General features: G+C 38.9%; 3 protein-coding genes across 4 annotated transcripts; all 3 read right to left on the bottom strand.

Moving 5' to 3' along the window:
- Positions 1 to 35711: 35711 nt before the first annotated feature.
- Positions 35712 to 44489, bottom strand: FBXO5 (F-box protein 5). The gene is made up of 5 exons (XM_017822049.1): positions 44381 to 44489; positions 39581 to 40317; positions 39193 to 39283; positions 37832 to 37993; positions 35712 to 36500 (listed from the first exon to the last, which is right to left on the bottom strand). The coding sequence occupies exons 2-5, from the start codon at positions 40300 to 40302 to the stop codon at positions 36249 to 36251; spliced, it is 1227 nt and encodes a 408-aa protein (XP_017677538.1). The 5' UTR covers positions 40303 to 40317; positions 44381 to 44489; the 3' UTR covers positions 35712 to 36248.
- Positions 44490 to 44513: 24 nt separating this feature from the next.
- Positions 44514 to 59099, bottom strand: MTRF1L (mitochondrial translational release factor 1 like). Its single transcript, XM_017821965.1, has 7 exons — positions 58796 to 59099; positions 56084 to 56163; positions 54633 to 54816; positions 48504 to 48667; positions 47441 to 47558; positions 45494 to 45630; positions 44514 to 44890 (listed from the first exon to the last, which is right to left on the bottom strand). Exons 1-7 carry the CDS (start codon positions 59097 to 59099, stop codon positions 44675 to 44677), a joined length of 1203 nt encoding a protein of 400 aa, XP_017677454.1. The 3' UTR covers positions 44514 to 44674.
- Positions 59100 to 64047: 4948 nt separating this feature from the next.
- Positions 64048 to 137856, bottom strand: RGS17 (regulator of G-protein signaling 17). Of its 2 annotated transcripts, none has more exons than XM_017822050.1 (5): positions 137698 to 137856; positions 94341 to 94484; positions 72225 to 72314; positions 70112 to 70346; positions 64048 to 66593 (listed from the first exon to the last, which is right to left on the bottom strand). In XM_017822050.1, the coding sequence occupies exons 2-5, from the start codon at positions 94457 to 94459 to the stop codon at positions 66405 to 66407; spliced, it is 633 nt and encodes a 210-aa protein (XP_017677539.1). In that variant the 5' UTR covers positions 94460 to 94484; positions 137698 to 137856; the 3' UTR covers positions 64048 to 66404. The 2 variants fall into 2 exon arrangements, with proteins under 2 accessions (XP_017677539.1, XP_017677540.1); XM_017822051.1 differs by having other exon boundaries at positions 72225 to 72302.
- Between the last annotated feature and the right edge of the window lie 6323 nt (positions 137857 to 144179).

The following is a 144179-nucleotide window of genomic DNA, read 5'->3' as shown; positions in this document are numbered from 1 at the left end:
CTATTTTATTCCCTTTTGCAATAGAAATCGTTATAGAGTCCTATAATGCTGAGCAACGGACATTTTATGTAGATTTACAGCCTGGACTTGGAATCATAGAATCACAGAATATTCAGAGTTGGAAGGTACCCATCAGGATCATTGAGTTGAACTCCTGGCCCTGCACAGGACACCCCAAGAATCACTCCATGTGCCTGAAAATGTTGTCCAAACTGTCAGGTTTGATGCTGGGACCGCTTCCCTGGGGAGCCTGTTCCAGTGCTCATCCACCCTTTGGGTGAAAAACATTTTCCTGAGATCTAACCTAAACCTCCCGTGACTCAACTTCATGCTGTTTCCTCAAGTCCTGTCAGCTGTCACCACAGAGAAGAGATCAGTGCCTGCCCTTTCTCTTCCCCTCAAGAGGAAGTTGTAGACTTCTCCAGGCTGGACAAATCAAGTGACCTTAGTTGCTCCTCATATGGTTTCCCTTCCAGACCCCTTACCATCCTTGTGGCCCTCCTTTGGATAATCTGTACTACATTGTGGTGTCCCAAACTACACACAACATTCCAGGTGAGGCCACACCAGTGCAGAGCAGAGCAGGACAATCCCCTCCCTCGACTGGCTGGTGATGCTTTGCCTGATGCACCCCAGGACACAGTTGGCCCTCCTGGCTGCCAGGGCACTGCTGACTCATATTCAATTTGCCACTGACCAGGACCCCCAGGTCCCTGTGGCACTGCTTTACAGCATGTCATTCCCCAGTCTGTACGTACATCCAGGGTTGCCCCATTCCAGGTGCAGAATCTGGCATATGATTACCCATCTCTCCAATTTTTGAGGGTCTCTCTGCAGGGCCTCTGCCCTCAAGGGAGTCAACAGCTCCTCCCAATTTAGTGTTGGCACCAAATTTATTATTCCTTCAAGTCCTGAATCCAAGTCATTAACAACTTGTCCAGGTTCTGTTCTAAATAGGACCTTATATCATACTCAACATTATCTAAATGTCTCACACACCTTTTAATTCACATTTGCAGCATTCAGGTGGTATTAACAATTGCTTTTTTTCATGTGGAATTTCATCAATAATATGATTAATATTTACCTCAATTTTTCTGTCATACATTTGGAAAAGCTTGGTACTGTTAATAAAAGAATTGTGTTATAGAAATCAAATATGAAGAGAGACATTAAACATAAACCTTAAGAAATTTAAGGTTCATGTTCAGTACCAGGCTTTGAAATTGAGATTTATAGAGACACACTAGCAGATTATTGACTATGGAAAACAAAGCAGAAATGACTGTTGAGAGGTTTCCTCCACTGTTTCCTGTTTCAGGACAGGATAAACAGCAACTAAAGCGGGTATTTATTTCCTGTGGTACCCCAAGAGAAAGAAAAAAAGAAACAACTACAACAACAGCCAAAAAAACTTTGCCCTAACTAAACATTGTAATTAGTAAAAATTTAGTTAATAAAGCCCAGATTTAAATATACAATTTCCCACCATTCAAGTATGGTTCTGTTGGTGGCCTGCAGGTTGGATCCAGTCTGTGAAATTTTCTTCAGCAAACTCAGGAAACCTAACCTATGCTTTTGAACAATATAAGACACTCTTGCCACCACTTCCTTTTAGAAAGCAGAAAATGAACTTGAAAATAACACGGTGTCAGCACAGCAATGGCCAACATGGAGTACAATCTGTCAACAAAACGTGATCAAACTCTGGAGGTTACAGAAGTTGAACTATTTGGAGGTATAAGACCACTGTGTGAGGCACTGTTCAGAAAGATGGATCAGATCAGGGCTTTATTTTTTATTTCAACAGTCAGCAGTAAAATTGATGTGAAATCAACAGCTGTGTTTGGTGAAATCATTCTCTAAGTTTTTAGATACAAAATATGAAAGAGGAGTATCCACAAGTACTAATTGTTGCAATTGCTGATTCTTAACCTATCATCTTTGATATCGGTGAAAGAGTTCTACACTTGCCCAGGGCATATAATATCTGTAAAGTCTTCAGCAGCAATGTCTATACTTGCTTGGTACACGAATATGTTTGCATATATACTTGCAGTTTTGTGTCAATGTTCAAGATCTCAGCTTTACTAATGTTGACTTAATCACAGCTACACATGGAATAAATGCCCGAGAATGTGAAGTTCTACACAGGTATTATTGGAAAGTGGGGACTGTGGAATCAGTTGACAAAGACAGTCTGCCATACACTTTCCCCCGTGAAAAAAACGCCAGGGCAAATGCAGTATTTTTTCATCTGACAAGTTTTAAATCCAATTGTACTCTAAACTCTTAAATAGTCAGGAGTCTTCTAATGTGTCCCTACAAACCTCAATTTCAGAGCCTGGTGCTGTACATGAATCTTAAATTCTTCACCATTTTATGTTTAGTGACTGTCTTCATATTTGATTTCTATAACAATGAAAAGGACTTGAAAAATTACAGAGACAATGTTAAAACATAAACCAGAAACAGATCATGGTAACAGGGCATCACAATCAACCTTAACCAGAGAGTTCCAGTGAACTTTCAGTTCACTGTGTTACTCCTAAACACAATTCCATAAGAACTTCTATGGCTTGTGATTTGAATCTTCTTTCAAGGTCAATATTGAACCCGTCAAAAGAAGAAAGGTAAAAGCATTGAATCTAGTCAATTAAGTTTAAAAAATCCCCCAACAAACCATAACAAGGCATACAGAAACATTTTTGAGAAACACCTAACGGAGAAAATAAAAATTAATAGTTAGGCTAGGTAGGAACATGAAAAGCAGTGTGCCAATCAGAGTTAGTAATCAAAATGCAAAAGATGAGCTCAAGAGGGATAACAGAAGGAAAGCCACAAAGATCTTTGCAAAGATGTTCCTTATAGAGAGGAAATGCTTTCTACATCATAGGAGTTCCATACAGAATTGTCCCAATTTATATGTGAATACAAAAGATTTCAAAACAAAGTAATTTTTAAAATGTTCCTATGAACTGGAAAAATATGCTTTTTCAGAATTTGAAACATTCACCTTTAAGTATTTTGAGTGGGGTCAGAAAAAACTGGTTGGTTGTTCGTTTGTTATTTTCCACTGAACTCAATTGGACAATATATGAGAGATTTTTATTACTACATATACACTTAGACAAATAAAAAAAATTTCAGTTATGCAAAGGGAAATAACCATAAGAACAAGCCATGGTTCATGCCCTAATAGGAGGAAGTGTCTTTGCTTTAATGGTTAATGGAATAAATATACACTTGATAGAAAAATTAGAAAATAGAGGAGTGACTCAAACCCTGGTAGAAATTAGAGGCAAGTAATCTTAGAGCCCAGGGCTTCTAATCTCCTAGTCTAATTCCTAGTCACTCTCCCATCAAAAATCACTATTCTCATTTTAAAGAGATTTAGGTAAGTGTCTATCTGTCCCCAGGATTGGAAAAAAAGTAGTTTCAAGAACCTCATATACACAATGGAAGTAAATTTGAAGAGGAAAAAGAAAATTGTATAATTTGAGGGTTAACTCCAGAACAAAAGTAAAAACAAAACAAAAAGCAGTATTAATGTTCTATCTCAGAATAATATCTGCTGTTCTGGAAAGTATTAATGCAGGGAAGTTACAGAGAATTCCAAGGAAGTGATTGATTGAGCATGTCTACAGACTGAAAGAACTAAAGTGTTTTCTTTTAATGCACAATCTGTAACTGCTGTATACTGCAATTCCTGTTTTCCCTTGGGTTGCTATTGGCGTATACAAAAATTTACCAGCCCAGTCCCATATCTATGGGTATAGAAACATTCCCATAATGTTTAGCTTCTAATCAGCAAAGTTTTATTACTCAAAATCACCCCTAACCCTGAAGAATGCATTCTTTGTTGCTTTAAAGGACAACTTGTGAACTGAAGCTTCCCTAGTCTCCATGACTGCCCATTGCTTTGTTACCTACTATACTAGCAAATTCCTTGCAAGCAATCTCTGAAGCCCAGGCTATGACTGGGGTTTTAACTCGCTGGCAGATGTGATCACAGAAGGATATTATTATTATTTAGGACATCATGGTATTTTGAATAGGTATATTGAGAAAAGAGTATGTGATAATACACATATGTATCAGATCTCATAATTACGCAAAAGTAGCCAAAATTCAATTTCTGATTTAATCCACTATTAAGCATATTCATTACATTTCTTTTTACTCAGTAATTCAGCTTCTCCAAAACATGAAGAAAAGTGGCACTATAGCAAGAACAAAATAAATCACAGCATTTGTAACTTCTGATCCTTTCTTCATTAGACAACTTGCCTTTAACCTGCTTACATTTTAGGCCGTATTTCTTCACTGTTTGACCAGCTACAATAGTTGGAAAAACTGTATTTTTTGCAAATAAATGGAATACAAGCATATTTTTTTGTCTAACTGTGTCTCTGATAGACCACAGGCACACTGGCTTATTTGTTTAAACTTCTCCAGGAAAATCTGTCCTAGTGCCAGATATAAGTATTACGATTTCAGTCTTTCTCCATGAAGGTATAAAAAACATCTATTAAATATTCTTGAAGAAAGACTTAGCAGAGGCTGCTGGTGTGGTTTTCTATTTCTCTTTACAAATCTCTGCTCTCCAATGACACCAACATCACTAGAGAGCTGGCATGTGTTCCAGAACCTCTTCATCCCATGCTGGGGGAGTAAATAGAGGGCTGCACTGAGTGCAGACCTGCTCCTCCCTGCTGAGTCACATCCCAGTACAACCACTGTTGTAGTAGAATTCTTCTGAATTCACACACTGCACCTCTGCTCCAGCACTTCCCGAAGAAGAAGGGATAGGCCTCACTTTTAAAAAGAGTGGAGGCAAAATGACACCACTTACATCCTTCTCTGTGATGTCCAGAGAGTATGTGGAGTCTCCATCATTAGAAATATTTGAACCCTGGTTGCACATAACCCTTAATGACCTGGTGAAGGTGACCCTGCTTGAGCTGGGGATTGTACTGGACAATCTGCAGAGGTCCCTTCCCATCTCAGTTATTCTGTGATTCTTTGTGAAAGAAGACGCTTAATAAGTACAGCGTATTAGCAAGAAAATTATTGTCAAAATTTATTTTGATCTCTGGTTATCTAACCATTTACTTTAATGAGACAACAGTAATGTTTTATCAAATTGTCAGAGGAAAGATGAAAGGTTAGTGTGTAGAAGTCACAAGGCTCAATTGATAGCTAAAATCCCTGGTTGCAGTCAGGCTGTAGTACCCTAGCTAGCAAATTTATACATGTGTACAAAAAGCATATAACTGCAAACCATATTGTGTTTAACACTTTGTGCATAATTCAACCTGCCAGGTTGTTCAGGGACAGGGAGAAAGGAAAAATTAGGGTATCTCACATCTCATGTGCTCAAAAATCAAATTCAAACAGTGGGCTGCTTCTTCATGTGAGTGTGTTATTAAGACACTACTTCATGCTTTTGCTACAGGCATGTGATGGTGACTTTTTGATATTTTCTTTCAGCAAAGGCAACACCACCACACAGCAGGACCCAGAGTTCAAAGAAAAAAAAAGAATCCATTATGAGGCAGTCTCTGCTGCAAAACCTTCAACCATTTTCCCTCCTTCCTCACGTCTGGTGATTCTGCAAAGACCATCTTTAGAGACACTTAAAACATTGAGGTGTTGAAGACCAGTGATTATCTGATAGCAATCAAGACTTATATGATAGCAATCAAGACTCAGCAGAAATTCAGTTCCACAGTCACCAAATACACCATGTTCTCCATTTTAGAAACCCAGATCTTCCAGCCTGCTCCTCGTCTGAAGAACTACCATTTGCTGATGGCAGTGACTGATGTGCCTGTGTGGGCTGGGGAAACTTCTTCCTGCCAAGAAGTTAATAGTAGGTGGAAGACAAAACCAGAAACAAGCTACATCTATTCGTGACTCTTAACACAGGAACTTAAAAAATAGGCTTCTATATTTACCGACTTGATCTTTTCCATAGAGTTTTCCTTTTTAGAAAAGAAATATACTTGCTTTAATACTTTAATCTTTGCCTGAGATCTTGAAATATTCTATCCTTCTCTCTCCTACATATTGTCACTGTTAAAATAGTCATTACCACTGGCCAAATGTTAACAGCTCTGCAGTCCAGAAGTAGCATTTACACTGATTGTGTTGTTTCGCAAATATACCTGTTAGTTATTTTCTTCACTTGGGTGGATAAACTCTTAGTTACATTGCAATTCAAATAAAACACAAGCTGGAGCTGACTTCCATGCTTGTTCAATTTGATGTGCTGCCTCTGAAGATTATATAGGTGTGAAGAGCAGTTAAATTTATTCCATTTTCTGAGGATAGAAGGTATGACATAACTATGTTAGCAAGATGATGATTGAAAAAAAAATAGTACCGCAGCATATTAGTTCTTATACAGCTGTTCTTCCCAGCAGATCTCAAGCAGTTTGAAATGACTGATCTGAAATGACTGCTCACTATGGCAGGGGGTTTTTACAAGGTGATCTTTAAGATCCCCTCCAACGCAAATCATTCTGTGATTCCATGATTTCCTTTTTACAGAAACTAAACTGAAGCATGTAGAAAGACAATGGCTTGTTTAAGGATACTGCAAAGTGGGTGGTAGGGGAGACATAAGAATCCAAATATTATTCATCCCAGATTGCTGTTGTTTCAAAAAGTAAACATTTTTTAAGTTCATAGGTAAAAATATAACTTTACAAATCCAACAGAATAGAGTAACAGAGCTGTTTCTTACTAGATTCACCTTCAGTTTGATAAAAAGTATGTTTTAGTCTTTCCACAATTAATATGTACCTTTCCTGATTAGCAAATCCTCTGTATTCTTAGCATAATGTTCTATCTTTCTGTGTCTGTAATAGAACTTATCAACAGAAGGGAAGCCGGTTAAAGACTCTGTGCATACAACATAAGCAATGTACTGTAAATTACCATAATGCTGAGTGCTATTATAATGTTTTGATTTCATGTAGAATGACAATGTAGAAAAATGATGAAATGCAGAGATCAAGATTTGATTTTTATATTACAGAGAGAATTAGGTGTCACTGGTCAAACAGAAAATAGCGCTCTTGTCTGGATAATAAGGTGGGGTTTGAGGAGACGTGGGGAGTAATTTGCAAACCCCTAGTTACACACAGTAGAGGCTAACTGAGAAAAAGAAGAAAATGTAAGAAAGTCAGTATTTCCTGAAATTTCAGCAATGTAGAGAACAGAAAGAAATGCTGACAGGTGAAGTTCTTGGGGGAGGATTCCCGGGACAGAAATGGGCACAAAGACAGTGAACGGACAGTGGGGACAAATGGGTGTCTAGCAACACAATTGAGAACAATTGTGTAAAGCTTGTCTTGGAGAGCGTTCATATAAATCCCATTGCCTTTCTGCCCACTAGAGTAGCATCTGACTCAGACCCAAGGCCAGCCAGCTATCAATGGGCACATTCTACAGAAACCTAGAGGCTGATGAGAAGCCTGGGTTTGATGGATTCTGGTACCACAAAGAAAGAAAAACACGGATGGATACTAGACAAAGCCATAAGGGGACTATACAGTGAGTGGTGACAAAGTTTATGTAGAGGCTTGCAGCTTCTCAGCTCTTTGGAGGTGGAGCCTTAGAGCCAAGAAGAAACAGAGGAAATGGGACAAAGGCTAAGTGTATTTGAATTACTTTAACACAAATGGAAGATTAAAAGAGAAGAAGAATTAAACAAATGAAAAAAACCACCATTATTTTAATGTAACTAACTCTTTATATGAAACAGGAGATAAAATATTAATTATTCATAAGAACCATGTCCATTACCTTACTAATACTAATACTAAATTAAATACTAAAGACTATGACTTTTACACATTTAAAATGTTTATTTAATGAAAATGAAGCCTGTGATGCATTAAGGAATGATTATTTAAAAATAGCAGCACTTTATGATGCAGTAAAAAGGCGGAATCTTAATAGCTGCTTTCATTTATATTTTATGGGCTAATCCCCAGCATAAAAACATTATAAAAGCCTGACTGTAACTTAAAGTTATTCAAAGTAATGATGGTTTCTTATTTTTTTAAAAAATTACTCTCTTATGCTAAGAAAGTAATAGCAGCAGGTGAGATCACTACACTGCAAATTTAAACATGGCTGATCTGTCACTTTGTCACAGATTCACTCCTCAGCATAACGAGAGATTTTATGGCAACTTCACCTTAGCTTCTGTTGACTATTAGCAGAACCATGTGAGTTGATGTCCTGTGAAAAAACAAATTTTTAACCTGGTATTTGTCTAAATACAGAGCTTCTGCTCTCCCTGTCACTCACAGATGGACACAGGCAGAGGACTTTACAGTTTAACCTTTGACAGTGCCTGACAGGAAGCTATGCAGAGAACAGTCAGGTGAGTCAAAGCGTTGCCATGCCTGTGTCTTGCCTTAGCAAGGGCTTTCTAAAAAAAAAAAAAAAAGTATGATGAAGGTTAGTCTGTAACTTCTTCAGCCAGATCTGGCAGCGTTATTGGAACTCTTTTCACTCTCAGTGCTCCACCCAGAGAAAACTGCTCTACTGCATGTAAAGATTCCTATTCTGATACCAAGCTAAATAATAATTATAACAGAAAGTCAGAAAAAATGGGCCCTCTCCCCTAGTTTTGCCCATCTCTAATGCCATGATTTATTCTCTCTATGTGTTTTTATGCAATACATTTGTTGGTAATTAAGTGCCAGTGAAACAGATGAAGAAGGAGAGGTCACTATACTGTGCCTGCTCATGCATTTAGACTGCAATGTCTTGGTGATGCAGGGATTATCTTCTTTGTATGGCACATTGTAAGTTACTATGAACACTTAGAATGTTTAGAACAGAATAATGAACTGCATTACTTTCACTGTTAGGTGATGACATTTTTCTAAAATAACTAATACTCACAGAAATATCTTCTCCCTATTTTGAGTGAAACATGTTTAAATGAAGAGAAATAGCACAGAAGATCAGACATACACCCTGCAAATTAAAAAGTCATAAGTGTCACCCCACACACACACCATATGCAACACAACAACATACACGAGCTTTTCTATTTGTTGGTGCTTATGACAAAGAAGAAGACCTGAACCTATGTCCTGTGTGCTCAACAGGCTCTACATTATCTATGGATCACATTTAAAGTGGAACTAATATTTTTAAAGTAACTGTCATAACGGTGTGCACGTCAAATCCAGTGACGTGCACCCAGGGATGTGATTTGCAAGAAGCATCAAAGACACCAATAGTTCATGGTTCAAAAATAGCTGGTCTTAGACCTCCAACGGCTAAAAAACCTGACGCTACTGAGTGAAATAGAAACAAGAGAAGGAAACAGCTACATATGGAACTAACATTTATGCTTGACTAGAGGCAGTGGGGACATAATATAACTGGTTAGTTGACGAGAGACCCTACAGGAGTTTTTCACAAAAACAGGCAAAACTGACATTTACTCAGCAAGCCACCAACCAGAAGTGCTTGGGGGACCCCCTACACTGAAGCAAAATGCCAGAGCTGTATAATGATTAGACTTTGATAGATCCCACTGACGTCCCAAAGGCTGCTCTGTTTCTATTTTTTATTTCTTTCATCTGATCTTCATCCATAATTTGACAAACTATTTTTAAATGTCTATTTTCCTTGTAATTTATATATTCCAGGCTCCCCAAATTAATTCAATATTTCATCTGATCACTGACTACACTTATCTCTTGTTTAGTTGTTAAAGTGACACTGTATTCTGAAACCCGTCCTGTCAGAATTAATATCAAAATCTGATCACTTTAAAAATAGTGACAAACATATCCCTGTAGCCAAGATCCCCCCCAGTTTGTGTGCTCCTAAAGTCACATTCTACCGCTCTCATCTTCTGTTCTCTACATTAAGCTCCAGTGACTGAAACAGGAAGAAACTGGGCAGGGAGGGGTGAAGTAACTTTGAAAGGTTTGTGTAGAATTCTTCAGAATGGTTTTCTGGGTTCTGGCCATGGAACAACAGGCAGTTGGCTGGTCTAAATGGTATGTGTCCCCTCAGCCAGGGAAGCTAAGAGAGTGACCCAGACTCTGTCCAGATGATGTTTTTGTAAATTACTGAGACTCACACATGCAAAAGCTCTTGTGTCTGCCTCCGGAGAACAAGAAGAAGAATTCTGACAAAATGCCTTAGTATTTGACTTCCAAGCTCCTCTGCTGCCTTTCACTTCTGTGGATGGTACACTGGTAGTCCTTTATTTAATTGGAAGGGTATTTTTATTCAATTTGTAATTTATTTGTTGTCCAAGAGCATTATAGGCAAGTTACCAAGAGTATAGGCAAGTTTAGTTGACTTCTATGTACACTGAAGAGAGTCAAGTTAAACCTGAAATTGTTGGTGACCTACTTAGCATTCAAAAAGGTCTTGTGCTTTAGTCTGCTGTGCCCTCACCGCACTATGACTTCGAGCACCTCCAGAATTAGCAGTTTCGAACAAAATATCATCTAGTCCTAGCTGAATCACAGGCAAGGCATAAATTTGAAAACTCAGACTGCACCATTACTACCTGAGGAAAAAGATGGCCTCCCAAACAACCCAGGCCCAGGTCACTAGAAATTATTGCTGTGAAAAGTTTGAAGGTATCTCAGAATTTAATGTCAGTGAATGTTCCTGAATAGCAAAGGCAGAGAAAGAGCATGCTCCTCAAATGTAGATGATATCTGATTCAATGCTCACCAACACCACCATAAAGATCTTTCTTTAGTGGGATAGGACACCAGAGGAGAAAAGCTTTTGTGCAGTGCATGTGCTGCATTGAAAGATGCGACCAGATGAAGAGAATAAAACATCTGGAAGTTGCCATTTATGAGTAAAGATTTTTGAGTGTTTAGACCATTGGTTCAAAGAAGAAATGAATAAATGTTTTGGGGTTTCTATTTTTTTTAATCTTTTTTTTAATTTCTCTGAATAGCATAAGTAATGATTTAAATTGTAGCAGGAGAGAATTAGCTTTTTAATAGAATAGTCTGTCGGTACTGCATCATCTCCATAATTTAAAGAATTAGAACAAATGTTCATCAGGAACAGTTTAAGTGCAGGTGAGTCTGCTTTGGGGACATGGAAACAAGCCAGCTGAATTTCTGTTACTGTTAGTTTTTAATTCCATACTGCAAAAAGTAATTGTCAAAAATTATCTGAATGCTCAGAAACAAAATTAGTTTGTGGGAATCCTAAGTTAACACTGAGGTATAATCAGTGAGATACACATTTTTTTATTCCATTAAAGAACAGTTTGAATTAATGAGTAGATTTTATCTGTCTGCACATGCAGTTGAGGCAGGATCCCACTATTCAGACATAGTAATTTAGTGCCTTTTCAACTACTCCACAATACTTCACGTGCTGTCTAGCTGCTTCTTCAGAATGGCACATATTTCCCATGGATCTGTCAACTCCATGCACACCTGAAATACTGATGATGTCTTAGAGAGAACCCCCTGCAGAAAGTAAGCCAAGAGCCAGCACAGCTTTATGTAGTTACCCCCAGAGAGGCACTAGTACCCTTTGGCATGGCCTTATACATCCTCACGTCCCTTCAACAGCTGTGTGAGAAGGACATGGGTCTCCTCAAGGCCCTGAGTGAGATATCCTAGAATCTCACAAGTGGAACTAACACTTGTGTCCAAGCAAATGAATTGAGTTCCTGAAGTTTAATGCAAGTCTGGAGCTATAAAATGCTGCCTGATACCTCTTGCTATATGTATAATGTATCTTGAAATCATGCTATTGTGACCACCTCTGAAAACTATGCAATAAGTTCTACTTCAAACAGTGACCAGCTCCGTTTTATAACAATTTGGATATGATTTTCCCAATTTCTGTGCCACTGCCATCATAGATTTTAATGGCTTTAATTTCCTTTCTGATAGACTTCAGTTGGCACAATAGACTATTAGGAAATATTTGGTTGTTAAACAAGATTTAGGATTATAAAATAAGTGGTAAATTTTTAAAGCTTAATAGAGATATGCTAGAGCAAATATACAACATGCAAAGAAAATAAGAAAAAAATATGTTTGTAGGAAATTTCTGGAAGAAAACATATACTTTATGGGTTGCTATACCTATCAGTATTCAGAATCCTATTTTGTCTACTAGCCAGAGGAGAGGTGAGGAAAGATGAGAGGGGTATAGTACAAGACAAATACTAAAAATTTCTCCTTATTCTTTGTTATGATCACATTTGAACTTACAGGTCACTCCCTACTAAGGTTAACAGAGATTTAACCCACTAAAACGAAATATTAATTTTTATCTTTCTCTTGCATTTTAGATCAAAATTTAAAAATCTATTCATTTCCAGACACTAGCCAAAAAGTTTATAAACCATTCTCTTTAACAAAACCATTTTTATTAACAGGGAAATCTTGAACATGATAGCTTTTGTATTCCTGTAACTTTCAGAATAAGAGCAGCAATAGTTCTCACTTAGCTCTCATTGGCTTCTTTTCAAACTGTTTATGATGATAGTACTGATTAACCACAGGACAAGCAAAACTATGTCAGTGTGTTGTTCTTTTTTTCATAAATACCAGATCCTGGCTGAAAAAACTCCCGCACTAAACAAATAAAAATTTAAATATTCCACAAGTGAATATCTGAAAAGGTCTGAAAATCTGAAGGTCTGTATCCCTACATATTTGTACTTTTTTATCAATCAGAATAAAGAGCTTCTAAATCTGAAGTGATAGTTTGAAAATATTAAGTAAAAAAAGAAGTTGCATCTCCTAGATCTAATTTTTCATATGTCCTTTTTCAAATGTTTTCCAGTATTTTCTGAAAGTCTCAGGAATTTAAAATTTAACAATGAGCTGATCCTGAGATTATATAATCAAAACTATTCCCATAGTATAACAGAAATTTATTGTATCTCTTAAAGTTGAAAATACAATGAAATCTCCTACAGCAGGGGTGTGCAGGAGGCTGGCCACAGAGTCATGTACATTAGAAGGGAGCTCAGTTACTCCAATTTCTTACCCAAGGCAGGTCAGTGGAAGCAGATTTAATCCCATATGTCTGTATAAAAGGCGGCTATTTGAAAATGTTCAAGCCTTGCAGTCATTCTACAAAAATATACCTCTTTAAAATAAAGTGTTTATGAATAGCAAAGCAAGAATATATTTTAACTAGAAAATAAAAGGTGATTTATCTTGTTCTAGAGGTTAATTTCATGCAGGAATAATCCTATGTACTATGCAGAAGGAACATGAAGGCAACAAGCACAGGAAGTAATAACTGAAGATTACAGCTTTTGTTACATTGGGCGGGTTAGAATGCACTTGTGCAGGTTCCAGTAATATAGTTATAATTGCACTACACAAAGGTGTGAGAGCTGAAGTACCATTATGTAGTACTCTTTTGAGATGACGGATAATAGGCAACTAGCCTGTTTTAGCATCCTGTTTGAAGATTAAAGCTTGGATAATAGGAAATAACTCTTGTTTTCTCCCTATCTTACACTGGTGAAACACAATAAAGCTTTAATTATCAGAGAAATGTTCAGAAACCATGGTGATGATCATGGTACAAAGTGATTAATAAACTAGACAATCTGGTAAATTTCAGCTTCCAAACGTCAGCAAAACTGTGGACACAAAGTGACAAAGAGGAATTTTCTGAGAGAAGTTCACATTATCAATTTACCTTCTAGTTGGGGAATAACTTCAAGGTTCCATTAAGGAAGCCATGCATCCATCAGTGAACTGAATTTATACCCTACCACTAGACCAGGTTGATCAATGCTCCATCCAGCATGGCCTTGAACACTGCCAGGAATGGGGCATTGAGAACTTCTCTGGGCAATCTGTTCAAGTGCCTCACCACCCTCTCAATAAGGAATTTCTCCCACATATCTTACCTAAATTTCTCCTCTTTCAGTTTGAACTCATGGCTCCTTGTCCTATCACTACAGTTCATGATGAAGAGTCCCTCTCCACCTTCCTTGTAGGCCCACTTCAGATACTGGAAGGCTGCTATGAGGTCTCCACGCAACCTTCTCTTCTCCAAGAGAGTCAATGATGACTTCTACTGCCATGGCTCGGTGGGGAAGGGAATAGGGATGTGACACTGCACAGAAGGGTCCGACAAGGTGGAAGTTCGGGGTGCAATGGCCAATTTATTAAGAGGAACGAGGACTTATATAAGGTTCAGGTGAGGGAGGTCCGATAACCGGGGCAGAGCATGGGACGGACATCTCAGGGTGCAACAGGATTGGGGAGTAGGGAGAAGGAAGGAGGAACTTGTGAGGAATCAGGTGCTTGGGACCTATGGGAGCTCACTTCGCACTGCAGCATTTTTTGACCAATCAGTGTCGGATGAGCGGGAAAGCAGGGGAGAGCAGGGGGGTAAACAACTTTTGGCGGGAAATAACTGGGGACAAGTTCAGGCATGTCTGGGGCAATACAAATCAAGGGGATTAATCCAAAGATATATGTATGGGTACATTAAACTGTGTTCCGAACTGGGGTAAAAACAACAACATAAGTTGTTGTTTTCTTCAAGCACCATACAGGTCTCTCCAAGCTTGGAAACGCTGCCATTCTGATTCTTGATCCTCCACATTCTACAACAGAAGGAAAGATGATCACATGGGTTTGTCCTGCCTGTTTTGCAAGATTCCATTGCTTAGATGTGATTGTAGACATGGGCTTTTCTTTATAGAAAGGGTAATCAGGCATTGGAATGGGCTGCCCAGGGAAGTGGTGGATTCTCTGTCCCTGGAGGTTTTTAAGATGAGACTGGATGTGGCACTTAGTCCCATGGTCTAGTAACCACAGCAGTAGTGGATTAAGGGTTGGACTTGATGATCTCTGAGGTCCCTTCCAACCCAGCTGATTCTATGATTCTATGATATTCCAATGTAGTAGTCCGCTATTACCCAGGAAGTGCTAGCATACAATTTTAAAGAAATCACAGAACAAAAAAAATATCTCCATTGAGAAGTGCACTGCTCAGGGCTAGGAGCTGAACTCAATACTAATGGGTTCCTTTCAACCCAACATATATACGATTTGTTGATTCTAATATTAAACCCTTTATTTTAATATATTGACTGCCCCATAGATTTTGTTCTGAGGAAGATAACAGAAAGAGAAAAATTTGCTTTACTAATTGAAGAATACAAGACCGGCTCACTGAAGCTGTATTTCTGCTTCTCCAAGCACTGTAATAGGCTTTTGCTCCCTATAGAGAATTAAAAACAAAAACAAAAACAAAAACAAAAACATGGTCTTCACTTGAAAAGTCCTTTGAGAAAATCAGCTCTATGCAGACTCTACAATCAGGGAGAGGTTTTCTTCCCGAGTAACATATACGTGGTTTATAAACACCTTGGAATTTAGCACAGACTGAAGACTTATTGAGGCAACAGGACAAGGGCAAGGTCCTTCCCCTGGGAAGGAAGACTGCCCTACAATGGTGCCAGCTGGGCTTGTTGAGGAGAGCAGCTTTGTTGGAAAGATTCTGGGGTATCTTTTGGTAAACAGGAAGTGAACATGATCCAGCAGTGTGCCTTGGCAGCAAAGAGGAACAACAACATCCTGGGCTGTGTGACTAGAAAAGACGGAGCAAAGTAATCAATTCCTTTTGCACAGCATTCCTTAGATTGCTTCTACATTATTGCACTCAATTTTGTGCTTTCCAATACAGGAAAGACATCAATAGAGTGGAGTCAATGAAGTGCCACCACGATAGCCAGGGACTGCAGCACTCACTTCATGAGGGTAAACTGAGAAACCAAGGCTGGTTCAACCTGTAGCAGAGATGGTTTTTTGGGTACCTTTCAGCAGCTCCCCAGCATCTCTGGGAAGATAAGTGAGAAGATGGACTCAGGCTCTACACAGCAGACCACACCAGGAAGATGATATCTAATGGCCGGAGAAAAGCCTGAGCAACCTGGTCTTGAGCAGGAGGTTGTACTAGACACCCACACCTCAATGTCCCTTCCCGCCTGATTCATCTTGTGATCCTATATGTTCCCAGAAAAGAAGCTGAAGAGTAGAAAAGATCACAGCTAACATGAGTTACCAATGTTTTGCTGTTACCATAGCAGCAAAATCATCCTGGGATGAATAAAGTGGAGCAGACTTGCAAGACTCTTACAAAAAAATTAGTCTGCTGTTTGCTTCAGTCATGATTAGGAATAACCTTAAATTGTAGCAAGAGATTCTACTGCCATGTGTTCCTCCTTTCAAATGATACTGCTTAGCCATTCACTCTTCTGGAGTATATATGAAGCCTTATTTATAGCTTTCTGTTTCTGTTTGTGTTATCTTTCTAGTATTTTCTGTCCTGATTACTGCTCCATACATTTGAGCTAATAACAATAAAGGTTTTTACTTTACTCTAAAACACTGGAGATGTGATAAACAGCAGATGAAGAAAAAAAGGGAGTCTGAAATAGAGAATTCAAGCTTTGATTTTCCTTGGTGAGGAAAACTGTGGAGCTATTGTACCTTGGTACTGACAGAATATGCTTTAAATAATTTCAAAGTTGCCTATAAAATTAATTACATCAAGATAGACACTTTGGTTATATTTAATATAATAACAGAAAATGAGGAGGAAGAAAATTATCAGTGGATCATCAGAAGAACTGTTTTTTCTTGCAAAATCAAGCGTAAGTGTTGCAGCTTCTAGGTTCAGGATCACAGTCATTGAATAAAGTCATAGCCATCAACAAGTTTAATCTCAGAGATGCTGATTTTTGTCACTTACACCTGAAGTCAATCTTTACTGGATTCTACCAGACTAGAGACGTTTAATAGGTGCTATGACTATTCTAGTCAACTTTCAAGATCATTCTCAGGCCAAATTTGTATTTCTGGAAAACAGAAGAACTAGCCATAATGCCTGTAGAGTAAAAACCTACTCTTGATAAATGGTCACTCTATGGAAATGAGGAAGATTTTTACTTATGATCTAATCTTACTTATCCTTTACTTCACATGAAATCTTGGAGAACACCACTTTCAGACATACTTGTTCTTGGCAAAGGTCTTAAAGGGTTTATCAACTGCTTTGCAACCTTTAGTTAAAGCTAGAAGGTGCATGAAGCCAAAAATTGAAATTGGCCAATGCCTTTTTTCAGTCATCTCAAAGAAAAAAGAAAAAGCTGCTCTTTGGGGATTTTTCTTTCACCATCCAGATCTGTCAACTCCCACCACACTGCCTGCACCAGGAAGGGGATGTGATTCTGCTCAGGATTGAAGAAAACTTCTCCCAGTCCCTTTCTGACTCTTTTGAGTTTGCCAAACTTTACCAGAAAATAACACAACCCTGAAAGCCAAACCACCTGCTGTCCAAAAGAAAATCTGAGGGCAGAGCTGGTGCACAAAGGAAAGGTGTCTCTGAGGACCCAGCTAGGGTCCTGAGAAGTCAAAGCTGGAAAAAGAAACCTCTGTTCCACCACTGAAATTCTAGAGGAAGGGAACTTTCTCTTGCAGAGAGGCAGATGTCATGCTGCAGAGGAAGCTCTCCTGCTGCAGGGAGAGTCCTTCCATTATTCTTTTCTATTTTCTACTAGATACTTAAGCAACAGTCAACCATCATCTGACAAATGCTCACACAGGTATCTTTAACAGTTAATTTCTGTGCATTTCTGACTTTGGATCTTGCTTTGCAATCACTTCTGCATATAAAATACCATAGTTTGCATGTTTGCTGCTGTCAGCATGAAGAAAGCAAAGATCCTTGCCAGGTTTATGTATCTATATTACTGTAGATAAATCTGAAACTCTAAAAAAGGTTGGGTTTTGCTCCTTAACACTGGGCTTCTATTGAGTTTCTGTCTAATATTGAGCCAGACAAATTAGAGTGTATATAATTTAAAAGTGCTAAAGAAGAATGTCACCATATATACCATGAACTGTTATTTTAAAAATAAATTATGATGAAAACAACTACAAAAAAAGACACAGTGTTGTTTTACAATATAAGTCCTAAATTCCCATTCACTTCTTCATAAGGAATGAGAGAAAAACAAGGTTTCTGATTTTTTTTCTAACTGACCCAAGTTGCGGTGTATAAAAATTGCACAACTGCATGTTTTCTTTAATTCTAATTTGCAATGAATCCCTTTATGCTTCCTACGTTGTCATCTGTCTCAACAACATTAAATTCCAATTTGTTGACATCTGGTCCAGTCCAAATCAAATCAAAGACATTTGACATTACAGAGCTGTGTTCAGCAAGCTTTCAGACAAACAGCAGAGGTCGGACAGAATTTTTCAAACACTACAGCAGATCTATCTCCCCCTCAGTATGCACTGAAAACCACTGTGAGAATCAAGTATCAGAAATGAAAGAATGAAGAACTAGAAAGGGATGTCTTGTTCTTTCCACATTTAGGTAACTGTAAATTAGAATAATTTCACTGAAGTCAGCTGAAAAAAACATAGAGAAATTACATTTTCTCACTTTGGACAAAAGCTGGTTGATTTTAAATAATTGTATGAGTATTCTGTAATATTCGCAAATACAGCATTCTAGTCCCTTGTAATAAACTTCATCTCCCTCCACACAAAACATATCTACCTGAAATTTTGGTTTAAGTAATGAATAAAACTTTTCTCAGGAAATTTGATGCAATGTCAGTAAAACAACTCATAAAGTAGGAAATTATTTCATCTCTTGCAGATTTCCTTGGTTTCTTCTTTCTTACTAAAAATCTAAAATATATTGAATGAGTAATTTTTAAGCCCATAAGTCATTAAAATGACTGAAACTTTTGCTAGAGTTAACGGGCATAGAGATGAACTATTTTCCACAGTCAGAAGTTATTTTGTTAATTACATCTTGATTCGAGCTTTGTACATAAACCTTTGGTGCCTTGATGACAGTGTTTTAGTCTCTAGCAAGGAGCAATTAAAATAAAGGGAATACAGCTGTATAATGAATGACCAAGATGAGGGTAGGAGTCAAGCATTCCTGCATTATAATCCTGTCTCTGAAAACTGTTAAAAGTGAGCTGTTGGCTAACTACAAATTCTTGACTCTCTCTCTTTATTTGTGAAATGCAAATAGATTATAAGTCTGTGAGAGTTAATATGATTATAACATGCTTTAAAACTCCAGAACTTAATGTTAATTCAGTATGTACCCATAAAAGAAATGTAGCAAGAAAGATAATTGTACATGCAAGGCCTAGGAAGTGAAGGATTTAGTTTGCATCAATTATTTCATTCCTTCCAGTGCAGAGCTCATGAGGTAAAACATTTGTTGTTATTTCAGTAATGCAACTGTCTCCTCTTGACTCTGCAGCCCCTCTTAGGTTATCCATGCCCACGTCAACCACAGCACCATCTGGAATGATGCTGGTCCGTTCTGGTCCCTTGCTGTATCCCCTGGGTTAGGTCTTGCAAGGGAATCAAGCACTGTAAGCTTTTCCAAGACAGTTACAGAGGTTTAATAGGCAGCATCCAACAACTGTAGTGAGAGACATTTTCTTGTATTGTCGTTACACAATTTCACATGTAGTTTGAACTCATTTGTCATCATACTCAAACTAGTGACTGCAGCACTTCACTCTGAAAGATCCTTTTTGGTATATGAGTTTACATTAGTCCACAATACCAAAAATGTTTTGTTTGGGGTCCTTTGGGATTTTATTCGTTAAAGATTTCTATGTTAAATAATTAGCTTAGTAAATGTAAAGACTTCCCTGAAATGAAACAATGATAATAAAAATTTCAACCTAGTGCTAAATACTGTCAACAGAAAAACTTGTGTCCTCACAAAAGCCAGCACCATTTATCAATGTGTTGTGACAAAGTATGAGCACACCCTCCTCAGTCAGATATGGCTTAGTAATTGAAACCCAACTACCTCTCCTTTAAGAAATGTATCAGTTTTACCATCAAAAACAACTCCCAGGAGGATGTTAATGTTCTTCCCCAGCATCCCAAAGTGTGCTGAGTACTTCATAAAGAGAAAATGAACAGCACCTGCAGCAGCAGCAGCAGCGAAGCACAGGGTCTACTAGGGAGGGAGGATGAAGATGGAATGAGATGATGAGCACCTACAGCTGCCAGTTAGCAATGTTAGGTATAATGTTAAGTTGGCATATAATTATTTTTACAAAAATTAAATATGAAGGGTAGAAAATGCAACCATATCAAAAAGGTTTGTGAAGAAGAGTGGGAAAGAGCACTGGTCTAGAGACTCTGAGATTCAGAGGTACCACACACTGAAGCTATGGAACAGCCCTGTGTACCCCAGGCCTGTTAAAGTGCAGGTGCTACTCACTGGCCTCAGTTTCTAAACCTGAAATAAATAAAAAAACATAATAATACCTAGCAAGAAGCACTTCACAGGAGTGTACTAATGGAAGGAAACCATGTGAGACAGTTTCATGGTTCTGAACAGCCACGGGCATCTGCTGGCTGAAGGCCTTTGTCAAGAGCAGAGCCTCTCTTCAGTCTGTTTTTCATTACAAAGAAGTGTAGGTATGATTCAGTGTCACACACCTCCCCACTCCCTCTCTCTACCTGTTGAAGAAAGTAGCTCATTCTATACTCCTCCACCTTCCTTGCCACCTCCAGCTGTTTTGAAAGAGCTGCCTGTCATATTTTAAAGCAGACCCCACCTATGGTGAATAAGAGCATTTATTAAAATTCTGGAGCACCAAATGTTATAGCTTGCCCTGAACCCCTGAGGCTACTGACACTCCTTCAGCTTGCCTGTGGTGGAAGGGTGAGTGACTTGGCCAAGCCAGCAGCTGCTGCGTCACAGGTGAGGGATGGGTGGCTACAGCTGAGCTTCAGGTGAGATCCTGATACCAAAGGTCGTCTTCTGTGGAAATATCACAGCTACCTTGGCTCCTTCAGTCACTGGAGGGAGTTACTGCCATGAGGAGAAAAGAGGAATACAATAAGGAGGCAGTTCTGACAGCCTGCTTTTCTTCCCCAGCCTCCACGCTCCTAGTTTGGGCAGAACGGGCAAAGCTGCTGCTTCTCCAGTTGCATGGTTCCCAAAAGCAGTGGGGAAGAGGACAGCTGGAAGCACAGCAGACTGCTGCAGCCTTCTGGAGTCACCTCTGAGTCACCACACCATCACAGTTCATCATTATCACAACTTAGCATGCATGATGACCAATGCCTTCCACAAACGGCTAATAAATGTCTACTACTTCTATTTTAGCCTCTCACTCTTCCTTTTATTGGATGTGATTTCTCATGCCAGCACTTCACAAACATCTTGGAAAACAACATTCGAAGTGTCTTCTCACAGGCTCTCAGTTATACATACTAAAGATGATTACATTTCAGACAGTAGCCCAAAATCCATCAGCACCAGGGCCATACCCCAAACGAGAGATGTGTCTCCGGGCTGGCTTGCTCCATAAACAAGTCTAAATGTGGAGCACATGGAGATGCAATACAGCACCTGCCCCATTTCCCACCTGCTCTCCCATGGTGACACAGTGACACACTTCCCCTCTTGTCTTGCTGTGCTGGGGGTCTTCTGGGTATATTGCTAGGACTACCCATGTTACTCGAATAACCACTCCTTTGAATCATAGAATCATAGAGTCAGCTGGGTTGGAAGGGACCTTCGAGATCATCAAGTCCAACCCTTGATCCACTACCGCTGCAGTTACTAGACCATGGCACTAAGTGCCACATCCAGTCTCTTTCTGAAAATCTCCAGGGATGGAGAATCCACTACTTCCCTGGGAAGCCCATTCTAATGTCTGACCACCCTCTCTGTAAAGAAATTCTTTCCGAATGAAGAGACCATGGAGACTCAGGCAGGAGTATCCTGGATTCTAGATCCATGTTACATGGATTTAGCTGTAAATATTCAGATGAATTGTGCTACTCTAGAAAATTTTTCTCCTTGTACAGACAGAAACACTAGCTGTTAACAGTACAACAGTTACAAAAAGTACTCTGCAGGGGAACACCATTTCCTAGCACTGTTATTAAGGAAACATATCATAAAAATCTTTCACAGATCTGATGACAACTCTTTGCTAAACTTTTCAAAACTGTAACCTCTCAGCACATTTTCAAAAATATTGCACATGTTTACCTGCTTTTCTTTTCTACTTAAAAAAAAAGACTTGTTGCTTTCAATATTCTCAATATTTTAACATCTTCAATTAAATTGAATAATCAGTGTTTTTCTCTGAAAGAGTACTGAAAAGAAAGAATCAACTAAATTTATTGTGATTTAACCACAAATTTATTATATATTTAACACTATGACATGCTCAATTTAACATGATTATCATGGACATAAATATATGCCTTCTGAGTTTTAAACTTGACAATGATTGCAAGAAATGAAACATGACTTGGCATTTATGTCTTTGCAATAGACGTATTGGAGCTAATTCACTTCTCATTCAATGAAAAAATACTTTTATGTTCACTGCAGTTATTCCAAATTTATGCTTACAGAATTTTCAAAAAAACAGGGCCCAGAATCCTTCTGGTATAACAGAAATTATCTATACACAATTTGGACTGGAGCCTCATATGCTGTGAATCATGTAGGTGTTTTGATTTACAACAGCTGAAAAATCTGTCTCACCAAAAATAAATTACAGGCTTCATCTGAGGAGTAAATCCCTGGGAAGCTTCAGCTGACATGAAATCTATGTGCTGTTTTCACATGCAGAGTCTGTGTACTATCGAACAAAATCTTTACTTGCTGAATATTGCAAGTCATACTCAGGCATAGGTAGTACAAGAAGTTCAGTAAGTCGAGCCGTACTTTCAGCTCTCAGCCATCTCTTCTTCCTAAACAGTAGCAGGGATTTCAGAAAAGGGGCTTTCTTTCCACTTTCTTGACATTACTCAGGATTGGAAGCCTTTTCCACCTGCCCTCCCACTATGGTATACTACCTTCCTTATCTCTCTGTTTTTGCCTTCCAGGACAGGATGAAGTTCTTTCTTTCCATGTGCCTGGGGCAAAGTAGAACAGAGTCCCTTTAATTTAGCTCTGTTATCTGAGAATGTGTATCATTACAGTGCTTTTCTTCCATGGCATTGACAGGGATCTACATTTTTCCTGAGGAGGGAGATTGATCTATTCATATATGGTAATTTATTCACTATAGTTGTTTATTAAGTTCCTGCAGTCCATCTATCTATCTGTCTGTCTCTCTCTGTCTCTCTTTCTCTCTCTCAATCAATCAATCAATCAAATAAGTATACTATCCCTTGGAAAACTACAGAAATTGCACACATTGCTTACGACATTAGGAATGTGCATAATGCATTTTTTCTTGTCTCTCAAACAGGATTCAGTCACTGGAAACAGAAATAAAATAAGGCAGTTTGCCACTCACTACCGGGAGATGTCGACATCCCAATCTGGCATTCTTTTTGTTGTCCTGCTTAGGTTCCAGGGATTTCCCTTAACTTTACCCCTTTGGTTAAAGATCTGAATGTGAACCAATCGTTATCCAGCAAATTCTCTCTCTACCATAAATGTAATTAAGAGTGTGGGCCAAAATTCAATCATCTTTAAAATCTCATAGATTCATTAAAAAATCATTCTGTATTCTAAAAACTCAACTGATAGTGTTATAGAAGTTTAGCTGGTCCACTGAGGCTGACTCTCTGCAAGCATATTGTAAGTTACCTGAGAAGTTACCTGGACATTGGAATACTTTGCCTTGTAGTGTTAGAGTTGTGCATTTAGACTGTACCAACTAACTTTTTTCCAAATAATTGCTGGGTATGTTCAAAAGTTAACAGTACAACTGAATGGACATTTTCACAAAGAGGTCACATGCACACAGCCAACCTCTTTTGGAGGAGCAGAGGATTCATTAGCATAGATATAGACTGTTCTGTACTAGTTAGCCTCAGTTACTATAAACATTTCCGGACACTTTTATTTTGCCAGCTTAAACATGGGTTATAGCTGCATGTATGCCCTTAGCCCACTCATATAGCAAAGCAGAAAGAGATACTCTAAACACTACTGGATGACCTTTCAACCAAGGTGCACCGTGAAAACCAGGACTAAGATTGAGTCCTGGGACTGTTACCAAGCTCAGCAGATACCCAGTATTTTCTTAAGCCTCTGTAACATACTCATACATTTGATGCCTAAAATATACCCTATGTTATGAATGTCTTTTAGTGTAATATATATTGCTGTTGTGGTAACTACTATTCCATGACAAATTAAGAACATACTCTAATTAGAAAGCCTAAGCTCTGAGAGTTACAAGCTAAAAACACGGCTCTGTTACATAACGCTTGAAAAGTATCTCCTTTTGAAGTAAAGGGATGAGTATACATATGTAGTTTGTGTCTGCAATTAATAATATAGCAGTGCAGTCACGGACAATGGGATCAACAGATTAAAGCACCCCTAACCTCATTATAATTCAACACTGTAAGAGGAAAAAGTCATGACTATATTCAAGGGTTAAAATTAAGAGGAAAATTCATTAATTTTGAATCCAGCTCATCATGCTTGGAGGTCTGTATACTGGGCAATAGCTTTATATTCTTATCAAGACAGGAAGCACTAGAAGCTGAAAGACTTGAAAATAACTCCAGTGAAATAATACTTAAAAATAAACAGTATTGGGTGTAAACCAAAGTAGTAATCCAAGAAAATATATGTGTTATAAAAAGCACTCATGAATGCATCAACAAACAATAATAATTCAATTATAATAATAATTTCAATTATAATAATTTCAATTATTTTAATAATTATTCAATTATATTATCTTATGTTAAACTGATATTTTTCTGACATTACTTTTGGAAGTTAATGATAATCAACAATGTAGGAACACTGTGCTGGAATTTATGCCAATATAGGAATCAAAAACATTATGCATAACGAATATCTAATGAAAGGTAAAAATCTCTGGTAGTCACTTTATTTTGTAACCTTTTATTTGCCTTCCTCCTCTTTAGTAGCGAACCTTTACTTGAGATGTATGCATGGGTACTGGCATGTTTGCTGGCATCATGGAAAGATTAACATAATAGCAAACTTGAAATCAGGGCCAAGTTTAGTACCAAGGATGTAGGATGGCACCGATGACATGAGCTCTAATGCTTTTTACAGCAAACCTTGTAGCAGGAAAAAAAAGTACCACTGAGTTACTGTAACGATATCTGTAAGTTTGTATCAGTGAGAGTTTCCTTAGGAAGGTCTATACAGGCATCATCTGAAATCACAGAGTACAAACTCTGCCCTGGACAAAGATCAAGAATTGTATGTGCATGTACTTTCACCTGCTTGTTTTAAATCCCTTCAGAAAGCAGGTAAGAAGATGGCTCTGTCTTGTCTGCTCTGATGTTAAAGCACTAACTGGGCCTTAAAAAAAAAAAAAAAAAAAAAAAAAAAGTGGAAAAGCTTATATCTACACTAGTATTTTAATCTAAAAAAGTGTATTTTCCGGCTGCTTCAGAAGATGGGGTGGATACCATGGTTCCACTGGTGCGAATGTGGGTGGTGGCATTTCCTGTGCTGTCAAGCAGAAAGTGGCCTGAGCAGGGAAGCACGGCTGTGAGAATGTTTATACCATGTTGCCCATAACGGCAATGGAAAACAGCACTGTTCCCTGCCAGCCTGCTCTCATCTGCCTTGGGCTGGCCAGAAATGGAGAAGTGCAAAAGTATTTACAATTTTCTTTAAAAACTCAACTCTTGCTTGCTCTGAACATGATTTGGTCTGAGAGGGGAACCAAGTCTTCCATCACTCGATGAGGCTAAAAATAAGGGATTTTCAGTGTTCCTGCTGTGAACTTTGTGTGGTAAAGTGATGTAAGCTGAGAACAAGAGACTTACGTATGCAGTACCTGTATGTGTGAACAATGGGACAGGAGTGAAACACGGGGTGCACATGATACACGGGTCCATGGGCATCACTGTGGTCATACTAGTAAAGAGCTAAACCAAGCGGCAATTCTGAACTCAGCAGCATGAACTCAGGCTGGGGCTAACACAGTTGCATGCTGGGTTTTGGATAGGATCTGCCATGATACCTGCTGGTTCAGAGCACAGGCAGAGAAATTACAAGTTTCTCTGGAAAAATAAAAAGAGAAAAGCTCTACAGGCATATCCTCATTACATACATATGTTGAAGGCAAAAGAGATATCTGAGGACTAGTTTTACATGCAAAAGAATCTCTTGGACAAGCACTTACTAGTTAAGGAGCCATCAGATCCTGACTCAGGCCTCCTTCAAGCTAGACAGTGTTTAATATCACGAGCATTCGTGATGTGGACATTACACTGACTGACACACAGTAGCAAATACCAAACTTCTCAATTGCAGCTTTTGTTCCATTTCAGCATTTCTGCATTCTCTGGGGTGCAGAAAGGTTTACTAAAATTTTTCTCTGCTGTTGGAAATAAGTTTTTTCCTTTTGAGTTTTTCCCCAGTGGTTATTGTGTAAGAGGATCTTGTGAGAGGTTGAGTCTGCTGACTCCAGAGTCTTAGCTTGAAAGATAGTGAAATATTCTTGAAAGTATCTAAATTTGTAATCATCATTGCAGGAGTAAGGTGATGGAAATCAAGAAATATTAAGCAGAAACCTATATTACAATTGCACAATGTTTTAAATCAACACATTTAAAATTACATAGTGCACATAAGGAAAACAAGAAAGCCTCAGTAAGGACATGTTCTCCACTGTCTGGACTAATATCTATGATCTCTGAGATTTACCAAATGATGTATTCTGTGTACCTTTCATGTTGTTTCAATTTTAGCACGAATAAAACAACTGCATGCTACTACTACTCTGAATTCAAAATCAAGTGATGCTAACTGAGGTTTAATCCAAAAATGATTACAATTCTTTTTCATTCTCCTCAGAGTTAATGCTTATCACGGGCAAAACACATCCAGACTAGAATGACAGTGGAAATACGTTCAGTAGGGGTTTTTGTGGCAATTTTTGCAGCAGCTTCTAAGACAATACAGCAGCATGTCCAAACCAAATTAATACAGAGGACATATAGTTCCTATGAGTGTTCTGAGTTCACAAGCAGATGAAATCCATTTTTCAGTAACACAAATACTGGTTTAATTTACAAAGATTTATGGATCAATTTCTTGCCACCAGGCTGTGTATCACAGTCCTGCATTGAGCTCCTTTCTTACCCTTAAGGGCAAGCTTAAGTAGAAGCCTTTTGGATCATGTTTCCTGACATGTTAATTTTAAAAACTATGTGCTTTCTTTCTGTCTTTGAACAAGACTTAGAAATGGTAACCAAAAAAAATGCTTACTTCTTTCAATTCATAATCCTTCAAACTTTTCCTAGCAGGTATATAACTTGCTACTAGCAAACTGTGATACTCGTTGTGGCCTAAAACAGAACACCCTACTTTCACTTACACATCAGTTTCAAAATACCATTTTTTAAAGAAAATACCTTTTATCATACTGGATTAAACACTTTCTCAAATATTTTAAGTTGCATAATAAATAATAACTACATCTTTACTCTGTAGCATTAGGAGCTTGGATTACAAACTGAAAGCCAAATCACATTATTTCTAATTTGTATGGTTTTTTATTAGAAACAAAGACATGGCATATGTATTTTATTTTTCATTCTTTCATTATTTGCTGTTCACAAGTTTATACAACAGACATTTTTTAAGCATAGTGCCCACAGAAATGTCAGTTAAATTCTAATAAAAGTAGAGGACATATTGAACACAGAGCTGGCACATTTCCCTCTCCCTTTGAAAGGGTCTGAGGTAAAAGAAAAGTAAAAAAGGAGGCTAAATGCACATTCAAAAATGAAACTAATCAGATATATATGCCTGCAGTCATCGTTCATGTTTTTAATATATTTTAATAAGGCTATAAATTAAAAATATGCTTTAATAAAATACACTTTAAATTATGAAAAAGGGAGCAAAAATATAAGTTTAAAAGTCTATGGAGATGTAGTTTCTATGTGTTACGTGTTTTGAAATTAACTAAATTTTCTGTGGATAATTACTGTAGTTAAGTGTACAGATAACTCTAAAATAGGAGAATTCTTTAACCTTATTCCCTGAAAAAAAATTTAGTCAATATATAAGAAAGAATTTCTGTTCTTATGGCAGTTAAAACATTCAGAAATATTTTTAACTTTACAATTTTATTTAATGATTTCTTTGAAAAAAACCTACTAATTTAAGATCAAAGGAACAGAAATAAATAGTAATATAGCTGATGGCTTTTTCTTTTTAGTTTATAATCCTTGTAAGCCTATAATAAATTATATATTTATTTTATTCAGGAAAGATAGAAAAGGAAAAGCTATATTTACTCTCTATATCTATTTACTCTCTACCATCCTCTCCACAATTAACACCTTTTAAACTTTGGAAGCCTAATCCACTGGTCAAGTCACAGGTATTTCACTTGGAGGGACAATGATTTCAGCTTAGTTGGCAGTGATAAATGTTTATCCTGGTTCTATACAGGAGCATAAATTTCTGGTTTTATCAGCTGCACAAGCAATGAATATCTGATGTAGACTTAGGACGGATGTACAAGCATACATCACTTATCTGCAGTAAGAAGTTGCTTCAAAAGGTAAATTCCAGCTTAGAAAGAAAAAGAAAGGTATTTGTTACCTCTGATCTTCACTTGGTCTTAAAAGTGTTTGAGGCATGAGCTCAGTCTGGTTTTATCATTTCATACAACCTCTTTTGCATATCTACATCTGTATCTGTATCTCTCTCTATATATTATTTCATGAATATGAGTAACCCATTTTCAAATGTTACCAAATTAAACCACTGATCTTTCTTAGGTAGACAACCCTTCACATTCCTAAAAGTTTCATTGCTTCTTTGAGCACCATGTATCATAAAATACAAATCTTGATCTACCACTTCAATTACTAAGGAAAACAGTATGGAGAGAAGAAGATGTAGTTCCAGCATCTTGGGACAGAAAGCCCAGGCTGTATTTATAACTAAACCACTGCATGATCACGGATCAAGCAATTCATATTCGTATTCATATTCATCTCTCTTTGCAAGTTACAGATAAGAAAATGACATGTGATTTAGGTATTGTTAATCATTCTCAAAACTATTTTTGAAAAATATTGTGTTGGTAATGCATTTGTTTTGCTTAGTATGAATGCTCAGGAGGAAAATATTTCGTGAAGATCCAGGTTTACCATCAAGGAAAGATCATGGAGTCCCTGAATATTGTTTTTTCCATGTCATGCATTGGCAAAAAATTGAAAAAATAAAAAAAAATTAAAACAAATCTTGCAGGTCAAAGAGCTACATCTCCTGGAAATCAAGATTGCCATTAGCTGTCTCTAATGTCAGTGTTTTTCAATAATATTAGTATTACTTAGTATATTGTAATACTTTCTTTGAGATTTCCAGAGAAAGGGCCACATATGCAATAAATTCTTAAAAGATGCACAACCAGTACCTTTGATTTTTGTCACCAGAACTTAAGATATTGATATGGGAAAAACAAATACAGGCATTTAATTTGCTTCAGTGTTGATATGTATGGATAGGGAGTCTGAAAGCACTTTAATCGTATTCAAAAATGTCACATAAATATAAAGCAGCATGATGAACTACCATCTACACCAGAAACTTTGTGAAAACCTTGCTATAGCGAGGATAAAGGTGTTCTTTGTGAACAGTGAAAACCTTGTTCTTGATTGAAACTCCAGGGAAAGAGAACATGTCTCCTGTTCTGATATGCAAAACAAAAGATGAGTTATCTTCATCTTGTTAAGAAAGTCAGCCTTTGGGGTACAACCTATTTACACGAGTGCTGAGAAGAATGAAGAATATTATGAGTACTGACAAGAGAATAACTACTATGAGTATTAACATGCTGAGAGTATAAACAGAAATACTAAAAATTGTCCTTGTTGCCTACTACATGGTTAATTCATAGTAGAACGGTGGGGCTGTGGTAGTGGTGTAGGACATTAAGACATTGTATTTTACATTTGTATATAGTGTACAAATACTGAGAACATAATTGCTATTTAATAAAGGTGAGGAGGCTAGAACAAATATGAACAGCTTACTTCTCCAAAACTATTTCTAAAATGTATACAGTGAGACTGGAAGTTCTGTGGTACTCCCACTGATTTACTTACCTTTAATATATGACAGCTTACATGGTTTTTTACCCTGCTAGAGAGGGTTCTTCCTACAGTTTAGCATCACATTTTATTACACAGCCACAATGTGCCATAAAGAAAGAAAGGGACATGAAGGAAATCAATCTTTTTGGGTTTCATACTGGCACCTAGATTTTTTTATCTATGAGTACATAAGTAAATGCATTGCAGAAAATAACTGTACTGTTATGGTACCTGTTGCAAGCATTTTTAAGGTAACACAGAGCTTTTTAATTTAAAAACATTATGTGTATTTTTACAAGCAGCTGGTGCTTAAAGTATGTTTGTAAGCAAATTGCAATTGATGTCTTCTCTACTAATTTGGTACCCGGGGACAATCTTGAAAATTAGATCTACATATGACTAACTGAAATTTGTTGTACAATGTAATTAACTGAGTCGAGGTAGACCCTCATAAAATGACACTAAACATAAGAAGTGAGTCTCAGCGCTCTTGTGTCATCACTTTTGCATTATGATTCATGCATGAGCCAGCTCCAGTGGAGCCTCTGGAAGCAGGAGCCTCTGCTTAGCAGGAGCACTGCGCTCTCTGGTGGGCGCACAGCTGCCACAGGCAGAAAGCAAAGAGGAATTCTGGGAGGTAGCGGCCAGCACAGCTGTACCCATCCCAAGCCTCCGATGTGAAGCTGTAGCTTGTGTTAGCCCTGGAAGAGCCACACCTCCTTCTGAAACATGGAGGGGTATCTTCTGAGTCCAGTCCTTCTTCCCAGTGGTTGAGGGCTGCCTAAGCTTTATATGCCCACAGCAAATACTTTAGGTTGGAGACACCCACCCATGACCCCTGTCATGCTCTCGGTATGGGTGTGACACTGTGGGCTGAGGAAGCCAGAGAGGCCTTTTAACCCAACACCAGCATTTACCATTACTATATTGGTCTGGCTGCAAGTTAATGTCAAAAGCCCATAGGCCTTTGGTTTTCAGCAAGCACACACACACGAGACATGCTATGTTAGCTGTTGAAAAGCCATAGTCCTGGACAGAGACTGCCCCCTCATCTGAGGACTTAAACAGCCTTCTCAGCTGAAATCCCCAACGTTTCCTCTATCCTGTACCGTGCCCCTGAGCAAACCCTGCTCCATCCAGTACCAGCCCTCCTGCTCCCCTGGCCAGGTACAGCTGTACCAACCAAGGGCAACAGTACTACTGCCACATTCCAAAAGCCAGTCTAGCACTTAGGAGATGGAAAATAGAGCAGTGGAGGGACAGGGGTCTCTCCCTCTCTCCAGCTGTGCACATTCTTGGCCAGAGGGCATCCTCAGGCTTTCTTTGGGCTGTGGGCAGGCCCTGACACTGCAGCTGGCTGAGGACTGCAGTTCCCACAGAATTTAATCAAAACCTACAGACTAGTCAGTAAACTGCGCTGTTTTTGCATCTTTATTTCTTAATATACCTCTCAGGCTCTTGGCTTGTTTGAGTGCAGGACTGAGGTACCATGAGGGCAGTTCTGAATGCATAGGGTAGAGCAATATTAAACCTTAAAGGACAAACCCTCAGATGCTGATGAGACATCTCAGTGGCAACTACAAGAATGTCTGTTTCTTTGTTTGAACCTTGCAAGTATTTCTGCATGTGCCAGCAGATTCAAAAAGACCCTAGCTGCTTTTATTTTGTGCTGAGAATATCAGAACCATGCTTTGCCTTGTATCCTTATGTTCCTCCTATTTCAGAGGAAAAACTGTTCTGACAAGGTTATATAAAAATAGAGTGGACTTGGAAATTTGTACATCCTTAGGCAAAGAGCCACAATTCAGCAGTTGTCCATCTCTGTAACTCCTCATCCTCTAGTTCAAATTTCAAATATATTAGAAGGTGAATCTTTTCTATCATGGCAAGTGGCTTCCAAAATCAAGTATCTATCACAGTAATTGCCTGGTCCATCCTTGCATTCAGGTAATAGCATTTCAGTTCAAGACCCCAGCTCCTCCTAACCGCAATGTAGCCACTCTACAAGAAGTGACATATGAATGCTATGCCTTTAGACATTTTGCAAGTCAGCACCATTAGCTTCTGCCACAAGGCATGTCAAGGTGACACCACAGCTGTTGTGCAGCTGAGGTGTTCACCAAACCTTTGTCAATCAGGAACACAATGTCCAACCCCAGGCAAAGCTTTGTTCACTGCTTGCTCCAGACCTGCGCTAGGGGCTTGATGGACAGCTTGCACCAACTGCTTTGGAGTGGTGACTTTGCTCTCCAGTTAAAAAATACAGGTGCACAAGGTGGAGAAAATATAGGTCATGTTTAGAGCAGCCAATCACTCCTTAAAGAAGTCATATGCACTTAGCATCATGATAAAGCTTTTATGAAAGGCACCTGTACATTTTTAAGTTTAGCAAATACATACATATCCTACACAAATATGCTTGAAACAAATGTTAAAATCAGTATTTGAAGTCAAGGTTTGTGTTTTTGTCTTTCAGTTGCAGATTTAATCTCATTCCCCATGACCACAGTAACGATGTATAGCTACAGTCAGTGGAGGTAGAGGGAGTACACTCTCCATGAACACGGTAAAAGGAACTAAATTAATCTGGCTTCATACACTGAATGGGTCAAGAGCACCATCTCGTGGTTTTCCCTTTCCACAACAGATTTCGTTTTAAAAAGTCTATGATACAGAATAAATTCCTCAAAGGGGTTGTCAGCCTTTGGCTTTGGGAGTTGTGGAGGAAACCCTGTCACAATCTTAATCTAGAATCGTTTTTTTTAAACTCTCCGAGTCAGTGCAGACCTTATCTTTTTAGGGCTAAATATTCAGAGCTTTTTTGAGTGGTCACTGACAGAGTTTTATTTATGTTTTACCCTTTTTTTTTCTTTTTTTAGTCAAACAAAATATTCAACATGCTGAAATGTTGCTTCCTTGCAGTGAAACCCTTGGCTAGTGACAGCATATCTGACACATGCTGCAGTTTTGCCACATGCTAGAAATCAGGCTCTGTGATGACAAGCTGTGCTAAGGTGCCAGCACTTACAGAGTTGAAGTAAGAGAGTTGTTTTTTCTTGTTTTGGTTCTGACATGTTCCACAGTCCTCAGAGCACAAAGGCTTTTGCTGGAGGATAAATTAAAATGCATACAAACTTGTCCTTGTTTGTGCAAGTGACTATATCATCACTCTCTGGCACTTCTCTTCAGCTTCTCTGCTTGCTGTGGTGAGACTGCTGAAATAGCCTTTAATGACTTGCAGGAAAGTGTAAGCATCTTGAACAGCTCCTTGGATTTTTCAAGATAGCATCATAAGTGCAAGAAAGAGAAGCTGCAAAGCTCAATATTGATTTAAAAAAATTCCTAAAAACCTGCTTCTGTCTGTCTCCTGGCTAGGGTCAGGATGAAGTTAAGGAAAAATCTGTTTCCATAGTTGTTCAAGCTGGGAGAAACAGCTGCTAGCCACAGCAATTTACAGAGCAGAGAAATGTCCCACCCTTCCTCATGATGGAGAGCCATTCCTAGAGATAAGAAAGTAACTGGAAGAAATCTGTACTTGCACCAGTCAGGCAGGAGACTCTGGCAGCCTGCAGGTATTTCTCACCTTCTGGAGATCTGAAAAGCATGTGCAATGTGGGTAAGAAGCTTTCACATTCCTGCAAAGTCACTGAGGCTGTCAAAGGTTGAGTTTGAAAGCAGTTTTTGACAACAACTGTAGTACCTGGAGAGGACTCATCTCCATATGGCAAGTGTTATACTCTTGCCCTAGGTATGACTCTCACATTGATTACATATCAAAGGCAGGTCCGAGATAGGCTCAGCACAGACATTAACAACAATCTGTTCCTACCTTTGGTACATAAATCACTCTCCTTAGCACCAGTTGGGGCACCCACTGATACTAATATCCAACACCCTCACTCTGAGGAACTGTTTTCTCTCAGCAGCAGATGCTAGCATGCCTGGGTGGGGACTGATTGCCCACATCTTTGAGGAGACCAACCATTATGTGGCTTTCAATCAGATGCATAGTTTTTATACAGGCCCAGTGCTCAGTGTTGTTGGGCAAGGTTTCAACTGCCAGGCCAGGTTACCATAAAGGAGGAAATAGCTGCGTGGCCACCACAAATCCCCATGCTTTAGAAATTTTGGATAGGAAAATTGCAAGATCAAGGTCCTTAAGGAGCTGTCACCCACCTGATGAAGGCTATAATCTTAAATGTCTATTTTAATTGTTAAAACTAAGCTGGTAGGAAAGGATCTGAGTATCATATAAAACAGTTGGGCAAGAGGAAAGGAACAGCCACAATGGTTTGCAGCAGATTCATCACAGCTTGGCTAAAGCTTCATTAAAAGTCAAATAATTTGACCTTTCCAATAAGGTTTCAGGTAGAAGGTAGGTGTCTCTTAGCACTCACAAATTGGTAAAAAAATGTCAATTTCTTCATATTGTTCATCCCCAATTGTGACCACTGAAGCCATGTAGTCGAACTCTTCCCTCTTATCTAGAGGTAACACAGAATTTTTCTCAAAATTCTGCATGAGCAGATAAATTTCTACAGCTAATGAAAAATGAAAAAAGAAAAAAAGAGTAGCTGTTCTCCACTTTCTCTGTGTACAAATTGTTAGGCCTACTAGAAAGTGCATTCCCCTTAGTAAGCTCAAAATCTGAAAAGGTAAACCTGTTAAGTTTGTAACAGCCACATTCAGCTCCTGAACAGACACACAAGTTTTAATTCAAAATGTATCATACACTGCAACACCAGTTTAAGAGTGAATGCCTGTGCCACATTTCTTTAAATCTTTGTAGGAAATAGCAGTTCTGTTCAGATCACATTACCTGTGTTCTTCAGGACAGAGGAATTTCAGTAGACACAGATGTAAATTTTATAACAAACTTTTGCTTATAATATTTCTTATTTATCAATGCCTAACAGACTCACTGTGGTTACATGCATATCAAGATGGTGCAGTCTAATTACCAGAATGAGGTATAATAGCATCACAGAATCATAGAATGGCGTGGGTTGGAAGGGACCTTAAAGATCTAGTTACAACTCCACTTCTAGGGAAAGGATAGGGAGTCTGCTTCTCTGGGCAATCTGTTCCAGTGCACAGTCACCACCCTCTCAGTAAAGAATTTTTTCCTAATACCCAACCTACTATCTGTAAATTTGAAGCCATTCCTCCTTGTCCTGTCACTACATGCTCTTGTAAAAAGTCCCTCTCCATCTTTCTTGTAGGTTCTCTTTACGTACTGGAAGGCTGCAATTAGGTCACCCTGAAGTCTTTTCTCCTCCAGGCAGAACAAACTCAACTCTCTAAGCTTTTCCTCATAGGAGAGGTGCTCCAGCCCCCTAATCAACTTGGCAGCCTTCTACCCTTCATTCTCCAGTCTTGAGCATATGTTTAAGTGGACTTGAATAGACAAAATATTTACGGAATCAAGCTGCAGAACACAGCATGAGAATGGATTCAGCACATTTTACACAAACCCAGAAGACTTGCACTTTGTCAAATCAACGTCTTTAAGAAGCACACACTAGAAACTTGAGAAAAGAGAAGTAATCTTCTAGGACGATAGATAGAAGTCCAACAAAGCCAACGAAGTCAAGATCAGCAATTTATTTTCACATTTACAAGACAAACATGAATAGTATTTACAAATATATACAAATACTAAAAGTAATATTATAACTTCAAAAAAAAAGAACACGTACTTTTTAGCAGTATAGTCAACATACAGTACTGTTTTTTTTAAAGTTGGAAAAGGTATCACCTCAGTTCAAGGAAAACCTGAGCTTTCTGAATGAAGAAATGAAGGAGGAACAATTTAAGATTCACATAAGAGAAACCATCAGAGAAAATGGTATTATGAATGTTTGCATTTAAAAATCAAAGACAAAGCTTTGAAAAATCATAAAATCTAGACTCCCCCATAATTTGAAGTTAAAAAGGGCTTCACTCACCTCACTGGACAGCACTAGAAATGCTTTTAAAAGCCTTCTGAACAAGACTATTAAAAGAGTACAGAGGAGTAATAGAATAAACTTCTTTATAAATATAGAATAGCAGAAAACATTTTCTTTGTAGATGAATAAAAAAAAATTTATGGCACATCTTACAATTTGTATTGGGAGGGATGGATCACAATCTCTTTAGATTCTGTTTGCTTTTCTTAGTCCCAGGAAGTGGCCCTGGCATAGAGGTGGGTTTCACTGGTTTGCCGCTCATACAGTCACTGGAGCTGTGGTAGCTGCACATGCACTTTGTGCAAAAGTCAAAGCCACAACTTTCACGATTGCACATTGCTCTTTGAAGATAGGAGTCATACTTTGCAGGTGAACCACAGCGATGGCAGGCTTTAAAGCTTTCAGTGTTTTTCAAGGTCTTGGCAGCCTATTGGAAAAAGCATACACAGAAAATCAGGAGCAGAGGGTAAGTAAACTCTCTAAGAATTTCCTAATGTTATCTAAGTGCCACAAAACGTATTATAATTTCTCTTACTCTTGAGAGATAAATTAAAAATTTAGCCTAATTTTTGTATCAAATTCTAGTGGAGACCGAAAAGTAATAATCAGACTATAACTTTCTATATACTTTTTTTGTATACTTTGTACTGGAGTAGAGGTAGCCAATTTCAAATTCTTTAAATTTAAAATTTGACGGACAGGCTAAATCAAAGGCAGTAAGTAAAACAGCCCTCCTGAATCTTCCAAATCCCATCCAAGAATGGTGTTTTAACTTAATTTTTAAAAAGAAAAGAAAATAAAGATGAATTCTATTTAAATCATTGACATTTTTGAAAAGTGAGAAATGTGTTCAGAAATCTCAGCTGTGGAGCACTTAGCCTGAGATACAAAATGGAAGCAATTCCTTTTTCTTTCCAATTAATTAATTTTTGACACAAAAACATCTGCTTTCAAAATGATTTAGCATTAGAAAATCATAGACCTGTATAACACCTTATAGCATTCAATTGTTAAAAGCAAAATATTTATATAACCTGAATGTGTTGTGTATAGACATAAAAGTCTTTTAGGAACAAAATTTTAGACAGCTACTGAACAGAGTACTTTTACATTCTTAATGCTACAATGTCCTATATAGTAGTACTAGAGCATCTGGATCATACTTTCCAGTGCCATTATATCTTCTCTTATTGCACTGATTTGCAGAATAAGACTTTTGAGCTTGAGCATAAAACCTTTTTCTAGTTAGGAAAATCTATTGCTTCTTAATAAAAAACAACTTTCAATAAACATTTTTAAAAGTCTTATGAAGCACTTGCAACATAGACCTGCATCTATACACGGGGAAAAAAAACAGCTTAAGAAAAATACAAGGTGAAGGGAAACAGGCTGTTTGCAGTTGTTGACAACTATAAATTTGTAGCTAAAAAAGTCATTTTAATGCCAGATAATTAGTTGGAAAAAAAATCCAACAGAATAACAGAAAAAGTATGTGTTGCTTATTTTTTTAAGAAATAGGAACTTTTTAGTCTTTGGTCCCCCCTTTTTTTACTTTAAATTGTCCATCAGTTCTGAAGCAAAATTGACAGGTTTTGTGGGATTTAAAATAGTCATACTAAGCAAAAAAATGGCAGCCATACTAATAAGAACTACAAGCATTTGAAATAGAAGATACTACTTTCAGAAATATGCTTTACAAGCTGATCGTGTGCCAGACAACACGTGAGAAACTAAAGATGAATGGAAATCATCAGTTACCTCAGAAAACTCCATGAGCCTGCTGTGATTCTTAGATGCTTTGGATCTGGTGTTTTTTTTGTTCAAGATTTTTGGTGGGGTTGCTTTCTGAATGGAAGCTAAAGACACTCTGTAGACAACATACTCCCTTGTTGCAGCATGCTCTGGTGCCTTTGTGCCATTCTGATGAAAAGAAAAACAAGATTTAAATCAAGATTTAAATTTGAAAAGAGACTCACCTGATACTGGTTTTTTTGTTTAATAGAAGTCAACAACTAATTTTTGATCCTTCCTCCTGGTTTCCAATTAATAATGCATCACACCAAGGAGTATGTTACCGATTTTACCTCAACTTTCTCAGTCACTTCTGTTATAAATGCATAGAACAGCTCTCTAGTTCAGACCATCAAAACAACAATCTATTATGTCATCCTACTTTCATATTAACTCAGTAATTATTTAGGCAGAGCATGTAACCTATTCATCACAATGTTTTATAGCACAAAACAGTATTTCTAATTCTTTATGGTGAATAGGAATGCTTGAAGCTTTCATTGTGAAAAGTAAACTCCTCCCACCAATTTTCCAGGTTTCCAGTTCAGGTTAAACAAAAAAGCATACAATGGCAGGGAGGAAATCAAATTCTATGGGTTGAATGTTCAGTGGTGTCCAAATGTTTCACCCCAACAGGCTAGCACTGTAAAATACTACATAAAAACTCAAACTAGTTGACCACCTTATGCTGTGCCAGATCTTAAACCTTGTTTCTTTGTCTCTCCATCTCATAAGAGAAAGACACTCATAATGTTTTAAGAATCCTGACTTGATAAAGTGCAATGCCATGTGGTTGAATCTAGTATGTTTTATTTCATAGGACAAAGAGGCATTAGGAATAGCTCACAGTATGAAACACTTCTTAGTTTTCTGTAGCCAGCACATTGGAATTTGGAGACTGCTGCAAGAAAGTATGGAGACCCTGAGTCGCACAGTCAGCCGAGTGGTTTATTTCAGTCTCTTTTTCCCTTCTGGATCAGCGGAGATGAGGAAGCAAGCAAGCTTTTACTGAGTCTCTAGGGCTATGCTGGTAGTGACCCTCTCCTTCCTGCCCTTCTCTGTAACACAGGACATGTGGAAGCTCCTAAGAACATTGTGTCTCTCCTTGGGTCACCTTCTCAGTCAACCTTCCTTGGGGTCCCCAAAGACACCGATGTGACTAGCAACACTTGAGACAGGGCATCCTGACAGGACAAGCTCAGACACTCCAGTGACAGTTTTCAACCTAAGAAACTCTTCTGTTATCTCTTAAGACTAAGTCCTGAAATAGGACTTAGAAAGATACTGATGGTTCAGGCTCAAATTATCTAACAGGTGCAGCAACTTACAGAGAGGTTTTTCACAGCTTTACTATACATTTGGAAAATCCATTTATCTTCTTGTAGAATCTTCCGCCATGTTGTGCTGACTTTGGCAAAACTGCAACGACAATACAAATACATCAGTTACCTCCTGGGAAAGGATTTATTTAATAGAAAGAATAACTGTAATCTTTTTCCTTCATGTAAATATAGAACATGTTCACAGTTGTAGTCTTTAATTGCCTTCTTGGGAAAAGATATTCTCCACGGCTTACATTGTCAGTTCATGTTTTAACATACCAACACATAATACTAAACATTCAGTAAATGTCACAAGACCCATACTTCAATCATTAAGCCATCTGACTAGGCTGTTTCCTTTCCCAATGAAATACAATGAGATCAATATACTTACTTGATTAAATCCACCTCGCTGAGATGCCTTAAAATGTTTGCTAATATATGCTTCAGGTTCTTTTGGAAGAGCTCGGCAAAAATGTCTATTTTATCTAGCCCCATTTTCTTTCCAATTAAGTTACAAAGTTCAACTTTTCCCCTAAAAACAATTCTGTCTATAGCAGCCCAAGTCTTGAGATTTCTTTTACCATTTTTTTTCAGAGTTGAGCAAATCATGTCTTCATAATGGCTTACTGGCAGTAAAGTCTTCTTTGAAAACTGTTCTTGGTTTTGGTTCTTCCTGAGACAATGTTTTGGTGTGCCACAGAGATTCCCAGCCAAAGGTATACTATCCTCATGTTCTATTGTATCAGCATATTGAGTATTTAACATAGAGGAATAACCACTGTCCTCACTAAGTTTACTGTTTTCCAGTTCCTCCATTTCATAGATAACTTCATCAAGTCTCTGGGTTACTTGTTTGTTTTCTTTGTTATATATTGGTTTTCCTCCATCTTCAAGTTCTAGATTTCTGGTGGCTGCATGATATGAGTCACTAGGGAATATTTTCTGATGCTCTTCTGCACAGCTTTTACAAAAGCCTTCCTTGTAATTCAAGGGGCAGGATTTTTCCAGTCTTGTTTTCTCCACAGCAGATTTCAGTGGTGTAAACCCAGCATGAAGAGATGCACAGTCAAAATCACGTTTCATTTTGCAAGAGCGGTTAAGGTTTGACTTCATTTTGTTATTTGTATCCTGCAAGAAACAACAAGGACAGTATTACAACACAGTGTAAACTACATCACAAATTATTCTTCTTATAAAGAATTGACCATGCCTTCCTTCTGCATTATGACTTTTATACTGTTATCTAACTCACTCTCTAGTGTCTGAAATACAACTAGTGGAACTATGGATTTGAAGAGCCACTATGTAATTCAATCTATGTAAGATCATCTCAAAACTAGACTTTTATGCTGCATATAACTAGGGCTAGGAAACTGACTGGCTGATTTACTTTGTCACCATTCCACCAGAATAGTTTACTTTTAGACACACCAATGCCTCCACTTGCTACCCTAAATGTAGCGACACAGGCAGGACACTTGCGGTCCCTGCAAGGGACACCAGTGGCAGAGGGTCCACAAGTGACAATCTGGACCAGAGAAGCCTAAAGTTTGCATCCAAGACCAGAGGCAATGCTGCTGCTGCAGCCAGGTATCTGGCATTTTTAAAAAGGAAAGAGGCTGGATGGCACACGAAAAAACTCAAGTGCTCACATGGATGTGTAAATTACAAAGAAAAGCAGCCACCCCTAAACAATGGCCAGAGGGAAATAAAGGTTACTTACAAGCATGATTTTAAGAGAGTAAGAGGTCAATAGATATCATAGGGAAATCGAGCTTTCCTTGGCTGTTTCTTTCCCCTCCCCCCTGAAATACGGTGCTATCTATATTAACAATTGCGGGGGGATGGGCGAGGGCTGAAGGGGAGAAGGAAGCCATCGCTGCCCTGTTAAATCTAAAGGGGAAATAATTTTCAACATGCTTTGTAATCCGTAGGAAATATAAGATCCCACATTTGAGCAAGAATTTTAAAGGATTTAAGCACTTCCAGCAGTTTTGGAAAGAAGCATTAGAAAAATGTTTCATGAACGATTCAGAGAAAAAGTCCCTTCTTTGTACCTACGTTTAGTGGAAGAAAGGAGCAAATACGCTTATGGCTTTGAGTAGTGTGAGTTAGGTGAGAGATGTAAGCCTCGCTAAGCTTCCTCCTTCCCTTCCCCCCTTCCTTGGGAGCGAGTAGAGGAACTTTTGGGCTGAAATCCTAATGAATTGGAAAATATCCCCCCATCAAGGCCAGCCCTGACCCTCCGGAGGAGCGGGCTCAGCCGCGGGCCCCCGCGGCGCTATCAGGCTTCTCCCGCCCAGCGCTCAAGATGGCCCGAATCGGCGGCAGGTAGATCGGGTCCTGGCTCTACCGTGCCCCACGGCCCCGGGACCCTCACCCTGCGCCTTCGGGGGTCTCCCCTTTCCCCAGCACTACAGGATTCCCCCTAAAATGCTGGTGGCGGGGCGAGTAGGAGCGCGCCGGGGGGATGCCCCCTCCGGCGGCGTGGTCCGGCGGGCGGGAGACAGCGCGGCGCGTCCCCGCCCGCGCTGCCCGCCGGCGGGAGCCGACCTGCGCTCCCCACCCCGGCTCGGACCCGGGCCCGGCCCCGCCGGTGCGGCGAGCAGCCCAGAGCACCCCACATGCGGCTCGTTGGCGGGATCGGGGCGCTCCGTGGCCGCCCATGTGCCGCCGTCCCGTCCCGTCCCGTCCCATCCTGTCCCGCCGGCGGGATAGCTGCGGGGCTAGGCTGTGGAGGGCAGCCGGACTGGGCGGCCGCCGAGGACCCCGCTCCCCAGCCCATCATGACGGGCCATGCAGCGCCGCCAGCACTCCCAGTCCCGTCGCTGCGTACGCCGGCAGCCCCCGCCACCCCGGTCACGGAGCCCTGACCGCGGAGCCCCGCTGGCCCGAGCCGGTCCAGCCGCGGAGCCCTGAGCACAGAGCCCCACAGCCGCGGACCGGCTGGTGGACGGATGGCTCACCTTGGCGCGGCGCTCACCTCTGATGCGGCGCCAGCGGGCAGTGCGTGGTCCGCGCTCGCCGGGCGCTTTTTAAAAACTTTGAATTTGGTATCCAAAACCGCGCCGGCCAATCGCGCCGCGCCCGCGGGCGGGACGCGGCCAATGGGAGGCGGGTAGAAGGCGGGGGCCAATGCGGGGCGCGGGGGGCGGTGCCGGCCCGGCCCGGCGTTTTCCCTCCCTGGCGGCTCCGAGGAAGGCGGGCGGCACGGCCGCGGCTCCCGCGCGGTGGCGGCTCCCGCCCGGCCGCGGGTCCCGCCCGTCCCTTCCTCCCGCCCTCCGGCACCCGCACAGCCTCGCGGCGCTCTCCCCAAGGAACTGCCGCCTTCCCCGCCCCGGGAGTGACACGCGCCTAAGCTCAGCCTGGCGCCCAGCTACATCTCCGTTTGATTTTTTAAATGGGTGAGCCTGGGATTCTCCCATCATCCTGACACGCTCCCAAAGTGCAAAGCTCCTCTGTCGGGGAAGGATTCTCTCCCTCACTGGAGATATTCAAGAACTGTCTGGATGCAATCCTGTGCCATGGGCTCTAGGATCACAGAATCATAGAATCACAGAATCAGCCGGGTTGGAAGGGACCTCTGAGATCATCAGGTGCAATCCTTGGTCCATTACCGCCGTGGTTACTAGACCACAGCACTAAGTGCCACATCCAGTCTCAAGGATCTCTCAGGACCCTGCCTGAGGAGGGAGGTTGGATCAGATGACCCACTGTGACTCCTTCCAACCTTAACCATTCTGTGGTTCTGTGATTTAAGTCTGGTGGCGGATCTTGCATCTGGGCTCCTTCCCATAAAAGAATTGTATTTATTTTAAAGCATGAGCAATGCTATTAGCAGCTGAAGTGTGGGGAGAAGCACTACTGGAAGCAAGGCTGAGTGGACACCAATGCAAGGATCCCTGCTGCTGTTGCTGCTGCTGGAAATGCAATCTGCTCACAGCTCAGAGAAGTTGCATTTTCAGAGACAACATCCCTTGTGTTAAAATTAATATAGAGTAAGGCTTGCCATGATGAGCCAAGGAGGACAGCAAAGTCCTGTCAGATGCCAGTTTTAGGATACCTCAGTCAGGCTCCTGCTAGAACCACATCATGTCTGGTTTTTCTCACGCAGGTCAGAGGCTGGTCACTTGCAAGGCAACACCACCTCTAGTGTCTGTTGAAGAGCTAGATGAGAACAGGGAGGCTGTGAGCCAGGCAGGATTTGGCCAGAGGGGCTACAAGTTTATCTAAGTTTTTCATGCAGTAATCCAGTGCTCAGACCCAGTTGATGTCTCTTATTTGTTTGGATGAATATGGAGCTGAAGTTAGAAAGAACTGCAAACTCCATCCATCACTGGAGGTAAGAAAGCCTGGCTTTAAGTCAAGTCGGTGACTTGACAAGTGCTCTGTAGTCTTCCATTTGCAGTACTGATCTGGTAGGAACAGACTTCAGTCCTAGCTTCTGTGCCAATCGATACCTAATGAGTCAATGTTTCTTTTTACTTTTTTATGTCCCAGTTAGGAGTTGTAAAACTATTAGTAACTGCAGACCTAGGTCTCATGCTTACCAACAGGATATATGTATGCCTTACCTTACGCATATAGATATTCCTACATCTCAAGTTAATGTGCGTGTCTTTAATTAAACGATTTGGAACTTAATCGTAGTTACCATGCAGAGTTTACTAAAAAACAAAGCTAATAAAGGTATGGAATGCCTTACAATGCTGCTAAACAGATAGACAAAAACACTAAGATGTCTGTCACACCATGTAACTTTTGGAAAATCAATAAATTGGAGGGTCAATTAAAAGCATAAAGCAGAAACTCAAGTGAAGCCAAGTGGAGACTAAAGTATCAGCTGAACAATACTGTAACAATTCACTTTGGACACAAGAACAGACACATTCTTTCAAAAATCAACTCATATGATTTGTCACTTGGCTTCCACAGCTTTTTTTTTTTCTGGAAAAAGGGATATTCCTACACTTCTGTTCTGATGGGCATGAAAACACGATGAAGATACACTTAGACTCCCTCTCATGACATTTTAATTGATTAACAGATATGCATATAGGTAGCATCACTCAAAGAAATTAAGTTTTTTCTTGTTCTCTCAAGTAAGCTATTTGACACTGTACCGACGTTTAAGCTATTGTTTAAATGAAAACTGGAACTACAAATAGCTAATTTTTTAACGTGCACATACCTTTCAAGAGTGGTGTATCAGTATCTTCTCAGTGGAGAAAACTAAAAACCGCAGTTCCTTCTGGTGCAGTCAAATTTACTTTTCAAATGGACTGCTGCAGCAATAATGTATCTCATATGAAGATAATAAAGTCTTTTACTCAGCAAGTAAGAAAACTGTTTATTAGTCATGAGGAAAGAAATTGTGGTGTTTTTCATGACCTGAAAAGCAGTTCCATTTTCTGGGTGGTATTCCAAGAGGCTTCCTTGCAGACCTTACAACATTCTGTTCTAATGGGCTGATAAAGGGTAATGTTCAGGAGGAATTTTGTTTTTCATTTTCTGAAATAATTTCCATTAAAGATTCAAAATCAGCATATTCTCTCAGAGTTTGTATCATTTCATCTAGCATTTCTTCTCCTAGCATGAAAGATTCAACATGATGCACTGATCTGCTTATTCTGTGGTCCGTAATCCGGTCCTGTGGAAAGTTGTATGTTCTGATCTTCTCTGATCTTCCTTTAGTCCCAATCTATTGAACAAAAAGAATGAGTTTATCATCATCTTTTTATAAAAATTATGAAATATTGATTAAGCATCTAAAGTGAAAGGTTTCTTTTCCTCTCATGATTATCCAAAATTTGTTATAGTTACATATGACTCAGATCACTTCAGTGGCTGCAGTAATTGTTCTCAAACATATAAAAGAACAATTTTACTCCATCTTTTTCTAATACTATTCTGGTTCTTCATGCTGCAATCAAACATGAAGTTTGTTTCACTGGATCTCTAGAATTTATGTACCAGTGAAATTTTAAGTCTGGTAAATATACAACCTCTACTGCTGAAGTAAAATGTAATTTTGTTGTCCAGAGAAGCTGTGGACTCCACAACTTCTTGTTTTTCAGGGAAGTCTACTGGAAGGTGTTCCTGTCCATCGCAGAGGGGCTGGAGCTAGATGACCTTTAAAATCCCTCCCAACCCAAACCATTCTATGATATTTTTTTTTCCTCATGTAAGTCCCTCCTGGGCTCTGGTTCCCCTATGTTTCCATTTACTATTTGCAGTTCAACACAGAAGTTACCCTAAGAACACATGCTTGTACAGAATGATATTGTAACTAAACAAAACTTACCTGAATCTTTCGAACACTGTTTCTCTTTTTAGTTTCTTCTTCTAATTTGGCATTGTATAGTTTAGCACATAGCATTTGCATAGCTTTCTCTTTATTTCTAATTTGAGATCTTTCTTGCTGACATTCAGACACGATCCCTGTCAAAAATATCATGACATTTAGCACTTAAGAGTAACACATACTAAAATAGTTTTGCAGTTTCTAGAAGACTTCTATTATGTTACATTAAACTGTTTCTTTCTTCCATATTTATTTTGGACTGGGAATGTAGAAGTCCAGACTTACTAATGTCTAATAATACATTTTGGGAAAGAAGCGCAGGCTAAGTTGTACAGGTGTTTTAAGCCATATGACAAGAAATTTAATTCCACATGTTGGACAACAGGTGTATAATGAAATAAAAGATATGTAATGTGATCTGACTTACAGAAGACACCTTGAATACTTGTAATTTTTTGCCACAGTTCCAGGAAATGTAAGATTTAAGGAGCAGTAAAATACATGAGATAACGAGTGTATCGAATACAATCAGAATATAAAAAAGTGGGCACTATATTTTATGAACAACAACAACAAAAAGTGTGTTTTCTCATCCCAAAACATATAATTCAAGACAAGAAATGAACAGCCCAAGAAAGGAGTAGAGAGAAGAAATACAGGAAAAAAACAGCACAAGCTAAATCGTTATTTGGATCTATTTTAAGTAACTCTGGTAATATTAAAGTACGTTTTATAAGACTACATAGTATTACTTTATGAAAGACTTATTTATAAACAACCTGCTGGATTGCAGTGAAGATTTAAACAATATTTAGGATGAGAGAAATAGAAGTAACAGGACAATTGTAAGGGAAGTGAGATCAGAGAAATGAAGAAGAGAATGGTGGAACAGGAAAAAGTGAAGAGATAAGGGGATATATAAATCCTCCTATTGGCCATATATAACCATGAAAATATTTGCAATACACCTTAACATTTCTATAACATACCCTAATATCTACATTCAGCAAAAACTAAGATCAACTGCTGGTTTTAGTTTGTTGTGTTTTTATCCAAACACGCAGGCAATCCAAAACTTTTTCAATCTGGAGTATCTTTTGTCACGACATAGTGATATATAGAATTTTATCCTATCTACTGTTTATCTTCTACTTTATTAAGGTGATGCAACAAGTGCAGAATGGATCAATGTCTTAAACAAATACAAAGAGATCAGTGGCAAAAATCTGGATACGTGAAGATAAAGAGCACTTGGGATTACCCTGAGGCTGTAAAGCCTGAGTAATGTTTGTAGTAGAGAAGAGGAAAGTTAAAATGCCATGAAAGTCAAGGCAGCTGTTGAAGATTGCTCAAAGGGAAGTAAAAGGGTTAGGAACGGCAATAAAAAAAAATATGATAGCTAAAATCAGGTAGCATTTGAGGGTGTACCATATCCCTCCTATCTTTCCTAACCTGAGCCAGAGGGATGGGCCTCCTAATTATCTGTGTCATCTATAGGAAAGGAGCCAGCAGACAAATGGAAGCTGGCATCCTGAATAGACTCTGCAATTAAAAGCAACATTTTAATATGGAAATAGAGCAATCTCTCTTTTGGAGACTAGTCAAGAAATGGCAAATCATCAGATTTCAACCTACTCCATTTTTCAGTATCATTTTCATTATTTGAAAGCTTAAATATAACTTTTTGACAGAAATTGATCTGGGTGCTTGTAGAGTGTGATGTTTAGTGGCAAATGCATAGCTTACCTACTGAAGCCAGTAGTCCTTAGTATTAAAAATTGGAGTGGGCACAGGATGATGCATTTAGAGTACTATGAACAGACATGAAAACTATATGAAAACTCTGCTCTGTTGTTGTCCAGGTTTGAAAATACAACTATAGTTTCAAAAGAGATTCTGACAACAGTTTGGCAATGTAGATCTTATAGTAAGGAAAAAATGAAGCACCTGTTGGAATATGAACTATCCTTACAGCACTATCTGTGGTATTGACATGCTGGCCTCCAGCTCCACTAGCTCGCTTTGTTTCTATCCGTAGATCTTTTGGATTAATTTGCAGCCTCATCTGTCATGAGATAAAAAAAAAAAGAAAAACAAACAAAGAACGTATTTATATTGTTTCTTTCCATACAGGTATCAAATATGTACAGTCAGTTTATTTTATAAGGCACATTCATGCAAGATCAAACTTTTTAAAGATTATGAGTGGTAGCTCACGTCTACGTGTAAACATATTAACAAATCTTCGTAGTCGGACTGGACTTCCAACACAATGGAACCCAGGAAATCAGACAAATAGTAGCTTAACACATAACTATCCCTTAGCACTCATTTTCCCCTCTTCTGAAAGCCCTGCACCCTCTTCTTCCAGCAGAGTTAACCAATACTTGAACTTGATACCAGATGGTTTTTAGTTAAAATGGAAGATATTCCCTTTTCTGGTTCTGGAATGGAGCAGTAGGCTCTGTGAGAAAGGAGTGAGATAACTTCAAGAGAGTACAGGAAGGAGTAACATCTTTGACAATCTGCTAGTTCAACATGAAACAAAGATCAAAACAAAGCTTTATTTCTTAGCCAGTTGCTTTTAACCAAGCAAATATAGTGAGACTTGACGTATACACTCTGGAAGGGGCAAGTGAGGACAGTACAAAAATAGAAAAGAGGAAGTGCTAAAATAAGTATCTATGAGCCCTGTAAAATAAGTCAGTCTTAGGTTACTTTGTAGAAAATGTAGTTTTCCACAAAACATGCAAGACAGAGTAACAGTGAATTTTTGAGTTATAGTTAAGTGAACTGTCAGTGACTTTCTTGAGATCAGGATTACAAGGAAAGACGGAAATTCTTTATTTCACCCTTATTATAAAAAATAAAAATAAACAAATAAATATGACTTAGTTTAAAATTAAGAAGAAAAAAAAGTCGTTAAGTGAGAATAAAAAGAGAGACAAAACCACTCGGGTATCAAACATTGCTTGTCGTAAAGTCTGTTATACTGAAACATAAATATTACCTTAGTGGGTTGGGGTAATATGGCAACAGTCATTGTGCTGGTATGAATGCGTCCTTGTTTTTCTGTCTTTGGTACCCGCTGAACACGATGCACTCCTCCTTCAAATTTCATGTATTTGTAAGCCTCGAGACCTGCTATACTGGCTACTGCATGTCTTAGGCCACCTTAAATACAGAAGAAACACAACTGTAGACCCATAAGAACTGCTGGTGTTATGCTGTTATAGTTCAAACAGTGTCTTTAGACATCATTGTCATTTGTTTCTTAAAATTATGAATTTACCATTTAAACACTTAGGCAGTATTACACCTGCAAGAGAAATCTTAAAGCCACACATGCATACTCACACACTATCGCAAGTAAAGGACTGTCAGATTCTTTTTATAGAGTCCAATTTAATTTTTTTATATACATAAAAAGAGTGCTTAAGATCAATGTACATACATGTATACATACAATCATAAAACACAATAGAACTCTAACACCAGTAGCAAGTTTACATAAAGATCAAATTTTGAAAGCTGCTTTCAGAAACATCGATTATTTTATTGTTAGTTCAGAATCTATCATTCAATGGGAAAAAAGAACCAGCTCCTTATAACTGAATGATGAGTATAATTCATACTCTTCTAATTATCCATTCTCCTCTAAGCATCCTACCCGTGTGTCTTCACTTTTTTATTTCATTTTAATCTTTTGCTTCCTTGGAGTGAGCAGAACACCAATTCCTGCACCTCTTACCAATACCTTCAGTAAAACTTGACATCAATGTCCTACAAGCACCAAACACCTTGGAACTTGGAAGTAAAGCCTAATGCAATCATGGTTTCATGACAGAAAGAGTTTATTGCTCTACTAGTTTATGATATTCTTGCTCTTGCTTGTTTGCTTATGTGCAGTATAACTGAAGGATCAGAGAAGTGATGGCACTACAAATGGCACAGAGAAGTGATGGCACTACAATTTTTCACTCATTTTGGTTTCTAATGCAGCTCAATTCCCAAATCCCATTCTCAGCACAGTGGATGGTGTGCCAAGGGAATGACTGAAGAAGAGATAGGTGGCCTTGAAAGAATATTGCTGTTTAAGTCTTGCAACGTGAAACCACAGCTGAGAAGTGGCACATACTTTGCAGAAATACAGTTTTAGGCCATCTCTCAGAGTGAGGAACTCAGACACAGGGACAAGATAGAAGCTTTTTAAAAAAGGAAAATAAAGACAACATAGAATCTGAAAATGCCCTGCAGAACAGCAAAAAGTCAGCAGCCAGAACACAGGCCAGTTCTTTCATCTCCAAGGTTTGCAAATGTTTTTACTCTAGAGAAATTTAACATTCCCTCTCAACTTTACTAAAATAAATTTCCTTCTACAGACATGTTTGTTGAAAATAGCCTAAACTGCCTCTTCCTTTCTATTCCATGTAATTTTTGTCCTTCTGACTTTTAAAATTTTTCTCCTACTTGTATAAAACTGTACCGCTTTGATTCAAATACACTGTTCAACATACCTAGTGCTTCAGTGATGTAATTTATAGCCATTATCTACTATCAATTCTGTAAGATGAGTCTGTCATGTTTAGAATAAATCTGATAATAGAGCATGTAGTTAACTGATGACAGAGCATGTAGTTTAACAAATATGATCTTTCAAAATCTTTAGTTTAGATCAGGAAGTTTAATTTCAACAAGTAGTGTGAAATCTTCCTACTTCTATGCAAACACTATTTGAATAAATGAAAGATCTCTTCTTTAAGAGAATCTTATGTAACCTAAAATAATGAATGTAGTTAAGTAGTAAATCTTACTTACTCCTTTATATATGAAAGCAAGTACTAAAAAGATCACATGACACCTCTAGATTTGAGGAAGAAGCCAGGTTATGTCAGGAGTAAAAATAATGTGACTGTCCACAAGGTTACAGCACTGCTGACAAGTATTAACTATGTGATAAACAGTTCATTGCAAAAGCTAACTTACTGTCTTTTCTCTCTCACTTCTCCTGGCATTAATATTCATACCATGGCTATAGTCAGTCTGTCTGAGCTGCGCCCATGTCTGTGACATGTTCAGGAGAGTTTTAGTTTGTAGTAGTAACAGTGTGCCTGTGGCACTGTAGTGCTTAGCATAAGATGACCAAGATGACCATGGTTCAAATGACAGGTATTTAGGTCATACTGCTTTGAATCAACCATTACCAACATGGGTTTAATACGAAACGCAGCCAAATCTAATAATATTTCAACAAACCCTTTACCCTGGCAGACATGTTGAAGGCCTGTCAAATATAGTTAGGTCTTGCTAACTATGTGCTTGCCCCTTTCATATTAAATGTCCCACTCTATCCTGAAATCTAATCTGCACAGAAAGGGTGTTTGTACTCATTTTTTAATGGGGCATCTTATACCCAGATTGAGACAAAGTACCACATCTGTGTCTCTGCCTGCCACTACAGAGTGAGAGGCAGTGGATAAATAATGATGTGGGTTTGTTCTTTAATGTGTGCACTAAATTTTCAATGTGCTATTTCTGCACAATGGCATCAATAAAGTAACTTAAGAGTAGACTGAAACCAATTTTTAACTGCAGCTTTATTTAGCATTCACCTCATTCACACATGCTCACATTCAGACTTCGGTCAAATTCAGGAGCTCTCAGAAATGAGGGAATTTGACATTTTAAGTGTAGGACCTTGCTCTTCCTAATGCAATTGATAAAAATGGAGCAAGGACAGGGTGCAACAGCCTAGTGCCACCAGCATCCTTAGCTCCACTGAGCACAGTGTAGACAATTTGAAACTGAGGGTTCAAACTTGCCTTTCATTGGCAGTGCCATGCATAGTGCCTCTACTTCCCAATTTATTTCTAGCATCTGTTTTGATAATATATGGTCATGCAAGACCAAAAAATACACAAGAGGCTGACAAAAGCTAGGGTTGTCTTTATTTTTCCCAAAATTTACATCCTACTTTCCTAGACATTAATTTCAGTGCACAGGTAAGCTCTCAGCAAAACAGCAGACTTTGAAATAAATATATAGCCATTAAAAACCTAGCCCTTTAAAAGAGAAAATACAGGTAGATATATACTAGGTTAATATATCACTTCAATTTCCTATTTAAGGCATTAATGAGAATGCTTATGAGGTTATGGGCTCTTTGTCCAAGGACTTCATCAAAAGGGTAGCCAAACCCAACTCCCTTTCTCTTCCAACCATAGAACTCTGCAAGCTGAGTCCTGACTTAAAAACTATCCCATAACAGGGCTTTTAAGTCGAATCAGTGAACTGATCCAATTAGCACTGGGGCCTCAAAATTGCTAGAGCTGAGAGAGAAGAAAACATACAGCTGGCTAGAAGGTGAGACAGCCCTTGCTTAAGCTGACTGTGAAACTGAGCTCTGAAGGTGAAGCCTATATGACTGCTGGGCTTTACCTGATCCAAGTCTTGCCTCAGTGAGAAGGGCAACACTCCTCTCCCTTTATACGTGATAAAAAGAAGACCCAGACCTTTCCCTCTTTCTGTTTACACACATCTCAGCTGTACAATGTTTATTCCATTTACTTTCAAAAAAGAAAGTAGACAGATTCCTGTTGGCTAAGAAGGCTGAACTGGCTCAGCTCCTGGCAAAGCATTTGGCTGGTCATAAACGGGGATGAATATGACTTTGCTCTTTCAGCAACAAGATGTACTGTAATATGAAGCTTCTTGTCCCTACCTCCACTTGCACCGAGCAAACAGTTTACTTGGCAAATGACTTCCTGACAATACAAGAAGTTTATTAATAGTAACAAAGATAGATAATAGACAATACTGAATTCAAGTGTATTATTTGTGTGAAAAAAGTGTATTATTTGAATTGTCAGCAGTCACTCTAAAAGGGGATGCTGATACTGTGAAAACCTGAGTTCATGTTCATCAACTTGAAATAAGATACCTCCTAAGAACTCTAAAGAAAGTTATTTGGACATTTTACAGACATAACATTTTTTAAAATCAATTCAAATAAAGATTTTAAGAAACCAGAAGTGTAAGTGAAATCCACAGTATACAGACATAGGTATAGACAAGGGTTTCCCTTTTTATGAAATGTGAATAAAGACAACAAATCAATCCTAAACCTTGATTTTCAAGTAGTCAGCTTGTGACATCCAACTGCATTTCTTCCATGGAGCCCAATTTTTGATCCTTCTTTAGGGTACAGAAGGACCTTCATTAGAAGGGGAAAGTAGCTCACTGACATCAGAAGCTCAACTGGGAGAGTTGTGAATATTTATTTGTTGTGAATTTCTACACTGTTGAAACAGAAAGGTTCAAGATACTTGAAAATATCACTGAGTCCAAAATATGGTGTAAGTAAACAGAAGTGTTAAAGGATGCTCCACATTTCTCAAAGCTTGCTAAAAACCTCTCTGCAACTATATTAAGTGTTGACTGAAAAAATATTAGAGTTTTTCTGACAGATTGCATATCCTAACATCCTAGCTTTTCTCATTTCTCAAAGTTTCACAAAAAAAAAAATGATGAAAGTATGACTAGAGGTGAAGTTTCACAACCAATTTGAGCCAGGAGCAGTAAGCTGCACAAGTGCCCACCTACTGATCCACACCCACTAGGACACATGCATTACCTCCACAGCAATACCCAAATAAGCAAATTTTTTAGCTTTACTAGTGACACCATGGATAACTAAGGCTGTAGATCTGTTAACACAGACAGACTTAACAAATCTATCCTACTGAGAAATGTGGCTAGCAATCTGTTATTCAAAACCCAAAAGCCCTGCCATGGCTGGCTATGTTTTGGATTGCAGTTTCATGTTGGCTTAAGCTTGCTGAACCTCTTGCTGCTGGAAGAGGGTCCTGTTTTCTCACTGCCACCACCAGGAGCCACACCCTTTGCCTCCAGCACCTCTGTGAACATTTCTCCTCTTCTCTTGTGCCAATTATCTGAAAACCAATTGATTTTTTTGTGTGTGTGCAATTTTTCAGGTGGACTGACTTGGTGATAAGACTCTACAAAGATGCACAATCACAAGAGTCAATGCAAAGCAGTCAGCAACAATGCAGAGACAGCAAGATGATCTTTGTGAAACAACTTTACACACTATTTTGATTAAGCTAAAATTAACTATTGTGCCACTGCCTCAGTTTGTTGTGTAAAACTACCAATCCCCATCTCTTCAAAGGCATTGCTCCTAAACCAAAATCACAGCTCATCAGCACCAGAAGATCCAGTTTTTCCACCTCCTTGCATTCAGTCCCATGTTGCTGCTTATCCTAAGTTAGCTCCCAGGCTCATGAGAACCGGCTTAACACATTGACAAGGCAAAAAAAAATAACCCAATCATAAAAAGAAAAGTCTTTGCCAGTTTAAGTGAAAGGACATCAAAATAGACAGAAAAAAAAATAGGTGGGACTGCTCAGACAGGCAGAGATGCAATAAGGAAAAAGGTAGAAAGGGGGAACATCTTTTACTGGCATCAAGCTGTAAGCTGATTACCTGTGACATTTTAGTTGAAGACTTTAAAAAACAACTAGATCTCTTATCTCTCCTCTCAAAGCCTCAACAATTCTCCCACTTTGCTCATCCATTAGCTGTATTTAACATCAGATCATATTTCAAATAAATTCATGATGTTTTAGATGAAACTTTAAAAATTGTTTTAATAAAACTGATTCCTCTTTGCCAATCCATAATAATAAACACTTTCAAACTGCCACCAAACTGACATATAAGCACTAAAATATTAACTAAGAAGAAGAGCGTATCCAGATGAAAAGTATATACAATCTGTATTTCTAAAAAATAAAAAAAATAAAGCTAAAACAACATCATCACTTTCTGATTTTCCTTCTGCCAAGAACCTGTCTTTCAGTATTCTCAAAATGTAGAAATAAAACTACTGAAAGACAAGTTTTCTTTTTGGCACTTTAGTATTTTAATAGTACTTCTGAAATGGGATTTCATTCTCAAATGCAGAAGGCTGAGGAAAATTGTACTCAGACATTCAAACAATCTTCCACTTCTAAAATTAAGATAGTGCAAATTAGCTTCCTGTAGTTAGGAAATTAAAATGTCATATGAATGACTGTTTCAACTTCTATTAGGAAGTTACAGTATTTTCATTACTGACCTATTTCACTGGGAAAGTATTCTAATACTTCAAATTTCCATTTTTTATAGGCAGCATATCGTTGATACATATCAAATATCTCCGAAGTGAACAGCATGGCTTCCTGCCCTCCAACTCCAGCAGTTACTTCCATGACCAGATCACTTTCGTCTGTTTCTTCTGAAGGAATCAAAAGCAACACTATCTGTAAATACAAAAACACCCAGCTAAGACTCCTCTCTGACACTATCCACAACTGAGACAGTACAAAACACCAAGGTAAGTCTGTAACTGACCTAGGCTGTGTTCTCTGTACCTACCCCTGGGTTGCCCTGAGGATGGGCTTCTCATGCCTCCTGTAGTGAGGAAGCAGCAGCCAGCAAGAGGTGAGTGGGGGTGATGCTGCATTGCAGGAAGGCTCCCCGTGTCTGTTCACAGTTACAGGAGCTACACTGGTCTCTCTCAAGACTCACAAAACTTCACAGAAGTTTCCACCCATTAGGAAAACTTCGAGGACATTTGGACACTGCAGGATTCACGTCACTTCTTGCAAGACAACTGAACATCTCCCCTCCCATCAGATTTCCTTTTAATCCCATCTCAGCTGCAGAGCTAAGAAGGTATGGATGTTCAGAAGGTAGTTCTTCAACAACAACTCAAATGTATTATTCATTTATTTATTTAAAAAGGAAGAGCCTGATCTGCAGCAGAAAGATACAACAGAAGTTAAAAAACTGTATCACAATTTTGCATGCCGGATCAAAACTCTGGCTGATTTGCAAATTCCTTTCAATCATCTTCCTGTACTAGCAATAGGTGATGTTTCTTTCTACAGATAATTATTTCTTTTGGCAAAATCATAAATATTTACAAAAATATTTATAAAGTGATTGTTGTATTGCTGTCAGAGGAATAAAGAACGTGACCACAGCGGCTTCAACTTTACCAGTAACATTAAGTTAAATAGATTTTTATTGTAAAGATCATGATCTTTTTTTTCAAATAACACAGATACTCTGTAAAACCTACATAAGGTAGCAACTAAAGTAGTTACGTAGTATTAAAATATTTTTTTCCAAAACCACCAGTATGCCTGATACTATGTAAGTTTTGTTTCCAAGGGATAAAGAGTTGGACATCCATAATAGTATATGGAGATAAGACAAACTATAGCACCAGCTTAAAAAGATACATTGATTAAAACATTTTCAGGTACAAATAGGCACTCGCTTACAGCCTGTCTCTGTAGCATCTCCTTTTTTCATTTCATTAGATAACAGACACTACTTGAGTATAAATAGCAAGGTGGGGAGGAAAAGAGTTTATCATATACATACTGATGAGAATCATAGAACGGTTTGGGTTGGAAGAGACCTTAAATATCACCTAGTTCCAATGCTCCTAAGAAGACAATTAGGCCTTGTTAATTTAAGAATGACAAGGAAACAAGAGGCTTTATAAGGGGATCTCACCTGTTGTTTCAATTCAGCTATCTCTTCTTCACAGGAGGCAATTTCCATTTCTGCAAGCTTCCGTAAATCTTCATTCTCATCTGGAATATTTGAGTATGGTTAATACTCAGACTTATATCAGTGCCAGTTTGAGAAAACCTTCTGAAAAATAACCACATGAAGAACTTACTCTACAAAAAAAACCCCAAACCCAAAACCAACCTACCACAAAACTTGCCCCTCTCCCCCAACACACTAAACCTGCCAGAAAATGAAATTAATACTATGATCTGTAATGAAGGTACACAGTAGATATTAAGTGTGTTCTAATCCTGTGCAGGTATAAGACAAGGGAAAAATCTGAAACTCTAAAAACCAAAACAAACAAAATCCAACCTAACAAAAAAAAAAAAAAAAAAAAAAAAAAAAAGAAAAATTGCTGTGCCAGTGGTCAAACAGTGGCATAGGTTGCCCAGATTAGTTCTAAGTTTCCATCCTTGAAGACACTCAAATCCCAACTAGGTGAAACCCTGAGCAACCTGCTGTGGGTGATCCTGCTGAGCAGAAGGGTAGGCTGGGTGATCTCCAAAGGTCCCTTCTCACCTCAGCCATTCTGTGACTCTAAGAAATTACTTTCTGTTTTTCAGTATGACAGGAACTTTAAGGATTTAAAGAGCACAGCAGCCCCACAATTGGCACTCTTTGTTAAAAGGACTATTATCCCTATAATTGTATGCAAAAATCTGACAACTGCAGTAGTAATTTCAAGTATTTTATATCTCTCAATTTATTCCAGAACAGCTGCAAAACTTCTAAAACACCACTAAAAACAAAGTTATGGGAGAACTCTTGCATAATAAGAGGAACTTGTAATTTTGAAGCGTCACTTGATTGGTCAACACTAATGCTTTTCAATTAAGGCTTCTTTTTCTGTACTACAGTTTCAATATGTTAAAGTGTTTCTTTTTTTTTTTTCAATATCAAACTTCAAACAAAGGGGTGAAAAAATAATAATAATAAAAAAAAATCAACATTTTAAGCAGCCTCTGATTGCCCAAAAAGGGAGAAAACGGTACATACAATGAAAAATAGGGAGCTGGGGCTAGACTTTTTTCTGTGTACAGCAAACTTTTAAATGTGCTCAGGAGCAGTCTTGCACTAGAGCCACACCTTTTCAGCACTGTGACTGCAAATAGTCACTAGCTTAACTACAAATGAAACTTTTTTTTACTTTATATTTTAGGTTTAATATTAGTGAATTAACTCCTCCATCGCTTCTGTAAGAAGGCAATTAAAAGATAATAATGCATAAACTGGTTTAAACAACAAGCATGCTTTATCTACAGCTGGCTAAGAGAATGCATGGCTGACTATCTGACTAACTGTCACTCTTTGAACATGGAAACTTGATTATCTCCATCTCCATTTCTTTACCATAACTGATCAAGGGCCAGTCATTAAGGCCAAGAGAAGGAAGGATAAGAATTAAGGAATTAAAAATCTGTTAAGAGTCAAACCAGTTGTTGGTAACACAATTAAAAAATAATCTACCAATTAATAGTACTTGCATACTTTAAGATGCAGATGTAATACAGGCTTTAAAATCAGTTTAAAATAATATAAACAAATATTTGCAATTATTAACTGCAGAAGCGCTCAAAATTACTGACTAAGCCTTTGTGATCTCTCCACTTTGCTGAAATTCTAAGCCTGGCTTTGATAACACTAACTTTTTCAGCAGGTTCTGAAAGAAGAAAAAAAATCTTCCATTCCATTTCATTAAGTTAGTTTGGGTCAATTATTAGTTCGTTCAAAGGAAACATTTCTCTTTTTTCAAACTGAGGTGTAAGAGAATGAATAGTAAAAATACCAAAAAAGAGCTATTGTTTTTGGACAGTGTTTACCACCTTCATTAGTCAGAACAGCCACCTACAGTTAGCACTTTTGATTAATCAGTATTTAGTAGCAAGTATTAAATGATCTAGGGAATATTTCACAATCTAATGAATGTTTACTGACCTTAAAAGTACTCCTTTTCTGCATTTTTGTTTTCTAACTGCTATCAAAAGGAAGTTTTATTCTGGGTAAAAAAACATTATTTGGCAGCACTAAAAGTGCAGTTACTGACACAATACAAAGTCAAATCACGTGTGGAGACAGCATAAACAGATGCTGATGTCTACGATTGTAAATGGAGATAGGAAGGCAGGCTGGACTGTCTCGCCAGCAAAAGAAAAATGGATTAAAAAAACCTTTAGAAGTTTTCTATCCCCGATTAATTCTCTTTATTTTAGTTGGCCAGAGCACGGTGCTAGTAACACCAAGGTTGTGGGTTTGATCCCTGTACTGGACATTCACTTAAGAGCTGGATTCGATGATCCTCGTGGGTCCCTTCCAACTCAGAATATTCTGTGATTCTACGAGAGACAGGTGTCACCACGCTGCTCCCCCTTCCAGTATCAGCAGCTCCTACGCCGGTGGATGCGCTTTCCCCAGTCGCCCATACCCTTGATCTCTGCTCAGGTGGTTTCACTACTTCCGGAAGGCCCGAGGAGACCGCCCCGGACCCCCAGTGACAGGTGTGTCACACCCTCTCTCTCCCCCCCCCGCAGGTGACACGTGTGGCGCGTCCCCCGCGCGCGCAGCCCCCGCCGCGCCAGGTGCGCGGCGGCGCCTCCTCGGGGCTGCTCCGCCAATCGCGCCCGCACACGCAAATGTCCCCGCGGCCCGCACCTTGCCGCGCCAGCTCGCGCGTGTCGCGCAGCTCGCGCTCCTTGTCGCGCAGCCGCCGCACCCTCGCCGCCAGCTGCGGCGCCGCCCCGCCCGCGCCCTGCGCCCGCGCCTCCAGCAGCCGGCGCAAGGACGGGGCGGCGAACAGCTCGTCCAGGCCGGGCCGGGCGCTCAGCCTGCGGCACGGCTGGGGTGGACATCTCCCCGCTGCGCTGCTCCCGGCCGGCGCCGCCCGGAGGCTCCGAGGGGGCAGCGCGGCGGCCCGGCAGCCCTGCGCCGCGCGGAGCGCTCGCGAGAGCAGCCGCATGTCTGGCTGAGGCGGGACCACGAGCCCTTCACCGGGGCGTCACTGCCGTGCCGGAGACACCCGAACGCGCTCGGCCGCCTCCCTTCCGCGTTTCCGGAAGCTGCCGAAGGAGCTCGGCTGTGGCTTCGGGCGTGGTCGGGGATTTTCGGGGCTGCGCTGGCGGAAACGGACGAAGGCGTTCGGCTCCCTGCGGCGCGCGGGGCTCCGCCCTGGGCTGAGAGCGCCCTGATTGGCCAACGCTGTCAGGGCGGGGCGAGGGCGGTCCTGAGCGCCCCCTGCGGGCCCCGGAGGGGACGGCGAGGTGGGTTTTTGGTCACTGACGAAAGCGGTGCTCCTGGGCGAGAGGAGCGAGGGTGTTGAGCGTTTTACTCCGGCGCTTTAGTGCAACCTGCAAGGCCGCATAGGTGGAAGGGGGAAGTGGGAGCTGTGGCTTTGGATATCCGGGTTACTCTTACAGACCTTCTCCTATCCCTTCAGGAGAAGTTTTCAGAATTAAAGTACCCTGAGGAGGAACATGCAAATACTTGTGGAAGGATGCCTCCACGGCGAAAGCAGGTGCAAAATTAAGCACTTAGAGGAATTTTTAGAGGAAGAAAAAAAGGCAATTCAAAGTGCCTTCGCATCAGAAATTAGTGATGAGACTAAAAGACAACCTGTTCACAAAATAGAGATCTGGGCACAGTCTCTTATGTCAAAGTTTTAAATGTGAAGGCAGTGAGGATGCAGTCATTTAGTAACTCTGATGTAATGGATGCTGTGGGATGATCTGGACAAATTCCTTCTGATATGCAGATTGAGTGGCATAGTAACCTTGTTTCAGATAACATCATTAATGAGATTCTTGGCTAAACTCGAAACAGTTTGGAGAATATACTTTATTATAAAAATGTGCAACTATCCATAGAACTTTATTAGGCAGTATTTTATATTACAATCATTAGAGGAGTCAGAGTTGTGTCCTTGCCTTTCTTCTGTCCTTGTTCATGTCTTAATAGAACTAGGTAATCATACCTTACAACTAAATTACACTGATGGAATAACTGTAACTTCCATATGATACACAGTAAATTGTTATTCTCATGAATGTAATATCAAAAGCAAGAGTAATGCTTACACACTTAAGTAGTTTTGGTAGTCAGACATGAAAACTTGGAAGTTTTTGTTCCATGATGGAAATCCAAGGGCAGTACAGCCAACATGAGAATTTGTTATTCGGAATATTAAACATTTAAATGAATGGTTGGATAAAAATATTTTCCTATGATTGTAAATGCACCATTTTGGACAAGGTTTATTGGCAAAATACACTGTAACAGTAGTTTATAAGTAAAAATCACAGTCGAAGACCTTTGTGGAGAATGCAGTCTGTGTGACTAGGCTGGTGCTGATAAACAGCATTGCTTATGAAATCTCACCAACTGAAAGATTCCCTTGCACCCACTGCTGCCTGACCATGAAGCTCCTTGAAGCCTTTTTACAGAAGGGTAAAGGAAAAATGACCAAATTTGTGCATTTAATAAATGAAATATTTTAGTGTTCTGCGATAGTGAATCATATAATAGAATCATAGAATCAACTACGTTGGAAAAGACCTCTGAGATCTTCAAGTCCAACCCTCGATCCAACACCACTGTGGTTACTAGACCATGGCACTAAGCGCCAAATCCAGTCTCATCTTAAAAACCTCCAGGGACAGCAAATCCACCACCTCCCTGGGCAGCCCATTCCAAGGTCAAATTAGTCTCTATGTAAAACATTTCTTCCTGATATCCAACCTAAGCCTCCCCTGGCATAGTTTAACACCATGCCCTCTTGTCCTACTGCTGGTTGCCTGGGAGAAGAGACTGACGCCCACCTGGCTACAACCTCCTTTCAGGCAGTTGTAGAGAGTGAGGAGGTCTCCCCTGAGCCTCCTCTTCTCCAGGCTGAACAACCCCAGCTCTCTCAGCCTCTCCTTACAGGACTTGTGCTCGAGTCCCTTCACCAGCCTTAGTCACTCTTCTCTGGACCTGCTCCAGCACCTCAATGTCCTTCCTGAACTGAGGGGCCCAGAACTGGACACAGCACTCCAGGTGTGGCCTCACCGGTGCTGAGTACAGGGGAAGAATCACTTCCCTGGTCCTGCTGGTCACACTGTTCCTGATCCAGGCCAGGATGCCATTGGCCTTCTTGTTCACCTGGACACATTGCTGAGGCATGTTCAGCTTCCTGTCAATCCAAACTTCCAGGTCCCTTTCTTCCTGGCTGCTCTCCAACCACTCTATGCCTGGCCTGTAGCACTGCATGAGGTTGTTGTGGCCAAAGTGCAGGACCTGGCACTTGACCTTTTTGAACCTCATCCCATTGGAATCAGACCATCTCTCCAGCTTGTCCAGGTCTCTCTGAAGAGCTGTTCTGCCTTCCAAGCAGATCAACACTCCCCCCAGATGACACTTTTACTATTGTGTGAACCCTGTTTGTGAAGAAAAGTATGGAAAACTCAGGAAATTTAGAGTAAGGGGGGATTTAATGTAAAGCTTTTGAAAAGAAAAAAAAGTCAATCACTGATGGTCAGCCTTTGAACTGTATCCCTGTTTTAAACTGGAAGGATGGATTTTCACAGTGTGAGTTCACGGACAAAGGAAGGGGCAAAATCTGGGTTTTGGTGTAATGTTAAATAATATGCAGACAATGTTTCTGTTAGGTTTTTGTCAGATGATTTTGGCACCATTATTGTTTTGTTCTTTCATCCCACAAACATCACTTCTACTGATGGTAGAAGTATTCAGGACATACATGAACAGGGCTGATGTTCTGTCATTGCAAATGTACTCAGGGTATTGGTGAGCAGGACTGCACCTTTGTCACTGCATCCAAGTCTCCGAATGTGCTACCATGCTACCCTTCTCAAAAAAACAACAGCATTATGGGCGGAGAACAAAACCTATTTTGAAGTTGGTAGTTAGACAAGGGTCAAGTTAACTTGGAGCAGACGTTGCAGCTGCCGATGTGCAACCTTAATTTTTTGCTTTGTTGGATTTGATAAGGACTGTTAGGGCTCTGTTGGCTGGGTTAATGATGCCAGGAGCAGGCTCACAGACATTGTGGAGGTGAGAGGTTTGCTCCTGGTGGTATAGGAAGTTGCTAAAGTTAGAGATTTTCTTGTATCAGCTTTGATTGCTTTTGAATTGGTAATGTGGAATGCTTATATTAAATGGCTTTCACAAGCACTTACTGCATATAGAAGATGCAGGTTCCTGAGCAGGCTCAGGCTGTGATCAGTCCAGCAAGCTGCACTTATTGAAAAAGCTCCCCACCTATTTTTAGATACTGGTTCCACAGACAAATGCTCCTTGTGATTGAATTTGCTGCCTAGGAAAGCAAATTTGGCATCAGGTGACAGCTTAAACCCTGGCTGTTTAAAGTAGAGTGTAGTTGTCCTTTAGTTGTTTGGTTTAGATCACAGACACTTTAGCATGCCTTTAACTTAAAACAGAGCTATTACTAGCTTAAGTCTGGTTTGTGTCCACTCGCTGTTGTCCTGTGAATGGACCATGTGGACTCCACAGGTACTCAAGGGAGTTGTGGACAGGCTGTGGACCTGGAAGCACTATGGCCACACTTCCATGCTACTGAGCAGTCTGGAACTCAGTTGGTTAACCTGCAGCCCAGCCACCTGTGTCACTGACCTGTCTTTTCTCCATTATACCTTTAGTCTCCTTAATACCATATGTGCCTTCAGTCTAATTTGAATACTCATGATACTATCCGTGGGTTTTGCTTTATCCTGGGTATCCCAAACTACTTTCAGCTCAGTTATGTGAAAGCTCAGTTATGTAAACAGCTAGGTTGAACACATGCGTAACACAATATAGATTCATTTTTTTTTTGAAACCTAAAGGTCAGGTGCTCTGCTTATTTGTGGCTATTTGGCATTAGGCTCTATTTGACAGAAATATTAAACACTGGGCAAAAGTGACAAAAACATAACTCACTTTCTGTAGTGCACTTGCTATATACATTCTCATGAAAAACTGAAATACAAGTTAAATACATACTTATTTTATTCCAGGCTATAGAATAAGTGTATTTAGGCAGTTTTTCAAAGTGTATTGTACACTGCATGCACAATAAATCAGTTTAATAGCTTGACTGTTTTACAATTTGTGTTCAAAGAACTGTATGATAGGCAATGAAATCATGTTACAGCATGACTTATTGTCCATTTGGACTACATCCATTTTGTTATAAAGAAATTTTGGGAAATCCAAACTGATAAATGAAATATATATTAAACATTTTAATATCAGCATTTGCTCCAAGAAAGAAACTTCACATACTATATTCAATTTTTAAATCCCTCCAAATAGAGGATTTTAGACAATAAATTTTGAACGTGATTTCATTGCAGTATTACACTGAAAATTGGTGTAATATTTTTCAAAATGATGTCACAGTTTCCAAATACAGATTTTGGAATTTTATGCTAGAAATCAAGATAATATTTCAGGGCCTGCACATCTAGCTTTAAAACTGTCTTGAAAGGATGACTTGTTCATGTTGACAAGAACTTCTACCTGTGTGAAATATCTTATAAAGATAGCTAATGACTAGCAGGTCACCATCAAATAGAAACATTGAGAATATTCAAGTCTACATTTGTAAAGACTTATGCATGCAGTTTTGTCTCTTACACATTGTTTAGATGTGTGGACTAAATGTATTGTGCCTCAAACACCAACAACTCGAAATTACACTATGTAAATATATACATATTTGATGCTGTATATGTTTAGTACCACAGTAAATATAACTGTAATCAAATGATACTAGACATATGTAGGACCATAGTTAAATTCTAAGTAAGAAAAAAGTCAGAGAAATTCAGTATTTCACAGTAGAAGGAGGCAGTGCTTTCTCACTGAATTTTCCCCCCTCAGGACTTGTAAACATCATAGCTCTTATTCTATCAGTATAATAATTGAATATTTTATTCATAGTGGTAAATAGCTAACCAACATGAATAAAGTTGTCAAAACACAGTAACACTTTCAGACAAAACAGGTATTTATTAAAAGAAACATTTATAAATATTTTGTCTTGCATTTTAAACTACATTTTCATAAATAACAATATTTAAAAGTGCTGAATATGGTAGGATAGTCAGCAACGCCACTGTAAACAGATTTGTTTTCCACTTTGTAGATTTTTTTTTTCTAGATCCCATTTTGTCAAACACTACAACAGTTAAAATATTTGCATAGGGAATAGAGAATAGCCCTTTTAATCATCTCCTGAATTCTTTATAAATTACAAAACCAAATGAGTTTAAGAAACAGTTTGTTAAATTGTTCGTATATATATCCAAAAAAAGCACACAGTTTTCAAGTAAAAAGAATGACTAAAAAATTCCCCAAACTTGCTATTTGAAGCATGTTCAATAAATTAAGAAAATGAGAGGTAGTAAAACAAAGGGAAAAAAAGAAGCCCCAGAAGACAAACTAAGACCTGCATCCTCCCAGTTACTGTATCACTGCCTTGGCAGCAGCGGTTCCCACCAAAGAGGGCATGAGAGGCTGCCCGAGGGGACTAACTGGGTGGTTGGAGCCAACTGTGCTTGGGCTAGATTCCACTCAAGGACACAACTGCCAGATCTGCCAGTCCAATCAAAAGCAACAGGCTTATGCCATGTTTAGTCCTACGTAAGTGAGAAGAACCTTGCCTCTTAAGTCTTAGTATGGTATTAAATATATATATGTGTATATATATATATACACACATATGTACATATATGTATTTAGCAAGTATTCAAAGACATTTCTTGGTATATCTTTAGCAGTTTATGAGAGATGCTAATGCTCATTTTGCTTGTGTATGGTAGGTATGAGGATAGGTTTTTTTGAAGTTCCAAGTCACTGTCTCTTTAAACATCAAAATGTGTCCTGAAATGGGACATTTTTTTGATAAAAAGGCCAAGCAAACACCTATTAAAAACACCATGGCAGCCAAGTGATGGGAGTACTATGCTGCCTTACCTCTGATTAAGGGCTCAGTACAGGATTCTTTACCCAGGAAAGACACCCATTGCATTTCCATAGGCATTTTGCTTGGGTAAGATCTGTAGGTTTAGGAGCCCTTGAAGTTTGGTTTAGTATTACTCTCCAAACCCCTTGTTTTCAAGGAGTTATTCAAAATCAATGAGGCTAGAAGCTAAGTCTTCTTTAACCCGCCACCTCGTAAAACATTACTTTGTTTAAAAACATTTTTTACCAGATTTAGCTTTCAAAAAAAAATCTTACAGGACAGATGCAATTCATCAAAAGGTTCTAAAATGCTCTAAAATGCTACATGTAGGCAATCTTTTATTAAATTTCTTTATTCAAAAAACTAAATTATCAAGCTCTTTGTGTTGTTTTTTTGTTTTGTTTTGTTTTTTGCTGAAGTACATACATTATACAACAGTGTTAGAACTGGATAGCCAGTCTTTAATAAATCAATTACAGTATCTGACATCTGAAATGTACATTGAAAATCTTTGTTCTTTTAACAATTTAACAATATCAGCGCATAGATTTTGTCACCCAGATATGGATCCCTTTAAGTGATTTGTGCTTTTTTTCTTTTCTTTTTTTTTTTTTTGACATTGCAAACTCTGTAATGAAAATGCCATAGTTTTGGCAGTGAACAAACAGAGAAATCCTCCACTTGATTTATTTTAAATAAACAGTGATAAATAGCTCTTTTTCTCTGTACAGAAATATTGGCTTCAAAAAGTCAGCGTATTGTACTCAGTAGAGGATGTTGAGTAATGCTACACCTTAAAAATTGGCTTTTTTCAGTTAGTGATGTTAAAAAATGCAAGCCTCTTTCTGGTTTGCTGCAATTGTATCTATGTACCATAGGACTGTATTGCACAAAAAAAGTCCTTAAATACAGATATAATTTATGTTATTGGATTAAATATTGCAACAACTAAGTGGTAAGTGAAGCAGTTTTACCTTGCACATGCAATGTGAGGATACACAAGGAGAGACTGTTCATAAAACTACAAATACATCATTGCAATCTTGACTGCAGTAGGGTGAAAGGAGTGTGAAACAAATGTATTTTGGCAAATCCATTCTTCCCCTCCCACGCCATCTTGAGCAAGGAGGACCTTGGTAAAAATGTAGACAGAGATCATAATATGTATTTGTTTTCTTCACAGTAGCCTGAGTAGTGCTAAACTGTAGTTCTCCAGGAACCCAGCTCCAGATGTTATTAAACTACTTTTCTTCCATCCCACCCACCCAAAAAAAAGCAAGTTATTTTGTTTGAAAATTAAAACTAAGTTTCAGAAGTAGAGCCTGTAATACTTTCAACAAGAGACTTATAAATCTGAGAGTTCAAAAACCTTGGAAAAGAGTCTCTGTGCATTAGGGTGTATATCTGGAGCTGGGCATCTTCATACATGTGAGGGCTGGGATCCAACAAGTTTCTGTTGATCACTTCTCTCACCCGGGAATCAAGACTAACCTGAAGAAGATAAGAACAGAATAATATTAAACAACAATATTGGAAAAGCTGTAATATGTATCTTTTTTCTTCATGGCTCCGTTGAACATGCTGACTTTATCAGTTTCTTTAGGTGATGCTCTGTGCTTCTTTCAGAGCCATCACACAATTACTGTGTAATGCACTGAGACCATCAACCCTATTTCAGTTTTGACTTGATCTTAGCATCCATCTTAAAATCTGTACAATGAAACACAGTTGTATAACAGATTAAATACAGTGCAACTAAACTGAGCTCTGCAGTAACCTGAATTTTCCAAAATATGCTATTTTACCCTAAAAAAAATAATTTTTATGTACTTAAAATTATTTCTCTGAAATTAATGTTGAATTACCCTGAAATGCTTTTTTTGTGGTTTTGGTTTTTTCTTTTTTTTTCCTGAGCATTTGTGGTTAAGCTTTTAGAAGCTTTCTATTCATCATTCTCACCTGGCTGCCTACAGTTTTTTGCCATTTTTTTCAGGCACTACTCTTGTTCCTCACAAATTATTCAGAGTTTTTATAATTTTTAGTGTTAGTCTTCCCATTAATATTAACTATTTCAGGTTTATTTTCTTTTCAAGACTATTTAATATCTGGTAATTTATATTTTCAGGATATCATATGTCCATATTGAAGTTGTTAGCAAATTTCAGTTTTAGCTTCTCATTTACTTACAATTTGTAATGAACTGCTGTGTCTAGGCAGAAAAGGACATATTATGCTTGGGATGAATGCACAGATGATTTTAGCATATCATTTAGAAATTTGAGTGAATGTACAGCTTATCCACAAAATGCTCTAAAACCCAGCAAATTAATGCCTTCTGGATTAAATAAAATGACAGTAGCAGGAAAGCCCACTGGGACAAGCAAGGTTTACTCAGCTAAGAAGAAAAAGGCTAAAATATTGAGCAGAGAAAGGCCAAGCAGAGATCAGTTAAGCTACTGTGATTTACATCAAATTGCAATCTAGCCCTGCTACTCTGCAGCCATACAAAAAGACATTCATAGTGCCTGAAGGATTGAATTCAACCATGGAAAGCTCCATGTACTAAGATACCTTGACATATGAAGGACGGTAGCTAGGATGAAAACTGAGAACATGTTTGCACGTGTGAGTTTGTCTGCTTTCAGATGTGGTGAAGCAAAGTCTTTGAAACACACTGCTGTGGTATGATATGGTATGGTACAGTATGGCACTGAGAAGTAAATATACATTTTCAGTATATCTTCAGTACCAACTGTAGAATCTGGCATTGTTGGTTTGTTGGCATATTGGAAGATGTTACCGACACGGCAGACAAGCTCTTTCTCTTCCAATATTTGCTGTTACTTGGTTATCAGTCACAAAGTACAACTATGATGCAGATGAACTGCAAGTAAGCTGTTGCCTATTCATGCTAGGAAACTGTACCTATTACTCAAGTACACTATCTCTGCAGAACATTCATTACACCTGCCCTACACACGCTCTCCAAGCACTCATTGCTGCACCTGCAAGCAGCACCCCAGGATACAGCAAGCGTCCCTCCTGTCCAGCTCTCAGATGGATGGGCAGCGAGCGGTGCTCTGTCAGTGGCTATGAACAACCTCTTCGCTTTCCCACCCTGCTGCTTCCACTCCTGGTTCTGGCACAGCAGCCGTACAGCTACATGAATTAAGGAATCTGAAAGTGGCATTTCTTTTTTGGGCTGTTTTCTGATTGAATTCACTGTTTAAGTAAGGTATCTGTGCAAGCAGACTGGGCGGCACAGAAGGAACAAATGGACCAGTGGAATTGCTCAGCCAGTGACTGTGTGCAGGGATGTAGTGCTGAGGTATTTTCAAGTGGCAGTGTTGCATCCATGCATCTTAAGAATTTATTTGAATAGATTTCAATCCCAGATCATTGCATTTCTGCAGCACAGAAATGACACACTAAGATTTAAGCAATTCTCCCCCCAACACAGGCACATGTATTTATATAAAAAAAAAGTTTGTGCAGGTAACTAATTGGCTATTCAATATCATATATAACAGTTTGGATAAAAACAAAAACAAAAACAAAACCTCAAATTTGACAGGTTGGTGGGGTTTTGGGCCACTGAGCATAGTAAAAGTTAATAGCACTTATAGAATGAAAAAAAATTAATTATGGAACATTAATTTGCATTGTATTTCTTCAGTGACTCACTAAAGCCAGATGGCAAAACTAGCTGGAATTACTAAAGGGATTTTCTTGATAAACAGATGAATACAAGGTTGTCTGTTTAGACCACCAAGACCTTCTGCCTCAATAACTTCATCACTGAACGAGTGATGCTAAATATTTTAGCTCGTATGCCGAAAGGTAACATCTGCAATGGGATGCCTGGATGAAAAGAACTTTTCAGCTCCCATGCTGTTCTAAAGCACTGCAAACAGTTCTTGTTTGCCACCTAAGATTTCCAGTACGGGCAGGAAAAACTGGATTGATGAGATCTGCACACACACAGTGCACCAAGTTAGTGCACCCTTAGTTAGTGTTTGAATTTTAACTGCTGGTTGATCTTAGCTTAAAAAGACAGCTGAGCATTCATCACATGTATATGTAGTAAAGAAATTGTATTAGAAGAAAGACTCATTATTAGCTTGCTGTATTGATAGTAGTATCTCGCTCAAGGCAAAAGTAGACACTATGGCACAACAAAAGATAATGGAGCTATAAATTGCTGTTGGCTTCATTCATATGAATGAAGTTGCAAAGTATTCTTGAACGCAGTGCCAAAGTAAAATGTAGGAAGCAAGGTCCACAATGAGCATAAATTAGCCATTGAGTAGGAAGTCAAATGCAATGCACAGAGACAAGGCAAATGTGATAAAGGTACATTATGTGGCCTAAGAAAGACTCTTCCATAGTGCTTTTTTATTTATGTAACTCTGTATTCCAAAACATTGTTTGATAGGGCATGCTTTTTCTTTACTCTGGGTGAAGATAATTTCAAAATGTCTATTTCAATTAAAGGGTTGAAGAAAATCTAATCTAATTTCCTAGATATTATATGTTTCATTGGAGAAAGTATGTGGTCTTCATTTTTGGACTTTCACGTAGGAATAACAAGGGCAAATTTGGATTTTCTCCCAAACAGCTGTTGAAGCACATAACTCTATAAGGATTCTGATTTAAATTCCTTAATTTTGGTGCCTTTTCTCCAGAAATTCATTTGTATTACTTACCTCCTCTCTCTGGCAGATATGTGGCATTACTGAAGATGCATACCTATTTCTCAGCCTTCTCTTACTGGAGTTTCTTGAGTTTCTTCTTATAGAGAACTTAAATGTGTTGTGGTCAGTGATACTAAATGACCCAGGACCTGTGTCTCTACTTTTTCTGTCCCTTCCTTTCCTGATTTAATGTCCATACTAGGACTTTCATCTGACAGATCAGGCAGGCTTTCAGACTCCCATCCTGACAATTCAGGGTATAACATTTCTGCTCTGGAATAACAGAAAATACAAATGTAACATTTACAGATTTACCTCTTTTGGTGATAGTATAGAAATGTAATCTTCATATATAAGTCTTGCTTTTTCTTCAATAACTTTCTTGTTCTGTTCCTTCTTTAGATCTTCACATGCAAGCCAGAAAAGCAGGTTCTCCTCACTATACTCTGTTCTAAGAAACTCTCTGAAAAGGTTCCTCCCAGCTGGTGTTTTCATCATCTTGTCAAAATTCTGAGCCCAAGACAAAATTTCATCTGCAGTAGGGTTTTGGCTGCAAAAGCAAATATCATTACAAATACGCTTCTATTTTTGTAACACTGTTTTCATACATTTGTCCAAAAATTCTCCTTTCAACTGTACTTTAGTCCAAAGTGAAAACTGGAAGCAACAAGGCTTCATCAGTGACGGGGGAATTTTGTTCACCCTTCACTTGTGCATTCATTATCTCAATAGCCCACTAAACATGTTTTATGTTACGAGACATGCACTTGGCTTTCTACAAGTTTTCTGCTAGTGTTGTTAGCCATGCGACCCAAAGACAAAATCCCACAGCAGCACTGAATTCCTATCTCTGCAGATAAAGAAGATGTGATTGCAGGAAAGATGGAAATAGACCCTCTTTCATGAGGGTTTTAGATGACACCTGATGTTCCTGCCTGCTTCTGACGGTGACTGGCCAAAATTTGGCTGCCACACAATTTGGTTTAGGAAGAAAAAGAAAAATAAAAGCCTCTTGGCAGCCAAAAGCATACTAATGAGGCCCAACAAAATAGTAATTCAGAGAGCTTTTAAATTAGCATATTTCTCTGTGCTTGTGCCTAAGGGTTGCTAAGCTTCACTCTGTTTGGTGCTATTGACCTGAATGATGATCTATTGGCATGAGATGTGATGGATGTTGCTGGCACACTGGAAAGAGAAGAAATGGGAAAAAGTCCTTATTCCCATTTCCTGAAGGAAACTATTTGTGGCTTTTAACAGTGGATGCAGTGGATAAGTGAACAGAAGACTAACTTGCGTCACTAATCCATTAATGTACCACTGAATAGTTTGAGAAGGTAATAATCTGAATTACTTAACAATTAAATACAGTTTCAAACTTAATTCTGAGTGCCCACGCTTCCCTTCCTAATCCAACACAAGAGCTTTGCTGGCTGTTGTTAATAGTTTCTGTGTAATCATAATGCACAATAAGTGACATTTGTCTATATAATTTCTCTTCAAGTCCATTTATCAAGTCCTACTCTGCATGCAAGGCAGACTGGATGATGGGAAGTTATTTGTGATAAATGATAAATCAGAAAGAGTTTAACATTTAAACTATCCTGCAAAATAATTTTAACCTGAATGAAAAAGTTTAAACACAGATGTGAAGGTGAAAAATCTTCTCTCTGAGGAGAGTGCAAACAATCTGTTCAGGTGGATGTTGCTGACAAGCAACCTGTACTCCCTTACTGTCTGTTGGGAAGCTCTCTTCACTACAGTATTTTTTGGAAATTTATGACATTCTCCTCTCATAAAATACCATGATTAGCAATGAAGACAACGAGTTGTTTGGGTTGCTTTTACCATCAGACATGTCCTCTAAAGTTTTAATTTGCTTTTCCTGGGATAAGAGAACTCAGAGCCTCTGACAGTGTGTGTTCCACACACATCAAATACTGGCCCAAGCTTTAGACAGAAATAGAAGCTCAGACTTCCAGTGTGTTTAATCCAATTTTCAAGGTATGTGCTTTTTAGTTTATTTGAGTGAAACCATTGTCCAAGCTGTTTTATGAATGGCAGCCATGTTGAAAATCTGATTGTGAAGGGCACTTGCCCATTAGTTTTTCTTCTTGTTTGGATAAACAGAAGAAAATGATCTGACAGGTAGCAGAGGCTTTTTATAGAGATCCACATATGGAACCGTCCATGCACCTCCCATTCTTCCCCACAGTTCCTCCCCACAAATAAGAAACCATAAATAAACCTGACTTATGAATCAATGTCTCTGTTGTCATTTCATTGTCAGGACAGATTTTGCTTCTTTTTGCATAGATTTTTTTTGCAGGAAAAGCAATTAAAAGGACTTTCCCAAAGCACAAAACCCAAAGCAATTCTTAAAATTAGTTAAAGACAAAACATTTACTAGACGGCAGTTCGACCAACTTACCATTCTTCTATGACTTGGATACTCTCCAGTTTGGTCGTATGCGTTGGCCTTCCTGCATTGTCTCCTCTGTCTTCATTCCTAACAGTGAGGCTGCAATGTAGTACAACACTTTATTTTGTCTAGAGAAAGTTAATTTAAAACAATGACTATAGTAATGACAACTTTTAAAAGATATAAACCTATATAAAGTGTCATTTTTCACTCTTGCCTCTAAACTTTTGGAGAAAACTTTTTTATAATGACTTTTCCGCTGTGTTCTGATGAATATTAATTAACAGTTGCTATCAGCATGTGCATTTTTTTAGAAGCTCACAGTTTATCCGCTGAAAGGGAAAAACTTAGAGGTCACTTTTGGAGTGATTTCACTTAGTAAACTGAGAATATTAGTGACAATGAGGGTAGAATATCTGAACTGGACACTGATGGGGTTTTGGTGCCCCACCAGTTCTGGGTACTTTTTCATTCTTCATGAACATTCCCTTTTTTGTCTCCAGGATATGGTAACAGTAGATGGCTCAGATACAGAACTTAGTATGTGGCAGCTCCTTATGATTTCCTCCTCTGACCTAAATTTGTTTTCCATTCCAAAAAGTAAAACTTACAAGCCTTTGAACAGAAAGGGATCCATTATTGTCATATTACCACAAGCAAGGAAAAGAAAGACTTCCTTTACTTGAGGATGTTTTTAATGTTTTTTCTTCTTTTTCAAAGCTGCTAACTAGAATCACTTATTTTTCTGCAGATACCTTTTTAATCAGATTTGCTTTAGTGGTAGCGGTATCCTCTGTGTGTGTTCTCTGTGAATGTTCTGGAATGTAGTATTGCCAGCACAACCACAATTCCTGATAACTATTGAAATAAAGTATGTTTTGAGTGACATAGTTATTCATACAGGAAACCTGGTTCCAATAATTAAGCTTAAGAAGCGGAATGTAGTAAGGAGATGGAAATTTCCCTTTATCAGGTGTTCCCTATGTATCCAATTGAGAGAAAACAAGCAACCAAGCAAAAAATCCCCCTCCCAATCCCAAGAGAGCTCATCTTTTGAATATTGAGTATTCACCATACAATGATGCTCTCTGTCATCCTTGAGTGTTGCTACACAGAAATATGTTGGTAGCATAAAGCTTCTCCCTCTCCCACTAATCTGAAAAACTCAACACTCAGCTCTAAAAAGAAATCCCAGCTCTGAGACATTTTTAGTACAAAGAACCTTTCTTTCTAGACCCTCTGTATTTATAACTCTCTTCAACACTTTTTTCAAGCATTTGGCAGACTTAATAGGTAATCTCAAACACTCTTCTGAAAACTGGAAGTTTAGGCTTCCAGGTAAAGCAGAGTACATATTAAGACTTAAACATTACAAAGACGTACACTTTCAAACGAAGCTCTTTGATACTGGTTGCTCCTTCACTTACCTGCCAAGACCTTAGTTCAGGCCCTTGGTCCTACTTCCCCTGTTACAGCGTAGGAATGCAGCTCCAGTGCTGCTAAGGTGTTAGGGTGTCATCAACTGCTGCAGGAGAAACAACACATCCTGAACTCTGGGGTTGGCAGGTAAAAAGCCTTTCTATCTCCTCTGACCTGTTCGTCAGTCTAAAGAGGGAGCACCCAGGAAAGACAACAGGAGTTCCGTATACAGGAGGAGAAAAAAAAAGGGACCATCCACTTTCTTCTGTCTTGTAATCTTTAAGTCCCCACATGTAACTGCTTAGGGTCACCTTGCATCTGGCCAGAGTACAAAGCTGGGGTGAGGGAGAAGCAGGGAAGGCACAAAGCTGCTCTCTCTCCCTGCCTCCTTCCCTCCTTTGCAGTCCACAGGTAGAGCAGCATTTATCTTCTCTGCTGGGTGCAGAGAACTGAATGTCCTTTAGTTCCATGGAAGAATAACACCACGGAAGGAGGAAACAGCTTGTGTACATTGCACATGTAACAGGGTGTTCACCTAAGTCTGTCTAAAAGAGAATGAAGCTACTTGTTTTCCTTCACCACATGAGCAGCAGCTAAACTGTACTGATATAATTTACTTGTCAGGCAGTAGATGTCCAAGGATGTGGAGTCTTACTGGAAGTAGAAAGTGACTCATCTGAGAGCAGTCAGTCTATACTGGTAATTTAATTTATTGTCTGAGATCAAGTACTGTTTGTTTTGCTCACACAAAACCTTTGCTAGACTTAGGGAAACTATCATGAGTTGATGAAGGGGAAACAGTGAAGTAGTGAGTGGTGAGGAAAATGGACAAGAAAGCCATGTTAACTTCACTGCACTTTTTTTTTTTTTTTTTAATCAACGGGGTAACAGATAGGCATTATGCATTTTGATTTTCTACAGAACTACGCCTCAATAAAAAGTTCAGATGGTGGGTCTGGAACATAGTGTATCACTTTTCTGGTATCTAAACCAGAGTGAGAATATAAGATACACGCTTGGCACTGATTCCTTCATCTCAGCATTCATATGTGGAGTTTAATGGCTGAATTTAGTCAGAGTTGCAAAATAGGGAAGAGTCTACAGACAGAAGTGTTATACTGGGTTGGAACACTTTCTCACGTTTGGGTATTGCATTAAAAACTGTGCTAAATTTATAATGCATCTTGGCCTAAATTCTGCATTAGGTTTCCAGTGACAACCACTAGCACTACATTTCAACTTTTATTTATCTACATCTGTCAAGGCAGATCCATTCCACTAGATACATTACTTTTGATATGTTTTTCCTGTGAATGAAACCATCATTTTTATACAGAAGTACATTCAATTCAGACATGTTCTGTTTTCACTCAAGGAACTGGTTCATATTCTCTGAGAAAAAAAAATTAAATATTTACACATCTGAGACTGCAAAGCTAACTTGAATGCAGGCTTTAAATAACTGATCACAATAACAGACTGCTACCTTTTAACTCAAAATGACTACACTGCACTGCTCTTTCCTGTGTTGCTATCTTTAGCTAGAAATACACTGTCTGTTCACATTTCTCTGTGGAATTTAAGCAGTCCACAGCAGAAAAGGCATCCTGCATACCTGATGTCCCTGATGCCTTAATCCATCATTGAAGCTAGCTGATTATGTCAGAAGAATTATGCTGTATAGTGTAAAACTAAACAGACTAAAAGTAACAGGCTAAAGATTAACAAAATGATCTTACTTAGTTAAGGCTTTAAGAAGAGGAAGTTGCTGATATACCTTATCAAAAATAGATGAAATGGAAGTGTTCTAGAGAGACATCTGATGTAAATTAACATCTATGATGCTACTATTATTTATTAGTTGGAATACACCCAGCAGATATCTTTAAAATTTAGAGATGCAAATCAATAGAACACATGATAAAAGCACAACAAAACTACTAATGCCTTAAAAAGAGAGAGTTTGGGATGTCTAATGACTGAGTTTAAATGGCAAGCATAGCATGTGTTTGTTTTCTGTTCCTGTGGAAGGTTTGTTCTGCTCACTTGTATGCTGATTTTATTGCTCTGGAGAGTACAGTTAAAAGTACTTCAGTGGCCTGAGCTTGATGTACCTTTCAAATATATCTTGGGTTCCTGACTGCTACAAAACTAGTAAGTTTCTTTAACTACTGCAACAGTATTGTTATGAGAAATTTCTGTTTGGAGTCAGTGTATTTCCATTTTGCAACTTCACACACTTTATAAGTAAAAATTTTAATGATCAGAAACTACTTGAATAAGTATACAAATTGAATAAATGAACAAAAATAAGGTTAAACTGGTCCAGGTTCCTAGCTGATGTGTTTTTGGAGGAAATACTGGGATTCAGAAAACCAATCTTTATTTATTTAGCCACTATTATTTGGCTGTTAATATTCACGTTCAGCAATTAAATAATTGTTCTGTTGTGTAATTACTTAGCTAAATCAGTATTGCTGCACCCTGGCGCATGAGAAGGTAAAAAAGCCAAGCTAATTGGAAAAATCATCAGGAGAGTTGAACTAATTTAAGAGCAAACGTCTCACTGACTCTTCCTCCAGGTGTTTCCATCTGGTGGTTTTAGCTTTTTTGTAAGTCGCATCCCTACTGCTACACTTGTCTTCTACTGCCATTAAGAAACTGAAAGTAATTTAGAACTTGGACCTGATCTTTCATTCTCTGTATATCCAGTAAACAAATGGTATTTAATTGCTTCCCAAGGGCCAGGTTCTTATGTACCATTAGCCTAAATCTGGTGAATCAGTGAAACAGATATGTTATCAGTATACTGATATGTTATATGTTATACTGTTATCAGTATGGCAAGAAAACCATGCCATTGTGACAGGTGCCAAGGTTAATCTGCTCATGCATGGCTGACACCAGTTACTACTCACTCAGGTATTTTCTCAGTTATGGGTATCATATGCAGTATATCACCACAGTATTTTGCAATTATGTCTGGCATTGAAGACAATGTGACTATTAACACCTCTTGCCTTAGTAGTGGTTTTTATTGCTGTCATGAAAATAAGGAGTAGAAATCAAACTGGGACACTGCACTAGTTTGGTAGGCTATCGGGTGGCCATTCAGGAGATCTGCGCTCAGTTTCTACTTCTTGGCTGAAGTTTGTAGATGCTAGGCTCTGCTGGGCAGTGACTGCATTTGAGGCTGAACCTGTGTATGTCACTTAGTAGGGCCATGAGCCTTCAAGCCACCACTGTAACACAAAAACCATCCTTATTCCAGCCTAAAGGCCACATTAAGTCAATTGCACATACAATCTAAAGGCAGAATTTAGTTTTCAGGTGAAAATCAATATTCAGTTAAGATTCTCTGGGTAACAGATGTTCTGACATGTTTCCTTCACTGATCTACCCTTTGAAAGAATATATCTCACTGGCACAACACTTCACCCTATCCTACTCCTAAGAATTTTTATAATCATCAGATCAAGAGACACAATATTTTTAGTTTTCTTAAAAAAAAAACAACCCACAACTCTCCCCACCAAAAAATCCCAAGATGTAATTGTGATTTTAAAATTCCACTGGGTAGATGATGTAAAATGACCATTCCCCAAAAGTGTTGACAAACACAAGTCAAATTTACCAAACAGATTCAGATAGGAAATAATTTTTCATGACTGTTTGGAGGAGGAAAATCTTTTAAACAAACATTATTGCACATGAAAACAAGAACATATGATTAGTGCATTTTCCTGAAGTATGGGGAAGGTGTTTTTGAAAACTCCAAGACAAAGATGGGCAACAACCCTTCATCTTTCACCAGCTGGGTAAATAACTTCATTCTTCCATTCAAAGTGGCGGTGCTCTTGCTGATCTCCACGCTCTCTGACTCCTTTACTTTTATTACAAGTGACTGGCTTAAACACAATATATGAACAGAAATTTATTTTTTCTGGGTCAAATTCAGATGCAGAAAAAGTGCATGCTAGTATCTTTTTCATTTTTGATTGTGGGCCAATCTGACCAGATTGTTTTTAATACTGTGGTTCAACAGTCAGTCATTGAAAAATCAATTGTTTGCACAGTTCTATTCAGAAGCTCACTCATACATGCTGAAGCATGCTCTGGTGGATGTCAGAGATAGATGTGGTTCCCATATCCCATATGACAATGCAAAATACAACTATACTGGCACTGTTTAATTTCTTTTATGAAAACATTTATTTTACAACTCCAAGTTATTTTCTGACACCTTTTTTTTTTTCTGACAGATGAAATATTTAAGCCTGGTATCAATGAATACTAGTTAGGGCTGTGCTTGTTTGTTTATTAACAGAGGAGAATGATGATTTTGCTATACTGTGCAAAGCAATAATATTGAAAAATAACTACAATATTATTTTGATCCACTCATAAAGAACAATACAGCTATGGTAATCTCAAATCACTTTGAGTCTAGTCAGTAATGCTGTCTTCTATCTCCCTTTTAATGTCAGAAAAATAGGTATCCATGAGAATGAAATGTTACATGAACAATATTATCCAAGGATAACGTTTTGGTTTTTTTTCTAACCTGAGTAGAGGGTAAAAGACCTGCTTCTATCAAAGTTAGGAAAAGAATTAACTTTTTTTGTTACGGATATAATAATATCCAGAATAAAAATGAATAATATCCAGAATAATTGTTATGAGAAAAACTAGAGCTAGAATCATTATTTTTATGAAGAAGCGATGCCTTGTACTAGACATTTTCATAGGCTCAGGAAAAACTTGCACAATATCTTTCAGGTCCCTGGCTATATCAGAGGGAAAGAGGATGCATCTCTTATCTGACCTCAGAGAATTCATGTCCTTGTAAGAATAACAGGACAGACTAACGCTCTACAACTGTTGTAATAATATCAGTATATGCAAAATATAGAAATGCAGAGCAAATCTGTGGTATTACATGAATTCTAGAGTGGAGACTTGGGTAGACTCCTGGCTGTCTGCAAGACAAACATAAGTGATGTGCAGTTCATCCACAGAAAGACGTGAAACAGTAAGAATTGCAAACTTGGTATTCTCATATGTCTGAACTGGTAGTCTGTGAGAGACTTTGGAGGGAAAAGGTGGTCAAGAGCCTTTGGAATCACTTGCTTGATTGGCAGTGGATTGGAATCTGGTTAACTCAGTTAGTAGAACATAATAATTTTTGTTACAAAGAAGAAACAAAGATCAAAAAAAATGTGAAGGATTTTTTGTTGTTGTTAGTGTCCATTCTAGTTTTTTAAGAAGATATGATTTTCAGATCTTTACTGGATTCAGTACAGAAATGTAGGATGTAAAATTTCATACTGAAAATGAGTTAGAATTTTAATGAAAAATAGCAACATCCTACTCTGAGTAAAAAATTGTCTTGTGCTTAAAACTAAATGATGGAGATTGTGTTTAGCAGACTGACATAAGAAAGCAGTCTGTTGAGGGAAAGCCAACAATTACCATAAGGTTATAATCAGCCTACTTGGCAGTGTCTACTGAAACTATAAACTCCTTTCAAAAAGTCCAGGTACCTGTGGTGCTAAGTCTCCTGCGTGCCAGAGTTACATTTGCCTTAGGTGATAAGATGGTGCAAGAGGCATGTATAATCCAAATTGTTTTTAAGAGAAAAAAACAAACAAACCTGGACTCAGTTGTTTTAGAGTGAAAAAAATTGTTTGCAAGGAGAATTTATAAACTTGACATCTGATTCTGCAAGTCTTACCTCATGTAACTAAAAACCTCAAACAATTTTTTTTTTAATAATGCAAGTATTTGCAAGTTTACCATCCTGGAGGTTTTGTATTACAACTAAAACTTCTCCAATATTTCAAAGCTTCAAGTAAGGGAAGGAATGCAGAGTCACAAACCTCCTAGCTTTTCATTCAGCTTACACTGTGGTCTCATTACTTTAACCTGTAACTATAGAGGCTGCCATGATAACTGGCCTTTTTTTTTTCTCACAGGTCACAAAAAGTAAGATAAAATGAAATAAATGATAAAAACAGATGCTTTGTATCTTCCAGTGGCTGGAAAACATACAATTTCTTCCTTTCCAATTTTTCTTGGTGGTATTTTCCCCCTTGATTCAGTTTGCTGTGTTGTAGTGTGGTGTAGTTCATATTTTTTATCTTTTTTCCATCTCTTTGTTTGAAGAGCATACAGCTGAGAAACAGTCTGTAAGAGATAGTTCAGCACTTGTCTGTGCTGTGAACACAATGGAAAAGCTTAGTGTCTGCTCAGGATCCAGTAACAGTAAATGCAGGCAGACTTCTGGCTCCCATGTGCACATTTTTGCACACCATAACTTCTGTGAGTAAAGAAGGAGCTCAAGATGTAAATTTTCTGGTCTGATTTTTGCTACCCAGGATGGATGTAGAAGCTGTTTCACAGGCACTTCCACTGGGGTTTTATGGAGAATATTGCCGACTGGAACTGAATTTCTGTTTTGCACGGATTTGACAGTTAAAATTAATTTACTTCTAAATTGGATTTCTAACAAAACAGCATTTGTGGAAAAGTTTAATGAAATTAATGAAATTTCATAATTGGTTTTGATGGTTTTAAAAATAATTATCATTACATTTTAAAATTAAATAATCAATTGTCTTGGTTTTATTCATTGTTAGTTACCATTATTCTAACTAGTCTTTTGTGAGTAATTCTAGTTAGGGTAATAAAACAATAGCTTTAAACGAAATATTGTGTTTAACTTTAAGAAGCTCTTTAGAAAAAATACATTTTTTCATAGGAGATTTTTTTTTCCAGTAGGCTTTCTAATTATAAGGAAAGAGATTTTCTGTTAAGAAAACAGCTCACTGGAAAATCCAGCAACTATAATTCTTAACTTCATGATATGTATTTATTAGAGCCTCATCTCTCAGAGTCCTGCAAACAGCACCTCCACCTTTCACTCAGAATTACATTTATACTAAGAACTGTAGAGAGAAGTATGAAAAGCAGTGCCTTACACATAAAAATCCTAAAGCACAGCAAAAACTGCATATTTTTTGTATTTGAAGTATACTTACTTCCCTAAAACAGTCTTGAGATTTCTAGAAGAGTAGCATTGATGGTATGGCTGTGGAGTATGTGGACACTGGAATAAAGAGATGCAGTCAAACTTCTTGTGCCTACACACGAGTATCTTGGCCTGTTCACTGCTGTACTTCTGACACTGATGCTGTAGCAGCAACCCAGGAGTGACTGAAAGAATCACTGCCAATTCTCCTGTCTTTGTGCTATAGTGCTCCTCTTGCAGTGCTATTTAGTCTTTTCTGTTGAAGGAATAGCTTTTAGCCCTGTGAGATATTTAAGTGTTTAGAAGGAAATACACTTAAAAATATTATGGATTAATGGGGACCTTCCTTTCTTCTTTGTGAAAACCTGGACTAAGTTCTGTGAGTACTTTTTTTCAAAGGCTTATGATAAGGCCAGCTCATCCACGTTCATAGTTGTGAACTCCCCCATGAAAAATAAGGAACTACTCAGTTCACGAGAGATTGTATCTTTCTGCCATACTTTGAAGGTGGGGGAGAGTGGCTTCAATTTCCTTCTGCTTTTCTATTGTAGTGCTTTCTTACTACTGTGTTGGATTCAGCGTAATTGGTCAGTCATTACAGATTCAACTATAAGCCATAAAAGAAAAAGGAGATTGGTGGAAATAAGGTTTAAGATATCTGGAGCACCTCAGACTATTAAGGTCTAGTCAGTTAAGATGTTTAGCTCTGTCCTGATAGTCTTATGTTGTGGTAGTCCTCAGCTTGAGAATTAAACCCAAGTGATCTACTGCTTAAAAGTATAATCATCTCTCTGTTAATGGGAAGTCTTGGCCAAGATTTTGGAGTTTATGTAAGATCATTATGTAAGGTTATTAAATTGCATCCCGCATGCCACCGTGAAGGTAGATCATCCTTACTGAAATATGAATGCTAAACTAAAGTAAGTCATAGAGGGATGTGCTTGGTAAAGCATGTACTTAAAAAGGTTTTAGCGAATCTGCAGTGTTTCACTCTCTTCCCTTTCCTGTGTATTTAATGATTTAAGATGGAATAGATCTAAAATCTGGTAACCTTTCTCTTCATAAGGGACAATCAGATTAACAGTCTCTTTCTAAAGCCATGAAGTTATATTCTCCTGCTGTATTTTCCATAGAAGTTGAATTCAGCATACGTTTGGCAGACAAGTTGTCAAATTTGTCCAAACACTACATTTTCCTTTGGGACATCATGAATAATTAGAAAGCAAAGCCTTGTCGAATCAGAAATCAACAAGTCGATACGTCTTCCATCATAGATTGCTACTTGCAATGTGATCTTTGATGTATATTTTATACTGATTCTTTCTTCTTTTAGAACATGTCTAGAAATGTATTCGTAGTGGAAAAGCTAACCTGCTGGAAAGCCCTTGAGAAAAGCAACGTTCTTCTAAGATGCCCACAGATATATCCAGAACTGTTTTGCAAACATTTAAGATCTGAATTCAGTCTTTGCCAAGCTGAACACAGAATCACACAAATACAGAATCACAGAATGGCTGAGGCTGGAAGGGACAGAGGAGGTCATTTTGTCCACACTGTGCCCACATGCCCCTGTCCCACTCAAGGCAGAGCCACCTGGAGAAGGCTGCCTGGGATTGTGTCCAGACGGCTTTTGAATATCTCCAAGGATGGAGAGTCCACAGCCTCTCTGGGCAACCTGTGATGGTATTCACTAACCTTCTGTGCTGGTTTTCGGGCAGGATAGATTTAAATTTTCCATAGTAGCTGTGAGGGGGTACAGCCTGGAGCTGGAGGGGCATATCTAGGTTGTTATTCTATACCGCTCACATCATCTCCAGGGGGCGGAAGTAAGAACTCTCGCATCTGGGAAGAAGGTGGGTGTGGCTGCCAGTCCTGGGCAAGGGTGGTGGGTGTAGAGTCCATCTGCCACTGTTCATTTTCTTGGCTTAGTCAGCATTTTGCATGTAAATCATCCTCTCTTTTGTACACTGTTGTTATTAGTGTTGTTGCTGTTACTGTTTGTTTTCTTTCCTCACTGCTGTTTCCAGTAAATTGTTCTTATATCAACCCATAATCTCTGCCTTTGGTATCTCCCATGGGAGCGGGGAGGGGAGTGGTTTGTGGTTTTCTTTTTAGTGGAAGCACTAAACTGAGGAATACCACGCCTAAGCCAGGACATCTTCACACTTACAAAAGTGTTTCCTGATGTTCAGAGGGAACCTCCTGTGTTACAGCTTGTGCCCCTTGCCCCTGGTCCTGTCACTGGGCACCACTGAAAAGAGCCTGGCTCCATCTTCTTTGCTCACTCCCTTCTGGTGTTTATACATATTGATAAGACCCCCTGAGCCTTCTTTTCTCCAGGTGGAACAGTGTCAGCTCTCTCAGCCTTTCCTCAGAGGACAGGTGCTCCAGTTTCCCAATCATTTTAGGAGCCCTTTGCTGTATTCTTCCAGCATATCCAGGACTCTTGCAATGAAGAGTGCAGAACTGGACATAGTGCTCCAGGGGACACTAGTACCATAAACACCACATTTACTGCAATTATATTTAAAAAGAGACTGCAATTGAGGAATATTTGGGGGAGGCTACTTAAAAAATGCAATTATATTTACATTAAAGGATGACTCAAGGGTGAAGGAGAGAACTGTGGTCTCAAGGTCAACGCAGGCTAAACGTTATGTGAAAGGAGACTTTTAACGGGCAGCTTTGCTGAACTTGTTTTCTTCCTCTGTTCCTGTGCAACTGATTTCAACTACCTAGCTACAGATATTGCAGCTCAGCAGGCGTTCAGAGGCGGATGGAAATTACCAGTGTGTACTGTACTTGAACTTCTGAAATAAAGGACAGTATCTCCCTCAAACTTAGACTACCACTGAGCAAAAGTTGTAACTGTTCAAGAGTGGAAGGAACTAGTGATTTAAAGCAATCTGGCTTTCCTAAGCTCTTTCTTGCCTGTATCTTGTTTTTCTGAAAATCTGTAAGAAAATACACTTTCTGCTGGATTCTACTTTAAAGAGATTATACTGCTTTTACATAATGATAGCCACAACAGAAGCAATTACAACTTTTAGAAACCTTTAATCCTTTCTAGGCTATTTTTTTTGAGATTTTTGTTCTAAGATGTGGAATGTAATTTCTGTATAGGTAAGAAATTCAAGGGTTGCCAAAGTTTGCTTGCCAATGATTTCTAGGTACTCTAGCTTTGTTTCATTACTATAGCGTTGGTTTCTGCTTTAGGCAATATGCAACTCAAGGATGTATTTCTCCTGTCAGGTCACCCAACAGATCACTAGTCTGGCTGCCATCTTCATTCCTTCATTTAGAATAATATTACCATTCATATTCCATCTTGTATGATGAATACATTTAATTACTTGACACTCTGCAGTGTCCTTACTCCTGGCTACAGCTATATTGCAAGCAATTCCTTCACATATTTGAGACAATTAAAAGTGGCAGTTCTGTAGTGTTCAAAGAAATGTAAATTGTATTCCTTGAAAGGGTAGCTAGATGAATAAAAGCCCTCCAAATCACTAGCAAGCAAGCCTAATGGTATCAATTAATTCTCATAAATGAGCCTAGTCTCAGTTTCTGTAGTGGCTTTTTTTTTATTATTTTTACTTTTCAGAAGTCAAAATAGCAGCAACAGTAAAGAAGTGAGCCTGCATAGAGTCATTCACTTGATTCCACAGAATTGGATGTAGTTTCCAAATGGGAAGAGATGCCTGGAAACATTCATACTAAATTCACATTTTTCTTTTTCATAAGGTGTTCTGAAGTTCTCCAGTTAAAGAGCGTTTTAGGAATTTGTAAAGGATAATTCCTACCATGATGTTTATGAACACTATATTTCGTGAAATTAGCCTGGAGCGAACTAGTTTATGTTTACCCACATCACAGTCAAGTAAGATGGGGGATCTTCCACTTAACATTTGTCCAGATGACAAACAGGTTTGAGAACCTCTGTGCCAGTCTGTGTATATTACAGATATCTGTTTTGTTGGTGCTCGTTTGTAGACTTTCTGTCAGACAAGGCCCTCAGCTGGGAAGCACTTTCAACATGGACAGCAACAAGAACTGAAGATATATATTCCTTCATAATGGGTGCTCAGCATCTGCCAGTATCAGACCTTCAATCAGGCACTTCAGAAGAACCAGTTGACATCTAGACAAATATAAGTGCTATGGAATTATTAAGGGTGACTAGACAAGATTTGTGTGTCCTTTGCCTTTCTTCCTCGCATAACGAATATCTGACCCACTTTTCTAGTGAGAGGATCTCCACCTTGTAAGTGTTACCTACTAGGGATCCAGACTCATTTCCATGAAGCATTCTCTCATTTTTTTCTCTTATAAGCAGCAGACGTTTATTCCTCTTTTAACTGACATTTTAAACCGATTTGGAATTATACATGGTTAAAAAATAAACCAAAGTAAAATGGAAATTCTGCTGCTAACAGACTTTAGTAGCCTAATTTTTTTCCCATTTGTTTTGGAACTACAAACTGCATTTATTCTTGCAGATAAAATTGTCTGGGAGAATTTTCTGGTCCTGAGGTTGACTGGCACCATGTAGCCAGTCCATGAAAGCCCATACCCCAAATCCAGGCTTCCTGCACCTGCAAGAGGCCATTGCCTGAGACTGTGCACTTTGGCAATGGCCTAATTTCTGCCAGGGAGTTAACATTTCCTAGAAATTTAACTGTACAGGCTGACTGTAGCCCATATTAGACCCTTGCCATGCTTAATTTACTGGTATAGACCCAGCCAGTGTGCTTAATTTGGATAAGGGTATTTTGTTGTTGTTTTTGCATATGAAATATTTAAGTTTTTATTATTCCACAATGAATAAAGTTCAGAGGCTTTTCAAGGCCACCTTGGCACCTTTAAAATGTCGCCATCTATCAACATGCCTAACTTCAGCTTATATTTTGATCTCAGACCCATTTTGACCTTCCCCATACTTCTCCATTTCTGCAGTCTTCCATGGACTCCTGAGTTAACGCATCTTTGTGTAAATATCTAATTGCAAATTTGTAATAGGAAACACAAAACCAGCCTAAACCCTATCAGGGGAGATTTCAAGGGCTCCAAACTCCTAATATCTGAAAATCACAGCATAAGCTGGACTCAGGCATTCTCAGCACTCCTGATTTTTTTGTTGTTTTTTTTTTTTTTTTTTTTCCACAGCAACAGTCAAGCTGTGTGCTGGTGACAGATAATCTGTCATGACATTATGAATCTTCCTTCAGCCACTGTTCCACAGACACCAAGTTGAATAGCATTTTGGCATAGGCAGGTGGGATATTGGTATGAGGGGTGAGGGAGAGCCAAGATGCTGATGCTCTGAAGCAATCCATCTCTTAAACAGCCTCAGAGGAGGCACCAAGCTGCTTTTCCCCAGTGGAAGTGATTTGCCACTGCTTTCTCTCCCTCTAGTCTCCTCAAGAGCAGCTGTCCCTGAATACACTCTTGTGTGCTGTGCCAGGACAGAATCAAGATCCTTTTCTGAAGTTAACTAGATTTAGCCTGCTATCTCCTTCTAAGGAGCTACTGTCAGTATCTTTTGCACCACTGAGTTAGAATAAGCCTTGTGTAATCCCAAATCCCCTCTGAGCATGTATTTATTCTTCAATTTAGGAGGATTGCAGTTCTGGATTTTTTTTTTCACTGTAATTTCCTTTACAGAATTGTTTGCTTGAAATAAGACTATTTTCTGCAGTTAGACTGATGAGGTTTTTGTATCTTAGTAGTATTACACACAAAAGAATCTATGAATTTCATTTGTAAATCTTCAGAAACATTTATTTAAAATTTGCTAATCTATTATGTTTACAATCTACTCATCCTCTAACCTGCCTGTGTTATCACAGATGGGTAAAAATGTCAGTAAACACATGAGCCTCCATCTGTTCCTCAAAATGAAATGAACTTTCAAAGTTTAAATTATTAAGAATAAAATCCTGATACTAGGAAAGCTTGGCCCAGAAAGCCCAGGCCTGGTTTTGATGTTAATGGGGATTCTACCACTGCTTTGTGATCACTGTTAACAGACCAGCTGCATAAGAAACTGTTGCTCTGCTCTTTGCATTAGCCTTTTATTTTTATTATTTTATTATGGGGAGGAACAAGTTTACCTCATACCTTTGAAAATAGAAACATTTATGAGTTTACATGGAGTTAGACTCAGTTTATGGTGTTAAGGTTTTTCAAACCAGGGTTCTTGGTTGGAAATTAATTTAAAGTTAATTATATATGCTGAACATCTGTGTAGTGTCTTGTGCATCTCTGTGCTTTCACCATGAATTCACAGCAAACCAGCAGCGCCTTAGTGACTAGCCCTTTGCATCACTAGCCAAAATAAATGCAGTGTGTAGCTTACAACTTCCTCCTAGAGATTTTGATTTACTTTGCATGTCCTGCAAAGCAATGGCCTGCACCAAAGCTGGTTCTGCACAGCAAATGGCCTGTGGAAACCCCTTGCTGCTGTGGGAGCTGGTGGCTCACAGTTCTTGCCCCTGCTCCAAGGCTGTGCAAGAGCTTGTGCTTCCATAGGAATTTGGAGGTAGGTAGCAGGAGGCTGAGAAGAAGAAAGGAGGAAGATATAAGGTGGTTCATGAGCTTGGATATAGGGATTTCTTGGCTGCTTTTTGATAAGGGGAGGTGAGATATATTTGATTAATTTAGAACAGTGACCAAGGCAGGCTCTCATGAGATTTAACAGTTTAACTTTAAGCTTCCTTCAGTTGTTTTTACATTAAATTTTGTTTTCTATAAATTTTATTTCAAAAGTCCTTTTGGTTTGCCAGGAACATTGTTTTCCTGCATTCATATCTTACTCCTTGGAAGCAGATGAAGGAAAATTATTAGTTAGCAGCAGTTAGTATACCTGTGAGCTCATCTAGCATACCTTCACACCTTGTGTCATCATTTATGTAGAAGATATGTGCTTCCCCTCTTTTGAAAGGTAGCGTTTCACATCTGCTTCACAGGGAGGTGCAGGAAGTGGTCAAAGGTGCCTTTACTCACCACTTCTGGAGCTCTGGGATAAGCTGCATGTTGAATCATATACAAGGTATATTTGTGTTCTGGCTCAAGGAGAGAAGATTTCCAGGAATTATTAGGCTAACACTGACAATCTGACCCAGTGTCACAGAAGGGCACAAGCCCAGGGGTTGGCAAGTCAGCCTGTAATGCCCTTGAAGATTTGTGTAAACAAGCATGCACAGAGCCATCTGTCCCCAGTCTGCCCTGAGAACCTAAACTTCCATGAATTGCCAACAAAATCACTTGCACTGTCTTAATTGTAAAGAAGAATGAGCCTATTAAATATCATACACATTAGGAAGACATGCTTCTCTGCTATGATTTGTTTTTCACTTTATAGGTCATCCTTTTCTTTTGCTTGAAAGGGAAAAGAAATGCTTTACTTGGGTATTATTTAATAAGTACTATTAACTTACAGAAGAATGAAAAAAATACTGGAGAACCTATTTATTTTTAGAGTGTCTTCTGCTTATTTTTCCAAATGCTGAGAATTTCAATTTTTTATTTTAAGTAGCCCAGGGAACATTGAGATGTCCATTTCTGAGGACTAAGTATTTAGATCCTTAGCCCATACTTCACTCCATGGTGTATTCCTGTGGCAAGAAGAATGTCTGCCAGCTTTCTCTCATGGACTCATCACTGAGGATATGTGGACTTAAAGACAAGTTGATTTAAGACTGATTTTCAGGAATATCACATTCAGTAGCTTGTGTGACAGGTCAGATAACAGATTTTATCCAGCTTTAAATACTACCGATTGGATGAACTGGTGTTCCTTTCCTAAGAAAGCACCAGTGCTGCCTATCACACTGTGATGATGGAGATGATACTGTCCCATAGACACACAAAGCATGAGTTCCTGTGCTAGCTAAGCCTACTATACCTCAGAATAAATTATTCTCCAGGAAGGAGTGGGAGTGTTTTCATCTTTGACCTCTGGAACAGCAAATGATAAAAATATAAAGATGTCTTGTGAATTTTTAAAGTATAAAAAGGCTCAGAATGGAACATCTTTTCCCATTAAATATTTTTAAAAGTATCACCTATTTCGATAAAATAGAGTACAGTAGCCTGTAGTTCAGTATTCTGCACTAGAGTACAATAATTCTTGATGCACTTTTCCACACTTGACTTTTCTCAGGTGTGATATTTTGAAAAAGTAAAACACAGAGAATTGAGTACCTCTGTTTCAGATGTGTTGTCCTATGAGTTCAGGGAGGAAAAGAAGAATTAAAAATAAAATTAAAACCCAAAATATATTTTTCAAAATCAGCACTTTTGTTTCAAAGATAAGGATTTTATTTTCTTGTTAAAAGCTTAAACAAAATCCATATCCTTCTTCCCATGCCTGTCTGCAGCAGAACTTTTAGACTAGAAGCAGACTAGAGGTGGGCTGGTACAAAAAAGTCAGCCAGGCTCCAGCATTTTGTTATTCACATATTTCAGAATATGTGGCTATAATTCATTGCATTAAATTGGGTTTTTTTCCCATAATTTCTTTGCCTCCCTCTTCCCCAAACTTTCTACCATAGTTAAATAAGATAAAGCAGCCATGACTATGGCCCCCAGAGATTATCTTGTGTAGACTCATGCAAAGCTTAGACACAATTTTTCGATAGCAAACTAACATTGAATATGCCAGGAAAAATTTATTCCTCTCAAAGTACTAGAGTGGTGGGAAGTGCAAAAATAAAAAGGGGGGGTTGTGTTGTTTTTTTTTTTTTCATTTAGAATACCATGCACACTCTGTTTGTTATCAGTAAGATAACATTGTAGAGAAAAGAATTAATGTAATTTAAACCTTTCCTTAGAACTGTTTCTGTCATCTCATATTCATGGCACCAGTGACAGAAACATCTTCTAGTAGGCCCAAGTAAATTGCTAAACCCATGCAAGGAAAATGTTCCTGTTAATAAAGAAAAATATTTGTGTAAGGAGGTCATCAGGAAGAAGTTTCAGACATAACTCACAGCAGTCATAGACAAGTTATAAGAACTGGAGGAGAGAGGTTTCTTGCCAAGAGTAACTCTTGTTCATTGCCAAGATGGCACATACCTTATCTTCCCTGGCATCTCCTGTATATGTTAAACTCTTCCACAAGTCTTAAGCAGTTGTTTTAATGGTTCCCTTTCAGGTAAAGGCTCACTCATTTAAATCAAGCTACAAGGAAAGTTAAGCGATCATCTTCACTTATCCCCTGGAAGCCTTTTCATGTCCCCCAGACTGCCATAGTGCTAAGGTCTCTTGCAGGGTAGATGTTAGATCCCTTGTGAGCCTTCTGTGTATAGTAAAAGCAGAGGGATTATTTGGCATCAGTGTCCCACCGTTTTCAGATTCACTGAGCACCTTATGAAAGGAAGAAAAGATAAAAAGATATGTCTCCTGCTTTGGGTGGGAGACAAAGGAGGAAACAATATAAATTTGGCAGAAAAGCCAACCTCCTTGTGCTAGCATCTGGAGAGTTTTTTGAAGAATGTGATTTACAATTGTTTGCAAGAGAACAACTGTCTTCATGTCTGCTCAGGAAGCTGGAGTAATGGATTGCTAAATAAGGTTGGGGAGGTGAAATAGCAGGCTTACTACTCTTACCTTGCTAAGCTGAGCTCAAAACTATAAAGTCACAGTTCTAAATACACTCTGGAGCAACTCTCTGGAGAAAGCATAATTGAGGAAATTATAAACTGTCACGTTAGGAGTCTTACTGCAAATTTTGCAACTCTTAGGCTGCTCAAATCTTTGAAACTATACCTAGTAAGGAAGCACTCTCTTCTGTCCTCTATTGGAATGGAGTTTTGCAGAAAATTAAGACATGGGATTAGATTCAGTCCAGGACCTTGGCTACCTGACTGGTACTTAACTGTTAGCTGCTTTAATGAGGCAGTCTTCCTGAAGTGAGTGCCTAAGGTCTATATTTGGTCACTGAAGAGAGGAAGGTCCTATAGAAGATCTTCACAAGGATATATTATCTGCTTCTGGTGTAAGTGGACAAGTTTTTCCTGCTGGGAACTTCCGAAGCACTTTATTTTCTCCACTGAGGAGGACTGCTTCCTTCACTACTGATGCTCAGAAATAAGTTCAGAACTTAAGCTAGCTGGGCAATGTCCTGAGCAAACCTATTAAAATAAAATGGCCATCTTAATAATCCTGTTTATCTCCATCTTGTCCAGTCTGAGCAAACCTTGGTAATCAGTCTTGCTTTGTCCTTGTAAACTGAGCAATTTGCTGTCCTAACAATTATCAGTGCCAATAGATGTACCGGGTCTGGCTGGGATGGAGTTAATTTCCTTCATAGCAATCCATATGATGCTATGTTTAGGATTTGTGTCCAAAACAGTTGGTAGCACATGAATGTTTTAGCAGCTACTGGGCTGTGCTTGCACAGCGCTAAGGTTTTCTCAGTTTCTCATATTGCCTTGACAGCGAGCGGGCTGGGGGTGCACAAGAAGCTGGGAGGGGACGCAGCTGGGACAGCTGACTGCAACTTATCAAAGGGATATTCCATAGCATGTGACATTGTGCTCAGCAATGAAAGTACATGTAATTACATGCTCTCTCTAGTTCCAGAGGTCTTAGTATTTGAGTAACATGAACTTCTGTCTGGAACTGTTGCTAGATTGAATAGTGATGAAGATAAAGCTTTAACTGTCAAAAATATTTTTAGAACTCTAATGATTTGTGTGGATATACGAACTACTGAACTAACTCTTCAAACAGGAAAAAGTGAAAATTTCTTACTAAAACCTGCACGTTTCTATGAATGGTGAGGAAGTTGAGGCAATAAGGGGTTAGTGATGTAAGAGCCATCCTCAGTCACACACACAGCTGGAAAAGCAGAAGAAAATTCTTCTAATCTTCATACTGACAGTTAAAACATTGTCTTCATCACTAATCATGTAATTACATTAGGTCCAGAGAACTTGTTACAATTGTTGATTAGGATTTCCTATTACAGAGAACTAACCTAGAGAATTAACTACATAGAATCCTCTGTATATGAGAGAATAATAAAGTTTGCTACATTTTTTTTAATTCATTTTGTAGTTTTTAGAGTACACAACTGAGGCAAGAACAGTAATCTGTACTCTACCTGCACAGTTCAAATTTACTAAATGAATTTGGCACTGCAACTAATGACTTCATCTCAAGTGAGATTATAAAACATGTCATACAGCTTTTTTCAAAGTTTTGTCCCTTCTCTCCTCTAATGGAGTTTACACTGCCAAATCATAGAAGATACAGCTGAAAAAGTTGTATTACCTTTTCTAGCTTTTTGATTTTAGTAAATGCAAGTGATGTAACTATCCCCTTTGACCAGTTCTTTGACTTAATTCCAGAAACTAGCTTAAATTGACAGGATTTTTTCCATGCTCAGTTTAATCTACTTTACAAAAAAAAAAAAAAAAACCTTAAACCCTGAAAAACCTGAAAGACAGCAAAAACAATTACTAAAGCAGATGAAGATATATGTCATGTTTTAAATCAGCAATTGCTCTAATTTAGATTTATTATGCATAAGCTGTTCTCCATTCTAAGGAGTGGAGGCACTCCATGTATCACAAAGCTCATAAAACTTCAAAATATAATTGTTAAATAAGATTTCTTGAGCTATGGCATGCTTACAAAATAAAATCAGTTGTCTTTAGGTTTTAGAAATTTGACTGATACTTTCATGGCTATTCATATTCTAGTATGCAAGGCAAAAGCCAACCCTAGCTGTACATGCACAATGATGAGCTTTATTTCCATTCAGGAAGGAGATGTAGTCAAGGTGGAAAGTTCTATGAAAACATCTTTGGGGTTGTTAAAAAGCAAGCAGAGTGCTAGGAATTAGTAATAAAAGTCAAAAGCAAACACAAAACATGGTGCATCCATGCCTTGACTACTGCAAGATCTAGTCACAGACTTCAGACAGGAGACAGGGGAATAGGAAAGATACAGAGAGACATGAGGTAGGTGGGTATATAGGACAGATAATGATAAATCATGGTCTGGGTCAGTTTCTGTATCACAGAGATTAAAATAGAGAAGACTATGAAAGAAAAAAACAGCTGATGGGAGATTTGAGAGAGCTCTATAAAATCTTGACCATCCTGGGAACAATTAGTCACTGTTGTTCACAATCATAAGAACAAGGAGGCATCAAATGAAAGTAGTATCTAGTAGAGTAAAACAAATAAAAGGGAGTAATACTTCATGGAGTGCACAGGCCTGTTGTAGAATTTATTGCTACAGGAAATTCTAGGTGCCAAAAGTTTAGATGAGGTCAAGAAGTTACTTCTGAAAATGGTTTGACAAATTAATGAAAGAAAGTTCAATCAAGGGCTATAAACCACACTGGTTAGAAATGAACTCTGGGCCAGAAATTCCCTAAGCTGCAGAGTGCCAGAAGTTGTGAGGAGTTTTGCTGTGGGTAGGTTGAAGACGTGCATGTCTACTTGTTTTATCCTTTCTTTGTGGCATCCAATAAAGGTCACTTCCTGAAATAGGATACTGAGCTAAATGAACCTCTGGCCTGTAAAAGTATCACTAATCTTACATTGTGCCCTTGTCCCACAGCAGACAGAGTAGTGGCAAAACATTCTCTACTTCCTATTTAATACACTTCCACCTCTTTTGCAATATGGATTGAACATATTGTAAAGTAACTCAGTGAAAGCATGAGCTCTTTCTCATCCTTGCTCCAAATATCCTCTGCCTCTGGACGAAACTGGAAGTAACAGCCCAGGCAGGAACACCCTGCTACTGCTTCCAGGATGTGGCATCCTGGAAAAAAGCTGTCCTATTTTGTACCTTGTGCATAAATGCTGGTATGTATTTTAAAATATTCTGGGGCAAATGGCCTCAGATTTTAGACTGGGGCCAGATGGCTGATTCAAGTGAAAATAACACAGATACACAGAAGAATGAGTAGTCCAGAAAAACTGAACTGTCTAGGCAATAGGATGCACAGGCTCTGAACAGTACTGCATGTCTGTAACTTTGCATTTCAATGCTGTGTTCATAAAAGTAAGAAATAAAGACCTGATGCATCTCAAGACACTGAGAATTTAAAGCTATTTCTGAAACTGACTTTAAATTTTTGACATTTCAAGTGAACTCTTTGTTTAAGAAGGGACAAGCAGCCACAATCTTTGAGCCTTTTTTTTCTTCCACTAAAATTGTGCTACACCATTTTAAAGTGGAATTTAAGGCTTGTATTTTCAGATTTATGGAAAATGTATTATTCAATAACTAATAAGTATTATTCAATAACTAAGTAGTATAACAGGATACCACATATTCACATTTATGACCATCTCCTTTTTATCCTTCTGAATGCAGAGGACTGCAATATCAAAAGTACAAGCAGACAAAAAATATTTTGATGCAAACTATAAAATATTCAGTATCACATATAGGAATTTTACAACTGAAATTTCCTCATTCACTTATGGCTCAAGTAGCGTAAATATAGCTTGAACTTACTATTCTTTCCTTTTCCCCCTCAGAAGATGTCCAACCAAATTAGGGAATTTTTAAATCAAATTTTTAAGTAAAAAGTTAAATTGTGCCTCCTCTCCCACAAGTTTGCATGTTCCCAGTGCTTCACAGTTTCCATTCTCATTGTTTACCTGTGGTGGATACGGAACCAAATATACTACAGGACATACCATGAACAGCTGCAGCAACAGCACCAACAAAAGCAACATGTGTTGTTGGGCCTTTGGTTTCCAGGTGCTTGAGACACAGCTGATGTTCCTTCATTTTGTGACTGCTGCCTCTTTCTCATTTCAGCTACTTCAGTGCCCAAGTGGCTATAAGAACACAGACATAAGAGATGTACAGAATTACTACAGACCGTCATAAACGACATTCACATTTGTACAGCAATCTCTGATTCAGCTGATTTTTACAGCTCATGGCAACAAAAGCACATGACCATCAACTGAGCTGGCCAAGTAATAGTTCTACTGTGCTAAAGGCAGCTTCCAAAAGACCACATTTTAGTGACACACACTACTGTGTTGTTGAATCACGCCTATTCTTAACGCTTTGGCTGGGCTCAAAGGACTGTTTATTATCACTGTTTTGAACAGCAAGGCACACAGCTTGTGTAGCACTTGGGAAAGACCGAGTTGTTCCTTACCATAAGACTATCACAGCTCTTTCCATAGTACTAAAAATACAGTGGGATGACTTTAAACATGAGCTGGAAACTGATCTCTTTTACTTTTTTACTTCTTTAGTCAGTGCTGGACCAAAGAAATTAATGTAAGTGATATTATATAGGCACTAATAGCTGTCTGTTAAGAGCCAAGATTGTTATAAGTGTCATAACTTAGAGACCTGCTACTTCTTTGTAAATAAAATGAATGATAAATATGTATTTCTAAAATGCTTCTCCAACTTTGAGACAATTTTGTTGTCACAGATTTTCTCTTGCCAATTGCCAGTTTTTTCTATGTTTTATTAGGCCAAGATATTTTTCTTTCTGGTGACTTGAAATATGCAGCTGGAAGTAGTATACCATGCATTATCTAATTTTCAAAAGAAGTTAAAGATTTATTGCTAAGTTATGTTATTTAGGGAGGTTTAGATATCAGGATCCTTCTAATGGTTCACATATTTGTACAACAACTATAAGTTTCCCAGAGTAATGGCTAGTACAAACACATAAATTAGAACAAATTTAGTACTTTTGCCTTTGAAAAAGTACTAACAGATTACTGTGGAAAGGAGTCTGGTTTAAAACAGAAGTGGGAAGAAAATGGTCTGGTGTGAGCAGCATGCTCTGTGCTCCACACCTCCAGGGCATCCTGCTACAGCCGGGAGTGCTGGGGAAAGGCAAACTTGGTTGATTTGCCACCTGGGTACACCATGCACAGACAAACAAGGGATGTGCCACTTCACCTACATGCATTCAGGCAGCAGCTGTGAGAGTTTGCATTTACATGGTTGCTAAAACTCCTGAAGATTTTATTCTGTAATAGTGTCCTTCTAGACAGCTTTCACACAGCACGTAGCAAGGATACTGAGCTTCAGAACTCGAACTCATGCTTCAAAACTCAAGGTTGGTGGTTATTTCAGCTTAGTGCTGAAATTACTACTTTTCCCCTTTACACTGTCACTGAGCAGAATCAAGTAATTTCTGGAGTGTTTGGTCAAATCAAACGATGAAGAACCATTTAACTATCCACGGTGGGTGCACCTGCTTATGCTATTGATATTACTTCTTATGGTTTATAGCTGCTCTTACACATTAAAATGACACACAAAAAACCCCACACACCTTTTTTTCTTATCAGATGTAAACCTGTGTTGTTAACAAGGGATACTCTAACATAATTGGAAAACTGCCCATATTTTTACAACAGATTGGAAGTAAGGAAAACGTGTTGCAGCATAATATGTAGCTCAGAGAGTGAGTGACAGTACGGAGTCACTTTCTCCAAATTACAGTACTGAACTTCTGCTGACTGCATGATGCAGTTAAATTATTTCATAGATAGCTGTGTCATGCCTGTGAATGATATTTGCTTCAGCAAGTGCAATGACTGCAAAGAAACAAAAGAACATTTGTTTCTTTTAATCAAGATAGAGATTCTAGAAATATCTGTATAACCAAAAAAACACAACAAAATTTATTAGTTTCAGAAATGAGTCAAATTACCCATATTTAGGTATTTGTTGGGCTGTAAGCCCATTCATTCCACCCACATACCTGAAGTGAAGCATTTTTTACACAGTTTTAGCTATATATTAAAAATATACTATGGTTAGAATCTGTTGCACTATAAATAAAGGGGCCAGGATGAAAGTTATCCATTCAGACATGATGATGACAGTTGCTGACTTTGCTGTAGTTTCACAATAAGTTTAACACACCACAAGATGCTCCTGCCTCTGAAATACATACCTCTCTCCCTTTTCTCCTGCCTAGCTCACAGTCACTCATTCCCTCACCTGAGCTGTCCCCTTCTCTATGTTTGCAGTAGCATTTGAGGAAGTACTTGGTGAACTGGATAAAAGAATAGGCATGATTTAAATTTAATCCAGAGGAGAAAGGAAAAAAAAATTAACTTGCTTCAAGTCCCTGTCTCGTTCACCTTGGGAAGATGTGACCACTTGGACTACAGCAAGGGAAGAAACAGTACATCAGGCAGGTAAGGAGAGTATGGGGACCACTTTCTTCCATTCTTGCTCATGCCATCAGCACATGATAGTGAAACAGATGGGAGTTGTGCAGCTGCAGAAAGGTAAAATCTGCAAATGCAATTCCCAACACACAGCACACGACAAAGAAGGTCAGAGTAAGAAGTGGCTTTTCACAGGAATGGTTCACATCCTCAATCTTGCCCAGCAACTCAACCACTGAAAATTCTCCAGCATTCATCTTGTGATATGGACTGCCACGGCCAGCTGTTTCAGAGGTTTGTAAGTCTGGCAGGACAGAGTTGTGAGGAAACATGACTCTTCATTGTAGAGCATTTCAGGAGAAATGGTTTCCTCCAAGGCTGCTCAGAGCACACAGGTTAGCCAGTCTTTAGAGTGGGACTGCTTGTTTTGCAATGCTGACTGCTCTGGAGTATGGGAAGGGACAGAATCCATCCGCTTTCTGACCATGCATTATTTAGAAAAGGAAGAGAGAAGTCCTTGATTGCATGTACAGTTATACTTATCTCTTTAGGCTGTATTTGAAAAAGAAAGAAAGATATAAAAGAAAAGAATCAGAGAATCAGAGAATGGCCTGGGTTGGAAGGGATCTTAAACATCATCTCGTTCCAATCCCCCTGACATGGACAGGAATACCTTTCACTAGACCAGGTTGCTCAATGCCCATTCAACTTAGTCTTGAACAACATCAGCGATAGGTCATCCAGAACTTCTCTGGGCAACCTATTCCAGTGCCTCATTACTCTCACAGTACAGAATTTTTTTCCTAAGATTTGAGCAACTCCCCCAAATCCTGTATATACATCCAAGGAGAGTTTGCATTCTACCTCTAGTATAGTATGTATGATAAAGCATTAATTATAATGCCAGAAAAGTGCTGCAGTGGAGTATATTTTGAAACTAGTTGTAAACATGGATACTGTATACTAGGACTATCCTTAGCTTCCAAGCATAATGAGGAAAGATCTTACTGGCACAGTGGGAATAAGTTGTATTTACTCCATTTCAGATTCTGTCCTTTCCACAGTTGACATTGGTGTTCCCCCTAAACCTTGCTGTATCTCACAATGCAAATGTTGATTTCACTTGGCATGACTGGTGCACTGATCAATAAAAGCATGAGGCTGAAAATCCAAGCAATGGGACAGTGTTCTCAGTGAATGCACATGTTCACTCCATTGGCATAACCACTCGCTGAAGTCAAAGTTATCAGCACTGTTCTTCTGTTTGCTTTACATTCTCTCAGACAGCTTCTAAGCTGAAGTCTATAAGAAATGTGAAAAATCCACCCTGTGATGCAAAGCTATAATATGTTTACTGAGGATGAAGTAGGATGGCTGGAAACTTCAGTCTCATGCTTATTTTGGTTAGATTTCATGTTTCATGTTTTATTGGTAAATACCAGGTGTCATCTATGCAAAACAGTAATTGATTCCATTAGATTGTTTAGGTTGCAGAAGCAGGAATATCTTAATTCTTGGCTATATTTAGAGCCTGAACTGTAGACAGAGGGTTTATATTTGGTGCCTTGGTCCCAGGCACGAAAAAGAAATTTAGAATCTTTAATTCAGCAAGTAAATGATGAGATGAATTATTTTTCTGTACTTGAGTGTAAAAGTTAGTACATAATTGTGAAGGAGTAGAATGTTGTGAACTGATACTGAGTAGACCTTCTAGGATAGTACAAATAGTACGTACTGTCTCCAAGATTTCAGTTTGCCTTTTAGCTTTTTCATCATTTTCATTCTTCCTGACACCCTCTAGCTTGGCAAAAATGCTGGGTGGTGAAGGTGGGTCTTTGTCAAATGGAACAGTTTTTCTCCTTGGTTCTCTATATATGATCTTTCAGACCGTCACGTCACAGGTATCAGTTCCTTCTCTCAGTTTTGCATCTAGTTCTTTAGCTCCATTTGGCATGGTTTACTAACAGTTTTATGATATCCATTTGTGCTGATGGGAAATAGGTATAGTATTCCAGCTTGCTTGTCTGACTCTTTCTCTTGGGGGTGGGTAGATATTATGGCCCTTTGAGCAATCCCATAATCACGAAGGACTTCATTTCACAGAACATCTGCTGTCCCTTCTCTGCAGCTCAGGAAAGGAACCCAGGAGTACCACAACTGTTTATTTTACCAGTTATGAGACAGGTAGCTCTTATAAGCCGCAGGGCAAAGAAGTCTGTGCAATCCTGTGTTTATCTTCAATCTTGTAGTGCTAGAAGAATATGATAACTAAAAACTCCTCTATTTCAAGTAAGGCTTCCTGTCAGTTTTGGAAATGATGGCACAAGGATCTATTTCTTTGTTCAGACAATCACCATTTATTCCCCTGGGTTCTTGGGGATAATTATTACAGAACCCCCTTGTGTACAGAGCACTGTCTTGGGAAGAGAGCTCAAAAGAAGTAACTCACAGAAGAATCATTTGGTTTATTACCTGGGCAGCCCTATTGAATACAGACTTCAGTCCTTTCAAATTCCATAGAGTATCTCTACAAGATGAAAAGAAGGTAATTTCTGAAGGGTTGCACCTCCCTACCTCTCCACCTCTTGCAGGACTTGTGCTAGGTTTTATCTAGGTTTTAGAGTGTTTTCCCTAGAAATTCCCAAGAAGCTGGACATAGCAAAAAACTGCTGCATCATTTCAATCATTTCATTTGATGTCTATCTTCTGATAAAGCAAGAGTAAGCTTTTTTTTTCCCCCTTCTTTTTTTTTTTCCCCCTAGCCTCAAAAGCCTGTTATTACAGTACTGCAAGTTATCAGAACTTTTGGCACTGTCCCATCCAGCTCTCGCTGCTCATTTTGGAGCTTCCCCTTGCACATGACCCTCCTATAGGCATTTTTGTTCCCCTGTCAGGATTGTGAAGGCGTTCTCTGAAGAAGCTCATGCACTATGAAGTCAGCAAAATATCCTGAAACTACACTGGGGATTGAGAATTTTTTTATCATATCTTCTGGAACCATTACCTAATCGCTGTTTTGAAACAGAGATTATATAAGGGTGCAGATAAACACACACCATTCTATATAGCAAGGAAGTGGCATTTTGTCTTTTGTTGGAGATAGGACAAATAATGGCTTAGATTTCAGGACAGAATTGGTGCAGAATCAGCTAGAGCAATCCATCTTTTTTTGAACTTCTGAAATAGGCAAGAAAGTTCACCTTGCATCAGAAAGGTGCAGTCAATGACTTAAGGATATAGAGGGTGATTTACTCTACAGGCAAGAAACTCAGCACTTAAAATATCTTTTTTTTTTTTTTTTTTTTTTTTGGTGATCTATCACATCAGTTCTTCCACATTACTTCTTTTGACTTTGACAATAAAGGACCAAAACCTTACATAAATTCATACCTTATACCAGCTTATTTCAGCCCCGGATGTGACTCTATAAATCTCTTAACCATACTTGATGTTTTCACTGTCTTAACTGGCATACATTTGGCACATGCATTTCTAACAAGAATGGTTTTTAAGTTTGGGGATTTTGAAAGCCTTCAAGCCGTAAGTACTAAGGTAGACACTATTCATTTAAGATCCCATCCAGGCTTCACTGTAAGAACCAAAATGCACACTGTGGAAAGCTTTGTATATTGTGGATTCCAGACTTTCAACTACCATTTTGGATTTCCCACATATTTGGAAAATGTCAACATTCATAAGAACAGTTACATTAGCACTTCCTTTAATTTTTTTAATGAGTTGTGTGGGCATAACTGGAGTGATCTTTACAAGAATTTGATTGGTTTCTTGGGTTTTAGTTTCCTAAAACAGTCAATGGGAGAGTGACAGAGACAACTCTGAAATACTGTTGGGTTATTTTTTCAAAGTAGTCGGGTGCCTTATTGAATTTTTAATATACAAACCTCTTTTTAACTTGAAACACTAAGCAGAAACCCTCAGAGAATGTGACTATGATATGTTTAATGATCTGTGATATGCTATCTGTTTTAAATCCACAGTGTGATATGCTGTATGTCATAAATCCATAGTTTTTTTATGAACAGACACACTAGATTAACAGAAGCATGCAACACAGTCTAGATGCAGCTGCCAGTTAAAGAATCTCACAGATGCATGTGCTGCACTTGCAATGCAAAGATAGCCCTAACACAACATTGATTTTTTATTTGTGCTGTCTTCATTCATCTGGAGGAGTGTTTAAAAGGTACCACAAGCTAAATGAAGACGGACCACAAGATATCTCTGAGCTAAAAAGATTTCCATACACTCCTTGCAATGCTGAGTGAGTAGTGAAATCAAAACAGCAGAACCATGGGCACCCTTTTAAGTGCTGCTGACTGCTTATACAGCCATCATAGAGCAATGGCACTCATACTAGTCACTCTGCACGAGAAAAAGCATGACATGGGTACATTCCTTTTTGCCACAGAGTCCTGAAAGCCACTCAGTACTTCACAAATAAATTTGTATACAGTAATAGAGAAGAAGAAGTCTACCAAAAGAGGTGTAATTCTGTCACCTTGGGCTCCATTTACTTATTTAAATGTATCTGTAGTCTATCACAGAACAATCAGAAGCTATTGCCAACAATGAAACCTTACCTGTACCTTAATTGATTTAAATATAGTCTACATGGAAAATTGCAATTAATTGAAGCAGTATGAGAAGTTTGAAATGTTTGCATTTTAAGAATTTGTGTTTTGGAAGGCAAGATCAATACACAAGGCACTTTCTAAAAACTATTCTGGTTAACAGTAGTCATGTCAGAATGTGAATTATAACTCAAATTTTAACAGATTTGCTTTTCGGGGTTCTTCAAAAACTTTATTTTGCACCATGTCTAGGTTAAACAAAATTGTGAAGAGTAAGAAGGTCTGAATCAAGACAGAAGTTGACACACGTATTTGTAACTAGAACTTCATATCACATACCCCATGCTGATGTGCCATATAGGCCAGTACACAGATTCTGTGTTTTACATGCTGAATTCAGCCCAGAAAAGGCATGCATATATTATAGTTTTTAATTTTAAAAGCTTAGTTGCTACATCAAGCTGTATGAACTGTTGATTTTAACTCTGATGCTCCCATACTGATTACCAAGGCAGAACCATGGAGCAAATTTCTTTCTCTTCAGTAGCTTGCAGTGCCCAAGACACTGCACAGCCCCCTTGCTGTCATTCTTCTTGTATTAATGGCAGGCCATCTTCAGATAGTAACTCTTGAAATTGTAGGTTTCGTATACTTGTTGGCCCAGAGAACAGGTTATTGCACCTATTGAATTTTGCTTTCAGAGAACTGACGACTTGAGCATCTACAGTAAAACATCTTGCTCTTCTATTAGTTACTGCAACTCAGCAAAAAATCTGAAGACGTGCAGCACTGCTACATTACAGACATCTTTATCTTGTCAGGTCTTTTGATCTGGAGATGCCTGACTCTTTCTAAAGTCTTCCAAAACAAGCTCTGAGAAGGTCATAAAGTGGACATTTTATCCATTACAGAATTGAAATAAAAAGAAATTTTGTGGACTACTAGCAGAAAATATTTGGACATTAAGTGTTTTATTTAGGGTAGAACACTGCTATGCAAATATTCATTTAAATTGAAATTGTGCAATTTGGCTGAACACTATAAAATCCTTGTCTTTTTTACAGTAATATTCTTTTTATGACTTTACCAGACAGCTTCTGTACTCATAAAGGATGTCTGAGATTTCTTTTTATTATTTTATGGTGAACTTGGTATCCTTAGGAAGCCTTGCTTAAATCTTTGCATCATCAAATAGATAGGAATTTGTACTTATGAATCAGACATTACTGCTCAGTAACAAAACGTTAAGCCTGACAGTAATGCATTATTGAAAAGATGGCTGCATGTGGTTTTTAAGAAGCTGCACTAAAATTATGATTAGGAGCACTTTACTGTCTTCAGGAACATTTTATAAAAAAGCACAATGTAAAACTCCTCAGGAAACCTTTTATCTTTTTTTAAGCATATTGTTTTTATTGGTAAGTGTTTGAAAAACATCTGAGAATGCTGTTTTACACTACATCTATATACCTATTCATTGTGGCCAGGATGGCTTCCACTGACTTAAGACACATGAAGCCACTACAGTTTAGAAAGCTGAAAAGATACTTCCCTCACAGTGGGGAAACACAGATCTTGACATATTGCTGGAAAGAAGTGTTTAGTCTCTGAGGAAAGTCTCTGACATTCCTCATAAAGAGGACACTAAGAAGACACTTGAGAACACAGAGAGCTTTACTGCTGGCATTAGTACTGTAATGTCTGAATGAAATTTTTCTGTACTCAAAGCCATTTCTCTGTGTAAAATGCCAGATGTCATTTGGGGATCATGTGATCTGCACAGATTCTGTACAAATTTAAGCAGAAATTTAAGAAAAAATCCTAGGCCTAGCACAAAAACTTGTAGCTAACAGAGGGCAAACAGATTTGCAAGTGCAATCGAAGTATCAAACAAGCTTTAATGTTTTTTAACTACTTTTTCAGTAGATAAGACTATTCTGGAAAATTTTCATCTCTAGAAATGGCAGCAGTTAATGAAATAAGTGTACACAATCTTTGTTTATAGTGCACATGCTACTATGGGCTGAAAGACAAAGGAAGGCATTAAGAAAATTGTTTAAGTGTGAGAAGAGCTTTTCTGAAACCACATTGGACATGGTTCTAGTCTCTGAAATGACGGAATCTACAATTTCACTGTAAAATGAAGACCTGCATCCTCTTCTTCCAAAGCTCTTTATTTTTATTCAAATTCCTTCTTGAAATGGGAGTCTCAAATTTTAACAGAAGTAGCTTCAGAAAGGTTTCCTTAATATAGGCTTTTTGAAATAACTGGATATTTGGTAGTCATGTTGATTTTAGTTACACTGACTGACTTCTGAGGTATCCTCTGACATGGTCTCTGTGTGTTTCAGCCCTCCTTTCCTCAGCCATCTTCACAAATAATAATAATAATAAAAAAGTCTAATAAACAAAATCAAGAGATTAGTATGGTGGGGAGAAGGTATTTGGTTAACATAGTATAACTGAGAGAGAGAGGAGCAGAAGGTGGTGTGAGGTAGAAACAGCCTTAAGGTCTTTCTGGATGGCTTGGAATAGTGAGAGAAGGTGAATCTAAGCAGTACATGCAGACAGGATTTTCCAATATGAATTGGGGATTGCCCAGGTGGCCTTGTTGTGCTCACATTACAGAACATTCACATTCACATTATGAATTTCATGAACATAGAACTAAAGGAATATTTGCCCTTGGCAGAGACTGGACAGAGTGCATACCCACCAGCAATGAATCTCCATTCCCTCCCACAAGCTATGCTACTTCTGTTAAACTTATAGCAAGCTCCTGATACTTCTGTTCCTCTAGTTAGTGCTAATGCTTTCTGGTCTGAGGAAAGGAGAGGAGACCAATTCTATTCTGTGCAAGGGACATGCTCTTTTCCACCACACTGGCACATGCTATTAGAATCAACTGTTGTTCCCATGCTTGGAGAAGGTTTGTTGTCTGAAATCCTATATTTCTACTGGTCTGAATCTTTCACTGTACTTGCTTGTTCTGTGTTTAATGATGTTTGGTTTAGCTGCACATCCCATGCAGCAACACTCACTTTTCCATCTGCTACTACCAAGCTTCACGTCCTTCCTGCTCTATCACATGTGAGGGTTTTCCACTTTTTCTTTAGTAGCAGGATGGTTTGCGGATGTGTGCCTCTTACTGCTGGTTTTGAGACGACTAGAACTTCACCAGTCCAGAGAGAGCTAGGAGCCACTGATCACAGCCACCAGCACAGGACAGTCATTGAGAGGAGCTGTCAAGGGCTCTTTTATCTCTTTCTGCTATTCAGCAAGTTACCAGGAAAAACTGGCATGGAATAAAAAGAACAGCTGACAAGAGTGGGAAAATGGGAAGATAACAAACAAATATGGAGGGAAGACAAAAGAAGTGAATTTACTTTACTAAATCTTGGATTAGAACTATTTTGGAGCAAGAAATTAGAGTGGATGTCAAAGAGATGACAAGATATGTGGCTTGAAAAGCTTCAAACTTTTAATGGAAAACTTTTTGATATATAGAAGAACAGGCACAGAGCTTTCAACTACTGTGTGCCTTGAAGCATATTTATATGTTAACAATGTAAATATTTCAGCAACAATATTTATATTGGTCAAATATATAACAATTCAACCTAGATCTCATGGAAAAGGCGAGGCATCTCTGTGCAGTAGAAGCCACCAGTCTAGACTCTGAAGCTGTTTGCTTCTAAGGTTCTCTGACAGCAGAAAAAAAGGACCACAGGGTTTTAAAAAGATGACACTGTGTTCTTCGAGCTCTGATTTGTACTCACCTGCAACAACCCAGTGCAGTGGTACAGGATGGACTCAGCTGATAGCAGAGTGACAGACTTTCATGACACCATCCACCTCCTCCTGACTTGAGCCAGTGTCCTAGCTCAGTTCCTTTTCCATTGCCTCTTTTCCCTCCCTCCCCTGAGGTCACTGTCTTTGCCTGGCTGTCTGTCAGCTCTGCTGTGAAACTGATAACCTGCAGAGCAATATAGCAGGCAGATATGTGTCTAATGCTGCTGCAGAAAGATTCACTACAACTCATCTCTCAATATCACTAGGCAGCACAGGAAACAAAAAGAGATTTGTGGAGAAAAAGAGAAATCGGACTTCCAGATTAAATTCCCTTGCCATTACAAGAGCTTTCTAGAACTTACTGTCTTTTCAGTGAGAGAAAGCAAGTTTCCTTTCCCCTGTCCTGGTTTAATCCCTTTCCTGGCTGGAATGATTCCCATGTAGAAAACTGTGTACCTCCTTCATGTATCTCATCACTTAAGAATCTACTTCAGCTGCCTGAATTCCCACAGGTGTCTTGTTTGTTAGCTTGCCTGGAAGAATGGGTTTCTCCAGAGCTAATCACAGGTCACTTTCCAACTACCACAAATTTATGTGTCTGTTGGTACTTTATAACATCAGGTAGTGGACACCTGATGTCTCTCTCTCCTAAAGAGAGAGGTATAATGCAAGTATGAAGCAAAAGAAAGCCATAAATGTCTAAATTATACAGAAAATGCCTGACAGTGAAAGTAGTATCTCTCAATCAATAGAGATTCCCTAGGCAGAGGGCTTGAGGTGTTCTGAAACTAGAGTGAGAAGTCTTCAAAACTAGTTAGCATGTTGTGCATTGGAAGGGATGTATGAAGGTTCAAAGAAATAAAACAAAAACTACAATGATTTCTTCTCCTCTCTTTTCTCTTCCCATTGTCATTTTTTAATGTGTTGTCCTAGTTAGAACAGCTGGGACCAGTTCATCACTGTATGGGTGTAACCCAAAACTGTGTATTCTATAGCCTTCCATGCCTTTCCCAGAAACTGTTTTCAATAGACCATTTACACCATCTGCCCAGAGCAGCCTGACTCCTCAGGCTATAAACTAGGTGTTAAGAGGCCTGCAAGATAGGAGTTGCTCCTGTCCTCATACCCATTGTGGAACTCCCCACCCTCAGGGAGGTACTGGGCATTCCTGCCTGAACTGGAGGATATATAATCTTGGAGTCTTGGGATTTTTTTAACCACTCGTGGGATCCAGAGGAAGACTGCAGACCACCACTCTCAGCCAGACTGCAGACCACCGCTCTCAACCGGACTGCAATCACCACTTTTCAACCGGACTGCAATCACCACTCTTGACCGGACTGCAATCACCACTCTTGACCGGACTGCAACAGCACTCTCACCAACAGGGTTTTTCCCTCTCCTTTTACTTTGGACTCATGGAGCCCAATGAACACCACTCTGTTCATGCCCCAGGGTGCTGGGTTATACATTTGGGTTTTGTGGGTTAAAACCAACTGTGTCTGTATAATTGTATTTATTGTATTATTTTATTAAATTGTTATTCTGACTTATTATCTCTCCTTTGAGTTGAGTTCATTTCCCCTGCTGGTTTACCTTTAAACCAGCACATGTGTCAATTTTAAAAATAAAAATTTCCAACCATCCCAGTAAACAAATTTTTATAGCAAGCTGTGCATGTATTTTCATATTCACCAACAGAAAATCATAAATTACGTCTTCCTGCAGAATCTGACAGTTATTGCTGCATGGAAAACTTACATATTAAAAAACAATATACCAGTTTTTTCTTTGTTTTTTATCTTTTTAATTCTATCAAGCATGTGAGTGAACTCTTCTAAAATGTCTACAAATGCTAAATAAAAATTTGCATAGAAAGAATCCAGCAGTTTTCCTTCTTGGAAAGGACATTTTGCTTTGGAGGACAGACAATAATAGTAAGTAATATTCCAGAAGTTAATTTGTTCCTCATTGTCTTTGTATGATGGTATACTTGAACCAATATGTGCCTAGGGAAGGCTGTGGTGCTACCGCATTTTTTCAAAGCTTAAGAAGGAAAAAAGAATTGTGAATTATTCGTTGCCCAGAAAAGAGCAAAATATATCCAAACCTCTTGAAGACCACTTATAAGTGAATTACAAAACAGACTTACATAAAAGGTCTACTTTTAACACTTCCTTTTTTTTTAAAGTTTAAAGGATGGAACTTAAAACTACTTTCCCATAATATGAAGTTCACAATTTTTCTTAATCTATTTATGTACCAACATAAAAAAAAAATCTGCTAAAACACAAGGGACTGAAAACATGTTGTGAAAACTTAAAACCTTTGAAATCTCTGAAAACATGCAAATTTTGGCATGAAAGTGTCATGCCTAGTCATATCCATACATTTACAAGCTCTCTACTCTTACGCTGAGCATTAGCACAGGTTTGCAATCACCAACTATGTTACTGTAAAGTAGCTTTTCCACTTGAGTATGCAATGGGATAGGGTAAACCAACCTTATTTAGATAAATAGATTCCCGAAGATCAGCAGACAAGACCTCCTGAAACACTGCTGTTACATCACCGAGTGAAGCTTGATGTGAATGTCTGGTATAGCACCCCGTTCCAATAAAAGCTCTGCTCACTGGCAGTACAGCCTGCTGTCCTCGTCTACTGCCACACAGATGACTGACTCCACAGAGGAGGTCCATAGGCATCCTTTTGTCCAGAATTTCATAATGTTAAAAGAAGCTACAGAGCTTTGCAGAAAGATACATATATATCATCCGGCAAGTGAAACAGGTAGGGAGGTTTTGCTGAATTTTAGAAACATTATGTCTATAATAATAAGAGGACAAGGTAATGTTTTGATTTAAAAGAACTGTGCAACAACTCTGGACAGCTTGTTGACTGTATGTTTAAGGACAGCAAAAGTGGATTAAAACTCCACCTTCCCCACGATTTGCCCTTTCTGAGACATTCAGTTGTACCATGACTTGGACACTGAATCCTGTTCCAAACTGTCTTTGAAAGCAGGACCTTGCTGTGAGATCTGTAAGAGGATGGGGAACACAGGCAGCTTGGGAAGAAGCTTGAGTACAGCCTGTGTACTGCGACCTCACACACCAATTCCTTCCGAGGACCTTCTCAGTCACAGCAACTCTTGCAGCAGCTTGGGTTTATACCAACTCTGTTGGCCAGTAAAGTTTAAGCTTGCAGATCAAATATGAACAGGATGGGCCTGTTCAGCCTCAAGAAGAGACAAATGAGAGAGGACCTTGTCAATGTTTGTAAGTATCTGAAAGGACGGTGTCAAGAAGATGAAACCAGGCTGTTCTTGGTGGTGCTGAGCAATAGGACAAGAGGCAATGGGAAGAAACAGATGCACAGAAAGTTCCACCTCAATATGGGGAAGAACTTCTTAACTGTGTGGGTGACCGTGCACTTGCACAGATTGCCCAGAGAGGTTGTGGAGTCTTCCTCACTGAAGATATTCAAGAACCATCTGGACGCAATCCTGTGCCACGTGCTCTGGGATGACCCTTTTTGAGCAGGGAGGTTGGACTAGGTAACCCACTCTTGTGCCTTCCACCTTACCCATTCTGTGACGATTCTATGATCCTGTGATTCTCTCCACAAGAGCTTTAGAAGGACCTCTCTCCTTCACTTGGCTGTTGGATTTTTTTCCCAGGCACTTGGGTTAATTTTCTGCCTTTGAAATTTTCTTTGAAAGTTTGACCTGTCATTTGGTTGAAATTGAATGACATACATGAAGTTAGTGGAGAGAGTGTGACAGGAAGACACAGCAAGGTCTCATATGTATCATCAACTTAGGAAACCGAAAGGAAAAGTCAGAAACCAGATGAATGTGAAGTATGGCCTGGCTGGAAAGCCTACCACTGAACAATAAATTCCTGTTTTTCCAGCCACAACTGTGAGCTACCTTCAGTCACTGAGGCAAAGGGGGAAGGGTGTTGCTGGGAAAGGATGTCGAAGGAGAAGAATAGTGCTTGCTTTCTAGCCCCAGTATATTGAGTCTAGCAGAGCTAGACCCCTCTGTGGTTGTATTTTTATTTTTTTTTTATGTCACGAGTGTTTAGGCTAGATTCAGTCCTGCCAACTGTGCAGCTTCATCACGTGCTTTGGGGAGGAGAAACAAGTTATGCAATAAAACTAGAAAATATGGTTGAAGCTACCAAGCTTTGCATCAGGCTAAGGAGGAGGTTTAGTATCAGTGACTACTTCAGTCTGTTTTTAAAAAAGGCAACAATTAGAAACAAGGTTTCTTTAGAGGTGGTTTGTGGTTTTTTTTACTCCCCTAAAACATAAAAATTCAAAATATTCTAGCTGAAGGGCCTTATCTAGCCCTCATTTCAGGTCAAAATTCTTATGTCCCATTTTTATTTGCCTCAGCTGATTCTATTGAGGCATAAGGTAGAGTATGTTATTCTATAATATTTATACATAATATGGAATCAGTTGCTTTAAAATCTCTATCCTACCTATTTCTAGTATCTTTTCTTCCAAACCCCTTTACAATAAAAGAATAATGAAGCCTTTTTTTTGAGTGAGTAAACTGGAAATTAGGGCACAATACTACTAGCAAGCCGTGCTTTTTATGGACTAAGGTCTGTCTTTCCTCTTATGGAAAGTACATGTTCTGTATGATAGGACTTTCAAAAACATCCGGTCATTATAATGTGCTTTGTTCACTGAACCAACTCTTAAAAGTTTCTCCAATTTGAGGCAAAGTGAAGATGAGGCTCTCATTCTGAAGAAGCTGAAAAACTCTGAACATCCTCTTAAACCCCTTAGGTTTAAGAAATTTTGGAGACAGAATCTTTTAAAAAAATGCATGTTACAGAAAACTGCATGGAAATATTTTTATTTACTGCAAAGATATCCATGCTTTAAGCATTAGGCATAAGGTTGTTTCATACTGCTGGTTTCCAAGGTTTCATGATGTGGATCAGAGATTCCTCTGACATTCTAGCTCTTTCATGAAGCAAAAGCATTACATTTACTACAGTTAAATAAATCTTTATCCTTTGAGGAAAAAGATGAATATTTTAACACAACTGTGCGGAGTCAGAGACCTACTTTATGTCTTTCCTTGTTGATACCTGAATGGTGTGCAACTTAAGGCAATGGGTAAGTAGTAACAGAGGCTTTACAGAGGGACATTAAACACAATGTTGAATATTTCTCAATATTTCTCAATAAAGAGACCACTGCTTTGTTTCAAGAGCTCTCAAACTAAATGATGTTCTCATGTTATGTTTTATATTTGACACATGCATCTTGCAAAGGTTTGGCACATTCAGTGAACACACAGCTGAAAAAAAACCTCAGCATTTCTTCCCAGCACACTCGATACGAGTCAGCATGCCTAATGTTAGTCTTACAGTCCTTGCTAGTTCTAATGCACATCTCTTGGAGTGGCTTCATTCCACATTACAGACAAGGAGAACAAAAAAAATCCCAGTAGAGTTACTCAGTTATGCTTGGAGACAACTGATGAAGAATTGCCCTGTGCTGCACAGAGGAGCTCACGGATGTAGAACAAATGAGGCTGATACAGCAGGCACATGTGCCACTCACAGAGCATGTGGAGGCAGAGGTCTTCAGACTACCATTCCACTGGAGGCCACCTGAAGCCTCTTCTGAAAGGAAAACAGCTTATAGACAAAAAAGAAATATACAACAGATATTAGCCCTAATAGGAAACTTTCCCCAGCAGTACTGCAGGTGTTAGCTACCTTCTCGGTTTGTGGGGCAAAAGTCACCCAGAAACCTCTGTTTCTGTTACTTGTTAATATCTGTAGCTGAGATACAGTCAGCACTTCCAGCACTGTACTAACTGTGCATTGGCATTCAACATTGGATAACTGAGCATTCCATATATTTGCAATTAATAATTCATTCCAGGGCTGTCTTGGACTGTATGGAAACATTCTTCTGTTCACTGAATTTCCCAAAATTTGCTAAGTCTTCCTAAGGGCAAATTCCAACACAATTCCTTTGTTTATTCCACACTGGGCAGCCATGCTTATATTCACCAGCTGCTCATGGTGAACTTTGAGTTCTGAATGCCGTTCTACTTCATGTCTGTTTCTAAGCGGGTTTTACATTTGTCTTCATTTCCCACACTATTGATAAGAGTTAATTATGGATATTTCAGTAGGCCAAGGGCTTTGCCTCAAATTGCAGTCCTTGTGTGTTTTTGTATCTAAATTCACCTTCCCAAAATTACCTTTGAAATGTAGACTAGTCATTAACTCCATTTTTATTTGCATGTAATATCTTGCTAGAAAACATATTGTTTCTGGGGCTCATTTTTGTACATTGCTCCTAGTTCCAACATAGCATAGGTTGTTAAGCACCTCTTCTTGAGTTATCAAAAATAACAAAACCCAGTGGATTCTTCAGTACCATCTACTTTCAGAAACATGAATGCTCCTGCCCAGCTTCCTTTTCGAATAGCACTGACTACTGCCAAAATGCAAGAATGTCTGAAACTTCTCTATTAGCCTTTCCAATTTCCAGACTTCCAGCTCTTGGAGGATGATCTGCTCTTTTCTTCCCCTAAAGCTGGGGTAACAGTTTCCATTACTACTTTTGTCATCTTTGGACTGGTGCCTGCCTGTGGTTGGTATCCCTTGCAAGGCCCTTGAATGTCCTCCCTCCCCCAAACCCAACATGTGGCTCTAGCCCTGTTTTCAGCCCACCTAAGGATGCTCTTCTGTAGAGGGAACTGCAGGAATAAGGTCCCCCAGTATGGGCTGAGACAACTCCATGAGCAATTCTTACTGAAGGAGGAAGGAACATGGCAACATGAGGGAGATTTTTTCCCCTATTTTTATGTAAATACATCTGTCACCCTTCACTCCCATGACAAGGCAATGCTTTCAACCACAAACAGGAAGTGGTTAAAGGCATGTTGCCAGGCAATTCTTTTCAAGTTAATTAATCATTATAGATAATTTGAATATAGTTAATGAAACTGATGAGAACCAAGAAGTTGTGTACTCCATGTGCTCTGACAGGAAAGCTAAATCAGTTGAACCAAAAAATGGCTTATGAAAAATTATGCAGATGATATTGCTCAACACTCCTGCTCAGGTTCTTGTGAAGTCACCAGGTATCTTACTTTTGATTTATTTATCCATTAAAAAAACTTCCAAATAACCTGCTCTATCCTGAAACGCTTGTGAATTACTCAATAATATTCACAACTATGACTGCACTTTTTTCCCAGAAAAAGACTCAAATTATAAGCTGCTGCTCATACCAGGTATTAGACAAGCCTTTCTAGTGATATTTCAAAGTTAAAGAGTTTTAAAAAATACAAAATATTCTGCAAAATCCAACAATTGTGTCTTGCTATAAATTACTGAACAACATTTAATGTGGTGCTGCCAAGGACTAATCAAAGTTTCCCTGTGACTGCTGGAAAACAGCATTTTTGCAACATTACAGGTTTCCAGGGGTGTGGTTGGTTATGTTCTAAGTTTCTGGTTGGGGGAAATCTCCCCTCTCCGTGCCTCCTTTCAAATTTGTTCAGTTCAGCATTAGACTGTTTCTGCCACTGATGCCATGATTCATCAATTTCCCTAATGCTGGGAGCACTCACTAGATTTATCTCCTCTGATGCACTGTTTTGCCTCATTGCCTAAAGCCCACCATGTATCACTGAAGTTGCATTATTGGAAGTGCATCACAGGAAACAGTGGGGAGAGAACATCTTGATTCAATGGAAAGGTGCTATTCTGCATGTAATGCCTGAAATACTTAGATGGAGTTGTTTTAATGATGCTTTGGTATTTCTAAATCAAAGTTCAGAAGCTTTGCAGAGTTATTTCAATCATTCAAAATGAACACAAATATTTAAGTAAGGCAGATTTCCATTGGATTGATAGTCTCATTTTTGCCCAAGTTAATTGGAACTTCTATCAGCTCTGTGATCTTTTCAAATTCAAATTAATTCAGAAGAACAATTTTACTGGAATGAGTCCTTTCCTATTCACATCACTCATCATTTTAATTGCCTGTATTGAAACTATCATTTGTATTAACGAATTGACACTTTAGTGACAAAAGGCCAAATTCTGATCTTCCTGTTTAGTGGTAAATGAGGCTACTCTGTTGACTCTATTGTAGGTGTTTCTTCCTTTGCAGAGGTGTGGTGAGCCTGAGTCTTCTTGCAGTAATCAGGAATGCCAGCCACTTCAGCATTTCTAATGACTCCTTCTCTGTCCCTGCCTACTTCTCAGTCAGCAGTTCAAGACTGTAGACTTCATTTCAGTTAGCCTTTTGGCAGGCTGAATTAAATCAAACTGGAGCTCAGTGAAGTAATTTAGTGTCACTACAACCCCTTTATTCTTCCTTTGCCTTCCCATTCCTACTGGCACATACACACACAGTCACAGAATCACCGAATGGTTGGGGGTGGAAGGGACTTCTGCAGTTCATCTAGTCCAACACCCTTGCTCAAGCAGGTTCACCTACAGCAGGCTGCAACAAGTACTTCCAGAGGAGACTCCACAACCTCTCTGGGCAGTCTGTTTCTGTGCTTGGTCACTCGCACAGTTCTTCCTCATGTTCAGGTCAGAGGAACTTCCTGTGTTTCAGCTTGTGCCTGTTGCCTCTTGTCCTGTCACTGGGCACCAATGAAAAGACCCTGGACCCATCCTCTGGACACCTTCTCTTAAGATATTTGTTTACATAAGATGAGGTAAATTAAAAATTTAATGGGTGTTACAAGGGACTCCTGACATTCATGTCCTTTTTCACTCCTCAAGCCCTCAGAATAGGAGGGTCATAAAACCCAGTATTCTCATTTACCTACTGAGGCTGAGAAAGTGATCTACTATCCTCTTGGTACATCCAAGGCTTTAATGTCAGCAAGGCCTATGGAAACAAGATTTTTTTTGTTGTTATGGCTGAAAGAACAACCTCTGCCATTACACTAAAAACCTGAGTATCTTCTATGTTTTTGTTTTATTGTTCCCTAAAATTCACACTGAAGAGTAGCTGCTACAGTGAACTAGTTATCTAGGTATCTCTGTCCATTTTGTCAGTTCTGCTCCAGAATTATACATAATGCATACCCTCTCAAGGAGAGTTTGTTTTTTTCTGAATGGAGAATTATTCACCACATCTTCCAAGCATAATTGATTCAAACTCTCTTGAAATGTATCGATTAGGATGTTCAAAGTAAGTGATTTGTGGCAGTGAATAAATTCCCCTGGGGAACAAAGGTGTCTGCTGAAGATGAGACTTGGAGACTATCCCAAGGCATTCTCAAGTGCACAAGAAAAAGATTAATTATATCTGCCCCTAAAATGGCTGTGGCTAGAAAGATGGAATTGCACAAGGAGAGTGTAATCACTATTCTCCTGCTGTGCTTTAGCAGGAAAACAAAAAAAAAAAAAAAGAGGATTTGATTTGGAGGAATAAAAAGGTTTTGAAATCTCTCCAGCATCTCATTTCCTCTCCCTAGGAGTGCAGAAATTCCAACTCATCCTACATGTATGCAACTCTTTTGATACTGCTTTTATCATTGCACTTTTTCCACCTCCACAGGTATAGCTCCTGATGCAAGTACCACTGCTGTCTGTCTCAGTGCACCTTACCACTGCCTGTGCTACAGAGGCAGCTGTGGTAGTAGCAGCAGCAATAAATATGGTGGGAGGTGCAACAGCAGCAAAGAATAACCACTTTCTTTTTCTTTAAAATTCAGCCTAAAAATGGGGAGATGCTTTATAAGCAGGTTTAATTCATAATTGGCAAGGTAATTATTCTGTTGATGTATTTCAAGAGGAACATGAAGCTCTGCAGCTGCGTGCATGTATATAGTTTTCTGTGGCCCTGCAATTAGCAGAACATAAGCTTTCCATTGGGCATCAGTGTCAAAAAGGCTATTCCATGGAGTAAAGAGAAATCTAGATTTTAATCTTTTTTTCACCAAAATGTGATATTGATGACACCCATTTCCTGTGAAATTTAATTTTTTAACCAGCACTATGAATGTTGATATAATGCTGCCATGTCCTGCAGAGAACATATTGATAATATACGGATGCTTTCCAGGGCAGGGAAACAGTCAGGGCATTAAGCAATCCCAGTTTGGCCATGCTAGTTCCCCTTGCCATCACAGCAAACAAAATCAGTAATGCTTTCTGCTCACTGTGAGATTTTTCTGGGAAAGAACTTACCTTATATAACATCACCTTAACTTTTATGCCCTCACTCCCCAGCTTGCTTTTCTTCTTTTGGCTACACAAATATATTTCTTTTCAACAGTGTCCAGCTACTAGCCAACTCCCATGTCAATCTGGTAAGGAATTTCTCAATTAAGCATTCTTTAGAAAAGTCTATGTTTGTCAAAACTGAGTGCTGAAATAATTGGTTTTGACAGATGTTCTCTTAAAAAAAATCTTTTATAGCAAGTTTGGAAGTTGCCAAAGTATCTCACTGAAGTGGTTTAGTTTTGCTTTTTTCTGTTTTGGTTTCATTTGGATCAATGGAGCCAGTTTTTCATTTAAAGAAGTCTTTGGGTTTAAATTAATCAATTTATATTGGGAATTGAAATAAAGGAATACTCAAACCCTTCTGTTTTAATTAATTCATCCTAATTTTCACATTTTCCTATGAATGAAGGATGGTTATGCTTAAAAGACTTTTTTCACTATTCAGAGGAGGAACAGTTTTGAAAATGCTAAAGAGCCTCCTGGGATTGGCCAAATCTTTCTGGCTCTAGAATTGTTCAGGATTCTGTGTCAACTCATTCCTAGAGATGCCAGCAAGTTAAAAGTAGAATACAATACTTCTAAGATAATATCAATTTTCTACTTACTTATAAACCACTAATTTTCTAGATTTAAAAGTTGCATTCTCCTCTGGAATCCAGTTTATCTTGTTTTCAAGTAGTTGTGCTGAAAAACCCCTGAGTGCTTCCTCATGAATAGTGAAAACTGCTGTGATCTGACTAAAAATAGAAAAACAATTCAGAGGAGAAATCAGACCTCAAGTTATAGAATTAATAAATAGTTGGTTAGGAAAAAAACCCCAAACCAATACTTAGCAAACACATTGAGAATTCTTCTTGTACCCAAATCATGTTTGCTTGTTTCTTAGGATGTGAACAAACACCTTAAATTTGGCTCTCATTAACTGATTGCTACTGATTCAATTAAGGTTATTTTACAGCAGAAAACAGTGTTCCCTCATAGCAAGTTATGTATTTAACAAAGAGTAAATACTAACAAAAGCTTTTTAGGTTAACAAAGCTTCTCTACTTAATAAAACAATTATACTTGAATATGAATACTGGGTGCAAAGCCAAATACATTGGCAGCTAGAAGTAACTTGGTTATTCTAAGCATCTCGCAATAAGAAAAAAACCAGAATATTTAGATGTTTCTGACAATTTAATCTCTTCCATTACAGACATCTAGGCTACCTCTGTTAATTAGCTCAATCCCTTTTGAGTATACCAGTAGACAAGTAATGATTGAACTGAAGGAATGGGACTCTTTGGGAATAATGGAGAAGAAAAGATAGAACTTCACTCAGTCAAGTAGAGTCAATATTATAATAATATCTGATATCTTATAATAATTATCTGATGTTTACTGTAAACTTGTGCAAAAAGAAATCTTATATGTGAGAATAATAATTACTCCTGTTCATGCATAAAGCGATCGAGTGACCACAATCAAGTTACTGTATATTATGACAAGGTCTCTAGTCCTGATTGCACCCCAGCACATGAACTGTGTGGAAGGTATCCTGTCAGGACAACTGAATGGATCAGGGATGCAAAACTGAGTGATATGCAGCGACTGCTGCCTGAAAAATTCTGCTTCAAAGATTAAGAAATTACCCTGGTACTTCTTTCACAAGATGAGCATCTATTATTTGCATAGCTGCTTTCTAGAGTTGCTGAATCATAAATACATCTAGGAATTATTACTCACCATTTACCATCTCTTTACTGGAAAAGCTATATAAACTGATATTTTAAAATGAGAAAGTGAATAGTGAACAAAAGCTTTACATGAGCTGTTGGAGAAGAGACATAATTTAAAGCGCAGCTGTAGTGTACATCAAGGAATAACTGTTTTATCCAGTGACCCAATAAATCTGCCTGGATATATTTCTGGTTTAACTCCATCTTAGCTATTGCAAAGACACAGTTTGGTAAGAAAGCAGCTTTATGTACTAGCATATAATTTTCATCAGATTCCAAACACCTGAGATATGCATGTTTCCCAAATAACTCTAGAAGGAAGAGGAGTTTTGGTTTTCTATAACAAACCATATGAACATAAAAGCAAGTGTATAAGGGATATTTTGCAGAGTTATACAAGAAATCATCAAGTAAGGATTTAGAACACAATGTTTTCTTGAATGCCCCAAATGCTGCCAGATAGAATTGAACATATTTCATTTTGGATACAGTTAAAGTTTTGGTTTGGTTTTTTTTTCCTCTTTTATTTTTAGGACCAGAGGAATGAGAGACAAAGTTCTTAACACAGAATGGATAGCCCTTGCACTTTTTACTCCTATGAAGAAAGAGGGAATAATATAGGACAGAGATTTTTGATTTATTTCCTTGACAGTAAAGAAGCTTGACACCGAGAACTGAGATGTCAATTTTTTATAGAACAAGCAGAAGCAAAATTACTATTTCTATCAAAACCCAAGTAATAGCTTGGATACACTGTGTCTCCTAAATGAGTCAGGATTACTCCTGGGCAAACGCAGAGGACAGTTTCCACTCCTTGTTCTAGAGGATGACATAGGCCATGATGCAGAAGTTTGCAGATGTTCACCTTGTTCTCCTTTACTAAAGCAGTTCTGCCAGCTGTCTCAGCTTTTTCAGGTCCCTTTCTCTGTTCTTTGTCCTCCCTTGTTATTAGGAAATGCTTATGCTTCAGCTGCAGAAATATCTACTGTAAAGCTCTTGTGACAGTTTATAGCCATTTGGCAAAAAGCAAGATGTTTTATGGTTTACACTTTATCTTGTCAGGAAACTGTGATTTGAGTCAGTGAGGTTCAGCAGCCATGTAGTTGTAACAGACTGACCTCAGATTTCAGGAATAATCTCAGTCTAGTTGCCTGCTGTAGTATGCCTTTCTGGTAGCTTAGCTCTCAAAGTCCATTAGTTCAAGTGAGTTTATGGAGGATAAGCTGCAGTCAAGACAATACTACTTTGGTCTTTAGCATCATGTCATATTCAGTCACCAGAATGATATGAAAGAGATTCAGAGTTTTCCAGTCCATGCTAAATGGTATACAGTGTTCCTCACTCAAACTTTTCTTCAGTGAAGACTGCAATTTAATTGCCCACTTGCAGTTTACATGGGTTACTTCAGTATGCTTCCTTTGGGAAAGGTAGAAAAAAAACCCCAAGCCCCAATCCAGCAACATACCTCATATAGCATAGTTTCTTGAAAAGATGAATTTCTTTAAATTTGGAGTCACTAATCCATAACCTCCTAACTACCACTAACCCAGATGCAACCTAAACACTAGCCTCCTTCAGATACAGAGGGTATTTTTTATCAAATGGGGGCAATGAATTACTTTTTTGATGTGATGCTGAAGACAAATGAAAGGAAATCAGAAACTGCAATAGATGGAGAAATTGAAGTAATATATAAACAATTACTCATTCTTTAGACATGCTTGGCAAATTTTCCTGGTAAGAATCACTTTGGAAGATAATTTAATAGACAGAGAGTACAGGAAAACCAGTTTGCTTCTAATGGCATTGCTATGGTGTAATGGGGCTGAGATGGCCATATTCAAGACAGATCCATTATTTGTTCTAGTTTTACCATAAGTGACACTATGATATTTCCAAAATCAAGCCTGAAAGCCCATTAAAAACATTTTGTTGGCTTGACTCATAACAAAATGTAAGAATTGCTTTTTTGAGTCCTGCTGAATGGAGAAGCTTTCAGAACACTCAGACCAATGACCCCTAGCTTTTACAGCAAAGTACAGGGCAAACTTAGTGGTCTAGTGATATGCTTTTATCGCCCTTTCTCTTTTAATGACGTGTCCTTTTCCATCTAAGTTATTGCAACAACGGATAGAAATGTTGCTTCCCCATTTATTCATTTATTCCCATTTCTGTGCATTTGTGTCACTTCCATGAGAGGCTTTAAAAATTTGGTCAGTCTGTTTGTTAGTCTTATACAAAGATACTTGCATGCTTTTTAACTGATGAAATAAGTTCTGAGCTCCAGGTGAAATCCTGATAATTAAAGTTTAATTTAGCATAAAAAACCCTCTCTCTTACTGCACTTTGGTTATAACAGTGTTCCCTGCTGTTGTATTCCCCTAACAGACCACATATATCCTTTATTTGATTTGTCTTTCAGTGTTCATTTTCACTCATATCCTAAAATTTGACAATATATAAGCAAGACATTCCTTTCAAGAAAAAATACAAACCCAAACAACAGTACAGAGTTAATCTTTACGTTAACTCATTAGAAAATCGAGCGATGGAGATGCAGATACTCTCTCAGTGTGTCCAACTTTACATAGAAGGCAGCGGAAAAATCTGCTATGATTCACATTTGGCACTCTCTCTATGACAGTTCACCACAACTGTAATAAATAGCTAACAAAGGAATTCCACTTGTGCCCAAGTCAGGCACCATATCAAACTGATTAGAGACAGTCAACAAACTGGAGAGGAAAGATGATCCAGTAGCTGAGGACTATCCTAAAAGTCTTTTACCTCTCAGTAGGAGTTGAAGACTAGAGGTTGTGAAATTATGTATTTCAGGTATTCATGTAAAACATAATTTTTCCATTTCATGAAACATTTATATGACTTTAAAATCTTTCCACGTTTGATCTGACTCCAGACTTCTCACTTGTGCACAGGTGCACAGGTTGCATCAAGAGGAATGTAACTGTTAGCAGATAAAAAGCTAACAGGGGATGCATGACATGTAAGTACCTTTTCTGCTCATCATGAACTTAAACTTTGCTGTCTAAATCCAGGTGGAAGAATGAGTGAATGACTACTGGATGAGGAGAAAGGAATCTTTTCCTTTTGATTAGACAGTCAAAAAGTCAAGCTCAGACTTGAGAAGAAGATTTTTAAGCATTAAGAGAGTCTTGTCTGGAATTACCAAAACTGCTTTACATTATTTGCTTCAGTCCTATAATCACTTTTAAAAAACAGCTTCTATCATATATGACTCCTCTCATACTAATAATTTCATGGACTAGGGGAACAGTCTCTTAACTCTTCCATGGGTCTCTGGAATAGGGACTAACAGATAATTCAGAAATGTTAAGTGGAGTTTCCTAAATCCATGCACATTCTGCTTGCATCAGCATAGGTCCTGACCCCAGGAAGCTATTTCCTTACAGTCTTGTTTGATGTTTCCGTAGCATTTGAAAGATTAAAAACAAATGGTCTCTTTACAGAAGGCAACGATTTCAAAATTGTCTGACACAACTCCCAGAAGAGCTCATTTGTGCCCTGACCAAAAGCCGTGTCAGATGAAATGGTTAGAAAAGGTCTGCCTTCAGTGGGCCCTGAATCCAGGTTTGGTGAGTATCTTCACCTGGGTGAAGTTAAAGGAGACTTGATTATAGTATAACTTCTTAGAAAACATAAAAGAGAAAGAAGCTTGGGATAATGGTTTAGGATAAACACAGAGCTACAGAACTTCTACGCAAGGATAAATACCTTTTAGAATGTCCGGTTCTTTGAAGGGAACTTGGCCGGTGTTTGTTCTATGTAAGTTTGTTTACTGTAGGTTTAGTCTTTGCCTCAGGTAGGCATCTAGACTGTGCTGGTTTTAATGTGCTTCTAATGACATTTTTCTATTTGTTTGAACAACAGTTGGTAAGTTGAATCACCTTTTTTAGCTTTTGATTCAGTTATTTGTTAAATGTTAGTCCTATTGCATATGATCATATGTTTTGTAAGATAACAAAAAATATTAAACAAAAACATAACTGCAAGTTAAAAGTGGAGCCCAATAAAAACAGAACACCAGAAGAAAAAAAATCGCAGTTCACATGGGCAGTATTACCAAAATGAGGAAATGAGAAAGCCGGCCTGACGCTCCTTCTGCTTCTACTGTGCACTGTAGGGACCACCGGGTTTCCCAAAGCTGTGCCTGCTCAGACCAGACACCTCTGGGTGCAGAGGCTATGAACCATTTGTTTTTAGGTTTTTTTGTGGGGTTTGGGGGTGGGTGGGTGGGTGTATTTTGTAGGGTTTTTGTTGGGTTTGTTTTTATTTTCCTTCTTCTAGGAAGAGAAGAGCCTTGCGTGAAGGACCTGGGCATCTGCAATACCTTGACAACATGAGACACCTCAGAATGAATTCCCAAAAGTAGTATCCCAAGTATTAGGTTCCTTGGCAACTTTAGTTAGATTCAATTCAAGGCATCAGTTCTTTGACTCCTGCTTCCTGGTTGATATGTTTCTACCGTGTGGTAACACAAATCAAGTATGTTTTGTAGCAGAACACTAACTCCATAGAAACAAATGATTAGCTGTCAGGTGGATTAACTCTCTGCCCTGATTCACTGTGGTCACTTAGGCAGGGAGAGAAGGGCAGGCAGTTCTGGCTTAGACTGGCATAAGATGCTGCACAAGTAGGAGAGAAGGACTGGTGACCAAGAGGGTGCTTTCCCCCTTCCCTTTCTGGGATTAAGAAATCTAGTCTGAACTGCAGAATGAATGAGATTTGCAGCCATGGCTCTCTCCTAGATTTAGGACCTTGAGTCATCCCTTTAAAAAACACACATTAAGGACTAGAATATGCTTGAAAAATGAGACTGGATGTGCTTACTTGCTTTTATTCAATTTTGCAAAGATTAAATAATGTGGCTCCCACAGTCTTTAGTGCTTAGAACAGGGCAGAAATCAAAGTGTTCCTACTCCAAGGTGAACATTGTAATGGTGGGTACTTTGCTCTCACTCTGGCTAATTGCTCTTTAATTGTTTGATGGGACTTTGGGTAGGTTCTTTTGCAAAGCAGCATAGTGTGAATGGGAATAGTGGAGACTGTTTCTCCCCTTGAATATCTTCGGGACACAAAACTGGTGATTTGGGAAGACTCTTTGTGATGGGGAGGAGAAGGTCTTAATTCCCTCATCTTCACATGGGATGAATCCAGGTGTATCACATCTTGGCTGAAGCTGTCCCTCCTGTTTTATGTTATGAAAGAAAAATTTAGAAAATGGCAACAGTTTTGGTGAGGGCAGGAGGGATGAAAAAACCACAAAGCTTACTTCTGACCAGCCTCCTTCTCTGGCTGTGTTCTGGAATGACAGTTCATTTGTGTCTTGTGTTTTGTGATGAGCTCAGCCTTTTTAGAAAATGAGAAGCGCACACTCAGCGTGTCTTCTGGATCGAGCTCCTCTGGGATCTCTGGCAGACAACATGTCCTGTTGAGAGCTGGTTGTGACCTAGTTAGTCGGAAGCAGTTCCAAGCATGAGTAATAGGCACTCAATGCACTTGACTGGGAAAATTTGGTTACCTAAAGGTGTGAGGGGAATGGGATGTTGTGTATTCTTAGATACTCTTAGAGCACTGAAAGCCAGTTAAGTCCTGGGTCAAGGTACATACAGCAACTACTGTAATAGCAGCTTGAGGAAAGAAGATAAACTCCTCCTTGCCTATCTCTATGCTAAGCCAGTTCTACCTATGCACAAATACCTAATCCTGGAAGGTTGCACATAGGAAATGCATAAATTAAGTGAAATATTTTAACCACACTTTCTGTTTCTCTTCTAAAAACTATGTTTTCCTCAAGATGACAATTAGTCATCCCCCAAATTACGGAGTTCTTAGATTTGATCTCTGAATGTATATTCAGGCATTTACTGAAATGGCCATTTTCTCTTTACCAGAGGGCTGAAACCCAGGACACCAGTGGTGCCAATAAGTATGCTACTCTAATATTTATGAATCTTCCATAAACAGAATTGATGAAAATAATATTAGGGAATATTAAGGAATAATATTAGGGAAATCTTGGATAGAAGAAAATTATTTTAAAAAACCCAAAAAAATGACACTAAATTAGTTTTTAAATGCTAAGGGTACTGATCAGGATACAATGAATTTTCAAATTATCTCTAACAGCAATAAAATCTTTGGGAGATTTGCAGTTCACTCAACAGCACCTACCTCGTTAAGACCTCGGTGTTGTAATAGAAAGCGTGCTGTGGATAAGAAAGGCCTCCAGTAGATTTGCCACATAAAGTAAATAGCATGAACTTTCATTGCTATCAGAAGTTGTCTGTCTTCTTTCTCTTCATGTGCAGATCTCCACACACAATGAAAGAACAGCTTTGGGAAAGCTGATCTTTTTTCTTTCCAAGATTGTTTGCTCTTCCTTTGCCAAGGTGTTTTGCTTGTTTTGACCATGGTGTAGGATCAGAAAGGAATAGCAGGAACAGAAGCATTATCTAAGTTTTAGTTCTTATCTCCATTACCTCCAGATCACGGAAATTTTGTTGCATGGCACATAGTTTTGAGTGTTTCAGGAGGAAATTCTAGTTGCAGATAGGAAAAGAAAACAACCTTGGTTTAGTGTGGTTTTGTTGTTGTTGTTCTGGTGTTGCCCATATACCATTATTTATTGCACACAGAAGAATTATTTTATTTCTTAACATTTTTTTTTTAAAGTAGGACTTGTGTAATATCTTTCTCAAAAATCAAGCTGAACAAACTTCTTGTAAGATTGAATTCCTCAAATGCTACAAACATCTTCTAATAATCAAAGGCTATTAGAAATCAGCTTTTATTTTAAAAAGCAACTATAATACATTTCTTCTGTTCTCCTCAGTCCCTCCTATAAAGTTCTTCAGGATCTCCTGCTCTGTTTTCTAGCTCTTTAATGGTGGATTCCTTTTTACCATAACACATTCCCCTACTGCTTAACTCTACACTGGCACTCATGTCATCATTACTGTTGCTGGAATCTTCCTCTTTCCAGCCTCTCACTAATCAGTGAATGGCTTTCTTCCCCTTGATGATGGACTGAAAATTTATATTCATTGGATAGAGCAAAAACATCTTTATCTCCTTTCCAAATTTTCCTCTCTGTTGTGTACCATAATGTTTAAAATCAGGAGCCAAGCAGTTAAACTCAACATTTACCATCAACTCCCCTCTTCTTCATTTATCATCTCAACTGTTATGAAATACTGTTCATTTTTCTAAAATCCCTCTTTTCTCTCCATTTTAGTAGCAAAAAGCCTCTCTCTGCCTCTGACTTTTACTTTTTCAGTGTCCTGCTCTCCTATTCCATACTTCCAAGACTTTATCACTGTAGCCATTTAATCCACCTGTTCTTTACTAATTTCCTTTTTTCTTCACCAACTAGCATCCAGACTCATCACTCAGTACCCTTCTTTGCTATCTACCATTACAACCTCACTGTCTATTATGCCTGTTTCTTGCCCTTTCACACTTTAAAGGTCCCCTTTAACATCTCTGTGTTCTCTCAGTCTGTGCTGGTTATTACTTCTGCTCTTGAGATTTGTTCCTTTACCTGGAAGATCTGGATAACCAATTCTGCAGTGTACACACTCTCTAAAACTGTCTATCAGACCATCCCTGTCAATAATTTAGTCTTCTTGCTCCCCAAGTTCAGCAGTTCTTGCCTCAGGAAGTAAGCAAGGAAACAGCTGGTGAGCCAGGGGCAAAAAGCCCACAATGAAAAAAAATGTGGCATAAAAAGTTCTTTATATCTTATGGAAAGGATGTATGGAAGGCAATGAAACAACACTTAGCATCTCAATAGAAGATTCATGCCACTTTGTGAATAGCATAAACTTCTGTTCTCTGTGGAGCTGACTCAAGCACTTCTTCCTTCGGGATTTTTTTTTTTTAGTTTTGTGGAAAGAACTAGTGAGAATTAAATTGAACCACCTGCATATCTGGTCAAAAAGTAAGATTTTGCACATTCTTCTGCTAGGGTGAATGCCTGTGTTCATGTTTATCATTTCACTGTGGGGAAATGTAGGAAGGAGTTCTGCCTTGCAATTACTGATTTGGACTAACATGTTTCCTCACTGGGGCAGACCTGTAGGCAAGTATTATGATACTTTCATGTAGAACATTTTTTATTACATCTTTTAGGATGAAGTAGCACCAAGCAGTCTAAGAAAGTATATGTCTGCTCTTACTGAGAGAAAACATCCCTAGCCACAGAGCCTCTATACCATTGTGGATCTATTTCTAACCTTCCTATTCTCATTAATATTCTGGAAAAAGTTATACATGCTTCTCAAAGACAATCTCTCCTAAATCTGTCACCTAAATAGCTCAGGGTTTAATGCAGAAACAAACAAATAAAAAAGGCAGTCTGCTGTATGAAAAGTACCGAACTTGGGTAAAATCATCTCAAAACTTCTGGAATTTTCTTATTGTGGCTTCACTTTAACTTACAGCTTTATTGCTATAATTGTGTCATGACCCATGACTTCTGGAGAAAGACTGATAAAGGTTAGAAATTCTTGCTAACAGTATTTCATCTAAATCCACACCTGCAATTTTCATTTTGGGGAGTTGCAGGTTAGAATCTCTGCAAGAATAAGCATATGCTGTAGAAACCTTCTGTCTACCTTTGAGAAGCTTTGCTTACAAGTGGAAAAAAACCAGAAGTCCCTGCCAGCTGTAAGCATGGCAAGTTCCCATGGCCAGTTCCCATCACTCTCCTGTGAACAAGATGACAAGATTTCTTGTGCCTGTGTGGTGTAACAACAGCAGCAGAGCCAGGGAGGCTCAGGCACTCATATCTGGGTGGGATGTGCAGTGCCTGATGGAGGACCATCCACCAGACACTCAAAAGATAAGTGCTTATCACTTGGGCAGCCAGGCCAACTCAGTGTTGTCCCCACATCTGTTGGGAGTGTCTGAGCTCCAGACTGGCCTTTAACAAATGGTGTGTGCGTACCTTCCACTTTGGGGTAGTGGCTGCTTCTGATCAGGGGACAGGGGTTTGGGCACAGCCAAATTTTGTTTCCTGGTGAAGTCCCTGTCCTAAGATAGTGCTATTTTTCATAGTGTATAGTAACATGTAGGATGATAACAAGTGGAATAAAGGAGATGGCATGGTTATTGTCAGTTCAAACCTCTTCTTGGGTCTAAAGACAACTTTTTAGATGTGAATGCAAACTTCTCCTAAAGTAGGTTAAGTGTCCTAAAGACATTCAAGTCTGCAAGTGGGTCAACACAACAGAACTAAGTCTAAGAACAATCATCAACAATCACCAATTCATCCTAGTGGCCTGGACTCTTCATTTCCTTGACAAATGTTTAATTTTCACTTGTGATTTGACTTTTCTTTAGAAGGTGAGTCATACAACAACAAATCAAAATTATGACATTTTTGTTTGCCCTGTACAATCTCATGTAGGTGAACCAATGCATTTGCAACACAGTTGTTATTGCAGAAGCCCTTCTCTTCTAGACTACTATATGTCTAGATTAATATTTTACCTTTATTTAGTCCTACAAGATACCAAGATTGAGAAGCACTTATAAATAACATATAGAAGAGTTTCCTGAGAGTCATTTTGTCTGAAAAGAGAAATTATACTCATACTGAAGCTTTCCTGTATCCAAATCAACATGGAAATGTATTTTGATGATGGAGAACAAAAAAAAAAAAAAAAAGATCATTTAGGTACCCTCAAAGTTTATGGTGAATCATTTCTTACACATACAATCTCATGTGTTTTGCTGCCACTGTGCACGGCAAGGATCGTACTGCATCACAGCACTGAAGTTCAAGGAGCACATTTCAAAGATTTCTTCAGGTATTAGCTGCTCCTTGAATACTCCTTAGCAAGGGATCCCCTTTAGGTAAACAGGAGTGAGAGAATGCTCATGGAGTAATCACACAGCCTACTGCATTCATACTCCAGGGAGCTCCACAGATGAAGGGAAAAGGCTGGAGGAGGGATTCTGTGGTTGGGAGTAGTGCTGTTGTCATGACATTTGAGCCGCCTTGTTTCACAAGATACAGATTTTGCATTCTGAGTGTTCTCTTCATCTTCTGATGTCCATTTGATCTAAAGAGCATTTCTGAGACAAATATTTAAAGGGGAGAGAGATGAGTATGCCAGGTGGACAAATGAAAGGGAGGGAGAACAATTTAATATGGATGATTGCACAAGAGCAAATGGAGAATTAGCTGTCTTTGAATGAATGTGGCTGGAAACGAGAAAAGGGTTTTCAACAGGAGCTCTGGAACAGCCTCTGGGTAAGAACTAATGTAAAAGAAACCCCAAAACAAAAAAAATACCCAAAACAAAAACCAAACCAACTAACCAATCAACCAAACCAAAACATAAAAAAAACCCAAAACAAAAGAACTTCCTGCTTTTAATATCAAATTGATCCAAAGAAGGAAGTAAAGGTAAGAATTGGTTGATGGAAATAGGCAGAGTTTGGGATTCAATTAACCAGGGTGTTCCCCCCAGCCTATGTTCCTATTTTCCAATATTCCTAAAACTGCTACTAAGGTACCTGCTGGAATTGGCCATACTGATGAATAGCAGTTTAATCCAGAGCACTGCTGAGCACACACTGCCTGCCTGGTTCAATAGCGTTGATTTGCTTGGCACTCTGGATACACTCTGTACGTTAGAGGACAGGACTGTAGCACAATTTAAAACAGTCTCTCACCTAAATAGCTCAAGGTTTAATGCAGAAACAAACAAATAAAAAAGGCAGTCTGCTGTATGAAAAGTACCCAACTTGGGTAAAACATAAAATACTGTTTTAGATGATTTAGTACCTCATGGAATACAGTATAGTCAAAATCAAGGTGTCTTTGGCATTCAGTCCTTTGTTGCCTGTGATCTCACTGGCCAGCAGAACAGTTTCTACTTAGCAGAGCCTAAATAGAGCCTTGCAATCACATTTGAAATGTGACTGATAGCTAGCATTGCGTGTAAGAATAGCTGCTGTCATAGAAGTCCATTCAATTTAATGGAAAAATGTCTGACACATTAATAGCAATTCAATTATTTGGAGTCTTAAAACCTCTATGAACCTTAAACCAACTGTCTCCCATCTGCAGCTGGATCTGCAATAAATTACACTTTCAGATAAATTTAGTCTTCTTACATTAAAGCTGTTTTGGACCATATTTTCTTGAATTCAAGGAGACCTTTCCTCCGTCTTTTAAGGGACACACAGTAACTTCTTTTCATTACGAAATAAACTACATCGCATTTACTTGGGCCATCAGCATACTTCACAGTGAATTTACTGGAGGAGCTGACGGGTGGCAACTTAGGCCACAACCCACATATATGTTCTCTCACTGTGGTTTTAAAGAACTGATGAGCTGAACGTCAGGAGATATATGCAGAAGGTATCATGCTACTTGCTATATGCTTTCATTCTCTCCTTTTAATTTTTTTTTAAATGTAGGGCTACATTGCTCAACCATCAAGTCTTCATGTTTTTGCAGACTTTTGCTTACTGAGGATTTCTTTTTTCCAACATGGCCCTAACTAATATTTTTATATTGATATTCAGGTTACATATTCAAAGGAGTAGTGTAATTACATTGGAGAGGTTTTACTCAGGTAATATTCAAATGAGTAAGAATATTTGATCAAAAAGATTGACTTCTGACTAAACTCCAAATTCCCATTTTTGTCCTGGAGATTTTTTGCATCTGGAGATTTTCTGGATCTTATGCTCTCTCTGATGTTCTATATTGAGCATTACTTTGGTAAAAGGGAAGCTATCACTTGGAATAGAAGACAAGAATGTTAATTTTGACCCTTGAAATCAACAAGAATTTTTCCCTGCATAGTTAATTTCTGCATCTGCCACTATTTTACTGTGGGATCTTGTAATAATTTAATTGATATGTATCTGTATTTCTTTTCTGTGAAATAGCAGTGCTGTTTTCTCAACATGCAAAGGTGATGTGGTTGTTTGAAAAGTGAGCTTGTAGAAAAGACAGCATGATGGGACAATTATCTCAAAGCCCTTACTAGGTCTAAATGCCAAAAATCTGGAAGGACTGGAACAGCCTTTTCATAATGTGTTATTTATTTCTTCTCAGTGCTTACTAAATTGTTAGATTCTCAGGATGATAATAATAATATGGAGAGTAGTCCCCTCCTTTATTATTGTTTTGAACAATTGTATTCTCTACTTGCTTAAAAGTTCCTGAAATGTCACATTGCATAAAACCAGGTCACAGTGTTTGTCACAGCATTATATGCCTGACCAAGAAAAATGCTCAGCAGAAGTCATACAAGGTTTACAATTTTCCTGTTACCTCGTGCACATTCAGATATAAGCCACTCACCTTTCCTAAACTTTACACTTTCTTTATGAATATGCTTGGACAATTCTCTCTCCTGTTCTGTATGAAAGAAATAAATGTTGAACATAAATCATAACCACCTCAACCCAGAGATTTGACAGAATATTATTAGTAAGAAACATATGGAGGACTTGAATGAACTTGATATAATTAAAGCCATTTGATATGAGTTACACTAAATATAATTTTTAAAACTATATATTTTTGAGATCAGTATCAGAATGTTAAATTAATATTTTATATAAGATTGCCAATTTGATAGTATTGTCAATATAAATATGTTGACTTCTGTTAGTCACAAAACATTGGGCTTGTAGAATAAACATGATAACAATCAACATGATAAACACTAAATGTATTAAAAGCTGATAAATCTTGGTCTGAAATTAAAAATGAGGAATAATTATTAAGCAGGTGTGTTACTAGATCCTTCAGGAAAATGTTTATTTATACAACTTGACAACCTTCCTCTCTGCTGTGAACAAAAGAGAAGGAACCATAGGAATTAATAGTGTTATTATTTGTGGTAGGTGAATATCAAAGGAAAAACACGAGCTAACACAGACTTAAGATGATCTGGACCCGTTGTTAAGTAAATCACAGCAAATAGGAATTTACTTTGGCTAATATCATATGCCTAAGAAGAATGAATGCAGGCCAAAGGCAAAAGCCTTCCTGAAGAGATGTGATGTGCCTGTACTGGAAAGCTAAACAATTCCAGGGCTTGTTCTCTGGCCCTGAGGCTAAATAACCAATTTAGTTACATTCATACAATTAGATTGACCTGCTTTGGGTAACAGAACAGTCTCGTATCAGCATTTTATTGGTAATGATCCCCAGAATGTGATAACTTTCCAGTCAGCTTTGGGACCATTCTAACAATTCAGTACATAAACGATCAAGTTCTGGTGCACAAACTCAGGCTTCTGTTAGTTTGCAGAGACATAACATGGGACTTCTAACAAAAACTGAGAGTCATGGCAAGTAGAAGAAATACTCAGTGCAATCCTGTACCCACAAGAGTTGTGCTACCTTGCCTACATAAAGCCGAAATCTTAGACAGGTGAAAGACATGTTACTTCTGTATTTTTCATTGACTGCTATTAAAACAACAGTTGTGATGTCCTCAGATGAAGATGGTTATTCATCAATTAAAGAAGGTTTACAAAGAGCTAAGAGAGTGGTTGAAACAGTATGGGACACATTTCATGGTAAATGCCCTCAGGAGCTATTTATATTAAAAATAGAAAAAAATTCAGGAGTGTATTTCTCTGTTTCAGAGTAGTCTATAATGCAAGATGACACACAGACAGTAGAGGTAAAATATTGTAATTCTCTTGCACGGGGCTCAGTGCTGCTTTAACTAGATTTTTCAAGTGTCCAGCCTTTTTCAGATATCTCTATCCTAGATTGCAATTAGCAGTGGAGGTATCGGCTTTGAGACTAATAGTGCATAGGGGATGGTCCTCTGGAAGGAGAGCTCAGGACAAATCCAATAAATAGTCATATTTCTGTATACTGAATTACTGACCAATGCACAGTGCTACAGGAGCTATCAGCTCAAAGCTGCCACATTCATAACTTCACAATTTATGAAGTAGCTGCATTCACTGGGTAGAGGTATTCCCTCTATCCTTTTCAAGATTCTCACCACACAAGTACTTAATTTTTTTGTGGTTGCTCTATGACTTAATTTTACATATCAAATAATCAAAGAATTTGAAAACATCCTTGTCTATTCTGGTCAGCACAGTGCTTACCATACCACTGAGACTTGAGTTGTTAATATCATCTGAGTTTTTTACATTGTGAGGGTCACTAATTATTTAAAAAAATATTTGGACAAATACAATGCCTATAATAGCAAAAAAAATGCTACACATTAGACTCCAGTTACTAGATTATCAGATATATCAAACTGTATCAATTAGATTACCAGACCTTTATATGACAACTGCATTACAAAAAACTAGTTATATTTTTAAACCATTCTATGTGAATGATAAAAAAATAACTTCTACATCTCGCTCCTCTCTTCCCAAACCCATCTTAAAAGCTAGGAAGTATCTGATTAATATTTTAGAACTTCATAGTTTCTGAGGATAATAAGACTTGGAAATAAAAGTACCTTTTGGACACTGAGTGATTAGGATGACCCTTCCAACCTACATTCATTAAAACAAGGCTACTTGTGAAGTTCTTATATAGGAAGTTATTACTTGCTGTTCCCCATTTTCATATTATGCAAATCATTGACAGAGCAGCATCTACACCACCCGAAGGTCTGGTGCAATGTGAGTATCCAAAAGCATGTGCTGTCTGCAGTGCTGTCAGAGTAAGGTGGATTTGATAAGAAATTCCTTATTTCAGAAGGTTGCTTTCATTACATAAATGATAAACAGTAACGATGGTACTAAAAATTTCCTATACATTTCTTCACTATGAGTTGCCAGAGAAAGTGGGGATGCCCCATCCCCGGAAGTGTTCAAGGTCAGGTTGGATGGGGCTTTGAGCAACCTGGTCTAGTGGAACGTGTCCCCATCTGTGGCACGGGGGTTGCAACTAAATTATATGTAAGGTCCCTTCCAGCCCAAACCATTCTATGATTTCCCTCTAATTTAAGCTCCTGTGAGACCAGCACATATACAGTGACACTAAGCAGCCACTGGTACTGTAAGAAATCTAAGGCATGCTATCCTTTCCATGGCTGAGATGTGCCTAGGAATATTGCCTCTTGCGGTGCTCAGTGTTTCGAGATGTCTCTCTTGAAAGCTGTTTGGACTACAGTATCAGAGAATCACAGAATCATGGAACAGTTTGGGTTGGAATGGACCTATCATCTAGTTCCAACCCGTCTGCCAGGTTGCTCAAAGCCCCATCCAACCTGGTGTTGAGAGCAGCATAAAAGTGCTGTGCTAAGGATACTACGACAGCCTTCACCCATGCTTCCTGGGGTTTAACTGCTTTCTCTAATAGGATTATTTTACTGTAACTGACATGAGTTGCTGATAAATTAAGACATTGTTACAGTATACCACAGCACAGCAAAACTGCCCAAATCATATTCAGCCTTCCTAAAACAAAATAAGACCAAGTCTTGCTTAGACTTGCACTTAGCTAAAATTACAGAGCAAGGTGGCATAATCAATTGACTTTACATCAGGGAGCTGAGACAGTGTGGCTGTCTCCTTTTAAAGATAGTGTTACTCTGATATACTTTCTACTAGTCCGTATGTACAGAGTTGGGCTATATAGTGGTCTAGCTTGTAATGTCTCCCATATTTCATCAAGCACAGAGCTGGCATTACTGGAGAGAGCGGCCAAACTGATTTAAATGAAGCTGCTTTGGTAGCAGAAGGTACATAGCTGTGTTAATGCATCAGTCTCTAATTTACCCCTTTCTTACTGAAGAACCTAGACTATATATCACTCGCTATTTTAGTATGGAGAAAGATTATGCAGTGCAGGTATAGTGTTTAAGATGTGTGAGTGTCTTTAATGCTTGGCTGTAGGATTTAAGATTTTATTAAGTTTTCTTTCTGTTCTATCTCCCTACCTGTAATTCTCCACATACATTCTATCTAGAAATTTTCTGATTTCTTAGAACTTACAGGCATCTGCTTATAAAGTAAATAATGTATGGAAATTTTGGTTCTATGAAATGTAAGAAGCACTTCGTTTATATTTTATAAACAAGGAACTTAAAGACAAAGTTATCATTCAATTTTTTTATGAAGATATGATAGAATCAATATTAAATTGAACACAATACTTTTATTTAAACACAGATTCACTAATATACCAGAATAGCACAAATTATTAAAAGCACAGAAGTCATTTAAATTGAGTTTACATCTATTTTGCATCACTGGAGCAGTGCAAAGCAGATAAAGCACACCAGGGAATCAAGACCTTACTTTGGTTTGGTTGAGGCACAGGTTACACGGTGGCTGAGCAGATGCCAAGTTCATCTGTTTGTGTGCTTTAAGCATTCCCCCAGGTTCCTGCCACAGTTACACTGCTTGGCTGCTTCCTTTGTGCACGCTAGAGACAGCAGCAATGCCAAGGGACAGCTTTTGAGAACAAACACCCAACTTCAACTTGAGACACAGAATATTTACAGAAAAGATTTCTCTGAAATGGTTAACTTTCTGGATAATTGAAGTGAGATGTGCATGCAGCTCCTTGTGTCAGACCCACTGTAACCAAGATGTGCAGAGGTGCCAAGCAGAAGGGCTGGGCTCCTTTGGAGGGTGCAGTAGACTCCCAGGAGTCAGCAGCAAAGCTATTCACACAGTTCTATTTACAGCCTGTATAGCCACAGCCATTAGCTATAACCATGAATAGATAAACTTAATTACAACTTAATCTATTAATTTGGTTTTACACCCTATGCGCAAGCTTTTAATTAATTAACAGTATGAAAAGTTTGATTACATTATTTCATTATTAAGACTACTTAGAACAAAAAGTATGTCAACAGAAATGCTGAATTTCTTGAAGGATTTAATTTTTAACTCATTTTAGCTCAAGCCAATTAGCACATGAATTTTATGTTCTTAGAAACCTCATTCTGTATTCACAGAATAAGCACTACAAGTATGGTAGGGAAATATTTTTCATTAAAAAAGCTGAAACCTAGGTGGAAATGCAAAACAAATCCCTGACATCATGAAGACATGATCAGGAGGGTGCTAACAGAACTGTGATAAACATGTCTGCGAGAGCTAATATCATTTCACTTAGAACACTTCTGGCATATTCATAAGAATCTCCATATGTTTCATATGTAAAGGCATGCATATAAAGCATATAAGTAAGAAAGTGCTATTTAAAGGTACTAGGATTGTAAAATTTATTTAAGATAATGTATTTTTAGTGAAGAAAAATGTATATACCATATATATACATACATAGTTTGCCATATATATATTCACACACACATATATACCTCTTAAAAAGTGGAAAATCATTCTCACATTTAGTTTGAGACCGGCTAAAGTCTGAAATTGGCTGACATTCCTCCTACCCTGTACCCATAACAGTACCACTCAGCCTCTTCTTTTAGTGTTTCGGGAGATGAGGATTAATGCATCTGAGGTTTCCAGCATTTTATTTTTTGTGAAGAATTTCACAACTTGTGGGTTTCTACCCTTCTCCACTTAATTACGTTCTGCTGTGGATTGTATTGCTCCAGGTTGTGTCTGCTGCTGATTTCAAACTGTGAGAACTTCTGGATCTTTGGGTTCGGGTTATGCTTTTGTAGTTCTCTGGTCTGTTATTCCTCTATTATTCTTGTGAGGAAACCAAAGTGGAGCTACCAGTAAGATCAGGGAAGTTTTCTGCAATGTTGGTCTGATTAATACCTCTTCAAGCAGGACTGGAATTCAGGAGTACTCATGGGGAGAAGATCTTGTGTCACAGCTCCTTACAAATCACTTAGATTTTATGGGACATTTAAACTACTTTTGAAACTATACATGTTGTTCAATATGCACATCCTTATAACGAACATTACACAAAAAAATTAGAAGTGATGCTAATTCAAATGTACAGAGTTCACAGCTATATGTCCCTTGACCTATAGCTTGCATGTGGTATACTTATTTAAAAAGAAGAATTGCAGTTAAGAATAAAACATTTCATCTTTTTTTCAAGGTAGGTAGAAAACTGGATTGGAATAGGGAATTTTTCACCAAGCTGTCACTCAGATTTCAATTCAAATCAATAGTGCAATTTTTCAGCAGACAGCTTTTCAGTAGCCTTCTTGAAATGAGTTCATGGGTTCAGGGCAATTCTTTGTGCATAAGTGTCCATGTTGCATAACAAGAAAAAGAATGACTATTCTTATCTGTAGATTTCAACATAAGGACCCAGGGCTGAATATAGGTTTACATCCCTAGGCAGACCTCTCAACTTGGTGTTAGGTAAAATGAAGGGACTTGATCTGTCAGTGCTGTGCCTGCTCTGGTGTGAGAGGACACTCCTAGCACCTTATACACAGAGTACGTACTGCTTGTCACATACAAAAGCTAAGGCAGCAGGTTCTTGAAAAGAATATCTGAAAGAGTATACCAGGAAAAGATCATTGCATGCAAATCCTGTTTCTTACGTTTTTCTCCCTTCAGCAACTGCTAATGACTGTTGTCAGAGCCAGGATATTGGACTAGATGTTCAACTCACTATAGCAATTTATTTGATCGCATGCTTTTAATCAAATTATGTTCTTATTTTGGCTACTTAAAAGGATCTGAGGACCTGATGGAGAAAGGCATTTAAATGCTTTAATGCTCACATTATTTCAGGGAGGCAAGTACTTGTGCGTATCACAGCATTCACGTCTCAGGCCATAAACTTACTGGGGTGGGGCTCATGTATCTTTTATTAGGACTTCACTTTTTCTGGGTATGAACTCAAATAAAATACGTATTTGATAACAGTGATAACAGTGTGCAACACTGTTTCTCTACAAAGGTTAAATAGTTTGTTTGGCTAAATGGCTTGTGCTACAGGAAAATTCTCCAGTAATTTATGTAAGCATGATGAGACTAGCATTCACTGATGTGGTAAAGAATCAACTTCTATTATAGAACTCCCCACAATTGCAATGCACGAATATTACATTTATAGAAAGCTATTTTTCACCTGTTACCAGGATTGCCAGACAATATGTAACTTACATTTACCTAGCAGGGTATTTCAGATTTCATCCATTTTGCAAAACCATCTGTCTGCAAACCTATGACACACGTTGGTGAAAATCCAGACACAGAAACGAAGAAACCAAATACTGACAACCATACATTTTACCTCTGCCCTGTCGGTTCTAAGCCCTGACAGCGCGAGTAAGGTTTCCTTCTAAACCAACGAGAGGAGGTAGCGATGAATTGGTTGACAGCCGAGTAAGCGAGACAACCTCGACTTTCTTAATTGCGGGCGGTTTCACCCCGAGGAGAGGTGCAGACCCGCAGGAGCAGCACAAGGCGGGTCTCGGGCGCTGGGCAGTGGTACCGCATCTCCCGCCGCACCGGGAGCCGCGGTAGCGGGTGTTTCCCCGGGCAGCGCAGGGAAGCCCCGCGCCGCTCGGGGCCGTGTGGCCGCACCCGCACTGTCCCGCGCTGCTCGGCGCCGGGGTACCGGGAGCATTCCCTGCCCCGCCGGCCGCGCCCGGCCACCTGCTCCTCCTGGGGTCCCCCGCCCGCCTCCCGCGACATATGCAAGGGAGGGGCGGGAAGGAGGCCAGGGCAGAGGGATGGCGGTGCCGCAGGGTTCGGCGGGCGGGGGAGGCTGGGTGCCGCCCGGCGCCGCGCAGGGCGGCGCGGCCGATGCCCACGGGGGCCCCCCAGCCCCCGTCCGGCCCGGCCCGGGGGAGCAGCCGAGAAAGGGGGCCGGCGGAGGGAGGGATGGGAAAGCAACTCCTGATCTTAAAGCAACGACTCGCTTGTTCACTCTCACCTTCTGCCGGTTCCTCGGATTGAAATACAACAACGCCGATAATAATAATAATTACACCGCCTCCCTCCGTGCCAAGCAGACCCACGTTATAAGGAGGGGAAGGTCAAGAGGAAAGGCAGCAGGAGCGCTGCCTCGCCTCCGAGCTGGCGGCTGTCACACCGCCCGCCCGTGCCCCCGGCTTCCCCGGGGGCGGCCCAGTCCCTCCCCCTCCCCGGGGTGGGCAGCATCACCCGGCGCGGCGGATGCCCCGCGGCATCGCCCGGCGGAGCCGCGGCACCCCCAACGCAAACCGTGGCGCGACGGAGATAGGAGGCGCGGGCAGAGCCCAGCGGTACCTCTCCCCACCCCTTTGTGCATCGCGGGCAGGACACACACACTCACACCCCACCTTGCAGTCTCGGCGCCGCAACCGCCCCTTGTTACACACGCATGCTGACACGAAGCCAGTCCCCCTGCTAAATGCATTTTCTGTTGAACTCCACCGTCATCCATCCATCCATCCATCCACCCATCCATCCATCCATCCATCCATCCATCCATCCATCCTCTCGCCTACCCCCTTTCTCTTCCCCTCCCCCTCCATCCCCGGTCGATATAGTTTTTTCCCCACATACACACCCTTAGCATCACTATAAAGCAGACATTTTGATGCCATTTATCACGGTACAGGCTGAAATAAGCGCGGAGCGCCTTACCCACCCCCGCCTGGCTGCGTGCAGTTGGCGCTGAGCGATCCCGGGAAGGACTAGTGCGGCTCGTCCCTAGCGCAGCTGGTTCGCTGCCATCCGCCCAACTTCAGCACCCAGCCGGCGGGGAGAGGGAGGGAGGCGGCGGCAGGCAGGCGGGCAGGCAGCAGGCAGGGAGGGAGGAAGGGAGGGAGGGAGGGAGAGAGAGGGAAGGCGGGAGGGTGCGAGGAGCGGCGCGGAGGCAGGAGCAGGAGCCCCCGCACATGCGCTCTGCCAGCGGCGGCGGAGCCCGGCGGCGGCGGGAGTTCCCCCGCTCGGCCTCGGCGGGGGAGTCACGGCCCGCCCCGGCTCGGCACCGGCGCTCGCTCGCTCGCTCGCTCGCTCGCCTGCCCGCCCCGAGGATGCTCGGCCGGGCTTTACCGCAGTTCTCAGCGAATAGCAATAGCGAGCGAGACTTCCCTGGCAGTCATGGGCAGGGGGTCTCCGGAGGCGGTGGGGTCGGGGCGCGCCGGCCGGCGGAGCGGCAGCATCCGCGCTCCTGGGCTGGGAGTTTGAGACGGCGAGAGCCATACGCCGCGGTGGTAAGAAGTGAAAGGCTAGCGGTGCTGGGCTTCTGCCTTGTTTTAATTCTGGTCCCCACATCGATATATCCAAATGGATTAAAAAAAAAAAAAAAAAAAGAAAGTGTATGAACCAGTATCCAACTCTTCATTCTCCTCGTGCAGCCGAGGGAGAGGCAGAGATTTAGTGGCCAAGTAACTTTTTAATGTTGGGCACCTGAAGCACGATGCCTAGATGAAGAACCAGCGTGCATCTGCACGGATCTGTTGGTGGCTACTGTGAGAATCAAGATCAGGATGCTCTGAAAATCTGGCTCTGAATCCTGAATCCCTCCAGGTCTTGCCAGTTAGGTTTTCCCATCTTTTCAGACTCCAGTTGCCAAATTTGGGCTCAATAGCAAACGTTATTTAGCTTCCCTACTGCAACTTAAAAATCTGGAGCCTGATATGCCTCAAGGCAACAGCATTGGAAAAATACATATTTGGCATCTGGATCCTGTCAAATCATACCATGAATCCAGAAATGTTAATGTCTCAAGAGAGAACACATTACTGCATTTTCCACTCCACTAAAACAGACTGGCAAGATGGTACAAAAAGGCACAAGGTTGAATTAAGGTGGTTCTGTGGCTTGCCAACAATTGGTATTCTCTTTGAAGAAGTGGTCAACACACCTGTGTATCCCACCTAGAGCCCAACGTTACAAAAACTAAAGCCAGAATCACACATATGGCTTAGGCTGAAATTAAAACGATTGAAAGCAGCCTAGAAGGGCTATCTTGCATGAGAGCTGTAAGAGCATAGGCACATCAAAACAATCCCAGCTCCTGGGAGTTTTTATTCAAAATTTAATTCAACAGCACAGCAGTAACAGCCATGATTGTGTGGCTTTTTGTCTTCTGAGACAGAAGCTTCCAATTCTGAATCACAAGGACCAAAGTCAGTGTTACCTCTCTGAAAGTCTCTCCTCATAAAACCATGACTTTTCTTTTCTTCTTATCTTGATCCTCCTGGAGAGTCTGAGAACTGAAAGACACAATTCTACTTGATACCAAAGGTTATTGGCATGGCAATTTGGAAGTCTTTGTGGAAATCTAGCTTACATTTCCAATTCTTAGAAATAGTACTCAAAGGAGTATGATAAAAGATAAAATGTGTCTGTGAAGCATTAACAGTGTTTTTATTTGTTAATTGCAATGCTTCAAATATTACTTGGGTATCTTTCTACTGCTTTAAAGAGCACCAGTTCTATTCTAAGGCCCCAGTTAGGAAAAGCCTCCATACTTAGGAAATAATCTTAAGACTTGTTTAACTTTAAGCTCATATGTTGAAGTATATTGACTTCATACTGAAGACTGTGAGCCTTCGTACCTGCTTAATATTAGGAAGACAGTTTTAGTCTGACAAAAGCTATGAAACAAATAAAAGCAAATATCTTCTACAGATTGAGTAGCTACACAGGGAGTATATGCAGATGTTCAACCTAAAAGGGAGACTAAGTAATGGGTAGTATTGAAAGAAAATAATTTTATCCATATTTCTGAAAAAAAACAAATTTTATAAGTTTGAAAATGCTATACTTAAAATGCTTACATTAATAAAATTCTCCAGCTTTTTATGACTTCGTTAATATTTCCCACAGCTCTGAGCAAGCCCAGCCATTCTATTTACCATAGTTTCCTGCACTGAAGTCATTACTTGTTGTTGCTTGAACTCCTGTTTATAAATCCACTTCCTTTCAATAGCTGTTCAGCTGCTCTGTTCTGGCTGCTGCCTAATCCTTGTGCCTATTTTAGAGCCCTGCAAGTGCTTTCAATGGCTTTTTCTTCCAGGCCTTTCTATCCTCTCTCCCAGGTTTATGTGTCTTGTTCCATGCTTCTTTGCATTTCTTAACCCAAATGGTTTCCTTATTACCATGCATTAATTGTTTATTTTTTATTAAAGCCTGTTGTCATTGTTTTTCCAATGAATTGTCACTGTCTATTGATAAAAGATGTATTATAAAAAGGCTTGTGAAAATCTACAACACCATCTACGTGAGAAGGCGCAAAGAGTCCATATAAATCTAATGAAATCATTTTACTTCAACATTGTGATCTTAAATATCTGGATTCCTATTGAATTTAATGGACATGAAATTAGGTTCCTTATTTTCCAGTATTAAGTCTGCATAATTGTTAGTCGACTGTATAATTTCAGTCAACTTCATATTCTGCCTATAGAAATCAAGGCCTTTAAAACTTGTCATGGTCATGAACTCTTCAACATTACAGTTGGTTAATAGTATTCTCTGCCTATCTTCAACATAAGTCAAAGGCTATATTTAAAAGAAATCAATAGCTAAAGACGTAATATTGATCAGAAACTCATGATCTTTTGTGGCGCCAGCATGGCTTCAATGTGATACAAAATGAAACATTTTAAATGTGTTTGAAACACAGATCACATACATATATTTTCTCTGTAAGCAGCAATATTGTAACACTTTAAAGACACTTGCATTTGTAGTGTCAACTAGGATATGGTCATAAAAATGTGCCACAGTTACAGAGATGATTGTATATTGAAAGTCTGCTTCGTGAAAATACTGATTTGAATCTTTCTTAGCTATATCTGTGCAATACCATGGTTCTTTTCTTTTACAGTCGTGACCTTTTATAACTACCAGAGTGTCTAATGTTATTTGACACTATTAAGAAGGATTTAAAGAATTAAATAGACTTTTCTATGCTGCTATACAGAAAACCATGAAAATTTAAAAAGCCTTGAACAACCACTAACACCCCCAACTCTTTTTCTTTGTCCCAGAACAAATGAGTTGAAGAAGCAATCATCTTAGTTGGTTGTTTGGATGAAAAGCTGTCTTGCAAAATATGAATAGAGCTACAGCATCTCCGTGTTAGAGACATTCGGTTTTGCAGTAGCAGCAAATCAAACAAACACAGAGTTTATTTCTGAGAGTCCATTTTCAGATTTACCCAAGTGACATTTATAATTTGGCTTGTTTACATGCAGAAACAAAGGCTTCAGAAGTCCCCTTATTAAAGAACTGCTCTTTACAGATGGCAGTGCTCTTGTAGCTTACTCAGAGCAAGACCCAGAGATAATGACATCTTGTTTTGCAGCTGTTTCTGTTAACTTTGGCTGAGCAATCAGTGTTTCAAAGGCTACAGCCACCAAAACCCAAACATCTGTTGACTCAGAAGAAAAATGTCACTGCCACTAAACTGGCAAAACCAAACTGAACTATAGCTCTGGTGCTTGAGATAGCTTCCCATGGGCTTGAGCTGCCCTGATGGTCTCTTGATCCTAGCTCAGTAGGAAATTATCATTTTACCATTTCACCAAATATGTTCTTCCATCAGAAGCTAGGCAAAGATTCCTAGCACTATTTCTAGAGCTAAATATATTTCACTCCCTTTCTTTAGCAGCTAATGAATAGATTTTAAAATGATTCATTGAACAGAAGCAAAAGATGGAGATTTGCTTCAGTAACCAGGTGATCTGAGCACTCCGCAACAAAACATTTCTGGTCCTTAAGTTGAATGGAGCTGAAAGGACCAATAGAAGGTAAGTAATTTTCAAGACCAGTAGTCATAAAACTACTTATATCTCCCAAGAAATGATATTTGGGTGACAAGAAGTATTTGGAACACGTCTGTTTCTAGTAATTGATAATCCCAAGGTTATGAATCCTGATAAATTCATAATAAATTATCAAGATTAAGGTTCAAAAATGAAATACTAATTTTTACTTATCTTGCCGATCCAGAAACTCTTTAATGTTTCTTTCCAATGATGACATCTCTGATATCATCCCTACCCTCAAATGTCATGGGATATATCATAATGCCCTTTCCCTAAAACTTTGTTCTATCTCAGTAAATAATTAGTAAAGTTTTAAGACTTTAAACACATGCTTGTTCTTAGTACATGAGAATTATATATAGATTTCATAATAATACCATCCTTAAGAAGTTGTATAAGAATAGCACATACTTTATTACTTTCTCAAGTAGAAGTTTGTAATTTTTATTCTGTTTTACTTAGTTTATAATCTCATATAGTTTGCTGAAGTTAAAATGAAATCACAGAGACTTGTGTTTTATATATTATTTCTACTTGGTTTGTCTACTTCATGTTTCCACAAAGATCTTAATTAAGCTGAAGCTCAAGGTCAGAGTGCAAATGATAGTAGGTAAAAAAGCCCCAAACTTCCTCCACCTCATAACGCAACAGTGGCTATAGGAGTTTACACTGTTGAAATTCAGAATGGTATGATTTGACTTAAAACCTCCAAGCATTTGAAACAAGAGAATGTAGGTGAATACCATCTTTTAAAATAGGCAAATATTTCAGGTGGAGAATTTTAAGTAAATATAGAACAAGGTAGATGTGTTGCAATACAATTGAGTATTTTATTTCATGGAAGAGTCTGGGTAGTATCTGTTCTCTATTGTAAGTACAGGCAATGTGTTCAGTATAATGTGAAGAAATTAATTAAATGAGCCCATTTCTTTTAATTGTTATTTTTGAAATGTATGTAAGTCGTCTGCCAGAGTTGGTAGTGGTAGCAAGACTTGGGATTGAAAGCACATATAGGTGACCACCTGAAGTTTCTGAAAGAACTTTTTTCAAGGGAAAAAAACCCATGAAAAACCATAACAGTGATTTGTGTTATAGAAATAAAGGGTTGTGGTATATCTTTAATAGTGGTTTAACATGTAGCTTTTGAAATTCATGTGGCTTTAATTGTGTATATTTCTACCTATGCTATGCAGCTGGCGATAAGGTGGTGAGGGTCTGATTTGTGGCTGAGACTTTCCCTTTCCTCAGAACCCTGTAAGGCAGGTTTTACAGCTCTCAGCCTCAGAGATTTTATTACACAGCTGATGGAGCAGGGCGAGCAGCTTCCTGTGCTATGGGTAGTGTGTTGCCCTCTCATTCGTTCCCACTAGGTTTGGCACGAGTTTATTAACTCAGCCTGGAGCCTACCAGCATCAGAGAGGCAACTTTCCTGCCTGGGTCTGGTGCCAGTCACAGGCTGGTTCCAGAGGTTTATATGTTCCCACCATCTCCAGACACATGGGGTAACCTCAGTTCCAGGCAGCTAGGGAGTGTTCTGTGCCTGTCATCTGTAGCTGCACCCCTTAGCACCCCAAAAAGGATTCAGTTTTGGTCCTTCTGCTGCCAGCCTTGTTAGCTTCAGCAGTAAATGCCATATCTCACTGCAAAGGCATTTTGCACTTCAAAGGCAATTTCTCTGTCCTTGATTCCCTCTTTGTCACTGCATATTGAAGAATTCTGTCAAAGTCATGTGGGTTTTATTGGCTAGAAATCAGCATCTGATAGTAATTTGAAAAGATTCCTTACAGCAAACTAGACACCTTCTTCTTCTCTTCTTGAATCAACACCACAACCTCTAGTTGTGGTTATGGTGGGTCCCATGACTAGTGGTTGGGAAAACCCTGGAAGATAGGCTTACATGAATGAATCTCTACCCATGCTCCCCTGTCTGTCACAGCACAGCTGTCCTCCCCATTGAAGCATCTGTTCATCTGGCTTTTGGATCAATGAGGATTCCAGATGAAAATCTTTTCTGACTGCCCTTCCTCTCATTCACCAAGAGATGGAGGCAGAGCTCTCCCTCTCCGGTGCCAGACCACTGTGCTCTACCTGCCTATTGAAGAATCCTATCAAGGTCATCTGGGGCCCTCCATGTAGAGGGAAATAATTTAATTATATGATTCAACACAGTAGATTACTCAGTATTTACGAACACACTTCCCTTTAGAATATGCCTGGTCTTTCTAACGATATTTTTATTTGCACATAGACAACCACGTAGACACTGTTCTCTGGTTGGTTCTTGCTTTTTCCTCTTTGTGATGTAAAGCTGAAACTTTTTGAGGTATAGTGGTACACAGCCACGGAG

The sequence above is a fragment of the Lepidothrix coronata genome, unplaced genomic scaffold (assembly GCF_001604755.1).
Source record: "Lepidothrix coronata isolate B3197 unplaced genomic scaffold, Lepidothrix_coronata-1.0 Scaffold94, whole genome shotgun sequence".
Lineage (NCBI taxonomy): Eukaryota > Metazoa > Chordata > Aves > Passeriformes > Pipridae > Lepidothrix > Lepidothrix coronata.
This window is presented reverse-complemented; position numbering and strand designations above follow the sequence as displayed.

Coding starts and splice junctions, on each gene's coding strand:
- FBXO5 (XM_017822049.1), bottom strand. CDS start 40,302: ATGAAGTCAAACCTTAACCGCTCTTGCAAAATGAAACGTGATTTTGAC. Junction 39,284..39,580: donor AGCGAGGTGGATTTAATCAA/GTAAGTATATTG, acceptor TTGTCGTTGCAG/TTTTGCCAAAGTCAGCACAA. Junction 37,994..39,192: donor AAGCTGTGAAAAACCTCTCT/GTAAGTTGCTGC, acceptor TCTTTTCATCAG/AATGGCACAAAGGCACCAGA.
- RGS17 (XM_017822050.1), bottom strand. CDS start 94,459: ATGAGAAAGAGGCAGCAGTCACAAAATGAAGGAACATCAGCTGTGTCT. Junction 72,315..94,340: donor TGTTGCTGCAGCTGTTCATG/GTATGTCCTGTA, acceptor ACTACATTGCAG/CCTCACTGTTAGGAATGAAG. Junction 66,594..70,111: donor CTATACTATCACCAAAAGAG/GTAAATCTGTAA, acceptor TATCTTCTTCAG/GTTAGTCTTGATTCCCGGGT.
- MTRF1L (XM_017821965.1), bottom strand. CDS start 59,099: ATGCGGCTGCTCTCGCGAGCGCTCCGCGCGGCGCAGGGCTGCCGGGCC. Junction 56,164..58,795: donor GCGCGAGCTGGCGCGGCAAG/GTGCGGGCCGCG, acceptor CAAATATTCCAG/ATGAGAATGAAGATTTACGG. Junction 47,559..48,503: donor TATTACCCCAACCCACTAAG/GTAATATTTATG, acceptor ATCTCATGACAG/ATGAGGCTGCAAATTAATCC.